The following is a 144,179-nucleotide window of genomic DNA, read 5'->3' on the forward strand; positions in this document are numbered from 1 at the left end:
ACACGCTCTACTCCTTAAAAAATGCAGTGGTAAGACAACAAGCCGAGCACAGATGTTCTTTATAGTTTTTTAATTAACACCAACAATCTCTGTGTGCTGTGATATAGTACAGCGTAGGCTACTACTACACTGCAAATGTGTACTATGCAGATGTGGGTTCAATTCAGAAACAGAAAAGGTAATTAATAAGGGAACCATGCTTAAGAAAGGAATGTTAATCTAAAGCCATGTCCCACAATGCCCCGACCCACACCTGTTTTTGAGATTGTAATTCCAAGTGAAGGGAAGGGCAATTATATCCTTTTATTCCAGGCCCAAACTTCCCCCCTCACAGACGTCTCAGGAACTCCTGATGACAGGGACGTGCTGGCCATTGGGAAAAGCGGGACAACTCCCGAACGGCCGGTTCATTCCCGGCCAGTCCAGGCCGGCCATTAAAAATACAAATAAAATGTCGGCCTTCGTTCCAAGTAAATCGTCACTGTCGGGCAGAAACCAGAAACCTTGTATCTCCAAGTTTCACATTTACTTTGCTTCATCATACAAGGCTGTTGCACAAAAGTAGTGAAAACAGCAGATCTACAAGCACACAACGCCTCGCGGTGCGAGGCGTTGTGTGCTTGTAGATCGGCTGTTTTCACTAGTTTAAATCATTTTTAAAATGATAAATACAAAACAAACGGTTTTGGACATACAAGGTTTCCACCCGACAACGACGAAATATAACTAAAAAAAATAAGAAAAATGAGGGCCACTCCAACTCTTTTTCCCGGGCTGAATCAGGGTCCCAGCACGTCCCTGCCTGATGTATAAGCGTAACAATTAATGTGGGAAATACCCAGAGTTAAACCGAGCATGGGAGACTGCGGAGGAAGGGGAGGGGGGGGGGATGTTAAGGGGAGGAACGCAGAGAATGTGAACGTGAGAGAAAGGAGAGTAACTACAGCAGTGAAGGAGAACGAGAGAAGGAACTGGAAGCCAGGTGTCCTGCATGGTCTGGAGAGGGGAGTGTTATCTGGCTGTTTGTCCCCTGAGAGAGAGAGGGGGGGGAGTCTTTTCTGGTTCTGCTGTCCCAATAGAGAGCTGTCTTTTCTGTCTGTTTTTGTCCCTACAGTGTGGAGTCTTTTCTGGTTGTTTTTGTACCTTCAAAGAGGAGTCTTCTCTGGCTGTGTAAGTAAGTGTGTCCCCTACACTACAGTGTGGACCTCTTGTCTGGCTGTAGCCGTGTGTGTCCCTGGTATGCTGATTTTGAGACACAATCATGTAAATCACATTGCCAGGGATTACCACACTGCTACAGTAGTGGCTACTACCTCAAGACCCGGAGGAAACTGTGCTGACTGAGGGGGGATGCTTGTTTTTTTTTTTGTTTTTTTTTTTACCCAGAACGAGTGCAGTGTTATCTCTGTGCAAATGTAAGCAATGGATCCATGGTTATTTGTATACGCTCTCTCTCAGCTGGGTACATTAACACTGAGGATTTCACTGTGTGCCGTAGCTTTTCCTGTCTAAAAAAGAAAAAGAAAAAAGAAAACATATAAAATGTTGTCCATACGTGTATCACCTCTCACCCTTTCCGAGGCAACTACAGAGATTGAGTAGCAAATCAGATTTGATATTATTCATGGGAAATGTGAATCTTGCTAGTGTTCATTTTTTAAGACATATTTATGTTATTACTTTTAGCAATTCTTTGCAGTATCTATTGAACATGTGCACATTCATTGATGTGATGTCGATGTTGAAATGATTGTGCAGTAGTTCTACTGTGTGTGCACTCTTTCTGATCAGGCGCAGAGCTTAGCTGACTGCTGAACAGGGTGTCTTTGCAATTTGTTCACAGTCACTAAGTTCTGCACTTGAGAAGAGATGAAGGGAACTCTGATCATAGAAGTTATTTCGAATTCAAGGCATTTCACTCCACCACTTTGGCTCACAGGGCAAAAGGTGTGTAGGTCAGGAATTCAACACAATGGGCTGGTTCCAGACAGTTTGGGCATAATTAAATTAATCCATGTTACAATATTATAGTCAGCATGTGGTGTGGTGTGGGTGATGTCAGATTAAGCAGCAGTCACACAGACAGGCAGCAAAGCAAAACCTACTCCGTCCAGATGGTGGCATCATATTTGCATTTTGTATCATTTGAACGCCACAGAATAAGTGTGTGTTGTTGTTGGCGGGTCCGTGAAATGAGCAGAAAGAACGTTTCCGGTCTGGGCGCTAGCAGAAATAAGCCAGGCTCCAGCCTTCAAAATAAAAGTGCACTAAATAATGTATATTTAAAAGACACAAATGTATTTAAAAGATGAGTATATGATGTATGTATCTATACTAGTGTACTTCTAATTGTCCAAACACATTTTCCAGGTTCTTTCAGATTGAAATTCGTGGAATGCGAGCTATTAAAGGCCATTTAACAAAATTAATTCCATTCCAATTCAATTCGTTCTACTCTAATCCCATAAAAGAGTTATCATAGGCTAGAGCAGGGGTTTATCTGTTTATTTTGACAGGACAGATGCAAAGTATGGTAGGCTACTATATTAATGTAATTAATGAAAATATACCTGTAACAACTCACCATAAAAGTGCTATATAAAAATACTCTGTTGCAAGTAAAAGTCACAGAATTCAAAATATACTTGAGTAAAAGTACAAAAGTATTGGCATTAAAATGTACTTAAAGTATCAAAAGTAAAAGTAGGACTACTCATTGTGCAGAATTCCCATTTGAAGTTTTCAAATGTTTAAATAAATATCTTTTGAAAATAGCAGATCTACAAGCTCACAATGCGTTGCATCACAACGCATTGTGAGCCTGTAGGTCTGTTATTTTCAAATTAAAATTGAGTACAAAAAGTGCCGTTTTCAGAATCTAGTTGGCCCTGGACAGCAGACGTCTATTTGTGTCGGCACTTTGGACACATGCACGCGGGGAGATCTGTTCTGCCACACTGCACTCTCCGCTAAGCGGGAGAGGCGTAAAATCAATTTCTGTTGACATTTTCGGACATTTTCAGACTCTAGTTGGCGCTGGAGAGCAGACGGCTCTTTGTGTCGCCACTTTGGAGACATGCACGCGTGCGGGGAAACCTCCTCTATCACGCCACACTCTCCGCTAAGCGGGGGAGGCGTCCCCTCAATTTCTGTTGGCTTTCCAGTGCAGCCACCCGCTCAAGAAAGTGGCATTTTCGGACATTTTCAGACTCTAGTTGGCGCTGGAGAGCAGACGGCTCTTTGTGTCGCCACTTTGGAGACATGCACGCATGCGGGGAAACCTCCTCTATCACAGCACACTCTCCGCTAAGTGGGGGAGGCGTCCCCTCAATTTCTGTTGGCTTTCCAGTGCAGCCACCCGCTCAAGAAAGTGGCATTTTCGGACATTTTCAGACTCTAGTTGGCGCTGGAGAGCAGACGGCTCTTTGTGTCGCCACTTTGGAGACATGCACGCATGCGGGGAAACCTCCTCTATCACACCACACTCTCCGCTAAGCGGGGGAGGCGTCCCCTCAATTTCTGTTGGCTTTCCAGTGCAGCCACCCGCTCAAGAAAGTGGCATTTTCGGACATTTTCAGACTCTAGTTGGTGCTGGAGAGCAGACGGCTCTTTGTGTCGCCACTTTGGAGACATGCACGCGTGCGGGGAAACCTCCTCTATCACAGCACACTCTCCGCTAAGCGGGGGAGGCGTCCCCTCAATTTCTGTTGGCTTTCCAGTGCAGCCACCCGCTCAAGAAAGTGACATTTTCTGACATTTTCAGACTCTAGTTGGCGCTGGAGAGTAGAAGGCTCTTTGTGTCGCCACTTTGGAGACATGCACGCGTGCGGGGAAACCTCCTCTATCACGCCACACTCTCCGCTAAGCGGGGGAGGCGTCCTATCAATTTCTGTTGGCTTTCCAGTGCAGCCATTTGCTCAAAAAGTTACATTTTCAGACATTTTCAGACAGTACAATAGAAAGTGGGTCTCATCCTTCAATAGCCACATAGTCTTTGATTTAATTCTGTTCCAGTTTACCGTCCTTTTTTTAAATTATTTTTAACTTTTTTTTAAGACATGCATGCACATTACAAAACATCATATAAAAAGGATACATAAAAACCTCACACCAGATAATATACAAGGATATTTACAAGGAGATGGGAAATAATAATATTCATAGGCTACTCTGCCCTACAAAGGCAGAGTGCAGTAACTACGTTTTCGAATTTCACCAAAAAATGGGTTTAAAAGTGTTACAGCTTATCAGCCAAATGAGATAAAGATATAAAAGTGATATTACACTGATTGTACATCTGTTCTTGAGGTAATTGTTCATCCCCCAATATCATGAAGGCAAATTTGACCGTTGGGCGACACAAATAAGTCGGTGTTTCCCAAAACGTAGTTACTGCACTCTGCCTTTGTGGTAACTGTACAAAGGAGGAGGCAGGATAAAGGATTAAAAAAGCAAAAGAAAATATTCCATGTGGGTTTAATCCAACAACCACAATAAATCTGCCCAGGCTTCATTACCTCGTGCCTCATCCACCAAGAGATCCATTTTAATTATTGCCTTCAATTCAGAATGAAAGACAGACAGTCAGACACCCTATCTGCTGTAGAGAACCTTTGGTGAAAGGTGATCATCCTTGTACCTTATCCACATTTTAAAGATGGACAGTTTAGCTATTGTTAAAATCAAATTGATACAATATATGTCTTTAAGTGTTGTACTACTGAGACCCAAAATAATGTTTGACAATTCTACTTAAGATGAGACATAAGAGCAGAAACATGGTTTCGTTACCCAGACACCGACATGAAACAAACATGTGTTCTGTATCTTCTTTTACCAAACAAACAGCACATAGAGGATTGGGAACAAGCTTCCATTTATACAAGTTGGGAGAATTCCATGTAATATTTTTTGGAGCTGTGTGGAACACAAGCTACCCTATACGTGGCCGTGTGTGTAGGTATGTGGGTGGGTATGTGGGTGGGTCTGTGGGTCTGTATGTAGCCTGTATGTAGTAACCCTGGGTGACCAGAGAGGTGCTGTGGAGTCTAGCCTGCCCTGAGCATCAACTGCAATACACACACACACACACACACACACACACACACACACACACACACACACACACACACACACACACACAGCTCCACTTCGAACAGAGGTTCGATTTTTAAATTGAACTCTGCCAATTAGATAGTTTAACCCGAAAATGTCACTTTTTTGAGCGGGTGGCTGCACTGGAAAGCCAACAGAAGTTGAGGGGACGCCTCCCCCGCTTAGCGGAGAGTGTGGCGTGATAGAGGAGGTTTCCCCGCACGCGTGCATGTCTCCAAAGTGGCGACACAAAGAGCCGTCTACTCTCCAGCGCCAACTAGAGTCTGAAAATGTCAGAAAATGTCACTTTCTTGAGCGGGTGGCTGCACTGGAAAGCCAACAGAAATTGAGGGGACGCCTCCCCCGCTTAGCGGAGAGTGTGGCGTGATAGAGGAGGTTTCCCTGCACGCGTACATGTCTCCAAAGTGGCGACACAAAAAGCTGTCTACTCTCCAGCGCCAACTAGAGTCTGAAAATGTCCGAAAATGTCACTTTTTTGAGCGGTTGGCTGCACTGGAAAGCCAACAGAAATTGAGGGGACGCCTCCCCCGCTTAGCGGAGAGTGTGGGGTGATAGAGGAGGTTTCCCCGCACGCGTGCATGTCTCCAAAGTGGCGACACAAAGAGCCGTCTACTCTCCAGCGCCAACTAGAGTCTGAAAATGTCCGAAAATGTCACTTTCTTGAGCGGGTGGCTGCACTGGAAAGCCAACAGAAATTGAGGGGACGCCTCCCCCGCTTAGCGGAGAGTGTGGCGTGATAGAGGAGGTTTCCCCGCACGCGTGCATGTCTCCAAAGTGGCGACACAAAGAGCCATCTACTCTCCAGCGCCAACTAGAGTCTGAAAATGTCCGAAAATGTCACTTTTTTGAGCGGGTGGCTGCACTGGAAAGCCAACAGAAATTGAGGGGACGCCTCCCCCACTTAGCGGACAGTGTGGCGTGATAGAGGAGGTTTCCCCGCACGCGTGCATGTCTCCAAAGTGGCGACACAAAGAGCCGTCTACTCTCCAGCGCCAACTAGAGTCTGAAAATGTCCGAAAATGTCACTTTTTTGAGCGGGTGGCTGCACTGGAAAGCCAACAGAAATTGAGGGGACGCCTCCCCCGCTTAGCGGAGAGTGTGGCGTGATAGAGGAGGTTTCCCCGCACGCGTGCATGTCTCCAAAGTGGCGACACAAAGAGCCGTCTACTCTCCAGCGCCAACTAGAGTCTGAAAATGTCCGAAAATGTCACTTTTTTGAGCGGGTGGCTGCACTGGAAAGCCAACAGAAATTGAGGGGACGCCTCCCCCGCTTAGCGGAGAGTGTGGCGTGATAGAGGAGGTTTCCCCGCACGCGTGCATGTCTCCAAAGTGGCGACACAAAGAGCCGTCTACTCTCCAGCGCCAACTAGAGTCTGAAAATGTCCGAAAATGTCACTTTTTTGAGCGGGTGGCTGCACTGGAAAGCCAACAGAAATTGAGGGGACACCTCCCCCGCTTAGCGGAGAGTGTGGCGTGAATAGAGGAGGTTTCCCCGCACGCGTGCATATCTCCAAAGTGGCGACACAAAGAGCCGTCTGCTGTCCAAAGTCAAATTTGTAAAGGCTATGCACTCCATTGAACAGCATTTATCCATTTATCATGTTTTTATGTTATTAAAACCTTTCTTTTTTAACCAGAAACCTAATTTGCATTTTGTTTGTTCGTGTAGATACTTAATCTATAATAATCTATATTTTTAACGTCCATATTATGACAAAATTATCCGTTTTCAACGTTTTTCAATGGCTTTAGGGGTACTCTTATTCTGAAGAGATCGTCGCCGGAAGCCTTATTTCTGCTAACGCTATTTCTGCTCATTTCACATAGGCGTTGTTGGCTAACTTTAGCTTTCTCCCTCACGTTAATTTCCAGTCAAAAACACGGGTAAAAATTGAATTTGTTTTTAAATCACTCTCGTTAACAACTAGTAGTGTTTTACACCCTGTGATGTGAAAAGGACATTTGTGTAGACTATAGATGTTTCGTTGGAGATGCGACTGAATATGCGGGCTCGTCTTGGATAGTTATTTTCTAAAGGTAAAAGTCAAGCTAAAAATAAATAATGTAATGTAAAGTGTGTACATTCTCCAATCTCCGTATTAATTTACAGATACCGGTATGTGAATTAACACTGATACTGTAGTAATTAGTAATGTTAGGTCTACCTAAAATCTGTGTTTATGACCTAGAAATGTGTAGAATAGTAGGCTAGATCTTGTAGTAGGGGAACATAAGAAAATCTGCAAAATAAATCGTTACCAAGAAATCTCTTCACCAATGTGTTTCTAAAGGTGTGTAATAATATGTACTAAAAGGTTGAAATTCAACTCCCGGGGGGAAACCGGTGAAAAGTGATGATTCATCACTAAACCATCGTTTTGTGGGTCCATTTTTAGCCCAAGGAATGTTTTTTCATGCAAAACAAATGTTTGCAATGGATTCAGCAATCAGCATCATACAAAACCACTAGTTTGGCCCCTCACATGCTACTTAGGCATATTTATTTTTTGTATTTTTTTCCCTGTATAGTAAATTAATGGGACACAAACACTAATCAGTTTTTTATGAGGTTTCCCCCGGGAGTTGAATTTCAACCTTTTGGTACATATTATTACACACCTTTAGAAACACATTGGTGAAGAGATTTCTTGGTAACAATTCACTTCTCAGATTGGTCAAATATATTTTAAAATCCCCTTACTGTTGTTAGTTCCGCTGGACATTTGTTGATTTAGTCTGTTTGGTTTAATGTATCCCTCGCCTTAGATTAAGACGGCTAATGTATCCCCCCTTGTTTTACTATGCAGTAAATCCCACCAACATAGGGAACTGCAACAATGAATCCTACAGACTGGCAATACACTCACCAGAGACAGTGGGAAAGCCTGGATCCAAATGACAACGAAAGACCACATACCATGATGGGTACTAATGAAGAAATGGAGCATCACCACCCTTCATCCCATAGACATGGTTCATACAGGCTGAATTCCAATCATCTCAACCCAGAAATGGTCACATCAGACTCGGACAGCGAATCAGAGGAACTGAAGATAGATGAAGAGTTGGCAAGGAAGAGGAGAGAACTTCAACAGATTGAGAAGCAGATACGCCTCAAGAAACCTACTAGTAAAATGTCTTCAACCTACAACAATAGACCACTGAAAGAGAGGGTGAATGGTATTTTGCAGCAAATGTGGCCCGATGGGTTTCTTGCAAAGGTATGTAATAATGACGTGTTAGGTTGATTTATCTGACATGCATATCTATGAAGACAGAATTCGTATTAATAATTTACACATTGAATTACTTCCTCAAATAACATCGATACCTTTAGTCTGTAAATAATAAAATGATGTGCTGTACATGGTCAAACAGACAATTGGCAGAAAGGAAAGGATGCACACATAATGAGTTGCTGCACTGCAGCATACCCAATTAATTACCCATGGGTGTGGAGAATACATAGCTAATCAAAGAAAAGTGGCACAGACCTCATAGTTACAGTGATATTAAATCACACACCAACTTTTCTGTTAGGAAGCCTTCATTCATTGAACCTTTTATTTTCTCTGAAATGCATTTAGTGCACAACTGACATTTTCAATGGTGCACTGCAGACCGATTATAAAAGGCATAGCACAAAAGAATCATGATATTGAAATGAGAACAATAAAAGGTTGTTGGAATGTGTCTATTTCTATATGCCTGCCAGGGCAGGAATTTCAGGGAGCCCTCAGTTTGGCCCTTGTGCACCTCCAAAAAATTGCATGCCACGAGGCCACAGTGGCTTTAATGCCCCCAGCTGACAGTACTACTTTCTCCTCTGTCTCTGTCTTGTCAATATGTAGACACCAGTGTCTCTTTCTTGTCATAGTGTCTTTTGTTGAGTCTCCATTTTTAACCAATCCGGTGTCTTTGATTGGCGCAGGGCTAGTTGGCATGGATCAGATTTTAAATAGACCATAATTTATTTCACAGCAGATAGTCTACAAATACATTTAAAATCATCCTTAACCCTTAATAAATTAAAGTAATTATTTCAATGGTCTAAATAAAATCTTGTTTTATTTGATGGCCTTCCTGCCTTGACATTTGGCCTTTGTGCCCTCAAACAATGGACAACACCAAAGGCCAAGTGGCCTTGCCCTAAAATGACGAAATTCCAAGCCTTATGTATCTGTGCCTTAAATGGTGTAATGAACACATTTATTTCTAACTGCAGGCCTATTCCACTCCTGACCACCTCCAATCACCTAAACCTGTGGAGAAGACTAATACATCGACCTTGAACAAAGACGACCATCCTCTAAGACTCAGAGTGAAAGCTTTGATGAACCGGCGCCACAATTCTGGTGTATTGGATTCACATGGGGAGGTTTGTACTAGTACTGTAGCTAGTTCTTTTGTTAGTTCAGTAACAGGGGTTTCCCTGTCTCTCCAGCTCTTAAATAAACAGATAATATTGTTTTAGGTGGGTTGTCATTCTTGGCAATTACATGCAATCAGGAGAAAGTACCCATTATATGTCAATTTAGTTCGTTTAGATAGTGTTCCAGTTTACATTTTGCTTTTGCTTTGTTTGCGTCATAATTATTTCACTTTTTCACGTTTTTATTTTGGTTATATTGTATGAGATCTCCTGATTGGATAACATTTGTTACTTAACTTGAACATTATTTTTTGTTTTCTACAGAGCTGGAAAGACAGGCATACACTACGTATAGCAATGATTTGTATCAGAATATGGTGGTATTTATCAATTAACAAAACTACCCCCACTTTGGATATGAAATGCTTATTTACCTGCTAAGTACAGACAGGTGAACACATTTCATTATAAATGATGAACAATATCAACATTTAAACAAGTGACAACAACCAACAGTTTGCCCTTTCATTATCAGTCTGTGCACTGTTGATGTGCTACTCAAAATAAAGGGACAGAGATATGTAATATTTGTTTGACGGTTAGATTTTGTTTGAATGGAAAACCACATCTATGGTGGCTGTTTTGGCTCATGATAGAATATTGAAAATTATATTCTGATGAGAGATTTTGTTAGCGCCTGCACGGAACTCTGCACTGTACTTACAGTATAGACAGAGTAGTGGTTCAACCTCTTCAGGCCATTGGCAGCCATTTTTCTTTTTCAAAACATTTTTTTTAAATTGTCCTTTGGGGACCTCCCAAAAATGATGTTGGGACACCCTGGTGGTCTTGACCCAGAGGTTGAGAACCTCTGGGATAGTACACCACCCTCAAAGGTGGCCCATATATTATTACTTGCGCCAGCAGAGTGAGCAAGTACTGCGTTCGGCTGCGTAAGTAGGCCATGTGTGGCCTGCTTGTACTTGAGCTGCAAGTTGGCACTTCTAGTTGGCACTTCTAGTTCTAGCAGTTCTAGTTCATTTTGTTATTATTATCGGGTTAGGCTCAGAAGCACACTCAAAGAAAATGAATTAACTTGGCATGCTTCACTATTTAACAAACTGATATTCTTTTTATCTGCCCTTCTTCGGTAGGTCCCTGTTTTTCAACCACCCCCTTTCTGCGAGAGCCAAAGTACCACAGTGACACAGAATCACGTGGTTGACAAAGGATTCCAGCGCTTCCTCAGTGTACTTAATAAAGGGGTGGACATTGAAATGCTGACTAAAATTGTCAAAGGTGACAATGAGCTTCCCCCTACTGGCCAGGAGCTCCTGCATAGTCACCCCCCCGTTGTGAAGGAAAAGTCAGATGTGTGCAAGAGTGAGAGGAAACGGTTACAAAGTGGAGCTTTGCCGAGGGACCGTCGGTCTTGCAGTGGAAAGAACAAGACTGAGCTATCTAGTCAAGAAATATCCAACCGGGAAGGTAAAAGAAACGTCCAGCCTGAGGACGAATCCACCCACAGGGATGAAAGAGGTGGCCGCCAATTTGTCTCTAGTCGGAGATCCAGGTCTCCCCCAGTGGTGGAGGAGAAGAAACCCAAACTGGGGCATCATCAGGAAGATCTCGAAAACATTCTGAAGACCATTGGTTTTAGCCTGGATGCGGATGACATGTGCAAACTGGCAGAACGCACACAGGAGAGGCTCTATGGGATAAAGCATGACACCAAACAGAGGTTGAACAGCACAGGGGTGAGCGAGAAACGTCAGCAGAACTTAAAAAGTCCTCCCAGTCCTTCCTCTTCAATCACCTCAGTGTCTGATGGCCCTAGTTCTAGTCCCTCCCGCCATCAGCACTCCCGCAGCAAAACCTTCAGGGATAGCAGAGAACCAACGCAATGTTCTGAATACCAACACCCTAGACAGAGAAGCGGAGAGAGTGAGAGGGAACGAGATGGTGATAAAGACAATAATACGATTGTTTCCAGAGATGGCACTCCTGATCGCCATCTGTATCCTCCATCACTCCATCTGCCATCTGAGGCTCCAGAATATCCTGTTCCTCATCCTGATCCTGCATCTGCAATTCCAACGTATCATTCTGATACTGCATCTGCAATTCCAACATACATTTCTCATCACGCGGCATCTGCCATTCCAACGTATCATTCTGATACTGCACGTGCAGTTCCAACATACAACATACAGCAGCAACATCCTCTAAAGGAGGAGCTAAATAGGATTAGAAAGGCTATAGCTCTTGTGACCTGTGACCCTGCAAATCATTCAGAGAAGGAGCACAAGTTTTTACTTGAGCTAATGAAAAAGGAACAGAACATTTTAAAGCGACTAGAGCAGAACTCAGACCTGTCACCGAGTGAAGGCCAAACTGGACAGCAATCAGACCTTTGTTACCCTCATACCATCAATACTGTCCAGCAATCAGAGTACACTGACTACCACAGTGACTATAGTAATGGTGCTTCCTCAACAGCTTGGAACTATGGGTCCAATGTCATTCCACCTTCCTCCTTCTCCTATCCCCCTGGTTTTTGTAATTATTCAAGTACTCCTTTATGTCCCTCTGCGGACAATGGAGCCTTGCTTGGACAGGATTACCCTCATCAATATCCTCATCCATATCCACCTGCTGGCTGCAACACTGCACTTGGACATTCTTACTCAAGCACAGATCTGTCACTGATTGAGGGCCAAACTGGACAGCGGTCATCACCTCATAGCCTCCCCATCGACTCTCACTATCAGACAAAAACAATGGCAGTACCAAAACATGAGACAGTATTCTCCAACTTAGAATTACACAATCAAAAGAACAAATTCTATCTAAAGCAGGAGATAGATAAGATTAAAAAGGTTATAGCTCTAGTGAACTGTGACCCTGTGAATAATTCAGAGAAGGGACACATGTCCCAAGCGCTAACGGGAAAGGAACTGAACATTTTATATAGACTGAGCGAAGGCCAAACTGTCTCTGCGAACACAGCAAAAAGACAGACAAAAATAAGTAAACTAAATAATGATCTGAATTATATTAGAAAAAACATAGCTCAAGTAAAAGCTGACCCTTTGAACAATTCAGAGGAGTTACAGAAGATTTTAGAAAAGCTAGCGGTTGCGGAGCGGAACATTTTAGAGAAACTTAAAAAATGGAGTCCATGGAGTCATGGACACTGACAGCAGCAGCACACCGATGACTCCAAGCTGGCCTCCCTCCTGTGCCTTCTCAGCTGATTACAGTTCTGTCAACACACTGGCTCAGCTCAGCAGGCACAGTAGAACTGTCAACATGTTACGTTCACTGTTTGTAATACCCTGAGGAAGGCAGCGTGACTAGCTTGCCCGCCCAAATGTTAGCTGTTTTTTTCCTTCTCTCGTTCAACTAATAATTAAAATAAGACTTTGGCACTGAAACTACTATACAGCCTACTACTGTGGCTACTCCTTCATTCTATGAATTGAGTACAAAGGACCCCAATGGAAACAAGACATGGGCTTTCTTGGGTTTCAAATCCTCATACTGTAGCAGACCTTGTATTGAACTGCACTCTCCTGTGTTTTATTGTTTTCGCAAACTGCTAATAAAGTATTCAATCAACCAACAAACTTTGATTGATCATGAATACCAGTTGCATCTGATTGCATAGGTGTGTTTGCAAAAACTTGCAACTACTCAGTAAAATCCTATAGGTGTTATTATTTACTTTATCTAATTATGTATTTATCTATTTATGTTTCACTTCTCTCCATTGTCCAATGTCAACACTTATCTATGTTTCTTCTGTACGACATCTATAGTATGATCTTTAACACTTTGCCTAGGCACAATGTTGTCAGAAATCTATAAATAAAGTTAAGAAAATGACAGATTTACAGAGGCATAATGGTTAATGTGTTTCCAGTTCATATTTAGGGTTAAATTATAAATTAATACAACTCTCAGAGTTACAAATAGATATTTGAACACAGAGGATTGTATTGTGTTGCATCTGTGTTTGATTGTTATATGTCCTTTGATTATACTGACATATCACAGCCAAGATCTGTTAATCACATAATTATTCCATATTTAATACAATTCCTACATAATTATAATACTTGAGAAGAGTTGTTTTTGATTTTGTCCCTATAGATTAATACAAATATTAATAAATGATGCTATGTACTGTTACATGCTATGGAGGAAAGGCCTTTTATTGAAGGCCTTTCCTTGAATATAAATTGGAGTGTGTATAATCTGCAATAACATGTCAATATGATTAGATGTGTTTCACAGTCACCTCTTTCCTAAATGCATCTGCCTCTTACACTTCACAATCTAGAATTGATCTTCCACTATAGAAAGTCTGATTGATTAGCCTGCATGTACGGAGTACACTGGACGAACTCGACAATCTTCTGTTTTATCAATATTACCTGGCTGCATTATTATTTTCCATTCCCTTGGTTGGGATAGCCTATATATATATCCAGGGCCCAGGGGTCCCCCAGCTAAATGATAGTTAGGAGCCAAATGGACCCTTATTGGTATGTAACTCAGAAAGTGTGCAAATGGAACCAAACTGGGTCCATTTGGTTCCATTTGCACACTCTCAAGAGTTAAATTAACATTGATTTTACAATATAATTTGGGGTTTCAGAGATAGAAATGGCCTTCATTAAATGGTGGTCCATGGCCTAATGTATGTCAAACAACTGCTGGGGGTCCTTAAATGTATTGTGGTACTAGTGCCGTAAAAATATTTATATGGGGTCCCCGGCATATGTTGTCTGCGGGCTAATAAGTGTCCATGACATGAAAAAGATTGAGAACCACTTCTGTAGAGGGCAGCAATGCGCCTGGTACTCATTCGGTCTTCCCGTCGTGCAGAGAGAAGAATAGAATGCGGAAATTCCCGAAAAATGCCGACACCTGTCATGCGCATGCGTCATTCTCAATGCAACTTCCCTCTAACAACAACATCAACAGAGTCAACAACTCAACACCTTTACGTCCTCGTTTTTAGACGTATTTCTGTCATTCCCACCCATGACGAACACAACGCGGTATATATTTGAGTATCTTGTATGATTTACTTGCATTTATCTGAAACAAACTATGTTTAGCCACGAGACTTTACATGTTCAGATGTGTGCTGTTATGGAGGCGCTGGTAGAAGCTGCTGTGGTGGAGATGAGGAGACTCCTGGAGCAATGACACACAGGAGAAGGACACTCTGCAAGAGACTGTAACTCAAGAAGTTAAAGCTATGATGGTACATACAGAATTCATATAGAAGTAAAAGATGTAACTTGCAATTGAAGTACGGTTCAATTTAATTCCAAGCATTGTAGCATTGTAATTCCAAGCTTTTGGAAGTTTGTGTGGCTTTAACAATCTGTTTTATAAACAGGTTTTAAATGTAATTCATTAAAGGAGCTATAGTCAACTTTTTCTTGAAAAAACGGACGCTAAAATAAAAATGTTTCGAAAATATTTTATAAAAAAAGATTTATCAATAACTCAACATCCTGCTGCCTAGTGCATTAAATGTTCTATTTAGAAACAGGTGGTATGCACACAAGACACTACTTCTCGTTCAGCAGTATTAGCAACAATATTTATTTCCATAGAGAAACTGATTCACTGTATTTTGCCATTTATTTCATTGCTTATTTTATGATGTCCAATTGATTGTACTAATTTGTCATACAGAGACTAGTCGTCTTGTCTGGTGAGTGGTGACATGAAATGTTTCTTAGTTTTTTTTCTCTTCTAACTTTACAGGGTCAATTTGCATCTCTGATGGAAACATGGACCAAAGGCGCGGTGGAGAAACTAGCTCTGATGTTGAAAGTATCCATGCCCGAAGATGTGTCTCGTCCTGCTCCAAAGAAAAGAGGTGGTGTCAAATACAAGAGCTCAAGAAAGATGGTCAAGCAACGAGCGGGAACAATGGATGGAGACAAAAAATGTAAGTAAAAACTCACTCCTAGAACAAATTGAATGAAAAGACAATGCATAACGGACCTCTTTTCCCCCGTTTTCATTTCACTACTACACATGTCATTTTTATGACATGTGTTCACAATGAGTCTGATGAAGAGCCGTTAGGCTCGAAATGTTACCACAAGTAAACTTAATGTTTGGGAGCAAAAATCGGTGTGCAGACTTTTATTGTTCTAATTGTTCTACCAGTGTTCACAATGAGTGCCATTTAAAGTGGTGGTGCCATAGTTTTTCAGTTTGGTATACGTCTATGGAGTTAACATTATTCTAAGGGCCGATGCATACACCACTTTTTTTTTTTTTAAACAATATGTTTGCATACACCACTTTTATCTAAAAATCTCAACAGCACTGAACAGCCGAATTAATGATGGTAACTGCCCCCCATAACCTCTGAAGGACGTCATATTGTAGTTTGGACAGAGCCGAACCTAAATAAATTTGTCTCTAAAAGTGGATATATTGTATGGTATGTATTGTTTGTATGTGTATTTTTGGTTTCTTCTTTTTCAAAGATTTACGATTCTGTCCCTATCGGGACGTAACTCGGACACCGCTGAGTCGGCTCAAACGGACTTTGCAACGCTCGACACGGCGACTCGCTCGCTTTAACTCGCCCTGCGGTGTCTCACGTGAATCAAGTCCACTTGAGACAGCAGTGAAAACAAGCGCTCCCTTACAAGTCATCATTTATGAAAGCAGATCTGTACTTTGTCCCATCCTTTTTCCCACTAAAACACGTTGGTAAAAACAGATGATCTACAAGCTCATAACTGAGCTTGTAGATCGGCTATTTTCACTGAATGTTATGACATAACCAGAATAGGGGTGCTACAATACGGTTAACATGTTTATTTTTTGTGTGTTTTTTTTTTACAGGTGAGGGTCCTGATGTCACGCAAGAAGATGAAGTTGATTCTCGGTCTCGTCATTTTGTGTTTGTAATACCTGTGTGGCCTGAACAGGGAAAAATACAAGTAGAAGTTGCCGTTGCATCCCAGCCCCCAACTGAAAAAGATGCCGCTGCTTCCCAGCCTCCATTTGAAAAAGATGCTGCTGCTTCCCAGCCTCCAACAATCATCAAGGACAATGATACACGAAAGAAGAAGAAGAAGAAGACTGAAAAAAATGCTGCTGCTCCCCAGCCTCCAACTGAAAAAGATGCTACTTCCCAGCCTCCAACTGAAAAAGAACTTAAGGCCACATGGGTAGAAGAAGAAACACAAGAAGAAATTCATACAGATTGCCATTCTTCAAATGAAAAAGAGGAACTTCAGGAAACACAACCCGTCTCAGAATTGAACAGCAAGGATGTCGCTGACTTGGACGCTGACTTGACCTGCACAAACCAAGAATTAACTGCAGACGCAGACAAGAGCAAGAAGAAAATAGGGCCCATCAAGTGTCCCTGTTGTGAGCGAACCTTTGCTCTACAGGGTTTATTTAACAAACACTATTTGTTTCACACTAAACCCCTCTTGTGTTCTGAGTGTGGCAAGCGTTTCGCCACTGGTCGGGCACTGGTTCCGGTGGCAGTTGTTTCACAGGTTTGACTCTTGAGCCACAGCCCGCCGGACAACAATGCCATGATCAGGGTGAACCACTGCATTAACGCTACCCACTTCACATTCAGCATGGCTGTATCCTGATCACGTGCTTCGAGTTCCAACTCCAGCTTCCCCGCTTTGTCAAGCGCTGCGTCCAAATGCTTCATCATTGACAGACCGTCCGCCTCCGGTCCTGTACCAATTAATGAAATCTTAAATCTTAAATCAACAGCTTGAGAACCACTGGGTTAAGCCATGCAAATGATATTAATGCTATTTTTTTCATCACTTGAAAACCAACAGTTTATATTTAAAATGTAGTTTCTCCTGTTACATACCCGTCATGTTGATCTGGATATCTGCCATCATTAACCCTGGAGACAGAGAATGAGGGGGAGAGAGAGATGGGGAGAGAATATTGAAAATACATTTACAGTATAAAAATCACACCCGTGTGAAGTGAGCGGTGGTGGGTGGGTGCAGCGGGGGTTGCAGTGCTTAAGGGTACAAATACGCGACCGCAGGTTTCCCGAGGAGATGCGTCTTGACCCAAGGAATCCAGGGAAAACATATTTTTAATTTTCCGACCTACGGTTCCAGAGTTGCGAGTCAAGTGGTCCGTTATAGCGCCACCATGTGGCCAAGTGGAAATGCTTTTAGGGATTCGTTGAGTATGGCACCCCCCACCTGTGGTTGAAATTCAGTGTTGACTCGACGTTTGGTTTGTGATTTATGGCTATTGTTTGCAAAACGGGCCCCTCCCGCTAACTTTGGAAGCCCGTTACGAACGAACGGAATGGACTATCGCAATATCCCTTGAGTATGTTCATTGCATGGGTTCATAGATCATGTGTACCGTTTTTTGTGCAATTTGAAGAAAATATGTAGGAAAAGGAGCAAAAAGTGTGTTTTGGAGAAAATTCAAGATGGCGGAAAATCTATCCTGGTGCAAATGGGTGTGGCCTATATGGGGAGATGCGTCTTGACCCAAGGAATCCAGGGAAAAAATAATTAAAATTTTCCGATCTACGGTTCAAGAGTTACGGGGCAAAACGTAAAGTGGGCCGTTATAGCGCCACCATGAGGCCGAGTAATGTAATTATTTTTCGATTCATTCTTAAAATCATTATGAATCTCCTCTCCGAGGTTTGAAACTGTAGCCCCAATGGTTTGTGAGAAAAAAAATAATTGAATGTGAGTTTTTGCCATTCCCATTAAGTCAATGGGGAAAATCAATTCACTAATACATTAACTCATTAAAAGCCTCTGACTTAAACGGATTAGGGGGTCCAGAGTGCCCCCTCCCGGCCCCATTAACGGGCATTGTCTTATTTTGAAGGCCAGAAGACTAGACCGGAAGTACTTCCGGTCTGACGTCATCGGATCGTGCGCCAGAACCGGTCGTTGTTTACGTGGTGCCATGCTGGATCGGCTCGTAGCGTTTATACATGTGTTATATAAGCGAGCATCTGCCTCCATCTTCGCTTCTTAAGTGTAGTTTTGAGATAATGGACATCAAAACCATCAACACACCGTTAAGTACAATGGTGTGATCACCGTTGTACTTTACAATACAAACCCCAAAATCAATCCTCCAGTTCTAGGCAACACAGAAGGGGGGGGGGGGGGGGAACTTTTTTTTTCTATTTTCACACAACACCTCTAAGTTATATTAATGACAAACAGTTCAATATTGAAAATGGGTGGTCTTCCCCTTTAATATAAGTCCTTAAATTGTCCTTTGGGGACCTCCCAAAAACGATGTTGGGACACCCTGGTGGTCTTGACCCAGAGGTTGAGAACCTCTGGGATAGTACACCACCCTCAAAGGTGGCCCATATATTATTACTTGCGCCAGCAGAGTGAGCAAGTACTGCGTTCGGCTGCGTAAGTAGGCCATGTGTGGCCTGCTTGTACTTGAGCTGCAAGTTGGCACTTCTAGTTGGCACTTCTAGTTCTAGCAGTTCTAGTTCATTTTGTTATTATTATCGGGTTAGGCTCAGAAGCACACTCAAAGAAAATGAATTAACTTGGCATGCTTCACTATTTAACAAACTGATATTCTTTTTATCTGCCCTTCTTCGGTAGGTCCCTGTTTTTCAACCACCCCCTTTCTGCGAGAGCCAAAGTACCACAGTGACTAGAGATGTTACCGATCAATCGGCAGTGGATCGGATCGGGCCGATCAAAGCGTGATCGGTGATAATCGGTGGTTTAGATCAAAAGGTAAATTCACCGATCCGATCCGATCGGTGCATCCGATCAACCAGCCGTTCAGTATGCCCACTTGAGGCCATTTTGGGGTATTGATTTCCACAGTGCTGAAGGAATAATTTGTGACTGCTATGATAATAAATACATAGTAATGCTGGTAAATAACTATAAGGCAAATATATAAATGAATTCATGAGTGAATGAATGAATTAAAGTTAAAACATTAACATTTAGAAAATATAAATAATAACTTGATCGGATCGGTGATTGATCGGGACCGGGTGATCAAACTTTTGTGATCGGAGCTCGGTGATCGGTTCCAAAAAACCTGATCGGACCATCCCTAACAGTGACACAGAATCACGTGGTTGACAAAGGATTCCAGCGCTTCCTCAGTGTACTTAATAAAGGGGTGGACATTGAAATGCTGACTAAAATTGTCAAAGGTGACAATGAGCTTCCCCCTACTGGCCAGGAGCTCCTGCATAGTCACCCCCCCCGTTGCGAAGGAAAAGTCAGATGTGTGCAAGAGTGAGAGGAAACGGTTACAAAGTGGAGCTTGGCCGAGGGACCGTCGGTCTTGCAGTGGAAAGAACAAGACTGAGCTATCTAGTCAAGAAATATCCAACCGGGAAGGTAAAAGAAACGTCCAGCCTGAGGACGAATCCACCCACAGGGATGAAAGAGGTGGCCGCCAATTTGTCTCTAGTCGGAGATCCAGGTCTCCCCCAGTGGTGGAGGAGAAGAAACCCAAACTGGGGCATCATCAGGAAGATCTCGAAAACATTCTGAAGACAATTGGTTTTAGCCTGGATGCGGATGACATGTGCAAACTGGCAGAACGTACACAGGAGAGGCTCTATGGGATAAAGCATGACACCAAACAGAGGTTGGACAGCACAGGGGTGAGCGAGAAACGTCAGCAGAACTTAAAAAGTCCTCCCAGTCCTTCCTCTTCATTCACCTCAGTGTCTGATGGCCCTAGTTCTAGTCCCTCCCGCCATCAGCAGTCCCGCAGCAAAACCTTCAGGGATAGCAGAGAACCAACGCAATGTTCTGAATACCAACACCCTAGACAGAGAAGCGGAGAGAGTGAGAGGGAACGAGATGGTGATAAAGACAATAATACAATTGTTTCCAGAGATGGCACTCCTGATCGCCATCTGTATCCTCCATCACTCCATCTGCCATCTGAGGCTCCAGAATATCCTGTTCCTCATCCTGATCCTGCATCTGCAATTCCAATGTATCATTCTGATACTGCATCTGCAATTCCAACATACATTTCTCATCATGCGGCATCTGCCATTCCAACGTATCATTCTGATACTGCACGTGCAGTTCCAACATACAACATACAGCAGCAACATCCTCTAAAGGAGGAGCTAAATAGGATTAGAAAGGCTATAGCTCTTGTGACCTGTGACCCTGCAAATCATTCAGAGAAGGAGCACAAGTTTTTACTTGAGCTAATGAAAAAGGAACAGAACATTTTAAAGCGACTAGAGCAGAACTCAGACCTGTCACCGAGTGAAGGCCAAACTGGACAGCAATCAGACCTTTGTTACCCTCATACCATCAATACTGTCCAGCAATCAGAGTACACTGACTACCACAGTGACTATAGTAATGGTGCTTCCTCAACAGCTTGGAACTATGGGTCCAATGTCATTCCACCTTCCTCCTTCTCCTATCCCCCTGGTTTTTGTAATTATTCAAGTACTCCTTTATGTCCCTCTGCGGACAATGGAGCCTTGCTTGGACAGGATTACCCTCATCAATATCCTCATCCATATCCACCTGCTGGCTGCAACACTGCACTTGGACATTCTTACTCAAGCACAGATCTGTCACTGATTGAGGGCCAAACTGGACAGCGGTCATCACCTCATAGCCTCCCCATCGACTCTCACTATCAGACAAAAACAATGGCAGTACCAAAACATGAGACAGTATTCTCCAACTTAGAATTACACAATCAAAAGAACAAATTCTATCTAAAGCAGGAGATAGATAAGATTAAAAAGGTTATAGCTCTAGTGAACTGTGACCCTGTGAATAATTCAGAGAAGGGACACATGTCCCAAGCGCTAACGGGAAAGGAACTGAACATTTTATATAGACTGAGTGAAGGCCAAACTGTCTCTGCGAACACAGCAAAAAGACAGACAAAAATAAGTAAACTAAATAATGATCTGAATTATATTAGAAAAAACATAGCTCAAGTAAAAGCTGACCCTTTGAACAATTCAGAGGAGTTACAGAAGATTTTAGAAAAGCTAGCGGTTGCGGAGCGGAACATTTTAGAGAAACTTAAAAAATGGAGTCCATGGAGTCATGGACACTGACAGCAGCAGCACACCGATGACTCCAAGCTGGCCTCCCTCCTGTGCCTTCTCAGCTGATTACAGTTCTGTCAACACACTGGCTCAGCTCAGCAGGCACCGTAGAACTGTCAACACGTTACGTTCACTGTTTGTAATACCCTGAGGAAGGCAGCGTGACTAGCATGCCCGCCCAAATGTTAGCTGTTTTTGTCCTTCTCGTTCAACTAATAATTAAAATAAGACTTTGGCACTGAAACTACTACAGCCTACTACTGCGGCTACTCCTTCGTTCTATGAATTGAGTACAAAGGACCCCAATGGAAACGACATGGCTTTCTTGGGTTTCAAATCCTCATAGCAGACCTTGTATTTAACTGCACTCTCCTGTGTTTTATTGTTGTTTTTGCAAACTGCTAATAAAGTATTCAATCAACCAACAAACTTTGATTGATCATGAATACCAGTTGCATCTGATTGCATAGGTGTGTTTGTAAAAACGTGCAACTACTCAGTAAAATCCTATAGGTGTTATTATTTACTTATCTAATTATGTATCTATCTATTTATGTTTCACTTCTCTCCATTGTCCAATGTCAACACTTATCTTTGTTTCTTCTGTACGACATCTATAGTATGATTTTTAACACTTTGCCTAGGCACAATGTTGTCAAAAATCTATAAATAAAGTTAAGAAAATGACAGATTTACAGAGGCATAATGGTTAATGTGTTTCCAGTTCATATTTAGGGTTAAATTATAAATTAATACAACTCTCAGAGTTACAAATAGATATTTGAACACAGAGGATTGTATTGTGTTGCATCTGTGTTTGATTGTTATATGTCCTTTGATTATACTGACATATCACAGCCAAGATCTGTTAATCACATAATTATTCCATATTTAATACAATTCCTACATAATTATAATACTTGAGAAGAGTTGTTTTTGATTTTGTCCCTATAGATTAATACAAATATTAATAAATGATGCTATGTACTGTTACATGCTATGGAGGAAAGGCCTTTTATTGAAGGCCTTTCCTTGAATATAAATTGGAGTGTGTATAATCTGCAATAACATGTCAATATGATTAGATGTGTTTCACAGTCACCTCTTTCCTAAATGCATCTGCCTCTTACACTTCACAATCTAGAATTGATCTTCCACTATAGAAAGTCTGATTGATTAGCCTGCATGTACGGAGTACACTGGACGAACTCGACAATCTTCTGTTTTATCAATATTACCTGGCTGCATTATTATTTTCCATTCCCTTGGTTGGGATAGCCTATATATATATCCAGGGCCCAGGGGTCCCCCAGCTAAATGATAGTTAGGAGCCAAATGGACCTTTATTGGTATGTAACTCAGAAAGTGTGCAAATGGAACCAAACTGGGTCCATTTGGTTCCATTTGCACACTCTCAAGAGTTAAATTAACATTGATTTTACAATATAATTTGGGGTTTCAGAGATAGAAATGGCCTTCATTAAATGGTGGTCCATGGCCTAATGTATGTCAAACAACTGCTGGGGGTCCTTAAATGTATTGTGGTACTAGTGCCGTAAAAATATTTATATGGGGTCCCCGGCATATGTTGTCTGCGGGCTAATAAGTGTCCATGACATGAAAAAGATTGAGAACCACTTCTGTAGAGGGCAGCAATGCGCCTGGTACTCATTCGGTCTTCCCGTCGTGCAGAGAGAAGAATAGAATGCGGAAATTCCCGAAAAATGCCGACACCTGTCATGCGCATGCGTCATTCTCAATGCAACTTCCCTCTAACAACAACATCAACAGAGTCAACAACTCAACACCTTTACGTCCTCGTTTTTAGACGTATTTCTGTCATTCCCACCCATGACGAACACAACGCGGTATATATTTGAGTATCTTGTATGATTTACTTGCATTTATCTGAAACAAACTATGTTTAGCCACGAGACTTTACATGTTCAGATGTGTGCTGTTATGGAGGCGCTGGTAGAAGCTGCTGTGGTGGAGATGAGGAGACTCCTGGAGCAATGGAACACATGCTGTGTATCCCTGGACACACAGGAGAAGGACACTCTGCAAGAGACTGTAACTCAAGAAGTTAAAGCTATGATGGTACATACAGAATTCATATAGAAGTAAAAGATGTAACTTGCAATTGAAGTACGGTTCAATTTAATTCCAAGCATTGTAGCATTGTAATTCCAAGCTTTTGGAAGTTTGTGTGGCTTTAACAATCTGTTTTATAAACAGGTTTTAAATGTAATTCATTAAAGGAGCTATAGTCAACTTTTTCTTGAAAAAACGGACGCTAAAATAAAAATGTTTCGAAAATATTTTATAAAAAAAGATTTATCAATAACTCAACATCCTGCTGCCTAGTGCATTAAATGTTCTATTTAGAAACAGGTGGTATGCACACAAGACACTACTTCTCGTTCAGCAGTATTAGCAACAATATTTATTTCCATAGAGAAACTGATTCACTGTATTTTGCCATTTATTTCATTGCTTATTTTATGATGTCCAATTGATTGTACTAATTTGTCATACAGAGACTAGTCGTCTTGTCTGGTGAGTGGTGACATGAAATGTTTCTTAGTTTTTTTTCTCTTCTAACTTTACAGGGTCAATTTGCATCTCTGATGGAAACATGGACCAAAGGCGCGGTGGAGAAACTAGCTCTGATGTTGAAAGTATCCATGCCCGAAGATGTGTCTCGTCCTGCTCCAAAGAAAAGAGGTGGTGTCAAATACAAGAGCTCAAGAAAGATGGTCAAGCAACGAGCGGGAACAATGGATGGAGACAAAAAATGTAAGTAAAAACTCACTCCTAGAACAAATTGAATGAAAAGACAATGCATAACGGACCTCTTTTCCCCCGTTTTCATTTCACTACTACACATGTCATTTTTATGACATGTGTTCACAATGAGTCTGATGAAGAGCCGTTAGGCTCGAAATGTTACCACAAGTAAACTTAATGTTTGGGAGCAAAAATCGGTGTGCAGACTTTTATTGTTCTAATTGTTCTACCAGTGTTCACAATGAGTGCCATTTAAAGTGGTGGTGCCATAGTTTTTCAGTTTGGTATACGTCTATGGAGTTAACATTATTCTAAGGGCCGATGCATATGTAGCCAGTCAGAGCTGAGCCTCAGGGGCCTCCATAGGACAGCTCAGCCACTTCCTCATTGACAATCAATGTGATGGTATAAATACCCTGCAGTCTATACCAGACATAGGCTGGCTGTTAGCCACTAGGCTGTGGGTCTTGTGAGTTGTGACCTGGGTCTCCAGTTTTAATTCTGTTTATGTCAGGGTGAGTTATGTTGCATGTATGTTTGGGATATGTTTTAGTGTTTATAATGACATGTATTTATAATGACATCTTCTTGTGATCACTCAGGTTGCTCCATGCCACACATTAAGGTGCCGAGTTGCATTTGTTGCAAGAGGGCATGAAATACATGGACAGCTAAGGTACACAACAAACACTTGACAACTTAATGATGTATTGTTGCTATATTGTACAATAAGTGTTTATAATATGTGTTTGGTTATATCTCCTTTAGATTTCACCGCTGCTGCTTTGTTTATATTGAATTTAGTGTTGGCACTGTTGGTTTGTTGAGCTATTTTATATTAATATTTGTTTCTTTCCCCCCACATATCCTGAGTCCTGTGTGCAGTTTACCTAGAGCCTGAGAGCGGAGTGGTGCAGATGACCTATACTACAGAGGGCTTCACTAGGTCTCACTCTTTGTAGCCTTAGAGGTTTGTTTGGCGTGATTGCGTGCACCTTTTCACGGTGTCGCTCTGATTCTTTCTTGCATGCTGTGTGTGTGCGTGTGTGTGTGTACTATGATCATCGTGTGCTCCTAGGCTGGGCATAGTTATTGGCCTCAGTTAGTGCCCCTGTAAATGGTTGTCGCCCACTGGCCAGAAGGCTATTTTATATTTGAAGCACATTTAATGTCTGCTCATTATGCTATAATATATAATGGTACCTGTATGATAACTTATTATTTTAACGAGGTATTTAATAAATATTGTTACTTTGTTCCATATTTGCCTTTATTTCCTGTGATCTTATGAATAAATGTCAATGTGTTCGGGGGAAAGTTCATGTCTCATGCCTCATTGTGCTTATCTGTTTGGGGAACCCGATTTATTGAAACGACCTAAGTGGGCCTATCTACTCGTTAATTCTGTTCCTTGGTGCAGCTCTCATCAAGGTGGCGTTGTCATGTATTATTTACAAGTAAATTCCTTGCCACCCTGCTACATTCTGGCGTTAGTCGGCAGGATTCAATGAGATGCATGAGACATGAGGTTTTTAAACATTTTATTTTTTATGGCTCAAAGTTCAAGTGTGTAGAAAACAAAGCAGCAGTTGGTGCTACGTGGGACCGCCTGACTGCTCCCACCCTCCCCAGTGTGACAGCGAAGTGCCTGAATAACCCGTCTGTTTTGCTATGGCTAGCGAGCTCCAGGAAGGAGGATTGGGGCAACAACCTGGTGGTGATTCTCCAGGCAACGTCAATAACATGAACGCTTTACCTCCTGAATATCTGCTCTATGTACCCAGAGAGCGAAAATGTCCTTTCTTTAGGGGGAGCTCTGGGCTTCTAGTAGAGGATTGGGTTGAGGAGGTAAGGGCAACAATAAGGACTCTACATCTAAGACCTACTGATCAGGCTGACTTTATTTATGACCATCTGGAGGGGGAGGCTAAAAACGAGATCAGGTATAGACCTGGGGTAAATAGAGAAGACCCAGAAAGTTTAATAGCTATTCTCCAGGAGGTGTATGGCTGTTCTACACCGTATGTCTCTCTTCTGCAGAGCTTCTTAGCTAGGAAGCAGCTGGAGGGAGAGTCGTTGCAACAATATTCCCATTCTTTATGTTGTTTAATGGAGAAACTTGAACGCTGTGTCCCAGGTGGAATGCCTACTTTTGCCAGCCTGCTCCGTGACCAATTTGTTGAGCATATCGGTGACTCTGAGCTCCGCAGGGAGCTGAAGCGCTTTGTACGTGACCATCCTGACTATTCCCTCCTACAGACCAGGGCTGAGGCCATCCGCTGGGAGCAGGAGGGGCATCCAGCCAAATCCAGAGGTAGAAGTCACACACCCCCTGTTTTATGTGCCACTCAGCAGGAGTGTAAGGTGCCACCTAGTAACTGTACTAGTTCAGAGATGATTGAGATCAAGAACATGTTGCAGCAGCAGCAAGAGCAGCTAAACAAATTTGCACAAAGCCTCTTAGCATTACAGACAGCCCCTAGACCCCTTGCTCCAGCAAGCCAGCAACCAAGGGGTTGCCAACCCACAGGTGCTTGGGCACAGGCCCATAACAGAACCTTGCCACCTGTGACTGTACTGCAAGCGGCATCTCTGAGACAGCCAACAGTCACCCAGGCAGCCAATTCCGTGTTTTCAGACCAGTCAAATGTTGACCTGGCTGTATTACAATCTGCTGATCCTGCCATTGGTGCTCTTCTTCAGTTCTGGAAGGAACAACGTATACCTGGGCTCGGTGAGAAACGGGGCCTCCCTCCTGAAACCCTGGGTCTCCTGACTCAGTGGGATCGTCTCACCCTGGAGGACGGGCTGCTGCATAGGACGTACAGAAGACCAGATGGAAAGGGCAAAGTATATCAGCTTTTACTTCCAGAGTGTCTGAGGTGGGAGGTCTTCCATAAGCTACACTACAACCATGGTCACCGGGGCACTGAGAGAACCACTGAGCTGATACGGCAGAGGTGCTACTGGCCGGGCATGGGGAAGACGATCCAACGATGGTGTCAGCAGTGTGAGCGATGCAGCTTCTCAAAAGAAGGGGGCCCTACCCTCCAACAGATCATCAGGCCCTCTGAGCCAAGAGGCTGTGTCTACTCTGAAGCATCTAGCGGTCCGGGTGATGAGGATGACGAGACCGAGCTCTACATAATGGTGGGCCCGGCTGACTCCACAAGGCCACACCCAGATACCCTGGTAGCAGTCCCTGTCATTGATGCTCCACCTCCTGACCCGTCGCCACTCTTGAGCCGCCCTCCTGCCCAGGTACAGCCACCAGCTTCTCCCCCTGCCCATGTACAGCCACCAGCCTCTCCCTGTGAAGTGATACGACGGTCTTCCCGGGAGACAGCCGGCAGACATTCGAATCCCTATCATCTACCAGTGAGGATAGGGAGCGGGATTATAAATTCCTATGTGCCGGTTTTAAGCAACTTCACAACAGCTATGTTTAGGCCTTGGTGTTAGGCTTGTGCATTGTCGGGACGCCAATGAAAAAAACATGGGGGTAAATGTAGCCAGTCAGAGCTGAGCCTCAGGGGCCTCCATAGGACAGCTCAGCCACTTCCTCATTGACAATCAATGTGATGGTATAAATACCCTGCAGTCTATACCAGACATAGGCTGGCTGTTAGCCACTAGGCTGTGGGTCTTGTGAGTTGTGACCTGGGTCTCCAGTTTTAATTCTGTTTATGTCAGGGTGAGTTATGTTGCATGTATGTTTGGGATATGTTTTAGTGTTTATAATGACATGTATTTATAATGACATCTTCTTGTGATCACTCAGGTTGCTCCATGCCACACATTAAGGTGCCGAGTTGCATTTGTTGCAAGAGGGCATGAAATACATGGACAGCTAAGGTACACAACAAACACTTGACAACTTAATGATGTATTGTTGCTATATTGTACAATAAGTGTTTATAATATGTGTTTGGTTATATCTCCTTTAGATTTCACCGCTGCTGCTTTGTTTATATTGAATTTAGTGTTGGCACTGTTGGTTTGTTGAGCTATTTTATATTAATATTTGTTTCTTTCCCCCCACATATCCTGAGTCCTGTGTGCAGTTTACCTAGAGCCTGAGAGCGGAGTGGTGCAGATGACCTATACTACAGAGGGCTTCACTAGGTCTCACTCTTTGTAGCCTTAGAGGTTTGTTTGGCGTGATTGCGTGCACCTTTTCACGGTGTCGCTCTGATTCTTTCTTGCATGCTGTGTGTGTGCGTGTGTGTGTGTACTATGATCATCGTGTGCTCCTAGGCTGGGCATAGTTATTGGCCTCAGTTAGTGCCCCTGTAAATGGTTGTCGCCCACTGGCCAGAAGGCTATTTTATATTTGAAGCACATTTAATGTCTGCTCATTATGCTATAATATATAATGGTACCTGTATGATAACTTATTATTTTAACGAGGTATTTAATAAATATTGTTACTTTGTTCCATATTTGCCTTTATTTCCTGTGATCTTATGAATAAATGTCAATGTGTTCGGGGGAAAGTTCATGTCTCATGCCTCATTGTGCTTATCTGTTTGGGGAACCCGATTTATTGAAACGACCTAAGTGGGCCTATCTACTCGTTAATTCTGTTCCTTGGTGCAGCTCTCATCAAGGTGGCGTTGTCATGTATTATTTACAAGTAAATTCCTTGCCACCCTGCTACACATACATTTTTTTTTTAAACAATATGTTTGCATACACCACTTTTATCTAAAAATCTCAACAGCACTGAACAGCCGAATTAATGATGGTAACTGCCCCCCATAACCTCTGAAGGACGTCATATTGTAGTTTGGACAGAGCCGAACCTAAATAAATTTGTCTCTAAAAGTGGATATATTGTATGGTATGTATTGTTTGTATGTGTATTTTTGGTTTCTTCTTTTTCAAAGATTTACGATTCTGTCCCTATCGGGACGTAACTCGGACACCGCTGAGTCGGCTCAAACGGACTTTGCAACGCTCGACACGGCGACTCGCTCGCTTTAACTCGCCCTGCGGTGTCTCACGTGAATCAAGTCCACTTGAGACAGCAGTGAAAACAAGCGCTCCCTTACAAGTCATCATTTATGAAAGCAGATCTGTACTTTGTCCCATCCTTTTTCCCACTAAAACACGTTGGTAAAAACAGATGATCTACAAGCTCATAACTGAGCTTGTAGATCGGCTATTTTCACTGAATGTTATGACATAACCAGAATAGGGGTGCTACAATACGGTTAACATGTTTATTTTTTGTGTGTTTTTTTTTTACAGGTGAGGGTCCTGATGTCACGCAAGAAGATGAAGTTGATTCTCGGTCTCGTCATTTTGTGTTTGTAATACCTGTGTGGCCTGAACAGGGAAAAATACAAGTAGAAGTTGCCGTTGCATCCCAGCCCCCAACTGAAAAAGATGCCGCTGCTTCCCAGCCTCCATTTGAAAAAGATGCTGCTGCTTCCCAGCCTCCAACAATCATCAAGGACAATGATACACGAAAGAAGAAGAAGAAGAAGACTGAAAAAAATGCTGCTGCTCCCCAGCCTCCAACTGAAAAAGATGCTACTTCCCAGCCTCCAACTGAAAAAGAACTTAAGGCCACATGGGTAGAAGAAGAAACACAAGAAGAAATTCATACAGATTGCCATTCTTCAAATGAAAAAGAGGAACTTCAGGAAACACAACCCGTCTCAGAATTGAACAGCAAGGATGTCGCTGACTTGGACGCTGACTTGACCTGCACAAACCAAGAATTAACTGCAGACGCAGACAAGAGCAAGAAGAAAATAGGGCCCATCAAGTGTCCCTGTTGTGAGCGAACCTTTGCTCTACAGGGTTTATTTAACAAACACTATTTGTTTCACACTAAACCCCTCTTGTGTTCTGAGTTTTTGGTTTCTTCTTTTTCAAAGATTTACGATTCTGTCCCTATCGGGACGTAACTCGGACACCGCTGAGTCGGCTCAAACGGACTTTGCAACGCTCGACACGGCGACTCGCTCGCTTTAACTCGCCCTGCGGTGTCTCACGTGAATCAAGTCCACTTGAGACAGCAGTGAAAACAAGCGCTCCCTTACAAGTCATCATTTATGAAAGCAGATCTGTACTTTGTCCCATCCTTTTTCCCACTAAAACACGTTGGTAAAAACAGATGATCTACAAGCTCATAACTGAGCTTGTAGATCGGCTATTTTCACTGAATGTTATGACATAACCAGAATAGGGGTGCTACTTGATGCTATTTTTTTCATCACTTGAAAACCAACAGTTTATATTTAAAATGTAGTTTCTCCTGTTACATACCCGTCATGTTGATCTGGATATCTGCCATCATTAACCCTGGAGACAGAGAATGAGGGAGAGAGAGAGATGGGGAGAGAATATTGAAAATACATTTACAGTATAAAAATCACACCCGTGTGAAGTGAGCGGTGGTGGGTGGGTGCAGCGGGGGTTGAGTGTGGCAAGCGTTTCGCCACTGGTCGGGCACTGGTTCCGGTGGCAGTTGTTTCACAGGTTTGACTCTTGAGCCACAGCCCGCCGGACAACAATGCCATGATCAGGGTGAACCACTGCATTAACGCTACCCACTTCACATTCAGCATGGCTGTATCCTGATCACGTGCTTCGAGTTCCAACTCCAGCTTCCCCGCTTTGTCAAGCGCTGCGTCCAAATGCTTCATCATTGACAGACCGTCCGCCTCCGGTCCTGTACCAATTAATGAAATCTTAAATCTTAAATCAACAGCTTGAGAACCACTGGGTTAAGCCATGCAAATGATATTAATGCTATTTTTTTCATCACTTGAAAACCAACAGTTTATATTTAAAATGTAGTTTCTCCTGTTACATACCCGTCATGTTGATCTGGATATCTGCCATCATTAACCCTGGAGACAGAGAATGAGGGAGAGAGAGAGATGGGGAGAGAATATTGAAAATACATTTACAGTATAAAAATCACACCCGTGTGAAGTGAGCGGTGGTGGGTGGGTGCAGCGGGGGTTGAGTGTGGCAAGCGTTTCGCCACTGGTCGGGCACTGGTTCCGGTGGCAGTTGTTTCACAGGTTTGACTCTTGAGCCACAGCCCGCCGGACAACAATGCCATGATCAGGGTGAACCACTGCATTAACGCTACCCACTTCACATTCAGCATGGCTGTATCCTGATCACGTGCTTCGAGTTCCAACTCCAGCTTCCCCGCTTTGTCAAGCGCTGCGTCCAAATGCTTCATCATTGACAGACCGTCCGCCTCCGGTCCTGTACCAATTAATGAAATCTTAAATCTTAAATCAACAGCTTGAGAACCACTGGGTTAAGCCATGCAAATGATATTAATGCTATTTTTTTCATCACTTGAAAACCAACAGTTTATATTTAAAATGTAGTTTCTCCTGTTACATACCCGTCATGTTGATCTGGATATCTGCCATCATTAACCCTGGAGACAGAGAATGAGGGAGAGAGAGAGATGGGGAGAGAATATTGAAAATACATTTACAGTATAAAAATCACACCCGTGTGAAGTGAGCGGTGGTGGGTGGGTGCAGCGGGGGTTGAGTGTGGCAAGCGTTTCGCCACTGGTCGGGCACTGGTTCCGGTGGCAGTTGTTTCACAGGTTTGACTCTTGAGCCACAGCCCGCCGGACAACAATGCCATGATCAGGGTGAACCACTGCATTAACGCTACCCACTTCACATTCAGCATGGCTGTATCCTGATCACGTGCTTCGAGTTCCAACTCCAGCTTCCCCGCTTTGTCAAGCGCTGCGTCCAAATGCTTCATCATTGACAGACCGTCCGCCTCCGGTCCTGTACCAATTAATGAAATCTTAAATCTTAAATCAACAGCTTGAGAACCACTGGGTTAAGCCATGCAAATGATATTAATGCTATTTTTTTCATCACTTGAAAACCAACAGTTTATATTTAAAATGTAGTTTCTCCTGTTACATACCCGTCATGTTGATCTGGATATCTGCCATCATTAACCCTGGAGACAGAGAATGAGGGAGAGAGAGAGATGGGGAGAGAATATTGAAAATACATTTACAGTATAAAAATCACACCCGTGTGAAGTGAGCGGTGGTGGGTGGGTGCAGCGGGGGTTGAGTGTGGCAAGCGTTTCGCCACTGGTCGGGCACTGGTTCCGGTGGCAGTTGTTTCACAGGTTTGACTCTTGAGCCACAGCCCGCCGGACAACAATGCCATGATCAGGGTGAACCACTGCATTAACGCTACCCACTTCACATTCAGCATGGCTGTATCCTGATCACGTGCTTCGAGTTCCAACTCCAGCTTCCCCGCTTTGTCAAGCGCTGCGTCCAAATGCTTCATCATTGACAGACCGTCCGCCTCCGGTCCTGTACCAATTAATGAAATCTTAAATCTTAAATCAACAGCTTGAGAACCACTGGGTTAAGCCATGCAAATGATATTAATGCTATTTTTTTCATCACTTGAAAACCAACAGTTTATATTTAAAATGTAGTTTCTCCTGTTACATACCCGTCATGTTGATCTGGATATCTGCCATCATTAACCCTGGAGACAGAGAATGAGGGAGAGAGAGAGATGGGGAGAGAATATTGAAAATACATTTACAGTATAAAAATCACACCCGTGTGAAGTGAGCGGTGGTGGGTGGGTGCAGCGGGGGTTGAGTGTGGCAAGCGTTTCGCCACTGGTCGGGCACTGGTTCCGGTGGCAGTTGTTTCACAGGTTTGACTCTTGAGCCACAGCCCGCCGGACAACAATGCCATGATCAGGGTGAACCACTGCATTAACGCTACCCACTTCACATTCAGCATGGCTGTATCCTGATCACGTGCTTCGAGTTCCAACTCCAGCTTCCCCGCTTTGTCAAGCGCTGCGTCCAAATGCTTCATCATTGACAGACCGTCCGCCTCCGGTCCTGTACCAATTAATGAAATCTTAAATCTTAAATCAACAGCTTGAGAACCACTGGGTTAAGCCATGCAAATGATATTAATGCTATTTTTTTCATCACTTGAAAACCAACAGTTTATATTTAAAATGTAGTTTCTCCTGTTACATACCCGTCATGTTGATCTGGATATCTGCCATCATTAACCCTGGAGACAGAGAATGAGGGAGAGAGAGAGATGGGGAGAGAATATTGAAAATACATTTACAGTATAAAAATCACACCCGTGTGAAGTGAGCGGTGGTGGGTGGGTGCAGCGGGGGTTGAGTGTGGCAAGCGTTTCGCCACTGGTCGGGCACTGGTTCCGGTGGCAGTTGTTTCACAGGTTTGACTCTTGAGCCACAGCCCGCCGGACAACAATGCCATGATCAGGGTGAACCACTGCATTAACGCTACCCACTTCACATTCAGCATGGCTGTATCCTGATCACGTGCTTCGAGTTCCAACTCCAGCTTCCCCGCTTTGTCAAGCGCTGCGTCCAAATGCTTCATCATTGACAGACCGTCCGCCTCCGGTCCTGTACCAATTAATGAAATCTTAAATCTTAAATCAACAGCTTGAGAACCACTGGGTTAAGCCATGCAAATGATATTAATGCTATTTTTTTCATCACTTGAAAACCAACAGTTTATATTTAAAATGTAGTTTCTCCTGTTACATACCCGTCATGTTGATCTGGATATCTGCCATCATTAACCCTGGAGACAGAGAATGAGGGAGAGAGAGAGATGGGGAGAGAATATTGAAAATACATTTACAGTATAAAAATCACACCCGTGTGAAGTGAGCGGTGGTGGGTGGGTGCAGCGGGGGTTGAGTGTGGCAAGCGTTTCGCCACTGGTCGGGCACTGGTTCCGGTGGCAGTTGTTTCACAGGTTTGACTCTTGAGCCACAGCCCGCCGGACAACAATGCCATGATCAGGGTGAACCACTGCATTAACGCTACCCACTTCACATTCAGCATGGCTGTATCCTGATCACGTGCTTCGAGTTCCAACTCCAGCTTCCCCGCTTTGTCAAGCGCTGCGTCCAAATGCTTCATCATTGACAGACCGTCCGCCTCCGGTCCTGTACCAATTAATGAAATCTTAAATCTTAAATCAACAGCTTGAGAACCACTGGGTTAAGCCATGCAAATGATATTAATGCTATTTTTTTCATCACTTGAAAACCAACAGTTTATATTTAAAATGTAGTTTCTCCTGTTACATACCCGTCATGTTGATCTGGATATCTGCCATCATTAACCCTGGAGACAGAGAATGAGGGAGAGAGAGAGATGGGGAGAGAATATTGAAAATACATTTACAGTATAAAAATCACACCCGTGTGAAGTGAGCGGTGGTGGGTGGGTGCAGCGGGGGTTGCAGTGCTTAAGGGTACAAATACGCGACCGCAGGTTTCCCGAGGAGATGCGTCTTGACCCAAGGAATCCAGGGAAAACATATTTTTAATTTTCCGACCTACGGTTCCAGAGTTGCGAGTCAAGTGGTCCATTATAGCGCCACCATGTGGCCAAGTGGAAATGCTTTTAGGGATTCGTTGAGTATGGCACCCCCCACCTGTGGTTGAAATTCAGTGTTGACTCGACGTTTGGTTTGTGATTTATGGCTATTGTTTGCAAAACGGGCCCCTCCCGCTAACTTTGGAAGCCCGTTACGAACGAACGGAATGGACTATCGCAATATCCCTTGAGTATGTTCATTGCATGGGTTCATAGATCATGTGTACCGTTTTTTGTGCAATTTGAAGAAAATATGTAGGAAAAGGAGCAAAAAGTGTGTTTTGGAGAAAATTCAAGATGGCGGAAAATCTATCCTGGTGCAAATGGGTGTGGCCTATATGGGGAGATGCGTCTTGACCCAAGGAATCCAGGGAAAAAATAATTAAAATTTTCCGATCTACGGTTCAAGAGTTACGGGGCAAAACGTAAAGTGGGCCGTTATAGCGCCACCATGAGGCCGAGTAATGTAATTATTTTTCGATTCATTCTTAAAATCATTATGAATCTCCTCTCCGAGGTTTGAAACTGTAGCCCCAATGGTTTGTGAGAAAAAAAATAATTGAATGTGAGTTTTTGCCATTCCCATTAAGTCAATGGGGAAAATCAATTCACTAATACATTAACTCATTAAAAGCCTCTGACTTAAACGGATTAGGGGGTCCAGAGTGCCCCCTCCCGGCCCCATTAACGGGCATTGTCTTATTTTGAAGGCCAGAAGACTAGACCGGAAGTACTTCCGGTCTGACGTCATCGGATCGTGCGCCAGAACCGGTCGTTGTTTACGTGGTGCCATGCTGGATCGGCTCGTAGCGTTTATACATGTGTTATATAAGCGAGCATCTGCCTCCATCTTCGCTTCTTAAGTGTAGTTTTGAGATAATGGACATCAAAACCATCAACACACCGTTAAGTACAATGGTGTGATCACCGTTGTACTTTACAATACAAACCCCAAAATCAATCCTCCAGTTCTAGGCAACACAGAAGGGGGGGGGGGGGGAACTTTTTTTTTCTATTTTCACACAACACCTCTAAGTTATATTAATGACAAACAGTTCAATATTGAAAATGGGTGGTCTTCCCCTTTAATATAAGTCCTTAAATTGTCCTTTGGGGACCTCCCAAAAACGATGTTGGGACACCCTGGTGGTCTTGACCCAGAGGTTGAGAACCTCTGGGATAGTACACCACCCTCAAAGGTGGCCCATATATTATTACTTGCGCCAGCAGAGTGAGCAAGTACTGCGTTCGGCTGCGTAAGTAGGCCATGTGTGGCCTGCTTGTACTTGAGCTGCAAGTTGGCACTTCTAGTTGGCACTTCTAGTTCTAGCAGTTCTAGTTCATTTTGTTATTATTATCGGGTTAGGCTCAGAAGCACACTCAAAGAAAATGAATTAACTTGGCATGCTTCACTATTTAACAAACTGATATTCTTTTTATCTGCCCTTCTTCGGTAGGTCCCTGTTTTTCAACCACCCCCTTTCTGCGAGAGCCAAAGTACCACAGTGACTAGAGATGTTACCGATCAATCGGCAGTGTATCGGATCGGGCCGATCAAAGCGTGATCGGTGATAATCGGTGGTTTAGATCAAAAGGTAAATTCACCGATCCGATCCGATCGGTGCATCCGATCAACCAGCCGTTCAGTATGCCCACTTGAGGCCATTTTGGGGTATTGATTTCCACAGTGCTGAAGGAATAATTTGTGACTGCTATGATAATAAATACATAGTAATGCTGGTAAATAACTATAAGGCAAATATATAAATGAATTCATGAGTGAATGAATGAATTAAAGTTAAAACATTAACATTTAGAAAATATAAATAATAACTTGATCGGATCGGTGATTGATCGGGACCGGGTGATCAAACTTTTGTGATCGGAGCTCGGTGATCGGTTCCAAAAAACCTGATCGGACCATCCCTAACAGTGACACAGAATCACGTGGTTGACAAAGGATTCCAGCGCTTCCTCAGTGTACTTAATAAAGGGGTGGACATTGAAATGCTGACTAAAATTGTCAAAGGTGACAATGAGCTTCCCCCTACTGGCCAGGAGCTCCTGCATAGTCACCCCCCCGTTGCGAAGGAAAAGTCAGATGTGTGCAAGAGTGAGAGGAAACGGTTACAAAGTGGAGCTTGGCCGAGGGACCGTCGGTCTTGCAGTGGAAAGAACAAGACTGAGCTATCTAGTCAAGAAATATCCAACCGGGAAGGTAAAAGAAACGTCCAGCCTGAGGACGAATCCACCCACAGGGATGAAAGAGGTGGCCGCCAATTTGTCTCTAGTCGGAGATCCAGGTCTCCCCCAGTGGTGGAGGAGAAGAAACCCAAACTGGGGCATCATCAGGAAGATCTCGAAAACATTCTGAAGACAATTGGTTTTAGCCTGGATGCGGATGACATGTGCAAACTGGCAGAACGTACACAGGAGAGGCTCTATGGGATAAAGCATGACACCAAACAGAGGTTGGACAGCACAGGGGTGAGCGAGAAACGTCAGCAGAACTTAAAAAGTCCTCCCAGTCCTTCCTCTTCATTCACCTCAGTGTCTGATGGCCCTAGTTCTAGTCCCTCCCGCCATCAGCAGTCCCGCAGCAAAACCTTCAGGGATAGCAGAGAACCAACGCAATGTTCTGAATACCAACACCCTAGACAGAGAAGCGGAGAGAGTGAGAGGGAACGAGATGGTGATAAAGACAATAATACAATTGTTTCCAGAGATGGCACTCCTGATCGCCATCTGTATCCTCCATCACTCCATCTGCCATCTGAGGCTCCAGAATATCCTGTTCCTCATCCTGATCCTGCATCTGCAATTCCAATGTATCATTCTGATACTGCATCTGCAATTCCAACATACATTTCTCATCATGCGGCATCTGCCATTCCAACGTATCATTCTGATACTGCACGTGCAGTTCCAACATACAACATACAGCAGCAACATCCTCTAAAGGAGGAGCTAAATAGGATTAGAAAGGCTATAGCTCTTGTGACCTGTGACCCTGCAAATCATTCAGAGAAGGAGCACAAGTTTTTACTTGAGCTAATGAAAAAGGAACAGAACATTTTAAAGCGACTAGAGCAGAACTCAGACCTGTCACCGAGTGAAGGCCAAACTGGACAGCAATCAGACCTTTGTTACCCTCATACCATCAATACTGTCCAGCAATCAGAGTACACTGACTACCACAGTGACTATAGTAATGGTGCTTCCTCAACAGCTTGGAACTATGGGTCCAATGTCATTCCACCTTCCTCCTTCTCCTATCCCCCTGGTTTTTGTAATTATTCAAGTACTCCTTTATGTCCCTCTGCGGACAATGGAGCCTTGCTTGGACAGGATTACCCTCATCAATATCCTCATCCATATCCACCTGCTGGCTGCAACACTGCACTTGGACATTCTTACTCAAGCACAGATCTGTCACTGATTGAGGGCCAAACTGGACAGCGGTCATCACCTCATAGCCTCCCCATCGACTCTCACTATCAGACAAAAACAATGGCAGTACCAAAACATGAGACAGTATTCTCCAACTTAGAATTACACAATCAAAAGAACAAATTCTATCTAAAGCAGGAGATAGATAAGATTAAAAAGGTTATAGCTCTAGTGAACTGTGACCCTGTGAATAATTCAGAGAAGGGACACATGTCCCAAGCGCTAACGGGAAAGGAACTGAACATTTTATATAGACTGAGCGAAGGCCAAACTGTCTCTGCGAACACAGCAAAAAGACAGACAAAAATAAGTAAACTAAATAATGATCTGAATTATATTAGAAAAAACATAGCTCAAGTAAAAGCTGACCCTTTGAACAATTCAGAGGAGTTACAGAAGATTTTAGAAAAGCTAGCGGTTGCGGAGCGGAACATTTTAGAGAAACTTAAAAAATGGAGTCCATGGAGTCATGGACACTGACAGCAGCAGCACACCGATGACTCCAAGCTGGCCTCCCTCCTGTGCCTTCTCAGCTGATTACAGTTCTGTCAACACACTGGCTCAGCTCAGCAGGCACAGTAGAACTGTCAACATGTTACGTTCACTGTTTGTAATACCCTGAGGAAGGCAGCGTGACTAGCTTGCCCGCCCAAATGTTAGCTGTTTTTTTCCTTCTCTCGTTCAACTAATAATTAAAATAAGACTTTGGCACTGAAACTACTATACAGCCTACTACTGTGGCTACTCCTTCATTCTATGAATTGAGTACAAAGGACCCCAATGGAAACAAGACATGGGCTTTCTTGGGTTTCAAATCCTCATACTGTAGCAGACCTTGTATTGAACTGCACTCTCCTGTGTTTTATTGTTTTCGCAAACTGCTAATAAAGTATTCAATCAACCAACAAACTTTGATTGATCATGAATACCAGTTGCATCTGATTGCATAGGTGTGTTTGCAAAAACTTGCAACTACTCAGTAAAATCCTATAGGTGTTATTATTTACTTTATCTAATTATGTATTTATCTATTTATGTTTCACTTCTCTCCATTGTCCAATGTCAACACTTATCTATGTTTCTTCTGTACGACATCTATAGTATGATCTTTAACACTTTGCCTAGGCACAATGTTGTCAAAAATCTATAAATAAAGTTAAGAAAATGACAGATTTACAGAGGCATAATGGTTAATGTGTTTCCAGTTCATATTTAGGGTTAAATTATAAATTAATACAACTCTCAGAGTTACAAATAGATATTTGAACACAGAGGATTGTATTGTGTTGCATCTGTGTTTGATTGTTATATGTCCTTTGATTATACTGACATATCACAGCCAAGATCTTGTTAATCACATAATTATTCCATATTTAATACAATTCCTACATAATTATAATACTTGAGAAGAGTTGTTTTTGATTTTGTCCCTATAGATTAATACAAATATTAATAAATGATGCTATGTACTGTTACATGCTATGGAGGAAAGGCCTTTTATTGAAGGCCTTTCCTTGAATATAAATTGGAGTGTGTATAATCTGCAATAACATGTCAATATGATTAGATGTGTTTCACAGTCACCTCTTTCCTAAATGCATCTGCCTCTTACACTTCACAATCTAGAATTGATCTTCCACTATAGAAAGTCTGATTGATTAGCCTGCCTGTACGCGGTACACTGGACGAACTCGACAATCTTCTGTTTTATCAATATTACCTGGCTGCATTATTATTTTCCATTCCCTTGGTTGGGATAGCCTATATATATATCCAGGGCCCAGGGGTCCCCCAGCTAAATGATAGTTAGGAGCCAAATGGACCCTTATTGGTATGTAACTCAGAAAGTGTGCAAATGGAACCAAACTGGGTCCATTTGGTTCCATTTGCACACTCTCAAGAGTTAAATTAACATTGATTTTACAATATAAATTGGGGTTTCAGAGATAGAAATGGCCTTCATTAAATGGTGGTCCATGGCCTAATGCAGGGCTACTCAACTTTAGATGGCTCAGGGGCCACTCAGCAAAATGCCAAAAGTCCAAAGGGCCGCAAGCTAAAAATGACTGATGTTGTATTTTGGACGTTTACAATGATTTTGTAACTCACTTCATGACAAGTCTAATAATTAAGGAAACGCACAGAAAACAGCCACATTTCCATCTATATATATTAAAGCCAGGCCAAACCTCATTGAACCAAAAGATTGTCATAAATGGAATGATGAAATTATCAAATTTTATCAAATTAGGCTTTATTTACAAAATGTGAAGTGAAAATGAACAGATCTGGTTCAATCTTTTTGTAACCGCCCGTATGTTTTCTCATGCCAATGAAGCTCCTTTGAATTGAATTGAACAGATAGTAACAGTCAGAGTGCAACAATTCAAATCAATGACTCAAATAATATCCTAGAAATTAAACTAAGTCTTTCTTCTTGTAACAAATAAAATAAATTATAAAATAAAATAAAATACAAATCTTGTTTTTCAAACAAGACAAAGGGTCTCTTAGGGGTTTTGGTAAAATTACATAATCTGACTTGAAGCTGTAGCCATGACCTGACAGGCTGTTATTGATCCAGACCTGTAAATAGACGTTTATACTTATTATTCAATCACTCAAACCCCAGTATCCCTATTCTTGGGGGACATTCACCAAAAATAGCCGATCTACAAGCTCACCACAAGATGTGTTGCTTGTAGATCGGCTATTTTTGGTGAAGAGAGTTGTTATATGGAAAAATAACTCAAGCTCAGTTCAACTCTGCCTCAGTTGCACTGTACTTATAAAACAGTTTGATGCTTTGAGCTTTGTATTAAAACACAACATCTCGTTGGAGGAGATTTGTGGTAGAATAGTTCCCTGGCTGATGCTATCTGTTGGAATGCGGTGCTGACTTTTTTTTATTGACGGAGCCGCAGAGACAAGGGCTACGTGTAACGTGCCTACGGGCAGTCCCCTCTTCATTAGCCTGAAACATGACAGTCGCGACCGTTCATATCGCACGACCGTCATGCGCCCAGTCTCCAGTAGCCCGACTGCGGTTGTCTGCTGCAAAATCTCCGCAAATTTGTCTGTCTGACTGTCTCGTTGTACCAGCTCTAGTGGAGTTGCATCTCGCACTGCTGTCAGTGCTGCGATATGGCTGCGCTGGCTGCGCTCTGTGTGTTGACTGCATTCGCTTCCTGACTACGGAGTGCACTGAGGCTCAAACATCACCGCCTTTGACAGGCTTAGAAAATTAAATATTTTTTTATTTGTATGATCATGACGGGCCGCACAGACATGCGGAAAGGGCCGCATGCGGCCCGCGGGCCGCGGGTTGAGTAGCGCTGGCCTAATGTATGTCAAACAACTGCTGGGGGTCCTTAAATGTATTGTGGTACTAGTGCCGTAAAAATATTTATATGGGGTCCCCGGCATATGTTGTCTGCGGGCTAATAAGTGTCCATGACATGAAAAAGATTGAGAACCACTTCTGTAGAGGGCAGCAATGCGCCTGGTACTCATTCGGTCTTCCCGTCGTGCAGAGAGAAGAATAGAATGCGGAAATTCCCGAAAAATGCCGACACCTGTCATGCGCATGCGTCATTCTCAATGCAACTTCCCTCTAACAACAACATCAACAACAGAGTCAACAACTCAACACCTTTACGTCCTCGTTTTTAGACGTATTTCTGTCATTCCCACCTATGACGAACACAACGCGGTATATATTTGAGTATCTTGTATGATTTACTTGCATTTATCTGAAACAAACTATGTTTAGCCACGAGACTTTACATGTTCACATGTGTGCTGTTATGGAGGCGCTGGTAGAAGCTGCTGTGGTGGAGATGAGGAGACTCCTGGAGCAATGGAACACATGCTGTGTATCCCTGGACACACAGGAGAAGGACACTCTGCAAGAGACTGTAACTCAAGAAGTTAAAGCTATGATGGTACATACAGAATTCATATAGAAGTAAAAAATGTAACTTGCAATTGAAGTACGGTTCAATTTAATTCCAAGCATTGTAGCATTGTAATTCCAAGCTTTTGGAAGTTTGTGTGGCTTTAAAAATCTGTTTTATAAACAGGTTTTAAATGTAATTCATTAAAGGAGCTATAGTCAACTTTTTCTTGAAAAAACGGACGCTAAAATAAAAATGTTAAGAAAATATTTTATAAAAAAGATTTATCAATAACTCAACATCCTGCTGCCTAGTGCATTAAATGTTCTATTTAGAAACAGGTGGTATGCACACAAGACACTACTTCTCGTTCAGCAGTATTAGCAACAATATTTATTTCCATAGAGAAACTGATTCACTGTATTTTGCCATTTATTTCATTGCTTATTTTATGATGTCCAATTGATTGTACTAATTTGTCATACAGAGACTAGTTGTCTTGTCTGGTGAGTGGTGACATGAAATGTTTCTTAGTTTTTTTTCTCTTCTAACTTTACAGGGTCAATTTGCATCTCTGATGGAAACATGGACCAAAGGCGCGGTGGAGAAACTAGCTCTGATGTTGAAAGTATCCATGCCCGAAGATGTGTCTCGTCCTGCTCCAAAGAAAAGAGGTGGTGTCAAATACAAGAGCTCAAGAAAGATGGTCAAGCAACGAGCGGGAACAATGGATGGAGACAAAAAATGTAAGTAAAAACTCACTCCTAGAACAAATTGAATGAAAAGACAATGCATAACGGACCTCTTTTCCCCCGTTTTCATTTCACTACTACACATGTCATTTTTATGACATGTGTTCACAATGAGTCTGATGAAGAGCCATTAGGCTCGAAATGTTACCACAAGTAAACTTAATGTTTGGGAGCAAAAATCGGTGTGCAGACTTTTATTGTTCTAATTGTTCTACCAGTGTTCACAATGAGTGCCATTTAAAGTGGTGGTGCCATAGTTTTTCAGTTTGGTATATGTCTATGGAGTTAACATTATTCTAAGGGCCGATGCATACACCACTTTTTTTTTTTTTTAAACAATATGTTTGCATACACCACTTTTATCTAAAAATCTCAACAGCACTGAACAGCCGAATTAATGATGGTAACTGCCCCCCATAACCTCTGAAGGACGTCATATTGTAGTTTGGACAGAGCCGAACCTAAATAAATTTGTCTCTAAAAGTGGAGTGTGCATCGGCCCTAATAGACCCCTGGGTGTGGTACTGGCAAATACCGGTATGTATTGTTTGTATGTGTATTTTTGGTTTCTTCTTTTTCAAAGATTTACGATTCTGTCCCTATCGGGACGTAACTCGGACACCACTGAGTCGGCTCAAACGGACTTTGCAACGCTCGACACGGCGACTCGCTCGCTTTAGCTCGCCCTGCGGTGTCTCACGTGAATCAAGTCTGCTTGAGACAGCACTGAAAACAAGCGCTCCCTTACAAGTCATCATTTACGAAAACAGTAATCGCCCACAGATCTGTACTTTGTCCCCTCCTTTTTCCCACTAAAACACGTTGGTAAAAATAGATGATCTACAAGCTCATAACTGATCTCGTAGATCGGCTATTTTCACTGAATGTTATGACATAACCAGAATAGGGGTGCTACAATACAGAATACAGTTAACATGTTTTTTTTTTGTGTGTGTTTTTTTTTAAACAGGTGAGGGTCCTGATGTCACGCAAGAAGATGAAGTTGATTCTCGGTCTCGTCATTTTGTGTTTGTAATACCTGTGTGGCCTGAACAGGGAAAAATACAAGTAGAAGTTGCCGTTGCATCCCAGCCTCCAACTGAAAAAGATGCCGCTGCTTCCCAGCCTCCAACTGAAAAAGATGCCGTTGCTTCCCAGCCTCCAACTGAAAAAGATGCTGCTGCTTCCCAGCCTCCAACAATCATCAAGGACAATGATACACGAAAGAAGAAGAAGAAGAAGACTGAAAGGAATGCTGCTGCTTCCCAGCCTCCAACTGAAAAAGATGCTGCTACTTCCCAGCCTCCAACTGAAAAAGAACTTCAGGCCACACGGGTAGAAGAAGAAACACAAGAAGGAATTCATACAGATTGCCATTCTTCAAATGAAAAAGAGGAACTTCAGGAAACACAACCCGTCTCAGAATTGAACAGCAAGGATGTCGCTGGCGAGGATGTCGCAGACTTGGACGCTGACTTGACCTGCAAAACCCAAGAATCAACTGCAGACGCAGACAAGAGCAAGAAGAAAATGGGGCCCATCAAGTGTCCCTGTTGTGAGCGAACCTTTGCTCTACAGGGTTTATTTAACAAACACTATTTGTTTCACACTAAACCCCTCTTGTGTTCTGAGTGTGGCAAGCGTTTCGCCACTGGTCGGGCACTGGTTGCACATTCGCGGAAACACACCGGAGAAAAGCTGTTCAGTTGCACTGAATGTGGGATGGGTTTTGCCTATAAATCTACATATCACAGACACATGCATCAGCACAAATTCAAGAAAACTCAATTGTGCACTCAGACGTGCACATTTTGTGAGGCTGAGTTTCTAGGGAAATTAGCATTTCAGCGCCATAAGTGTTCAGCGTTGGAGAAGACATTCCGCTGTTCTCTCTGCGCCAGGACCTTTGAGTGTAGACAAAGCCTGGCTGATCACGAGAATCTCCATTCAGGAGAAAGAGATTATGTTTGTGAAATGTGTGGTGAACGTTTCTTCTCCTCCTCATCGTTGTCCTCACACAAGGTAACTCATCTTCAGCAGCTGGGGGAGAAGACGACGGCCTCCACGCGGCAGCTGGGCAAGCGCACAGAAAAGAAGCTGTTTGTTTGTGACGTCTGTGGCAAAAGCTGTAGTCACAAAAGTGCTCTCATCCTTCATACGCGTACCCACACTGGGGAGAGGCCTTATGCCTGTGAGACTTGTGGCAAAAGGTGTGTTCACGCAAGTGCACTACAGAACCATATGAGAGTCCACACCGGACAGAAGCCAGGGCAACGCCCGGTTTGTGACTTGTGTGGAAAGACGTTCAGGAGCATGACTAACCTTAAATATCACATGAGCGTACACACGGGGGACAAACCCTACGGCTGTGATCAGTGTGGCAAAAAGTTTGCGAACCCGACCAATCTCGCAACGCACCGCAGGACGCACACGGGTGAGAAATTGTTCGGCTGCAACATTTGCGGTCAAAGGTTCACTGCGGCTAACGGCCTGAAGGCTCACAGTTATATCCATACAGGAGAATGGCCGTTTCAGTGTCACATTTGTGACAAGAAATATCGCCAGCGTGGTGAATTAAATAATCACCTAAAAGTTCACCTCCCTCCACAGTCAGACAAATTATAGAAGTATAGCATATAGATGTGTTGCATTTCACCCTCATTAGACTGTAAAACAGGGTCATGAAAATAAGATCTGGCATAATAGTACACATAATGGATGCTCTGGAGAGGTTATTTATGAAAATTACATACAGAAGGTACAATGGTAAATGGTGACTTAGCTGCTTTAAACTACACTGGGGGGCTGTTAATTCACCCCAAAATAAAACAGTTTCACCATTTCTCCACTAACATTAAAGTCAGCCTGTCTGAATGAGGCAGCAGCTAAACTATGCTAAATATTCACAAATGCATATTATTTCTTTACTACTTTCATTTTACTCATTTATGTGTGTTGTTACAACCTTTACTCTCTCAGATCTGTACAGAGTTTAAAGCATTTGGCTGTGATTCCATTTGAATTCATCCACCAGAGATATTTCCCATGTTGTGCCCACACACTGGCCCAAAGACGGGGAGATTCAAGTCACAATGACAGAAGTGCCCTTTATAGTAATGTCATGGATGGTGGCAATTCTGAACATGCTTTTGTCATGTTGTTAGCATAAGAATTGTATTAACTTTACCAAACTAGAATTCATTGTTTCATGATGTCTATTTTGCTGATTAGCTTCAATTTAATGTGATTGTTTCAGTTAATGGACACTTACTGGTCAGTTTATTTACATTTATACTTGCATAGTTACAAATAGATAAGATAACTGAGAGGGTTTGACTGTGTTGAGTCTGATTGCATATTCTGGTTGGAAACAAAGTTGTACTTTAACTAGATTGCTAGAATGATTAGAATGTCATAAATAAATGTCCATTGATGATTTTGAATGATCATCTGGGGACCCCCAAAAATATTTTGGGGACTGTCCCCGGGGGTCCCGACCAACAGGTTGAGAACCACTGCACTATACTGTCCCGACCAACAGGTTGAGAACCACTGCACTATACTGTATGTTGGCATGTATACTGTTGAGAGAGAAAACAATGTTGCACTTTAAGCAAATGAAGGCTCCTCACCTTGCAGAATAAAGATTGATGGACTTTTCAATTATTTGTTTCTCTTTATTTATATTGGGCGCTATGAAGTAAAATCTTTTACATACATTTAAAAGGTAAAATAAACACCTCTGCTAGAGTAATCAACAGTACATTGATAGCTACACAATCTGTATTTGACAGAAAAATGGAAAACACCTGAACAGTGAACATTCCAAATTTCAGCTCTTATTAAATGGAAGAACCTTAAGATTATATTTATTATGTTTTTTCCATAAATCGAGTAATTCATATTGAATACCAGTCGTAAACATACATTAACTGATGCATCATGAATCATGATCATAAACACAACACCGGTAATTACAAATGACAAACCAAAGGATTTCTAAATGGGGTGTTCTTCACAATGAGTACAGTTTATATTAATACATTTTGTATAACACAAATACAGTATATATCTTGTCAGGCTCGCTGGCTCGGTGCCCTGCTGTGAGCTTGTATATCTGCTATTTTTCAATAGCTAAAGTATAAAATACTTCCAGGCCCCTCCACCTTGGGCCCTAGTAACTCAGTCCCACTCGTGCCTACGTTGTATTTTCACAATTTAATTCTGCCTCTAATAATTGCCAAATTTTTATCTGTCATTTTAGAAGTATTAAAAAGTCCTTAAATTGTCACTTTAGAAATGTGTACAGTAGATACCCCCCAAATGTCAGTTCTGTTTTTTACCTTTTTCTCGTTCAACCTAATAATTAAAATAAGACTTTGGCATTGAAACTACAGTGGAACCAAATGAAATGGAACCAAACTGGGTCCCCTTTGGTTCCATTTGTACACTCTCAGAGTTAAATTAACATTGATTTTACAATACCATATAGGCCTATGGGGTCTCAGAGATAGAAATGTCATGATGTCATGTTGTCATTCATTGATTGATTGATTGATTGATTGATTGAAGAATTTATTAGAAGTTTGCAATAGAAAAAAGTACAGTTTCATGACAGTACAAATCACTGGTACAAGGTCAACTAAAAGGAGATCCTAGAAAGCCGAGGCTTATTTCCACAGGAACCACACTTTAAGTATCTCATATAACATTGAAAGACAGACGGATAGAACATAGTACTTTATCTAGGATAATATCAGTTTCAAAAGCATAACATCAAATACAAAAGGCAGAATACAAAGAAAAGGGGGGGGGGGAGCATGGGGGCTTAGTCTATTTACAAGTCACGGGTAGCTGCTGTCTGAAGGTGACTTTTCATACCAATTTTGAAGGAGGCTAGGGATTTGCTCTCCTTTAGGGCTTGTGGAAGGGCGTTCCACATGTTGATGGTATAGCAGGAGAACGAGTTAGCGCCTTGTTTAGTGTTAAATCTACGCTGATGATGATTAGTGGAGCTGCCTCTGGTGTTATGATCATGAACATCCTTGACCTTTAAGAAGTAGTTTGTCAGGTACATGGGAATCTTGGAGGTGTAGTGTATCTTGTACACCAGGCCCATTGCAAGATGCTGTACTCTGTCAGCTACTTTGAGCCATCCCACGCTTTCGTGGTGATGCTCGGTAAGGTGGGTCAGAGGAGGGAGACCAAGCACAACCCTAATTAGTTTGTTTTGGGCTGTTTGGAGCTTTAGCTTTAAGGCAGCTGGGGCGTCGCGATACCAGACAAGGACTCCGTAATCAATGAGGGGCCCAATAAGAGCACCTCCTAGTGTCTTTCGGGATTTAATATTGATCAGTGGGGCAACTCTTTGCAAGAAGCGAATTCGTTGATTGACTTTATTGATTACCTTGGTGGTCATTTTTTCACTGGATAGGTTAGCCTCCAGGATGCAACCCAGGTAGCAGATGTGGTTTTTTCTTTCTATCACAGTGTCACCTACTTTAATTGTGAAGTTCTCAACTAGGCTAAGTTTCTGACTAGATCCAAAGAGGATACATTCAGTTTTGCCTAGGTGAATTGAGAGTCTGTTGTCATTGAGCCAGGTGCAGATCTTGTTAAGTTCACAGTTAAGGGCCTTTTCAACCTGCAAAATGTCTCTGCCTGAGACTAGGAGAGCCGAGTCATCCGCGAACAGAAACAGATTGCAGTCACAAGCAGATGACATGTCGTTTACGTATATTAAGAACAACAGTGGTCCTAGTATACTCCCTTGAGGTACTCCACAGTTTACTGGGAGGGGGGGGGGACAGGGTTCCGTTGACTTCCACCATCTGTTCCCTCCCCACCAAGTAAGAGTGCATCCATCTCACTGCTGTGCTATCAAGACCAATAGCTTTGAGTTTTTCAATCAGAATAGAATGATCGACGGTGTCAAATGCCTTCTGGAGGTCCAGCATGACCATGCCGCAATATTTGCCATCGTGAATTTCACGTTTGATGTAATCATTCAAATAGATGAGGCATGTATCTGTGGAATGGGACTCTCTGAAGCCAGACTGGAACTCGTAGATCAGTTTATTCTCTTCAAGATATTTAGCCACCTGTTCATAGACAATTTTTTCCATTACCTTAGAGATGGAACTAAGGATTGAGATTGGCCTGTAGTTGCCAGGGTCAAGTTTACTGCCTTTTTTGTGCAGGGGGGTTACCTTGGCTAATTTGAAGTCCTGGGGGACATAACCCTGCTTGATAGATAGATTAATAATATGGGTAATGATTGGGGCAATGGTGGCAGCTGAGTCTATGAGAAATTTGGGGGCAATTTTATCATGGCCAGCGGCCTTGAATTGAGGTAGGGTGCGCAGTTTTTTAAACACTTCATCAGTTGTCACCGTGGCAAGTTTAAAGTTGTCTTTGCATACCCCAAGGTTCCTGTAGAATTTCAAGATGTGCCTAACACCAAACAGCCCAGATGGAGCGGGTAGTTTATTGACCAGATTTTTGGCCATGGAGGTGAAGTAGATGTTGAGATTTTTGGCTACATCAAGACTATCAGTGAGGAGGGTTATGGGAGTTTGGATGGATATGTTGCTGGCTATGGATCTGAGTTTAGCACCACAGCCTAGCTGGGTTTTAAATAGCTTCCATAGGTCTCGTGGTTTGTGGATGTTTTCCTCAACTTTCTCATCCAAGTAGTTTTTTTTGGCAGAAAGGATTAAGGAGGTTGTCCGATTTCTCAGTTTATTAGCCTCTAAACTGACTATTTCTAATTTGGCTTCAAGGTGTTTATTGGGGCCTTTTTTGAGTTTGTGATTATATTTGCGTTTCTCAGAGTATTTTTTGTCTCTAAATGGTTGAAAGTGGTTGATAATCCCTTCTAGACCCGTAAAAATCTCCCTGATTGATTGATTGATTGATTGAAGAATGAAGTTTGCAATAGAAAAAAGTACAGTTTCATGACAGTACAAATCACTGGTACAAGGTCAACTAAAAGGAGATCCTAGAAAGCCAAGGGTTATTTCCACAGGAACCACACAATGCTGACATAACTTTTCAAATGGGGGTCCGCGGGCTCCTTGACATGAAAAGGTCTGAGAACCACTCCTGTAGAGGGCAGCAATGCGCCCAATAGAATGCGGAAGCGGATATTCTCAGTGCAACGCTCGCTTTTAAAAACAACAGAACAACAACATCCATAGAAATCGAGTCAACAACTCAACACCTTTATGTCCTCGTTACGTATTTCTGTCATTCCCACCTATGCAGAACAGAACGCTGAATATATTTCAGTATCTTATATGATTTATTTTACTTACATTTATCTTAAACTATGTTTAGCCACGAGACTTTCCATGTTCAGATGTGTGCTGTTATGGAGGCGCTGGTAGAAGCTGCTGTGGTGGAGATGAGGAGACTCCTGGAGCAATGTTCAACCATGAGCATGAGGAACACATGCTGTTTATCCTTGGACACACAGGAGAAGGACACTGTTGGGACTCTGCAAGAGACTGGAACTCAACAGCTTAAAGCCATGACGGTACAGAGTTCATCATATGGAAGTAAAAAATGGCATTCACAAAAATGAACACTTTTGTCGTGGTTGGTTGATTGATTTGATATAATACTTTATTAGAAGTTCGCATAGGTAAAGAAGCCTACAGGAGTTCAGATAAGGTCAACTATAAATAGTTTTTTAACTACAAGAATGGTGATTATTTGATCAGATTACATTAAGTATACTTTCTGCCATTCTGATGACATTGCAAAACATGGGTGACAAGATGCATTTGACTACACAAAGAAATTATCATCATCAAGAGAATTAATAGACAATCGCCTTTCATTTAAAATGTGGTATAGACCTCAGATATTTTGATATTGGTATGGCTTGTTTTAAGATGCTGATTGTTTCTTTATTGAAACAGATTAAACATTTTATTAAGTAATATATATGAATTTATGGTTTTCAACGATGGCTTGGAAATATGTAATGATTCCAACCCCTTGAACCCCCTCATGCCCTCTGGGGCAGCTGGGGTCCCCGGACCCCACTTTGAGAACAACCGCTATGAACTTGCCATGTCATCTGGCCCAGCCCAAATAACCCCTTGTATTGCCCCATATCAGTGCCCGACGATCAGGTCTCTCTAGACTCTATAAAGTGTCTTGAGAGACAAGAATCACAACAATTGTTGTGATTCTACACATACATTAAAACTTGCAATTGAAGTACGGTTCAATTGAATTCCAACTAAACATTGTTGGCCATTTGCTCTTATGTTGAGCAGTAAGTAGAGATGAGCTTTTGGAAGTTTGTGTCGCTTTAAAAATCTGTTGTATGAACATGTTTTTAAATGTAATTCATTAAAGGTTTAGGCTACAGTAGCCGCAATTAGATGCTATTTTTTAAATCTGGAATTTATATTTGTAATACCAACCCTTGATAGCCCATACATCCAAACAGAAAAGTGCTATCTGACTGATTTTTTATTCAACAACGTACAGAAAGCTTGCATTATCCTCTTTCTATCTGCAAGGTTATTGTGTCATAAAAATCCACCATAGACATGTTATGAGCTACTTTCTGTCAATGAATTCCGTGCATTATTTTTGTAAGTGTTTGAGTCTGGAAATGCTCATTTTCAATAATGCAACATCCTACTGCTTCCTCCATTAAATGTTCAATTTAGAAACCGGTGGTACGCATACGAGACATACTATTCCTCGGTTCAGCAATATTAGCAACAATATTTAGTCCCATAGAGAAACTGATTCGCTGTATTTTGTCATTTGTTTTATTACTTATTTTATGATGGCATACAGAGACTAGTCGTCTTGTCTGGTGAGTGGTGACATCATGACATGTTTCTTTGTTTTCTTTTTCTTCTAACAATAACTTTACAGAGTCAATTTGCATCCCTGATGGAAACATGGACCAAAGGCGCGGTGGAGAAACTAGCTCTGATGTTGAAAATATCCATGGTCGAAGAAGTCCATCCATGTCCTGCTCCAAAGAAAAGAGGTGCTCCAAAGAAAAGAGGTGGTGTCAAATACAAGAGCTCAAGAAAGATGGCCAAGCAAAGAGCGGGAACAATGAATGGAGACAGAAAATGTAAGTAAAGACTCACTCCTAGAACAAAGAAGCTGTTTACTTGTGATGATGAAGACTTTCCCCCTCTTTCATTTCACTACAACACATGTGATTTTTATGAATATCTAAACAGTGTTCACAACAATGAGTGCAATTAAAATGAATTATATGAACATTTAACTTTAGGCCATTTAAAGTGGTGCTGCCATAGTTTTGTACTTTTTCTGCTTGGAGTTAACATTACTCTAAGGGCCGATGCATGCTCCACTTTTAGAGCTGAATTTATTTCAGTTCGGTTCAGGGAGTCACAAAATCTCAGCAGCACCGAACAGTGGAATTAATGACGGAACTACTGTACATTATGGTTAAGATGTTTTTTTTCCTCTTGTTTTCTTCATTTTTTTTACAGGTGAGGGTCCTGATGTTACGCGAGAAGATGAAGATGAAGATTATCGGTCCCGTCATTTTGTGTTTGTAATACCTGTGTGGCCTGAACAGGGAAAAATACAAGTAGAAGTTGCTGCTGCTTCCCAGCCTCCAACTCAAAAAGATGCTGCTGCTTCCCAGCCTCCAACAACCATCAAGGACAATGATACACGAAAGAAGAAGAAGAAGAAGAAGACTGAAAAAAATGCAGCTGTTTCCCAGCCTCCAACTGAAAAAGAACTTCAGGCCACACGGGTAGAAGAAGAAACACAAGGAGAAATTCATACAGAATTTCAGCCTTCAAATGAAGAAGAGGAACTTCAGGAAACACAACCCGTCTCAGAATTGAACGGCAAGGATGTCTCTGACTTGGATGTTGCTGACGTGGATATCGCAGACTTGGACGCTGACTTGACCTGCACAACCCAAGAATCAACTGCAGACGCAGACAAGAGCAAGAAGAAAAAAGGGCCCATCAAGTGTCCCTGTTGTGAGCGAACCTTTGCTCTACAGGGTTTATTTGCCAGACACTATTTGTTTCACTCTAAACCCCACTTGTGTTCTGAGTGTGGCAAGCGTTTCGCCAGACCAGAGTCTCTGGCTGCACATTCACGGAAACACACCGGAGAAAAAATATTCAGTTGCGCTGAATGTGGGACGGGTTTTGCCTATAGAAGTACATATCACAGACACATGAATCAGCACAAATTCAAGAAAACTCAATTGTGCACTCAGACGTGCACATTTTGTGAGGCTGAGTTTCCAGGGAAATTAGCATTTCAGCGCCATAAGTGTTCAGCGTTGGAGAAGACATTCCGCTGTTCTCTCTGCGCCAGGACCTTTGAGTGTAGACAAAGCCTGGCTGATCACGAGAATCTCCATTCAGGAGAAATAGATTATGTTTGTGAAATGTGTGGTGAACGTTTCTTCTCCTCCTCATCGTTGTCCACACACAGGGTAACTCATCTTCAGCAGCAGGGGGAGAAGACGACAGAAAAGAAGCTGTTTGTTTGTGACGTCTGTGGCAAAGGCTGTAGTCACAAAAGTGCTCTCATCCTTCACACGCGTAAACACACTGGAGAGAGGCCTTATGCCTGTGAGACTTGTGGCAAAAGGTGTGTTCACGCAAGTGCGCTACAGAACCATATGAGAGTCCACACCGGACAGAAGCCAGGGCAACGCCCGGTTTGCGACTTGTGTGGAAAGACTTACAAGAGCATGGTTAATCTTAAAATACACATGCGTGTACACACGGGGGATAAACCCTACAGCTGTGATGTGTGTGGCAAAAGGTTTACGAACCAGGCTAATCTCACAGTCCACCGCAGGACGCACACGGGTGAGAAATTGTACGGCTGCAACATTTGCGGTCAAAGGTTCACTGCGGCTAACGGCCTGAAGGGTCACAGTTATATCCATACAGGAGAATGGCCGTTTCAGTGTCACACTTGTGACAAGAAATATCGCCAGCGTGGTGAATTAAATAAACACCTAAAAGTTCACCTCCCTCCACAGTCAGACAAATTATAGAAGTATAGCATATAAATGTGTTGCATTTCACCCTCAGTGGGCTGTAAAACGGGGTCATGAAAATAAGATCTGACATAATAGTACACATAATGGATGACAAACAGAAGAACCTGCTCTGGAGAGATTATTTATGAACATTACATACATAAGGATGATAAGATACAAGCTTTAATAAGGTTTAGCTGCTTTAAAATACACTATGGGCTGTTAATTCACCCCAAAATGAAACAGTTTGACCTTTTCTCCACTAACATTCAAGTCAGCCTGTCTGAATCCTCATTCAGACAGGCTGACTTGAATGTTAGTGGAGCTAAACTAGCCGCAAATTGCAACACTAGATTTTTTTATACTCGGATGAATCTAGGGTTGCAATACCACCCATAGGGATTCAATGCATGAAAACAGTTTTTTGCTAACTGATTGTATTAAACGACTTCAAACTCACCAATATTGTGGCTCTATGGAAAGCTTGGAATTTACTCTTGCTAACTGCAAAGTGTTTGTTTCTGAAAATTCCACCGTGGAATTGTTATGATTTTATTTTCTGTCAAGAAATTCAGTTCGGGTGATTATTTTTTCTAAGTGCTGGAGTTTGGAAGCGCTCGTGGGAAGTCACTCAGCAGTCCTGTGTACCAGCTGGTTCTGTCACATAGCCTAATGCAGGAGGCAGCGGGACGTGGTGTTATAGAAGACGAGCGCTTCCTAAGTTCAAGACTTAGAAAAAAAACATGGCTGCTCGGATTTTATTAACAGAAAATAAATCATAACAATTCTTCGGTGGATTTTTCAGAAACAAACACTTTGCAGTTAGCAAGAGTAAATTCCAAGCTTTCCATAGAGCCACAATATTGGTGAGTTTGAAGTCGTTTAATACAATCAGTTAGCAAAAAACTGTTTTCATGCATTGAATCCCTATGGGTGGTATTGCAACCCTAGATTCATCCGAGTATAAAAAAATCTAGTGTTGCAATTTGCGGCTAGAGCTAAACTATGCTAAATATTCACAAATTATTTCTTTATTACTTTCATTTTACTCATTTATGTGTGTTGTTACAACCTTTACTCTCTCAGATCTGTACAGAGTTTAACGCATTTGGCTGTGATTCCATTTGAATTCATCAACCAGAGATATTTCCATGTTGTGCCCACACACTGGCCCAAAGACAGGGAGATACAAGTCACAATCATAGAAGTGCCCTTTATAAGTAATGTCATGGATGGTGGCAATTATTTTGTAATGTTGTTAGCATAGGAATTTCAATAATAAAGTAAATCATTTGAGTACTTTTTTCACCACTGCACATATTATGTAAAGCAACTTGAATACTTTGAAAAGCGCTATATACACAAATGCTATTCTTCACAGAGTTATGTTATTCCTAATATTTTGGGGCGGCCATAGCTGAATGTTTAGTGTCCATGCCTAGGACTCCAGAGGTTCCAGGTACGATTCCAGCTCCAGCTATGGGTCGAAGTGTCCATGAGCAAGACACCTAGCCCCCCACCTGCTCCCCCCTCCCGCACTCCTTTTGGGCAGCGCTCAGCTGGGTTAAGCTGAAACTGAATTACCCCTGTGGGATAATATAGGTAATTACTAATTATTAATTATTAGTATTATTACTTGCACTTTCTGTGCAAGCGCAAACACACACACACACACACACACACACACACACACACACACACGTGTTGTTGGCAATAAAAGTGGTGAAGAGGTCATTTAATTGTGTTCCACACCATAATAAACGGTGTTGTTCTGAAAGGCTACTCAGTCAAGAGACCAGAGGACATTACATTCGGTACAGTTGACAAACAAGTTATAGTTATGACATTAAGATCAGTTTAAGTAATGAAGCGATTTTCTTTCACCTCTTGGCCACAGAAGATCGTTTCCTGAATGCCAAAAGCTTCTGCTTCACCACCTACACCTAGAATGCATTTCCCACAATACGAAGTCTGATTTGTTTGATTACCCTGTGTAGAATATTTTTTACCATAGCCTCAGGTGTACTCTTATTCTGAAGAGATCGACACCGGAAGTTTTATTGCAGCTAACGCTAATGCAGCTCACTTCACATAGGCACAAACAGAGAATTAGCATAGCAACCTAACAGCAAATGTCCTCGTTTAGTCGTTTTGGACTCATTCCTGTCTTTCCCACCTATATAAATTTGGGTAACTTGTATGATTTAAGCAGATAAACTCACGTTTGATGTTACGTTAAATCTTAAACAAAACTATGTTCAGCCACAACGCCCACGAGACTTTCCATGTTCAGATGTGTGCTATTATGGAGGCGCTGGTAGAAGCTGCTGTGGCGGAGATGAGGAGACTCCTGGAGCAATGGAACACATGCTGTTTACCCCTGGACACACAGGAGAAGGACACTGTTGAGACTCTGCAAGTCGTGCAAGAGGAAGGAAACCAACAGCTTAAAGCCATGACGGTATGCAGATAATGCAGTAGAAATAATACTAATAATAATAATGCCATTCACAAATGAACACTCAAATTGAATGTAGCTACAGGAGGGACCACTATAAGTGAAGATTTGTGCTTAAAAGATAATTAGCCTATAAGAAGTATTAATCCAACCCCGTGGAACCCAATCAAGACCCCTGCGGGCAGCGGGCCCCAATCCTCAGGGGCCTTGAGTGCAGGGGTCTTGATTGGGGTCCAGGGACCCCCAGAATCACTGACTTCCACGTATGACGCACTGTCATCTGGCCCAGATAACCTCGCCTTCCCTTGGACCATATCTGTGATTGATTACTTTATTAGAAGTTTGCATAGGATGTAAAATGCAGAATGTAAAGTGTCTTGCGAGTGATTCTGCATATTGTCAGAGTTACATAGTTGGAAGGGACAATTTTGACCTCCCAAAAGGAACCCAGAGAGTCCCTGGACTCCACTTTGCAGACCACTGGTCTAAATAGTCTGTTACTAATTTTTCTTTTAGTATTGTTACCTTTTATGTGGTTGTACTATTAAGTAACCATAAAAACCAACATGAAAAAGAATTGTGATAAGATAGTGTATTGTGATACAGCTTGTAAAAATATCACGATATTGTATTTTTCCATATTGCCCACCCCTAGCCAACATCACATTTAAAAAATAAATACATTTATTTTAACACAAATTCTGTGTGAACACACAAAATAGCCGCCTCACTATTATTGATATTTTTAATATACACTGATTTAAAAATACGAAAATGCACTTTGTAAAAGCAAGTACTCCAGTACTTTAACTCAAGTACAAGTTTGTCTGAGCAGCCATCACTTGTAATTGAGTAATATTTGACAATACTTTAACTAAAGTCCATGCTGCATGTTCAGCCACAGGATTGAAGAGCAGATATACTTGCTTGTAGGTATCGATATTGGACAAATGTACACTACACCTATTTCTTCTACAACAATATTAGCAACGATATTCATTTCCATGGAGAAACTGATTCACTGATTCCCAACAATAATTAATTTTACAGAGCCAATTTGCTTCTCTGATGGAAACATGGACCAAAAACGCGGTGGAGAAAATGTCACTGCTGTTGAAAATATCCATGTCCGAAGATGTGTCTCTTCCTGCTCCAAAGAAAAGAGGTGGTGTCAAATACAAGACTTCAAGAAAGACGGTCAAGCAAAGAGCAGGAACAATGGATGGAGGAAAAAAACGTAAGTAGCCTACTGTAGGAAGACTCGCCCAAAACACACTCACCCCCATTATCTCCTCGCACTGGATTTGACCCTGGGCGAGCATTCTTGTATCCATACTGTAGGCTAACAACCCTAGAACAATTTAGCTGTTTAGCAGATACTCAGAGCGACTTACAGTTGTCAATCTAATACAATAGAATAACTAATAAGTGACAACCAGGAATAGTTTGGTGACGACCGGAGAGTCGGTAGACGGCACCCGGGAGCAGTATGGTTTAAGGTAACAGGTCTCTTATGTTAGAAATGGAGTTCTGTCATTGTGTTCACTTTAAGAGAGAGAAAGAAGAAAGTCACATTTTGTTGTGGTTTCCTTACAGAATCACCTGTCAAAGGCTCTTGTCGTAAGGGAAAGAAAACTGAGGTAGACTTGGAAATAAAAAGAACAAGAACAAGAAAAGACAGAAACCAAGGTGAGTTAAGGCTGCCGTATACTATAAATGACACAACACTGTTTTCAACTTGGGCAGGGCTTCCAGAACCTATGAAAGTTGAGCTCCACCGCTCCACTCTGGGTTCTGAACATTGGACCCGCCCACTCCAAAACATTATGAAATGGTGATTTTACCACACATCTTTGCTCTTTCTATACATTAACCTCAGCTACTGATGACAAGCACTGTGGTCTAAAGCTCCGTACAGACCGGCGAATTAGCGAAGCGTCACTCAGAGAGGGATTATAGAGGGTAGTACTTCCTAACCTTCTCAGACAACCTTTCTTAGAAAACAAATCATATTCACATTTAAAAGAGCTTTGTTTATTTCAGATGTGCAGGCAACCAAACAAATACTGTAGTATAACTGATACATGAAAATTAAAAGTGAGTGCTCAAATATGCATTTCGGACAGATACTCTTTGTATTTATTTATTTGTATTTATTTTGTATAGGTGAGGGACCTGATGTCACACAAGAAGATGATTCTGACCCTCGTCATATTGTGGTTGTAGTACCTGTGTGGCCTGAACAGGGAGAAAGACAAGAAGAAGATGCTTCTGCTTCCCAGACTCTGACAACTGAAAAAGAGGAACTTCAAGCCCCACAACCCGTCTCAGAATTGAACAACGAGGATGTCACTGACTTGACTTGCACAACCCAAGAATTAACTGCAGATGCAGACAAGGTCAAGGAGAAAATTAAGAAGAAAAAGCTAATTAAGTGTCCTTGTTGTAAAAAAACCTTTGCACTACAGTGTTTATTTGACAAACACTTTTTGAGTCATTCTAAACCGCACTGGTGTTATCGGTGTGGCAAACGTTTCGCCACTGGTCGGGAACTGGTCGCACATTCGCGGAAACACACCGGAGAAAAACTGTTCACTTGCCCTGAATGTGGGACGGGTTTTGCCTATAAAAGTACATTTAACAGACACATGCGGCACCACAAAGACAAACCAAAAACAAGCACAAAAGAATTGTGCACTCAGACATGCACATTTTGTGATGCTGAGTTTTCAGGGAAATTAGCATTTCAGCGGCATAAGTGTTCAGCGTTGGAGAAGACATTCCGCTGTTCTCTCTGCGCCAAGACCTTTGAGTGTAGACAAAGCCTGGCTGATCACGAGAATCTCCATTCAGGAGAAAGAGATCATGTTTGTGAAATGTGTGGTGAACGTTTCTTCTCCTCCTCATCGTTGTCCACACACAAGGTAACTCATCTTCAGCAGCTCGGCGAGCGCACAGAAAAGAAGCTGTTTACTTGTGACGTATGTGGCAAAAGCTGTAGTCACCAAAGTGCTCTCAATCACCACATGCTTAAACACACTGGGGAGAGGGCTTATGTCTGTGAGACCTGTGGCAAAAGGTGTGCTCACGCGAGTGCACTTCAGAACCATATGAGAGTCCACACCGGCGATAAACCAGGGCAAAGCCCAGTTTGTGACGTATGTGGCAAAACTCTCAGCAGCATGACCAAACTTAAATTTCACATGAACATACACACGGGGGACAAACCCTACTGCTGTGATCAGTGTGACAAAAAGTTTGCGAACCCGACCAATCTCGCAACGCACCGCAGGACGCACACGGGTGAGAAATTGTTCGGCTGCAACATTTGCGGTCAAAGGTTCACTGCGGCAAACGGCCTGAAGGCTCACAGTTATATCCATACAGGAGAATGGCCGTTTCAGTGTCACATTTGTGACAAGAAATATCGCCAGCGTGGTGAATTAACTAATCACCTAAAAGTTCACCTCCCTCCACAGTCAGACAAATTATAGAAGTACAGTATAGCATATACACGTGTTGCATTTCACCCTCATTAGGCTGTAAAACTAATCTGGCACACTACTGTAGTACACATAACGTATGACATTAAATAATAACGGATTTTACACTTCTTGTCAGGCACTCCACCTACTCTGGAGAGGTTATTTATAAAAAAAATGACATACATAAGGTACAATGGTGTCTTGATTATAGTACATTTAGGAAGGTTAGGGATGCGACCAAAAACTAAATAATGTATTGAACTCAAGTCTCGGTGTGAGTAAACAAGGGGAGAAAAGATGCATTTTGGGACCAGAGTGAACTACTTCATAAGCTACACTGGGAGGGGTTAATTCACCCCAAAATAAAACATTTTTACCTTGTTTTTTTTTCTCCTCCACTAACCTGTTTTGAATGAGGCATCAGCTATAATATGTGCATTATTCACATATTCCTTATGTGTTTTTACTTTTATTTTAATCATTTGTGTCACACACTTGTTGTTACAACCTTTACTCTCTCAGATTTGTACAGAGTTTAAAGCATTTGTCGGTGATTCCATTAAAATGTATTCACCAGAGATATTTCCATGTTGTGCCCACACTGGCCCAAAGACAGGGAGATACAAGTAAAGTCACAATACAGAAGTGCCCTTTATAATTAATGTCATGGACGGTGGCAATTCTGAACAGGATTTTGTCACTAGCATAAAAATTCAAATTGCTTTACCAAACCAGATTGTTTAATGATGTATATTTTGCTGATTAGCTTTAATTTAATGTGATGTTAATGGACCCTTACTGGTCCAGGTTACAAATAGATTAAATAACACTGAGGATTTGACTCTTGTGTCTGATTGCATATATTCTCTCTGTTTGTAGGCCTACTGTAACTAGAATGATTCAAATGTTATAAACAATGTCCATTGATGATTATTGACTAATAGAGGTTTGATAAACATATTGCTGCACAGTATGTGTTTTTACCCAGATTTTGGACCTGTTAATTGGTTGTAGAGTATATAATATTCAGGTACTCAAAGGAGTCCATGTTTAATCCAATTCATATATAACATCTGAGAAGAGTTGTTTCTGTATTTTAGTCCCTAGGTAGGTCTACAGAAAAAAAGGGAATGCACTCCCCAAACAAATCAGAGACACCCGCTCACCCCCTTCCTTCAAAACCGCCCTGAAAACCCACCTGTTCACAATTGTGAACAGTTTACTTTGATCTCAACTCTTGTTTTTGGTGTATTGCTTTTATTTTTTACCCTGTGTATATTGAGTTATACCATAACACTCCTGTGGGGGGCAGCAAGGCGCCTGATCCTGATCTGGTCTTCCTTAATTGTGATGTGAAGAAGAATATGGATCTATTCCACACAACATTAACCCGCCAACCCCGAAGAAGAGCAACAACAACAACAAGGGGGCAACGTGAAACTGGCGAATATAGGACTTCCGGTGTAGGAGCAGGCTAATATAAGACCTTCAAAATAAGATGTCAGTAATTAATGTTTGTAAAGACCGTACATTTATTTAAAAGAATACAATTACGATGTGTGTATTTTTAAATTGCTTATACTGGTGTACTTCAAAGTGCCCTAACAAGTTTTTACCGATTTAGATTGGCTATTGATCCCCAGTAAAATGGGTACTTAGACCATTTTCCATACAACTTCTGACCACAATGTGATAATTGCCACAATTAGCACCTTCTGTCAGTGGTGTAAAGTAACTAAGTAGGCCTACATGTAGGCTACGTGCAATTTTGAGGTATTTGTATTTTTACTCCACTACAATTTATTTTTAAACTTGAGTTACTAGTTACTTTGCAGATGTTTTATTGCAATACACACATTAAGAACTTTAGCCCTATTTAATACCTAGGCTATTTGAAAATAGCAGATCTACAAGCTCACAATGTGTCGCATCACAACATGTTGTGAGCTTGTAGATCTGCTATTTTAAAACATTTTGTACTTTTACTTTTGGTACTTTAAGAATATTTTGATGCCAATACTTTCATACTTTTACTGAATTTCATTTTGAATTCCAGACTTTTACTTGTAACAGAGTATTTTTTCTATATTGCAGTATTGATACTTTTACTTTAGTAAAACATGTGAGTACTTTTTTCCACCACTGTCATCTGCTGTTATCAGATGAATTTCTGATCCTGTTTTGCACTTTATCTGGATATCCTGTTTATTTCTGTGCATGTCTGCCTCAAGGCCAGGTTGCTATATGTAAAATTAATGTTAGCAAAATAAAGTGATTAAACAACAACAAAATATGCTCCAGATAATAATGGTGGATTGTGCAGCGTATATTATTTAACAACATGCTGGGCTCTGAAAATAGCAGATCTACAAATAAAGTCCCATTTTCGGACTCTAGTGGGCGCTGGACAGGAGACGGCTCTTTGCGTCTACACTTTGAACACACGCACACGTTCGGGGAGACCTCCTCTATCACACCACACTCTCCGCTAAGCCAGAGAGGTGTAAACTCTATTTCTGTTGGCTTTCCAGTGCAGCCACCTCCTCAAAAAAGTTACATTTTCAGACATTTTCAAACTCTAGTTGGCGCTGGAGAGCAGACGGCTCGCTGCGTCGGCACTTTGAACACATGCACACGTTCGGGGAGACCTCCTCTATCACACCAAACTCTCCGCTAAGCGGGAGAGGTGTAAAATCTATTTCTGTTGGCTTTCCAGTGCAGCCACCTCCTCAAAAAAGTGACATTTGCAGACATTTTCAAACTCTAGTTGGCGCTGGAGAGCAGACGGCTCGCTGCGTCGGCACTTTGAACACATGCACATGTTCGGGGAGACCTCCTCTATCACACCACACTCTCCGCTAAGCGGGAGAGGTGTAAAATCTATTTCTGTTGGCTTTCCAGTGCAGCGACCTCCTCAAAAAAGTGAAACTTTCAGACATTTTCAAACTCTAGTTGGCGCTGGAGAGCAGACGGCTCGCTGCGTCGGCACTTTGAACACACGCACGCGTTCGGGGAGACCTCCTCTATCACGCCACACTCTCCGCTAAGCAGGAGAGGTGTAAAATCAATTTCTGTTGGCTTTACAGTGCAGCCACTCGCTCCAAAAAGTGACATTTTCAAACTCTAGTTGGCGCTGGAGAGCAGACGGCTCGCTGCGTCGGCACTTTGAACACATGCACACGTTCGGGGAGACCTCCTCTATCACACCAAACTCTCCGCTAAGCGGGAGAGGTGTAAAATCTATTTCTGTTGGCTTTCCAGTGCAGCCACCTCCTCAAAAAAGTGACATTTTCAGACATTTTCAAACTCTAGTTGGCGCTGGAGAGCAGACGGCTCGCTGCGTCGGCACTTTGAACACATGCACACGTTCGGGGAGACCTCCTCTATCACACCACACTCTCCGCTAAGCGGGAGAGGTGTAAAATCTATTTTTGTTGGCTTTCCAGTGCAGCGACCTCCTCAAAAAAGTGAAACTTTCAGACATTTTCAAACTCTAGTTGGCGCTGGAGAGCAGACGGCTCGCTGCGTCGGCACTTTGAACACACGCACGCGTTCGGGGAGACCTCCTCTATCACGCCACACTATCCGCTAAGCAGGAGAGGTGTAAAATCAATTTCTGTTGGCTTTACAGTGCAGCCACTCGCTCCAAAAAGTGTCATTTTCAGACATTTTCAAACTCTAGTTGGCGCTGGAGAGCAGACGGCTCGCTGCGTCGGCACTTTGAACACACGCACGCGTTCGGGGAGACCTCCTCTATCACGCCACACTCTCCGCTAAGCAGGAGAGGTGTAAAATCTATTTCTGTTGGCTTTCCAGTGCAGCCACTCGCAAAAAGTGACGTTTTTACTTGGCAAAGGCAAAAAGCTGTGAGTAGGGATAATAAGTGGAAATGAGAATGAGAATGAGATGAGTATTTATTGATGGAAATTAAAACGACTTGCAAAAAAATGTTTCATGTGTTTGTCCTATCTTGGAATACTCCTCTGGAGTTTGGGATTCAGGTAACTTAAAGTGATCCCTGACTAATACGACAAATATGCCTTAATACATTATAATTGTCCTCTATAACTACAATGTAAAATTAAAAACACCTTAAATATTGTATTTCTTCTATAAATAGCTAATCTTTCACTCAATAGGGGACCTGCCCGTCGCACGTTGATGATGTCATAAATGTCATGTGTAATCTATCCCTATGGAATTTATGGCATGCATGTGCAAAAAAACACATTTGAAATATTTATTTGATGCTCATATTAAAGATCTATCTGTTAAAGAAAAAACAAAGCTTCGTAACTGGATAAGAGAAATTAGATAATTAGCCATCATCAGAAAGGCAATTCCCAAAAAATGGCTCCCATTTATTAACAACAGTATAATGTCCAGAGATGAAAATACTGATGCACGAATGGCTCTGACATGTTACACCTGTAAAACTATATATAGGCTGCTGTTAAAAGAAAAAATAACGACATCATATATGCAGGCATATTGGGAAGCTGTACTAGTTGAGTAAACATCATGTGGAGTAACGTATGGCGGCTACAAACTATAAAACTATCTCCAGATAGAAAATTGGCAGAGTTCAATTTAAAAATATTACATGGAATTCTCCCAAATATGTCAAACATGTATCTTATGTCTCATCTTAATGTCACATTTAGAGTAGAATTGTCAAACATTATTTTGGGTCTCAGTAGTACAACACCTAGAGACAGATATTGTATCAATTTGATTTTAACAATAGCTAAACTGTCCATCTTTAAAATGTGGATAAGGTACAATGATCACCAAAGGTTCTCTACAGAATTGAAGGCAATAATTAAAATGGATCTCTTGGTGGATGAGGCAAGAGGTAATGAAGCCTGGGCATATTTATTGTGGTTGTTGGATTAAACCCACATGGAATATTTTCTTTTGCTTTTTTAATCCTTTATCCTGCCTCCTCCTTTGTACAGTAGCCTATGTATATTTCCCATCTCCTTGTAAATATCCTTGTATATTATCTGGTGTGAGGTTTTTATGTATCCGTCTGCTCTCCAGCGCCAACTAGAGTTTGAAAATGTCTGAAAATGTCACTTTTTGGAGCGAGTGGCTGCACTGGAAAGCCAACAGAAATTGATTTTACACCTCTCCTGCTTAGCGGAGAGTGTGGCGTGACAGAGGAGGTCTCCCCGAACGCGTGCGTGTGTTCAAAGTGCCGACGCAGCGAGCCGTCTGCTCTCCAGCGCCAACTAGAGTTTGAAAATGTCTGAAAATGTCACTTTTTTTGAGTGAGTGGCTGCACTGGAAAGCCAACAGAAATTGATTTTACACCTCTCCTGCTTAGCGGAGAGTGTGGTGTGATAGAGGAGGTCTCCCCGAACGCGTGCGTGTGTTCAAAGTGCCGACGCAGCGAGCCGTCTGCTCTCCAGCGCCAACTAGAGTTTGAAAATGTCTGAAAATCTCACTTTATGAGCGAGTGGCTGCACTGGAAAGCCAACAGAAATTGATTTTACACCTCTCCTGCTTAGCGGAGAGTGTGGTGTGATAGAGGAGGTCTCCCCGAACGCGTGCGTGTGTTCAAAGTGCCGACGCAGCGAGCCGCCTGCTCTCCAGCGCCAACTAGAGTTTGAAAATGTCTGACAATCTCACTTTATGAGCGAGTGGCTGCACTGGAAAGCCAACAGAAATAGATTTTACACCTCTCTGGCTTAGCGGAGAGTGTGGTGTGATAGAGGAGGTCTCCCCGAACGCGTGCGTGTGTTCAAAGTGCCGACGCAGCGAGCCGCCTGCTCTCCAGCGCCAACTAGAGTTTGAAAATGTCTGAAAATCTCACTTTATGAGCGAGTGGCTGCACTGGAAAGCCAACAGAAATTGATTTTACACCTCTCCTGCTTAGCGGAGAGTGTGGTGTGATAGAGGAGGTCTCCCCGAACGCGTGCGTGTGTTCAAAGTGCAGACGCAGCGAGCCGCCTGCTCTCCAGCGCCAACTAGAGTTTGAAAATGTCTGACAATCTCACTTTATGAGCGAGTGGCTGCACTGGAAAGCCAACAGAAATAGATTTTACACCTCTCTGGCTTAGCGGAGAGTGTGGTGTGATAGAGGAGGTCTCCCCGAACGCGTGTGTGTGTTCAAAGTGCCGATGCAGCGAGCCGCCTGCTCTCCAGCGCCAACTAGAGTTTGAAAATGTCTGAAAATCTCACTTTTTTGAGGAGGTGGCTGCACTGGAAAGCCAACAAAAATAGATTTTACACCTCTCCCGCTTAGCGGAGAGTGTGGTGTGATAGAGGAGGTCTCCCCGAACGTGTGCATGTGTTCAAAGTGCCGACGCAGCGAGCCGTCTGCTCTCCAGCGCCAACTAGAGTTTGAAAATGTCTGAAAATGTCACTTTTTTGAGGAGGTGGCTGCACTGGAAAGCCAACAAAAATAGATTTTACACCTCTCCTGCTTAGCGGAGAGTGTGGTGTGATAGAGGAGGTCTCCCCGAACGTGTGCATGTGTTCAAAGTGCCGACGCAGCGAACCGTCTGCTCTCCAGCGCCAACTAGAATTTGAAAATGTCTGAAAATCTTACTTTTTTGAGGAGGTGGCTGCACTGGAAAGCCAACAGAAATAGATTTTACACCTCTCCCGCTTAGCGGAGAGTTTGGTGTGATAGAGGAGGTCTCCCCGAACGTGTGCGTGTGTTCAAAGTGCCGACGCAGCGAGCCGTCTGCTCTCCAGCGCCAACTAGAGTTTGAAAATGTCTGAAAATGTAACTTTTTTGAGGAGGTGGCTGTACTGGAAAGCCAACAGAAATAGATTTTACACCTCTCCCATTTAGCGGAGAGTGTGGCGTGATAGAGGAGGTCTCCCCGAACGCGTGCGTGTGTTCAAAGTGCTGACGCAAAGAGCCGTCTACTGTCCAGAGTCCAATTTATAAAGGCCATGCACTCCAGTGAACAGCATTTATCCATTTATAATTGTTTTATGTTATTAAAACTTTTTTTTTTAACCCAGCAACATAATTAACATTGTGTATGTTCGTGTAAATGCTTAATCTATATTTGGAATGTGCATATATTGGGAACATTTATCGTTTTTCAACATTTTTCAATTGGCTGAGGGGTACTCTTATTCTGAAGAAATATCCTTATATTCGCCAGCTTATATTCGCTAGTTTCACATAGACAACAACGGCAACATTAACCGAGTTAGGAATTTAATAGCAAATGTCCTCGTTTAGTCGTTTTAGATGTATTTCTGTCATCCCACCTATGATGACACAACGCGGTATAGGCTATATTTGAGTATCTTGGATGATTGACTTACATTTATCTCACTCAAAACTATGTTCAGCCACGAGACTTTCCATGTTCAGATGTGTGCTGTTATGGAGTCGCTGGTAGAAGCTGCTGTGGCGGAGATGAGGAGACTCCTGGAGCAATGTTCAACCATGAGCATGAGGAACACATGCTGTTTATCCCTGGACACACAGGAGAAGGACACTGGGACTCTGCAAGAGACTGGAACTCAACAGCTTAAAGCCATGACGGTACAGAGTTCATATAGAAGTATTAAGAAAAAAAAAATCACTCACAAAAATGAACACTTCTCATGGTATTACTGTATTTTATTGAAAAGCCAATTGTCTCTAAAGCAGTCGTGCAGTTACATTTATGCAGTTCCAGGAGCCTAGGGAGGGACTATAAGAGAAGATTTGTTTGATTGAAGCAATATTATTGCTTTTCTAAAACTGTACAATATGGCAACATGATAAATCATAGACATGTATCAATTAAAACTGTTCTTTATTTCACTAATAATTCACTAAGGTCTGCAAGAAAGGGGGTCCACCCTATGTTCCCCACTTCTCCCCCAAAAAGGTTCTATGTTCCCCACCCACACTCCCCACAAAAAGGTTCTATGTTCCCCTCTCAACCAAAAAAAGGATCTACTGTATCTTCCCCACCAAAAGGTATATGTTCCCAACTCAAATGCAGGAAATGGTGGGACATCTGGGCACTAAGAACATGGGGACAATCCTAATTTAGGTGCCCAGTTGCCCCCCCCCCTCGTCCAAATGCCCAGTCATAACAAAACTAAGTATGGTGTCCAGATGTCCCTAGTGCCCCGTCCCACTAGTATCCGTAATTTCTCCCCATTATTGGGTGTTTTGAGTTGTTATTAACAATTAGAAATGAATGTTTCCTGCATTTTTGGATGAGTGGGGAACATAGAACCTTTTTTTGAGGGGGTAAGTGGGGAACATACAATCTGGGGAACATAGGACCTTTTTTGGTTAAGCGGGGAACATGGAACCTTTTTTGGGGGGGTAAATGGGGAACATAGAACCTGGGGAACATAGGTACGGTCCCGCAAGAAAGTTATTCTTCAGCAACATTAGCAACAGTATTTATATCCATAGAGAAACTGAATCACGGTCTTACTTATTTTATTGTGACCAATGACCATTTTTTTTTTACTAATTTGGCATACAGAATCAGATACTTGTCTTCTATCTGGTGAAAATGTTCTTTTCTTCTATTTATTTTATTTTTATTTATTTTCTTCATAATTTTACAGAGTCAATTTGCATCCCTGATGGAAACATGGGCCAAAGGCGCGGTGGAGAAAATGTCACTGCTGTTGAAAATATCCATGTCCAAAGATGTGTCTCGTCCTGCTCCAAAGAAAAGAGGTGGTGTCAAATACAAGACATCAAGAAAGGCGGTCAAGCAAAGAGCGGGAGCAACGGATGGAGACAAAAAACGTAAGTACTGTAGGTACGCCTCAAAACACACTCACCCCCATTTTTACCATGCGCCAGCTATGTTTGGGGCAGGCATTCTTGTATTTGTACTGTAGGCTAACAACAAGCCTAGAACAATTTAGGTATATAGCCGTCCTCACTCTGGACCTGGAAGCGTTTTCCCCATTCATTTCATCCATAGACATTTCATAAAGTATTTATTTAAACGTCTTTTAAGCCTCTGACAAAGCCACCCCGGCTTGTGAGGAATCATGAAATGTCTATGGTGAAATGAATGGAGAAAACGCTTCCGGCACCAGAGTGAGGATGGGCGGGGCTTAAACTGCGATGCCCTAAAAGGAGTTGTGTCATTGTGTTCACCAAGAGAATAAAGGCACATTTTGTTGTGGTTTCTTTACAGAATCACTTCTCAAGGGCTCTTGTCAGAAGGGAAAGAAAACCGAGATAGAATTGGAAATAAAAAGAACGAAAAAAGAGGGCAACCAAGGTGAGTTAAGGCTGCAGCATACTACAATTGATGCCACTCTGTTTTTGACATGGGCAGGGCTTCCTGAACCTCAGAAGAAAGTCCAGTGTCAATTAAAGTGTTTTGGTGAAGCTCCAGCACTCCACTCTGGGTTCTGAACATTAGACCAGGGGTCCGGGACCCCCAGGGGGTCCTCAGAGTTAAAACAGGGGGGCCACCACATCTTTATATGATAGAAAGAAAAAAGAAAATCTCCTTTGTAGCCAGATTCTCAATGAGATTCTGAGAACAAGCACGAGGCGTTGTGAGCTTGTAGTTCTGCTATATTTGGCTAAAGGTTTGGTATAGAGGGGAGAAGTATTGACAGTTCAAGTGGTTAAAGGAGCTATAGTCAACTTTTTCATTGTAGGGCCGACACTTTGTTTACATCCTAGTCTATAGACTAGAATGTAAACAAAGTGTCGGTCTGACAATGGCCAAAATGATTATTCTATCATTATTTTACGCTTTTTGTGGTCATTTTTTAATAGAAACACATATATGAAGCTTATTTTTTTTATAAAATATTTTCGAAACATTATTTTTATTTTAGCATCCGTTTTTTAAGAAAAAGTTGACTAGCTCCTTTAAATATCTGAAAACACAAATTGACATGAATCCATAATACACTGATGATTGTGCTGTCAAACGATTACACTATATGGAATCTATGATATATGAAAAGGTTGTGGGGGTCCTTGCTTCATCTCTCTCTCTCTCAACTTAGGGATCCTTGGCCTGAAAATGTTGAAGCATTAAGACTGCAAAAACTGCTGAAATGATGATTTTACCACACATCTTTGCTGTTTCTATACATTAACCTCAGCTTCTGGTGACAAGCACTGTGGACTAAGCGTGTGTCATCTCTCCATTCGTTCATTGCCATCCGGTTGTGTTTGTAGTCAAGGACGTGCAGAGAATGTTAGAGGCAGGGGCTGAAATTTCTAAAAGGGCCTTTTGGTGAAAATATTGAAAATAGCAGACCTCCAAGCTCACAACGCGTCACAGTGTGACGCGTTGTGAACTTGGAGGTCGGCTATTTTCAGTACTTGATAGCACACTAAACTAAGCATCGAAAAGGCAATACTGGAGATGTGGCGTAACGATATGGATTTCTACACAGAGAGGGCAATTCTTTCAACATAAGATGATGCGTTCAAGTTCAGGAGAGTTTGGACAAGGCAATTCTCTTGAATGCTGCCATCAGGTATGGCATGGAAAGAGGGCATTTGCATTTCTTTCACCATAGTAAAAACTGCATTCATGATGTGGAGAGGGCACTTTTTACAGACGGATAAAAGGGAAGTGGCTCAATCCCCCTTTCATGTCTATGTGTGCACGTGCCTGTTTGTAGTCACTCAGAGAGAGATTATGGAGGGCTGTACCTCCTCCGACAACCTTTCTTAGAAAACGGCAAAAGCGCTCTTCTACTGAAGTTTATTTCAGATCTGCAGGCAACCACACAAAAATAGTATAAAAAATAAATGAAAACTAAAAAAGTGAGCTCTCAATGAAAGATTTTGAACCCTTTGTTTTATTTAATTTCTTTTAATTTTACAGGTGAGGGACCTGATGGCACACAGAAAGATGATTCTCAGTCTCGTCACATTGTGTTTGTAATACCCATGTGGCCTGAACAGGGAGAAAAACAAGAAGTTGCTGCTGCTTCCCAGCCTCCAACTGAAAAAGATGCTGCTACTTCCCAGCCTCCAACTGAAAAAGAGGAACTTCAGGCCACACAGGTAGTAGAAGAAACACAAGAAGAAGTTCATACAGATTTACAGCCTTCAAATAAAGAACAGGAACTTCAGGCCACACAACCTGTCTCAGAATTGAACGGCGAGGATTTTGCTGACTTGGGCACTGACTTGACTTGCACAACCCAAGAATTAACTGCAGACGCAGACAAGAGCAAAAAGAAAACGGAGCTAATTAAGTGTCCTTGTTGTGAAAAGATCTTTGCTCTAAAGTGTTTCTTTGACAGACACTTTTTGAGTCATTCTAAACCCCACTTGTGTTCTCAGTGTGGCAAGCGTTTCGCCAGACCAGAGGGGCTGGTGGCACATTCGCGGAAACACACCGGAGAAAAACTGTTCAAATGCACTGAATGTGGGACGGGTTTTGCCTATAGAAGTACATATCACAGACACATGAATCAGCACAAATGCAAGAAAACTCAATTGTGCACTCAGACATGCACATTTTGTGATGCCGAGTTTACAGGGAAATTAGCATTTCAGCGGCATAAGTGTTCAGCGTTGGAGAAGACATTCCGCTGTTCTCTCTGCGCCAGGACCTTTGAGTGTAGACAAAGCCTGGCTGATCACGAGAATCTCCATTCGGGAGAAAGAGATTATGTTTGTGAAATGTGTGGCGAACGTTTCTTCTCCTCCTCATCGTTGTCCACACACAGGGTAACTCATCTTCAGCAGGATCATTGCTGTGATGAGCTAGGACTGGGCTGCAGCGACTCGAGCGTCTTGCAAAGCCACCTGAGCAAGCACACGGGAGAGAAGCTGTTTACTTGTGACGTATGTGGCAAAGGCTGTAGTCACCAGAGTGCTCTCAATCACCACATGCTTACCCACACTGGGGAGCGGCCTTATGTCTGTGAGACGTGTGGCAAAAGGTGTGCTCACGCGAGTGCACTTCAGAACCATATGAGAGTCCACAACGGACAGAAGCCAGGGCGACGCCCGGTTTGTGACGTATGTGGCAAAACTCTCAGCAGCATGACCAAACTTAAATTTCACATGAGCGTACACACGGGGGACAAACCCTACAGCTGTGATCAGTGTGGCAGACGGTTTCGGAACCCGAGCAATCTCAACAAACACCGCGTGACGCACACGGGCGAGAAATTGTACGGTTGCAACATTTGCGGCCGAAGGTTCACTGCGGCTAGCAGCCTGAGGGGTCACAGGCTTCTCCATACAGGAGAAAGGCCCTATCAGTGTCCCATTTGTGGTCAGAATTTCAAATATCACCAGCGTGGTGAATTCAAGAAACACCAAAAGACTCACATTCCCCCACAGTAAGTACAGTATATATAGCATATAAATATCACTCTCATTAGGCTGTAATTCTGCACAACAGTCATGAAGATAAGATCTGGCATTGATATGGTACACCTAATGGCTCACAAAAAGCACTGATTTCTCGATTACCACCGCCTGCACGCCACCTACACACTGGAGAGATCAGGTTATTGGGAAAAGTCCATTTTCTGACATTGGCAGAATGTCAAATGGTCACTTAGCTGCTCTACTCTTTCAGATATGTACAGAGTTTACAGCATTTACTGGTGATTCCATTAAAGTGAATTCATCAGAGATATTTTGTGTCCCTACTGACCCAAATATTGACGATTAAAATACCCAGAAAGTGTGCTACAGTAGCTCTTCCCAATTCCAGGTGTTTGATTCGATAATACGAATACAGGCAGCCAAATGAATACATAAACTAACCTGCACCTTTGACTTTTAATATGTGTTTTTGACCTCGTTAACATGATGAAATGGATCTCTATACATTATAACATCGCTGCTGGCAACCTTGTACTGTATGTCCATGAACCTTGTGTGTTCCAATAGAACCAATGTTGTTATTATTAGGTCACAGGCTCTTGTTAATACTTTTAATTGGTTCTATATTGATAGAATCCAGACAGAGACTGAACCACTTGGTGTCCCTATTTTGGGCTAGTCATTGTTATTCATTCATTTCTTTGGAAAAATAGCAGTATAAAATAACGCATTAGCAAATAAAACAAGATTTCTGACCGTTGGTGTACAACATGTGCAACCATAGAAATATTTTTATACCTAAATAAGTAAATTCACAATCACTGACACTGAAGTGCCCTTATAAGTCATTATGTGATGGACGATGGCAATTATGAATGTGCTTTTGTCACTGGAATAAATATTAAAAAACTTAAACAGAAATATATTCTTTCATGATGTCTATTTTGCTGACTCTATACAGCTGATTTAATCTGTGTTATAAATTATTTTAATAGCATGGGTATTTAATAATTCACAGAGTTTCATTATCTGAATTAGCTTGTTTGTGTCCAAGGAAGAGGATCAGACAGCATTCTGTTGTTCTATGGTAATTGTGGTCACCCTAACTATTTGTATAGTATTGTGCCTCAGTAATTTGACCAAGGGCACTTTACCAATTTTCAGTACTTTTACCTCTACTCTACTACATATCAGAGGCAAATATTATAGCATACTTTTACACTACAATGATTTAAAAAAATATATGTTGATACCAATACTTTTGTAGTTTTAGAACATAGTACATTTTGAATTTCATACTTTTACTTGTAACAGAGTGTTTCTACATTGCAGAATTTATACTTTAGTTTTACTTAAGTAAAAAAATATACCCTACAAGTCAAAAGTTTGGACACAGCTTCTCACACCCATTGAACAAAAGCTGTGTCCAAACTTTTAACTGGTAGGTATATACTTTTTCTACCACTTTATACTAAGGGTGACCTGACCAGGTATCCTAAAAAGGTGTGATGATTTGGTGAGTCCCGAAATACAAGCAGTTGTCCAAAAATCCTGTCCTATTTGTATTTTAATTTTTGTATTATTCACTTATAAATAGAAAAATAATTATTAAAAAATGTGTTCATGAGTGTGACTGTGTGAGTAATTAGAAATGGATTATAAAATGTAAAACGCAGTTTTCCGCAAAACCCCAAAAGTGAGTCAACACTGCCCTCTAGTGCTGAGATTGAGAAGTATAACAACTGCTAGGGACATCAGTGTCGCACAAGAAAGAAAAGAACGTGTGTTCTGGACTGAGTACGGAGCCATTACGCCTACGGGTATGAAATATACGCAAAAAATGTAATTCAAACTAAGTTTAAATCAATATAGGCCTATATAATCTACCACAGAAGGAAAGAACCCGCCGAAGATGTATTAGACCAGATAGGAGGATTGTTTCAGTGTGGCTTTGACAAGACCAAAAGGAGGGAGAACTCTGTCTGAACTAACTAAACCCACGAGAAGATTGTTATTTCCACAGAGGTATAAATAGTTCGGTTAGAAAATGGTTATTTGTTATCAGGCTAGTTGGATGGTTTGCAGATGGATCATCATCTGTCCATTTTATAGGGTTTAGGGGATTCGTGTTCATCATCTCTCCTACAGGCCCATCCCAGACAAGTGGGCAAGGGTGGAAACTCCCCCCTTTTGCTAATTTGGCTGCGCCATTCAAAAAAGGCGGGCAAAGCTTCAACACAACAGGGTGCATATTAATATTAAGCTTTTAATAGGCCTAGATAAAATTGACAAAAACACAGATAGAGACAAAAATGGGATGCGAACATCTCGAGGCCCATACAGAAAATGTTGCAATATATTATAGCCAATATTTTCCAGACTCTACCCTCAGGAGGAGTCCTCGCATAGTATTGGGAGCCTTCACTTTGGACAATGGGTGAATTAGGCTAATGAATGAACATTGAAATGATGTGAGAAAGACACAGAGGTGGAACACGGCCAAACCAGAGACCAGACCATGCAAAGAAGAAAAACAGATGCCAAGGCGAATTATGTGATGACCAGATGCCTGCCCACATCAACGTGAGTCACAAATGCGCAATGCCATTTATAACCTACCGGTCCTACTCCTAATTACCTAATATCTATTCTTGATATTCTGTTAATTTCTATTCTGTTTTGGTTTTGCCATTTAATTAGTCATTCATGGTCTTGTTGTTAAGCACCTGTGCGGGCCTTGCCATGCTCTGTGTTGCACGTGTTTGCCTATTAGGCCTACTTCAAAGTTCAAACTGTGGGTTGGCCTTATTGCACTACTTCTGGATAGTAGTGCTTTTGTCATAATTAATTGGTTATTATGGTCAGCTTGTTAATATAGGCTATTATGCACAGCAGACACAAAAAAGAGTACTAAATACTCCTTTCTTTTCTTTTTGCAAAGACCCCCATAACTCTGAGTGTACAAATATGGGTCCATTTGGTTCCATTTGTACACACTCAGTTACACACCTTTTAAGGGGTCATTTTGAACCCCCAAGGAACCACAAGGGTCCCTGGACCACACTTTGAGACCCACTGTAGCATAGTGTTTCCACTTTCCAGTGAGGAACAGTTTGACCAGAATGGAACAGAGCCTTCATTAGTATTACACCTGTGAAGGAAGTGAGAAGAGACCCAACTTCTCCCCATAAATGGCTGCTGTGCACATACTAGCCTGTTGCACTGTGCCCCTGGACATAGTGCCATGTGCTTGTAGGCCTACTGTGTGTGCAATGTGCATCATGATGTGCCTGTGTTTTTGGCCGCCGTGCCATGCTCTATTCTATTCTATTCTATCATCATATTGCCTTACCTATTCTGCTATTTTGTTGAGCACCTGTGCTGGTTGTGCGTCTACTCTGTCTGGACTCAGTGCCATGCTGCATCATGTGTGACTGACTTTGTGTCACAGTGCCTGCTGCCTGTGTTTCTGGCCACCATGCCATGCTCTGTGTATATGTGTAGGCCTATAGACCAGGGTTCTTCAACGTTTTTCAGGCCAAGGACCCCCTATCTGAGAGAGAGAGGAAGCAGGGAATCCCCCCATACACACCTCCACACACTACATTGTATAAAATTGGGGTGCAGATTAAACCGTTTCATAGATTTCATTAGATAGCTTCATAGACTTGTTTGACACAGCATCATGTTAATGTGTGTTTTCAGACATTTTAAATTGTTGTCAATACTTTGTAAACCTGACCTTTCACTCGTATGCTTTTTACCCTTCTACGCCAAAAACCTCTTTGCCAAAAATAGACAAATCTGTTATTTTTGTCTAAAGTTCTCCTCAGGATGCTAGGGTTCAAGTAAAAAAGAAAGAAGTTTAAAAAAAATCCTATCACACAAAGTTTTGGTGGCTCTTAGGACCTAGGGGTCTCGAACCCCCTGTTGAAGACTCCTGCAATATGTGATTCTAATCTATTCTTGCTGTCCCAATTAATTCCATCATTCCATTCCAATTGAAATGGATTTATAAAGCACATTAGTGTTTCATCCTGTGTGACATTATCCACTAGATAGCAGTATAGGATAATATCCTTCCAGAATTCCAGAGTGTGTGGGGGCTATATAGAATAAAATGTGTTCATTGTGCAACATATTGCACACGGAGGATATTTAGTGCGTGCATGGGGGAGATTCCTGAGAGAGTCCTGGGGCGCATTCATAAGTTCTGTATTGTTTTATTGTGCAATTATTTGTATTGGAACTGCATTATTGGGGGTCTATGTGTTATGTTATTATTTCATGTATTTATTTATTCCCTTTAGATTACCAGCGTTTATTTGGATAACAAAATTGGGGTGAGTGATGGTGGAAGCAACATATCCATAATACATGCAGGGCAATGCATACAGTATGAGTTGCTTGAGATGAGTTGGTTTAAGATTGTTTCCCCCCCACATCTGAAAATGTTTTGTGCCAGGTGTATGTTGAAAATATAAATATTATATATATATATATATATATATATATATATATATATCCTATATAAAAGAAAGTCTTTGTTATAGCTACACTCAGGGGTCATCAATATGTCCGAGCAGAGAGGGAAGCACGCACATCTCCAAAAATGTTTCAGGTGCTGGACCAAAAAATACACACCATAGGAAGAAGGGAAGTCCGCACACTGTTCTTGTAGCTCCAGCGACAATTTTATTGAGGAGAAACAACGTTTCGACCCGAGGGTCGAAACGTTTCTCCTCAATAAAATTGAGCTACAAGAACAGTGTGCGGACTTCCCTTCTTCATCAATATGTCCGGACATGGACAAACGTGTCCATGTTAAAGACTTCATCTTGTCCGTGACAATTTTCAGTTTTACGCACCATTATTATTATTATAATGTTCCTATTTTGATAATAAGACACAATTACTGAATGCCAGTCTCCAGGTTTTCTTCAGAATATATGTATGACACTGATTTACGACAACTATGGCACATTATGAGTCCACTAGTACTCAAATGTTTTATTTGCAAAGACCCCCATAACTCTGAGAGTGTATAAATGTGTACATTTGTACACTGTCAGAGTTACAGACCTGTTATGGTCATTCAGGGCTATCTCTTTGTGTTTCTGGTATTTGTCCGCCCATGGCAAAAATGGAATTAGCATGATGATGACCCCTGGCTACCCCTTCTGAGAAGATACTCGCCTATAATGACCGGGGTCCGCTCAATATGCCGACGGGCCGCTGTTCCGACTAGCGTCGGCAGGTTACTTACTTGTTACGGTTACTGAGGTTAGGTTTAGGGTTAGAGTTAGGGTTAGTTTTTTTACTGTCGGAATACCGGCCCGTCGGCATATTGATGCGGACCCATAATGACCATAGCCCAAACAATAAGTCTTTATTGCCATCTATAACTTTTGGGTCCTACCTGAGATTCGAACCCTGGTAACCCGCGTGAGCAGCATCTTATTTTTATTATTTCAATGTTAAGCTATAACGGAATGCCTCTTTGCAGGGGTTGAATTGAGCTTTGACCTTCCTGCAATACCACCTGTCAAGCAGGAGTGGCCCTAACCGACCACAGAATCTAAATTTCACCATATTAGTAAAATTGTACAGTATTTGCATAATCTAGCATAGATATTGGTCAAAAATATGTTTTATTTACCCCCAAAAAGTGATGGCTTTAGCAACCTCCTTGAATTATTTCTGTCATTGAAAGTTTTAGCTTCCTCTGGGTTATTTATTTGAGGCACCAGTGACAAGAACAGACAAATCTAATTGGCAGTGAGGTCACATCTCTCTCTCTCTCTCTCTCTCTCTCTCTCTCTCTCTCTCTCTCTCCCCCCCCCCCCCCCCCCTCTCTCTCGATTTGTGGACACACTGCGTGAGTCCCAACATGCGGTCAAAAATCAGGCAGCCACAACAATGTCGTAACAGCAGAAACGTGTCCTCTCACATAGTTCAAACCAAACCTTCACCTCGCATGAAACGTGATTCCTGAAGAGCCTGGTGTTGCCTCCATGCCCGCCATGTGCCTGTTATCTCTGTAACTGTATTGGGGCTGCAACTATCAATTACTGCCACAGACGAGATATGACAGTCATTACTTTTGACAGACTGCCAAAGACATAGGATTGAGAGTCCATTGTTGGCCACGAGAGGGAGCTGTTCACCAAGCTATGGAGTTCCTGGCTTCTCTGTGAGACTGCACATGTTGTCAATCACTGTGACGTGTGTGTGTGTGTGTGTGTGTGTGTGTGTGTGTGTGTGTGTGTGTGTGTGTGTGTGTGTGTGTGTGTGTGTGTGTGTGTGTGTGTGTGTGTCTCTCATTGACTCATTTTCTAAACACTGTCTGGAGCAGCCTGCATTCACGATCTAACTTTACATGGGATTATCGAAACTGGACAATTTCTTTATGGATAGATGGATCAATTGGATCGAAGCATTTTATTCTATAATAGTGAAAAACTCAAAAAATGCTGGCAGAAAATGATAAATAAATAAACTCTTGCAGTAAACGAGTTAAGCATAACCGTTGGACCTGCAATGAGTTAATACGCCACATAATTCCGTGTTTACTCCTTATAATTATTATTACAGGTATTATATTTTTGGGGGATTTCTTGCCTTTATTGATAGGACAGTAAGACTGATGGGAAATGGGGAGAGAGACAGGGAGTGACATGCAGCAAACGTCATCGTGATTGGGATACGAACCCGCAACGCGCTGTTAGGCATCAGAGCCTATGTGGTATGCACCTGGACCGCTAGGACAGCGGGCACCCCCCAGAATTCTGTGTTTTTCACGGGGATTAGAATCATGACGGCACGCATACAATATTTCCTTGAATGCACAGTGTGGATAAAAATGCACAGACGGGAGTGGTGTGAGTGTGCGAGTGTAGTTCTTTGAGGTACGAGTACGACTGATTTGTACTTGGTTGCACGCTGGGTTTGATGCAGGCTTCAAAGGTCAGGAAGGGATTAAACTTGAAGCCCAAGTTGGAGAGTGATGGGCAGTGATGTGATGCTCAGGTTGGAGGATGATAGGAAGCATATCATCGTCACTGTCAGGCAGAAATCTCCAGAAGTCTCCAGTAGGACATGTGTCATCTTTTTATGTTCTTTCATAAATGAATACCCTATTTCAGGGGTCTTCAATGTTTTCAGGCCAAGGGCCCCTTAGTTGAGAGAGAGATGAAGCAGGGAGCCCCACAACCTGTTCATAGATTCCATATAGTTTCATTGTTTGACAGCACGATCATCAGTGTATTTTGGAATCATGTCAATTTGTTTTTTCAGATATTTAACCACTTGAACTTTGAATACTTAGTAAACTTGACCTTTCACTCTGTACTTAGTCTGCTCTTTTTCCCCTCTATACCAAAGCTCTTTGCCAAAAATAGCCGATCTACAAGTAGATCTGTAACTGTAGATCGGCTTTTTTTGGCTAACGTTCTTGGAATATGGACGCTAGGGTTCAAGTGGTTAATATAAAAAAGGGGAAAAAAAAGTTTCTATCACTCAAAGATTTGGAGGACCCCCTGTAGTAACTCTGGGGACCCCCTAGGGGTCCCCTGTTGAAGACTCCTGCCCTATTTCATACCTTGTTATATGACAGTGTTGCACAAAAGCAGCAGAAATAGCCAATCTACAAGCTCACAACACAACTGATCTGCTATAGTTTCGTAATTTTTGGAAAACTATGAAACTGTTTGAAAGGTTTTGTCCTTATAATGGCATGCCCAAACCAGGGGCAAAAATGTGTGTGTGTGTGTGCACACCTCATTCCCTGAAATAAGTCTGAATGTGTGCACTGGCATATCTCTGCTGTCGGGCCAAAACCTCCTAACTCCAAAATGTAAATTTTAGGGAAAATGAGCTCAAGTGGAGTTAGGAGGTTTTGACTGAAGGCCTTTTTTTACTGCTTTTCATTGGTTCAATATTATTTACACCAAAGGGTATTCAATAGAAAAAGGAAAAAAAAAGAGGGCCAATCGGGTGGAGTTAACTGGTTTGGCAGAAAGTGTGTAGTTAGGAGGTTTTGACCCAAGCACTTTTTACTACTTTCCATTGGTTCAATAGTATTATACAAAAACCTCAAAAATGGAGTTAAGAGGTTTTGGCCAGACAGTGACAATATAATGTTTAAAGGGGTAGAACTTCCACCCCTGTGTAAAGGCCACTTTTAACCGCACAGATTCGGCGACGATTCGGTGGCGGAAGGCGGCGGAAAGCGTCTGTTGCCGAACGGGAGCTCATCGTCAGGTTTTCGGCAGCGGGTCGGGAACCTTATCGACCGAAAACTGGAAAACTGGACTTGCTCAGTTTTGTTCAGTCGCCCTCGCCGTCGGTAAGATTGAGGGAGTTGTAGAATAGTTTACTACTGCTCCAAAACCAAGCCAAAACAAGCCAGAGACATTTTCCCGTCGCATATTTTTACTAAATACCATATTCTCAATCTCAACTCTCAATTCCTATTCCAATCGGATCCAAAGCAAAGCTAGTAGTAGGCTAGTAATAGTCCATCAAGTGCCCGTGTTGTTGTTTTCTTTTTTTCCCTCCTCTGCACGGAGAACAGAGCTGCCTCCGGCCGGGTTAGGGTTGCCAGATTCTGTGAGTGAAATACGCGACCAGGTCTATGAAAATAAGCCCAAAAGCGCGACCAGTTTCACCTCTGAACTCTATTACATTAGTTATTTTATAAAATAATGTTGAAAGCAAGGCCAAATAAGCAACTACACTTCAGAAACAAGCCCAAACAAAAGCAACCCACACAACTAGCAACATTATAGGAAAACAGGATCAACGTTGCTTATAAGGAGCAGACCTGGCACCACTGCCATACAGTAACTACAGTCGGCGTCGTCTGAAAAAAATAAAAAAAAAAATAAGTGCTTAGTTTTTTGCAGTTCTTTGCAGTCTGTGTACAGTCAGAAGGAGTCTCCTGTAGGCTGTTTGGTGTGTAGACACCTTAAGTCAGTGCCCAAAAGTCTGCACACACCACTGGCGGCACCCATGGTGCCAAAAAGTAGAGCCTTGGTTTTCGCCGCAGTCCAACAGAGGTATACGTCCTGCCTCCCTCACCCATGCACTTATCTCATCAACGCAGCATTCATTCAAGCATAATGTAGGCAGTTGGGGGGTATGGATAATAGGTAATGGAGTTGGCCAAATTGAATCAGCAAACATATGGACATTAGTCAGTTACACTCCACCTCTAGGCCATCCTGCCGCCCTGCCGGACTGACCTCCAGCGTCTTCTTGGTCGCTCAGTGACACCCGGTGCACGGCTTTGATGAATGGCACGTCAGTCGAAGGGTCACTGCCCTGATCATCCATTGGAGGCCCGACGGTGACAGCGAGGGCACCCAATGGAAACCCGCGATGGTAGATTGATGAACTGGGGGGATGGGCGAACGGCCAATCGCCATGCAGCAGGAGCCATAGCTAATGTCCGCACGGATGGATAGATGGATACGCTACGTAGATGGATGGCTGCAGTGTCTGGCGTGTTGGAGCAGCATGCTGTGTACGCTCTCTCAGTCCCCAAATCAATGTGTGTTGTCTGATCAGTATGCTGCTGTGTGTGTGAGTGTGCGCCCGTGCGTACTTGTATTCCTAAATTTGTGTTGCACAATTGGAGAAATAGACATTGTGGGGACACGTTTCCTGCTCCTCACAAGATAAATGGTTGTTTTTATTTTTAGGAAAAGATTCAGGTTTGGGGTTGGATTAGGCAGGGTGGCAAAATCTCAATATTTTTACGTCCCATTAGTTGGGAACTTATAGGTTTGGTTTTAGGGTTAGGTTTAGGCATAGCTATACGGAGGTTAGGGTTTGGGTTAGGTTTAGGCATAGTAGCATTCACCAGGTTAACATTCACCAGGTTAGCATACACCAGCGTCGGCAGGTTAGCATTCCAGGTTAGCATTCACCAGCGTTGAACTAATGGGACGTCAAACTAAATTGCATCGTAATATCGACATACTCCCAGCAGGGTTGGGGTAGGAGTTATGCCTGATTTTTAAGCTTTTTTGCATACATGTGTGTGTGTGTGTGTGCGTGCGTGCGTGCAGTGTGCATGCACATGTGCGTGTGTGCGCGTGTGTGTGTGTGTGTGTGTGTGTGTGTGTGTGTGTGTGTGTGTGTGTGTGTGTGTGTGTGTGTGTGTGTGTGTGTGTGTGTGTGTGTGTGTGTGTGTGTGTGTGTAACGTGATCAATCAGTGCTTGGGGCCACCTAACACTGACATGGAGACTGTGACCTTGGCTGGACACCATTAATTAAAGCTCAGTGGAAGCTGGCATGCTGCCCCTTCACATGTGGACTGGCTTCATCACTCAATGGCAGTATTTGGCACCATTCAAGTGTCAAAGGTATATGGAAATATGACCGTAATATTTAATTATGCCGGATTAATCATTTGTTTATGATTTACAGCAATTCGTCTGATGTAGCTAATATCAACATGTGGGCTGCATTGTGAGGCGTGATGACATGTTGCACATAGACAGATGAACTGCTGTAGGCTGTTTACTGTAGATGTGTGTCAGTTTTACTGTATGTGAATGACTGTCCCAGCCACTGTTGTATGTCTTGATTATGAATTGAATACATCCAGTAGAACCATGATGGAAACAAGCCAACATTGCTTGCTCTACTGTTTTGCAAACCGTTAATAAAGTATTCCATCAGCTAGGGCTGTCACAATTATTACATAATCGTCTAATCGCAATTATTTGACATATATCGCAAATATTTTCGTCATAATCGTGAATGTTGAGAAATGTTCATCCATTTACAAACATTTTCAGAAATAGTGGAAATAGCCGATCTACAAGCCGATCACAACGCATCGCGATGCGTTGTGAGCTTGTAGATCGGCTATTTCCACTATCGGGCTGTCACAATTATTACATAATCGTCTAATCGCAATTATTTGACATATATCGCAAATATTTTCGTCATAATCGTGAATGTTGAGAAATGTTCATCCATTTACAAACATTTTCAGAAATAGTGGAAATAGCCGATCTACAAGCCGATCACAACGCATCGCGATGCGTTGTGAGCTTGTAGATCGGCTATTTCCACTATCATTGTTATTTTTTAAGTAGAAAGTTGTCAAATATGTCAGTAATTTCTTTGTATATTTATGTTATGTGTCATATCTGCCATGTGCAACTTCTTAGCCTAAAAGCCGAACAGAAATGTAATTATCAATGACAAAAGCACATTTAAATCGTTAATAATAATGTCATATCGTGACAGCCCTACCATCAGCCATCAATGACTAAAACTAGTCAGACGACGTATAGACTGTACAGCACTACAAAATCACCTCTGTAGTGCTAACCGAACGTCCATCACGTGATTTCACATGTTTGGCAATAATGGAACGCCGGTGATGAAGCTGTAGCTCCAGAATCAATGCATTTTCAGAGCAAATGTGCCACGGGCCCCGATGATGTATTAATTCTTCCTGTGGGTCTGCATGATTAAAGCGAGGCTTCATTTTATTGATTGACAGGTAAAGGTCAGAGTGGGAGTGAACAGCCACCCTGGAGGTTTTGCGGGAGGGATGGAGTGGTATTTCATGTGGAGAAATCAAAACAAAAGCCTGTAAATGAGCCCCTATTGGCTGATATATACTTAGCCGTGCGACGGCGCCGCGTGCGGAAAATAGCCGGCCTGCAAGCTCACGAGGCGTCGTGGATGTGATGCCTCGTGAGCTTGTAGATCGGCTATTCCTCGCTAGCAACACCGTCGTACGGCGGAGCTAAAATGAGGCACATGGGACATGGGTAATGGAGACTATCGACAGGGAGAAGCGGAAAATGAAGGCCTTCAGTCTGAGATGAGAGGGTTAGGAGCAGGCACGTGCACACATTGACATGAAAGGGGGCTTGAGCCCCTGCCCTTATATCCATCTGTAAAAAGTGCCCTCTCCAGACCATGAATGCAGTTTTTACTATGGTGAAAGAAATGCAAATGCCCTCTTTCCATGCCATACCTGAAGGCAGCATTCAAGAGAATCGCCTTGTCTAAACTCTCCTGAACTTGAATGCAGCATCTTATGTTGAAAGAATTGCCCTCTCTGTGTAGAAATCCATGCTGTGCACCTCACATCTCCAGTATTGACTTGATTAGGCTTAGTTCGGTGTGGTATCAAGCATTGACGAAAATAGCCGACCTCCAAGCTCTCTTGTGAGCTTGGAGGTCTGCTATTTTCCATATTTTCACCAAAAGGCCCTTTTAGAAATTTCAGCCCCTGCCTCTCTAACATTCTCTGCACGTCCCTGGTTAGGAGGGCTCGTGGCATGCCTGCCCTTATGACATTCTTCATTTAGCTGATTTCCCTGTTGGATTACATTTCTATTTCTATGTCTCCGTAAAAAGAAAAGAAAAACTATTTGCAGAAGATATTAATATATTATGCAAGTAAATCGTGAAATCACCTTTGATGGCCGAAGGAGGTGGGATTTGTTTCATATAGGCGTCTCTCTACTGCTGCATTCCTGGACGTTTGAAATTTCAGCTTTTAAGGGATTTAGAAAGACGTTATTGTTTAGACTGAAATGTCTTTCAGGGGATGAAAAAAGGCAGTATACACAGTAAAGTCCTTAGTGTTGATTTAACTTTCAGAGTGTAGACTATAAATAAAATCCATTCACTCCCTACCTACACTCTTGAGTTACAAAATGTATAAATGAATGCTGTACTCTGAATTTTACTGTGTACAGACTTTGCTTGGCTGAAACGCTTGTATACCGCTTATCCGCTGTTTGTCTGCAAAATTATCGACAATCGGTAATAATCCATCCATATTTTGGGCATATCAGATGAAAACTTTTACTTTTTGTATTAGTGAAAATAGCTGGTCTACAAGCTCACGATGTGTCATTATGCGATGCGTTTTGAGCTTGTAGATCTTCTGTTTTCACTACAAAGTGGTTAATTGATGATTCATTGATACATCATGTTTTTAAAAATATAAAACACATTTGGATAGTTGCAGCCCTAGTCTCGCGTAGCCAGACAACTATTCCACAATCTCCGAATGCTATATAGAGTCTGGAACGGCAGCTCCCGAACGGCGAGTATCGGAAGTAGCCACTGCTGCACGGAAGTTGACAGAACTGTAGTCCCACTGGAAACATAACAGAAGCACACTCACACAGACAGAGTTATTTTGAGCAGCATATTCTTGTTATGCGTGTATAGTTTAAGAAAACATTTGAAAACATCATGGAAGTAACACCAACAACACCAGAGAAAGACGAAATAATGCCCCAAAAAATATTGAAAGGAGACATATCGCTTCCAGTAGGACATGTTATCGCTACTGCACCAAGGGAGCGGTTGCGTCACATCCGCTCTATCTCGCACTCATCGTATCTATTTCCGTGCCCCAGACTGTATGCCGGGAGCATTTGCAAATCGCGGAGGCAACAGTCTGGCCACGCGAGACTATTGCAGCCCTAATCCCTTGTTAGAAAAGGAAAGTTAACAAGACAGCGTCAAATAATGGCAGGGCTCATGTGGCCAGTCTGTGTCTGCCTTGTTCTCAATGTGATATCAGTCCATGCATCAGGGGTCTTCAATGTTTTCAGGCCAAGGACCCCTTAGCTGAGAGGGAGACATTTATACATATTGTATAAATGTGTGATGGAGATTCTCATCGATTTCATAGATAGATTCATAGACTTGTTTGAGACTTAAAATCTTAAATTGTCGATACTGACCTTTCACTCTATACTTGGTCTGCTCTTTTTACCTCTACACCAAACCTATTTGCCAAAAATAGCCCACTGCGAGGCGTTGAGAGCTTGTAGATCGGCTAGTATAGGGTATAGAGTATAGGGATCAGAGTTGTAGAAGAGAGAGTTACGTCACTTACGTCGACTCCCATAGTAAGCGTGGAAAGCTAGCTAGCTTAGTTTACTGGAGCCTGTTCTCATTCTTATCGAGCCTCTGCTGCTCTCCTGCCCGTCCGCCCCCACTATAGCAGAGGTATTTTCAATCACTGGTAAGTAGACGAAATCACGTCTTTTTCACCCTTTTAACGCATTCACGGGCCTCTCCACGGTAGACAACGTTATTATTTCACGTAATCGGCTCAAGTTAATGTTTCTCATAAGAAAAATGACCATAAATCTAATCTCTCGAGACAGCCTCAGAACGCTACGAAGAGAGACAGACCGATAGGTGTCGCCCTTTCTTCTTTGACGATGGGTTCCCAGATTGCCATAAATCTGATGGAAGCGCTGATGGAATGACGCTCCTCTTCAGGACAGAAGTGCAGTATCTTGGACTTGGATTACGTGAAATAATAACGTTGTCTACCGTGCAGAGGCCCGTGAATGCGTTAAAAGGGTGAAAAAGACGTGATTTCGTCTACTTACCAGTGATTGAAAATACCTCGGCTATAGTGGGGGCGGACGGGCAGGAGAGCAGCAGAGGCTCGATAAGAATGAGAACAGGCTCCATGCGACGCCACTTCCGGTCTGCGGCGAGTTCAAAGCGTGACGCCACTCTCTTATATATCGCTCTGATAGGGATGCGAGGGTTCAAGTTGTTCATTTAAAATAATCATCCTATCACACAAGGATTTGGCGGACTCCCTGTAGTAACTCTGAGGACCCCCTAGGGGTCCCGGAACCCTTGTTTAGTAAATAATTTGGCCTAATTCCTTAATCCTTGCATGTATTACATAATTGACATACAGGTTTATTTGTATGTCATTAGTCATAATTTGTCCTAATTTCTTTAGGTGAATAAATTAAGAAAAATAATATATTCTATATTTGGCTCAGTGTTTTCTGTTTTCTGTTAGGCCATTATTTAAAAAAAGGTGATGAAATGTCAAATGTATGCGTGTCTGCATGCCTGCTGCAATCCCCAGCGTGCGTGCATGCATGCTTGTGTCCGTGTGTGCGTGCCTGCAGTGCGTGTCACCATTACAGTCACTGTGTAATGGTGACTGATGCACCTGCTCCTAATGGTACCATTAGAAGTTTTGGTACTGGGCTGAAAGCTGCTCATAATCAGGGGTGTCGCACCAAATTCTGGGGCCTGCGTACAAGGATTCACTGCGGGCCCTCCATGAATGTTCTTCATAGGGGGAGGGGGTTTAACCCATTTAGACTGGGAACGCATTATTACGCATTATTTTGTGCTTTAAATATTGAAAAATAGCAGATCTACAAGCTCGCAGCGCGGCACTCGGTGCCGCGCTGTGAGCTTGTATATCTGCTATTTTTCAATAGCCAAAGTATAAAATAATGAAGGCCCCTCCACCTTGGGCCCTAGTAACTCAGTCCCACTTTTCCCCCCACTTGTGACGCCCCTGCTCATAATGTAGCCTGCCGGTTGCAGCAGCAACCAAAACCAAGAGCACGGACCACCGGAGAGGAACACGTCACCTGGCTTTAATGAGACATAATCACATACCTTAGGCCTAGTGAAGGCAAAGTGCTTGCACGCATGGGCTAAAATCCCCAGCAGTAAATTGAAATGTTGCCATGGACAACATGTTGTTGGAAAGTGAATATAGGCACCACCGGGCATCTACTAAGACGTTCTTCAGAGGCGATGACTGGGCTTCGGAAAGATAATGCAAGCATTCTATAAGCTCACAATGCATTGCAGTGTGACAGATTGTGAACTTGTAGATTCATTTAATCTTATGACAAAGTTTATAGGGCTTAAGTGGTTCAAAACGATGCTCATATAGGCACATTAAGGTTTAACTTTTTATTTAACACAAACCCTACAACCCAACCCGCTCCCAATAAAAGCACAACTAAATAATAAAAATGTTATCAAACACGACACACATGCATATCTCCTTGTATGGGCTGTTCTGTCCGTGTCATCAGCTGTGGTGATGTCAGTCTCTGCATACTTTCTATGACGTTAGTCCAACGGTTAAACTTCCATTTTTAACTCAATTTGCTGGGGACCCCCTGGAACCCTTCTCAAGGTTCCAGGACCCCACATATATAGTGAGAGCCACTATAATAGGAGACCGGTGCTGTTTGCAGTGTGAATGAAAAGCTTTTCTGTGCACTCCGATTCCATCCAACGTGTGTGTAATGAATGAACGAGCACATTGTTTAAACAATTCTTAGCAACACCCACAAGTAAACAACAACAGCACCGGAGACCAGACGGGCATTGTGTTGCTAGGAAACAGCTTGAGTCTTTAAGTTCATTATCCGTCAGCTACAGATAATTCACAAACACTGCAACAGGAAATAAAGTTGGACCAATTTAGAATGTTTACCTTGTCAAGTGTGAAAAGGTCTATAATTGCATAATAATAGCCGTTGACTCAGTGTGGTGGAGAAATTGCTACCACAAGACAACACTAAAGAACCTTGTTTTTCGGCCGACTCAAGCCGTGCCTGTTGAGTATTAACCCCTTTGTGGCGTGCGCTGTGGCGCTTCAACAGAATAACATGCTAGCCTGCAGAACAGTGGTGGAAAAGTGTTCTGTCTGTCTGTCTGTCTGTCTGTCTGTCTGTCTGTCTGTCTGTCTCAGGGGTTGACACTTTAAGGTCTTAGAGCCCGTCGGGCAAGTACAGTTCATGTTCCACTTGCCCGAAAAGTAAATCGTCCATTATAAAATGATAAGTAAGATTTTAATTACCACTCGATTTAACACTTAGTTATTTCTATACTTTCTGGGGATGTGTGATAAAAAATATGTCACAATACCTCCAAATCCAAATACCTACATAGCCTATTATGTCTATGGTTTTACACTTGTTATTTTACGCTGCGAGGCGCTGTGAGCATGCAGATCGGCTATTTTCACAATTTCTGCCTGTAATATTTGACAATTTGGCCAATGTTTAATTTGTCATTTTAGAGGTATTAAAAAGTCCTCAAATTGTCACTTTAGAAATGTGCATATACTTAAAATTTATGTTGGTTTGTTTAAAACAATTTTGCACATTAAGGTAATCATCTGGGGACCCCCCAAAATAATTTGGGGACCCCCCTGGGGGTCCCGACCCTCAGGTTGAGAACCACTGGAATAGAGGGTCTGTAAACTGAAGCGACAATTCTGAGGCACCACTGATCTTTCTTTCTGGCTGTCTCTAGTTGTCTCCACCAGGTAGAGATAATGCAGGCGAGTTATTATTATTATTATTACACAGGGTTTCAAATGTATGAAATCTTTTACAATCTTTTGAATATACTGTAGCATATATACAAGCTCACAATGCGTTGTTATTATTATGGTCAGTGAGCTTGCAGATCGGCTACTTTCACATCTCCGAAATGTTTACTGTATAGGGCTGAAGTGGTAAAGGTATGTTTTGTAATAATAATCAAAATCTACAAGGTAACTAAAGTTTTCAAATAATTGTAGTGGAGTAAAAGTGTAATATTTCCCTCTGAGATGTAGTGCAGTAGAAGTAAAAGAACTGAACATTGGAAATACTCAGTAAAATAAAATAATACCTACAAATTCTACTTACAGTACAGTACTTGAGTAAATGTACTTAGTTACTTTACACCACTGTCTGTGTGTCTGTCCGTCTACATCTTGTCTCACAAACTACTGTGACGATCAGTGTTGTGCACACAGCCAGCAGGCCAAGGACCTCAATTCCCGAATATTGTTCAAATCGATCATTGAGGAGTAGACTCCAGAGACTGTAGACGGCTCAATCCACTGGCATCTTGTCTGTTTAAAAATAGATGGTGCCAACTTGTGCAAGTCGGCAGTAGCTGTTACCCTCTGCAGGCACAAAATGTACAGGTTTCAGCAAATCCCTTATGCCTCAGACATGACATCCCAAATCAGATTTTTGGCCTATCCAGATTGGAATCAGAGCGTTCTTTTTAGCCAGTTTGAACAACAAAAGAAAACATAATCAGTATTCACCACATTCGCCAGTGGTTTGAAATGACTATAAAACCGTACGTGTGACTCAACTTGGACACTCGGACACTGATGCCTGAGGTATACTTTGGAAGAAAATAAAGTGTGAATCAAAAATGCACCCCTCTTTAGTCTGGTTCTTGTAAAGGAGCACTTGTTTTCGGTGGAGATGACAGAGGCGCGCCGTCTCAGGCGACCTTGAGCCATGTGAGACACTGCCGAGGGAGCGGTAGCGAGCGAGTCGCTGTGTCAAGCGTTGCGAAGGTCGCCTGAGACGGCGTGCCTCCGTCATCTCCACCAAAAACAAGCGCTCCTTTACAAGAACCAGACTAAAGGGGGGTGGAGATGACGGAGGCACGCCGTCTCAGGCGACCTTGAGCCATGTGAGACACTGCCGAGGGAGCGGTAGCGAGCGAGTCGCTGTGTCAAGCGTTGTGAAGGTCGACTCAGCGCCGGTAGAAGTTGTAAACCAGGAGGGCAGAATAGTAAATCTTCGTCCTCCCGACTTTCGGCACCTCCGCGCGGTCCAAGTGAACACAGCAGAGCGCTCCCTAGCCTATCACAAGCTTCCGCGGGAAGGTCTTAACTGAACCGGGGTGCTTTTTTGAATCACGCTAAACTAAATAGCTGATATGTGATATACTGTGCAGGTACAGTACAAGCTCACTCTGCCGTGTGATGTGACACCCTTTCTCACAGATGTTGCAGCATGTGTGTATAGGTTCTCTTCTAACTCACTGCAGGTATACGTGCGTGCGTGCGTGCGTGTGTGTGTGTGAGAGGGAGAGACAGAGAGATATTGAGAGAGACTCAAAGCTTGTTGTATTGATTTAGATTGGAGGGCTGAAGCTGTCAGCAACCTTGAGCGCTGAGGAGCAGGCAGTAAAAGAAATGGATTTTTTGAGTTTTACGCTGAATTCATCCGATGGACACTGTGCAGCGTCTGCTTGCTGGGAACGATGCTTCTCAGCAACATTGACAATGTGGCCTCCGCGGGTCATCGGACGTTCACACACATCTCATTCAGTATGGTGTCACTGTCACATCCACCGTGCAGCACACAACACCAGCACTGCTTTGGTCGCACGCAACACATCTCTGTGCTAGTGTTGATTTTGACAGAACGTTTTAGTTTTAACCATAGGTCTTTTGATTAACATTCCATTCAGTTTTAGTTATATCCTAGTCATCTAAAATGTTTTTTTTTAGTCAAGGTCTAGTTTTAGAAATCTAAATAGCATAACATTTTAGTCGATCCCATCTGCTTTGGCGGGCCGTGATGGCGCTGAAATTTATACTCGGCTGTTTACCGGAAATAGCAGATCTACAAGCTGCGACGCGTTGTGAACATTTAGATCGTCTATTTTCGGAGAGTGACACCTGCACACAACCAAACATGAAATGACTTGTCTTTTAGTTCTACTGGATCTCTTCTCCACTAGTCCCTCCTAACACCTCTGACAAAGATGCAGCCGGGTGGAAAGTGCTGATGAAGTTGTCAGACGTATGGGGGAATGAGGCGCCGCTGGAGGGCTCGTCCGAGGGCGACCTAGAGAGAGAGAGAGAGAGAGAAAGAGAGAGAGAGAGAGAGAGAGAGAGAGAGAATGTTTTTAATTATTTTCGTTATGTTTTTATTTTCTTTATCTTTCAGAAATGTTTTCTTATCACTGTTAGAATTGACCATCTGGGTAGGTCATGCTAATCCTAACATCACAGTGGGACCCCCCCCACCCCTACCTCACTGCTAGGCAAAGTGATGTCCACTTGAAAATGTTGTTGTCCCTTATATGCTTGATTTACGCTCCTTCGCATGACCGAAATAGCCAACGTATAAGCCCACACCACGTCACGCCTGCGACTTGGCGAGGGCTCGTAGATTGTCTATTGTCCGGCGCGCGACACAGCCCTGCAACAGAGTATATAACTGAGCCTTTTCAGGGGGAGATGTATAAGCCTGTTAACCTGCGGAGAATGGGATGAGAATTGTAAATAGAGTGGTGACAAAACAAGGAGGGTGCAGACTCAGAGTGAATCCAGGTGACAGGAATATGAATAACAGTAGGGGTGTAAAGAACCCAATTACGTTTTGTGCTAAACTATTTTATATCCTGGGTGAACAGACAGTTATTGTTGCTTTACTGTGAAAGATATCTGTTTTTGAGTCAAATGCTTTTATTTTGAAGAGTGTTTTGGTGGACTTTGCTTCCTGTTCAACGCAACCAGGAAACATTGCATAACAGGACAACAGTGGGAACGGACATGTTCTTTGATGCAAAAATACCGCGAATTATTGATTGTCTTTTGAGATGATTAATTACAGTTTTAGCACCCCCTGAAGAGGCACAAGGTTAGTAGACATGGACTGTGTTTGCTACTTACAATGGAGGACTTCGTTTTTGGTTATAAGGGACTGAGGACTTTTGCTATAAATGTGTTTACATCCTGATCAGGCACACAGTATATTGAAGGGCATTGAATAAAATAAATGTATTTCTGCAAGAAAGGCACATAGTATGGTGCTAAGGATAATGAGAACTAACTAATTCAGAGTTTGATTTGCTATTCTTTCTGTAAGGTGTTGCAATGATAATCGTTTTGAGCATTGCAAAGGAAGGTATTGATTTAAATATATCTTACAGTATGGTTAAAAAACGTCATTATTTCATGTAATTGTATGCACTTAAAAGGGTTAAAAATAGCATTTCATTAAGTGTTTGGGAGTTAAAAGCCTTGCTGCTAAAAGTAAGAGAAACAAGTTCATGGTGAAGTCAGGTGCTTTATTTCATTGCAAAGTAAGGCTAATTACAGTCAGTTTGATTTTGTTATTGAATGGTCAAGTTCAGGTTAAGGGACATACTGTACTGTATAGTGTTCTAGGGTGCCTTTTAGAGCTTATTGAGCTAATGTTATGGTATTGCTGTTTTTGCACTGTGAATGGGAAACTAACAGAGTATTTTTGTTTGTGTTTTTGTATTGTCTTGTCAGTTCTTACGTTGGTCTCTGGATTATAATAAATTCATGATCATCAGTTCAAGTCTTGACCATATTTCGGTGGGGTCCGCTACAGTAAGAACTTTACCTTCACCTGCTGCAGCACACTGCCTACGGAATCCAAGAAGGCACGGCACACAACGCAGTGAGTTGCAACAGCTGAGTATTGGTCAAGGAAGCAGCCATTATAAAGACTGATACACTCAAGATGGATAGCATTACAGAACAAATAAAAGGGCTAATAACGGAAATACAAGAAACCAGAATACTACTGGATGATGAAAGTTATGGAGACACACCAAGGCAAGAATTAAAAGACACAATCGCATCTAAGGAGAAACAACTTGCTGAGCTTCAACTTAAATTGGATGACACTAATGAGTTGTCAACACGGCGGCATTCAGAACGTCCGAAAGCCCCCACAGAGAAAATGCTCGCCCTTCAAAAGGAAGACCTGATCAAAAAGGAGAAAAGACTGTTAGGTGTGTATGAACAATTTAAAAATCTACTTGGAACATCCAGAGAAAATCTAAAAGATGACATTTCAGAAGATGATTTGACTGCAATGGCAGCTCTGATTGAAAAGAGAAAGAACAATATCCTGAGAGACTATGATGAAGTCAGAGCACGTGGCACTACTGACGCTATACTGAGGTGCAAAATAGATGGATGTGAGGCTGCAACCAAAGCCATTATGCAAATCATCTATGAACGGATGACAGAGTTGCATGGGGATTTTGATGCACAGCGTGAAAAACAAAGTCTCCATCAGTTACTTATCCCCAGCTACGCTCACTCCATATATGGTACTGCCTCACTGTCAGGTTCCAACCTGTCCAACCCAGAATCCGTCATATCTGTTAAAAGAGTTGAAGCAGCCGCAGAGCTTGCTGCAAGTGAAGCTAAATACAAATTAATGGAGGAAGAAAGGAAGCAAAGAGAAAAAATAAGGATGTTGGAAGAACAACACAGTAAGGAATTAGAGATACAGCAGTCTCAACTGGAGCGTCTACAAGTACAAAGAGACATCGAAGTCGCTCGTGCCAAGCTGGAAGTCTATGACAGAGAAATTGAGCAGGACTTGGCTAACCCTCCAGTGCAAAACAGAAGCCCTTCTAGCCCTCCGGTGCGAAACAGAAACCCCTCTACTGTCACCCCATTGCCTGTCATTAATACCTTAACACCCCCTACTGACATTTACTATTTAGCCCAAGCAGTCCAAGACAGCATCGCTACTAACAGACTACCAACGCCAGAGCCCACAGTGTTTAGTGGAGACCCAATCCTCTTCATTGAGTGGAAGGCATCATTCATGTCACTGATAGACCGAAAAGCTATTTCTGCAGCTGATAAACTTTATTACCTAAAGAAATATGTCACTGGCTCTGCTCACCAATGCCTTGAAGGTACATTTTATCGAAATGATGATGAAGCATACAGAGATGCATGGAATAAACTCAACAAACGCTACGGTCAACCGTTTGTTGTCCAAAGAGCTTTCAGAGATAAGCTGGCAAGATGGCCAAAAATACAGTCCAAAGATGTTGAAGGGTTGAGGTCATTTGCTGACTTCTTGAATGCCTGCCTGCAAGCCATGCCTCATGTGAGGGGCCTAGAAATATTAAGCGACTGTGAAGAGAACCAAAAGCTGCTACAGAAGGTTCCTGAATGGGTAGCAGAACTTTGGAATCGCAAGGTCTCAAAGGCACTCATGGAAGGTAAAGATTTTCCCACCTTTAAAGAGTTCTCAACATTTATTGCAAGAGAGTCAGAAATAGCATGCAACCCTGTAACTTCACTACATGCTCTTCAGTCCTCTGACTCATTCAATGAGAAAGGAATCACAAAGGAAATAAAAGGAAACAAGGCTCATGTATTCAACACCCAAACTGCAGTGAATATTGATAACGAACAAACAGTAAACAATGGAAACCCATCGCCCCCCTACCCCTGCACCTGGTGCAAAGATAATAATCATCAACTTCACAATTGCTCAGAATTCATGAAAAAGTCCATTGATGATCGACGGATGTACATGAGGGAAAACAGACTATGTTATGGATGTGTAAACCCAGGTCACAACGCAAAGGAATGCCGGCAGCGCTCCACATGTGACTTGTGCCTGAGGAGACACCCTACTTGTCTCCATGTTGAAAACTACAGAAAGGTTGAGAATCAAGAAAGGCATGTACCCACTCCAACAGCATCTTCGAGCACTTCAAATGAGAACACGGTCGCCATGGCACTCAAGGTCACCAGAGTGGGTGAGTCACGCAATACTTCCATGATAGTCCCTGTGTGGGTGTCCTCTGTTAAAAACCCACTGAATGAACAGCTAGTCTATGCGTTATTAGACACTCAAAGTGACAGCACTTTCATTGACAAGGATGTAAGCAACAAGTTACAAGCAGATACTGACCATGTAAAGCTGAATCTTACCACTATGCTGGAAGAGAACACGATCATGGAATGTGATAAGGTATATGGTCTCCGTGTGAGGGGCTACACTTCATCTGTATACATTGACCTTCCTCCTTCATACACTAAAGACTGCATTCCTGTGAAACGTGACCACATACCCACCCACAACACAGCTAAGCAATGGCCTCACTTAAAGGAAATCACAGGTGAGATACCACCTCTCCTCAGCTGTGATGCAGGACTCTTAATTGGATACGACTGTCCCAGAACATTAGTTCCCAGACATGTGATAGCAGGAAAAGACAATGAACCCTTTGCCATTAAAACAGATTTGGGATGGAGCGTTGTGGGCTGCTCTAATCCACACCCGGATGATGCAGCCTCCAGTCTGTGTCACAGAATAATCGTAAAGGAACTCCCCCCAGTGACAGCTATGGATGTGATGAGTACCCGGGAGTCAGACTGTAAGGATACCAAAGGAGATGTCTGTACACAAGAGGGTGTCATTGCCCTGTGCACAGTCAAAGACGGCATAAGGAAAACGGATCAGGGACATAATGAAACACCTTCATCATTCAAACAACGGCCACACTCACCTGATAATGAAAGGATTGCTGAAGTCAGTCACATTCAAAGGAAGTTCTACAAAGAGTGCACTGTTCCCACTTACCCTTGTCCCTCTAAAAGGGAAAAAAGTACCTCCAAAAATGCAATTCCAGTTCTACCCATCGGTGATCCAAAAGTGAAAAGGACTCTGACCAAGAAAACAGAGATGGCAGAACCTGTGAGTAAACAGGAACACACTGAAAGAGTTCTAGTCAAAGATCTGCAAAGCCAAGCACTTGAGAAAGAAAGTTTACTGAAATTCAATAAAGGAGAGCAGGTACCATGGTGTACCAAACCGCACCACGTTGATCTCCTTCTAGATACAGGCGGTACCCTCAAGGTGGGAGGAAGACCCCTTCAGGCATCCCTCCACTATTCATTCAAGCACCCAAAAGTCATCCCCATGAACAGTCCTGACAACCTACAACCACTCACCCCCCAAGCCCAATCATTTGATTCACAGGACCTACACCACAGCCCAACCTTCACCTGGTACTTTCACCAGAAAGGACTTGTACACAACGAAAGGATGGCACTGGTTACGACAGAGCTCACTTGCAGGAAATGTGAGTATATGGACATCATCGCCAGACAGCAGTGGCACTCACCAGTGACAATCTCAAGGAAATTGGAGATAGGCGATAAGAGACTGAAGAAAGCGTTTGGATGAACTGAACTATGCTGAAACCTCCAGTGCAGAAGTTAATTCTGCTGTTAAAAGCTTCTTAAGCCGAGTACAGTGAAAAGAGACACTATTGTTATTTGTGTGAAAATTATTCGTGGTTTTTCCTTTGAAAACTTTCATAATTTTGGTGGGAGTGTAAAGAACCCAATTACGTTTTGTGCTAAACTATTTTATATCCTGGGTGAACAGACAGTTATTGTTGCTTTACTGTGAAAGATATCTGTTTTTGAGTCAAATGCTTTTATTTTGAAGAGTGTTTTGGTGGACTTTGCTTCCTGTTCAACGCAACCAGGAAACATTGCATAACAGGACAACAGTGGGAACGGACATGTTCTTTGATGCAAAAATACCGCGAATTATTGATTGTCTTTTGAGATGATTAATTACAGTTTTAGCACCCCCTGAAGAGGCACAAGGTTAGTAGACATGGACTGTGTTTGCTACTTACAATGGAGGACTTCGTTTTTGGTTATAAGGGACTGAGGACTTTTGCTATAAATGTGTTTACATCCTGATCAGGCACACAGTATATTGAAGGGCATTGAATAAAATAAATGTATTTCTGCAAGAAAGGCACATAGTATGGTGCTAAGGATAATGAGAACTAACTAATTCAGAGTTTGATTTGCTATTCTTTCTGTAAGGTGTTGCAATGATAATCGTTTTGAGCATTGCAAAGGAAGGTATTGATTTAAATATATCTTACAGTATGGTTAAAAAACGTCATTATTTCATGTAATTGTATGCACTTAAAAGGGTTAAAAATAGCATTTCATTAAGTGTTTGGGAGTTAAAAGCCTTGCTGCTAAAAGTAAGAGAAACAAGTTCATGGTGAAGTCAGGTGCTTTATTTCATTGCAAAGTAAGGCTAATTACAGTCAGTTTGATTTTGTTATTGAATGGTCAAGTTCAGGTTAAGGGACATACTGTACTGTATAGTGTTCTAGGGTGCCTTTTAGAGCTTATTGAGCTAATGTTATGGTATTGCTGTTTTTGCACTGTGAATGGGAAACTAACAGAGTATTTTTGTTTGTGTTTTTGTATTGTCTTGTCAGTTCTTACGTTGGTCTCTGGATTATAATAAATTCATGATCATCAGTTCAAGTCTTGACCATATTTCGGTGGGGTCCGCTACAAGGGGGATGGGAGACGTGTTGTTTATCAAGGACAGTATGTCACTGCTGTGGGCAAAGCTGGATGGCTGGACACAAACACGTACGTGTATGACTCACAAACACTGTGTTTGGGACTCACATAGAGAGATGGGGGGCGGGGGGTGTGGCGGGTTTGTGCCTCTTTACTTAAGATGTGTGTGTTCGTGTGTGTGCGTCTGTGAACGCCTCTGTGTGTGTGTGCGCGTGCGTGTGTGTGTGTCAGTAGACCGTCACAGGATTTACAACGAGAGAGACTGACAGAGAGAGAGAGAGAGAGAGAGAGACACACAGAGAGACAGAGAAATACAGTACTGTATGTATATATGTAAGCCATTTACCATGAGAGGGAGTGGGCTGTTGGCTGATTTACCACTGTTTCAGGGTTGTGGCACGAGGCGAAGCCGAGTGCCAAACAACCCTGAATCAGCCAACAACCCACGACCCTCGAATGGTAAATTGCTTTTCTACCACTTCTACCATATAAATGAAAGAAAACTTAGTTGTAACTTGCAAGATCTTGGAAATGTTACAACTGCAACACAACAGTGGGCGGGGTCCATGAGCCAACTCAAGGTTGTTGACTGATTTACCACTGTTTTAAGCCAATCAGAATCCTAACCCTAACTGAACATATGACCACAAAAAGTGGTAGAAGTGTGTGTGTGTGTGTGTGTGTGTGTGTGTGTGTGTGTGTGTGTGTGTGTGTGTGTGTGTGTGTGTGTGTGTGTGTGTGTGTGTGTGTGTGTGTGTGGAGACAGAGAGAGAGACAGAGAGAGAGGTGGCAGGCCCGTGCTTAATAATCAGTGATTAATTTTAATTACCAGGCAGACAGGCATACCGCTGATAGCAGATGGAGAAGTTTGGTGGCTCCATGAGCGGTGATCCACCCCAGTGACCTGCCTGAACACACACACACACACACACACACACACACACACACACACACACACACACACACACACACACACACACACACACACACCTCCTCCTCCATTCTCAACGTGTGGGGTCAAAGGATGAGGCCAGGCCCCATCCTTCAGGTCTGAAGATAGACAACCTGAAACTCAAGACGGAGCCATTACACTCAGGCTGAATATCTCTCTCTCTCTCTCTCTCTCCCTCTCTCTCTCTCTCCCTCTCTCTCTCTCTCTCTCTCTCTCTGATTTGATGATGTAATCAACCCCTGACATCCCGTCACTAAAAGACAAACATGAGGTTCTTAAATCTTCATTAGTCAAAGGTAAACAAGGTTTGCTGTGTACTGCTACACACACACACACACACACACACACACACACACACACACACACACACACACACACACACACACACACACACACACACACACACACACACACACACACACACACACACACAGACACTGGCAACCTGCCTGCATGCATGCACGGGTGTGCGGCTGTGTCTCCCCCAACCCTGAACCCCTCCAATTCCCCGACACACACACACACACACGCACGCACGCGCACACACACACACACACACACACACACACACACACACACACACACACACACACACACACACACACACACACACACACACACACACACACACACACACACACACACACACGTATATACGGTGGGCATATCCCTTACATCTTAACTGAAATGTGTGGTAATGGTGTCTATTGATTTTTGTCCTCACTTGACTAGTCAAGCGCATAGAGTTTGGATGCTGGATAATGAAATTACCTTCACTCTAGTCGAGGAACAGCTTCCATCTGGAGACAGGACTCTGTGTGCAGTGCACGTGTCACAAATAAAGCATTCACCTCCCTAATTTGTATCCTGCAGTACCCCTGTGTTACGCGGTGGCGCCACATCCGAAAAATAGCCGATCTACCAGCTCACAATACGGCACTACTACGATGTATAGGCTATAGGACGCGGTCACGCGTATGTGTCAGAAACGGCAGTGTTGCATTCACTTCCATTCTATGGCAGCAAAGAGGTGGAGCCCCCTGTTGCGGCGTGTTGATGTGTCACTTTCAACACATGGAGTTCAGCATTGGTGAACTTTGACCGGGTGTCAACCAATAGGAAGAAAGCTTGTGGTTGACCCCCACTTAGCAGGCATTTTCACCAGAAACAGACTGTATCCACCTCCCCGACAATATCACAGAGACTGGCCCAACCTGAGATTCCCGAGATATTCCCGATGTCTTTCGCCGCCATGCCGTAGATTCCAGAGATATTCAAAGTTCAAACCGGATATGAAAAAAACTGATATGCATTGCCTTCCATGTTACATTTTGCAGGAAAACTCACAATGCTAACGAACCGCGGCGTGCACACGGATTGTGCAAAGTCGAAGTTTAATGGTGGCATTAAATTAGTTAAGATGACCCAATGCTATTCTCCATTGAGAAAAACCTCTGTGACCCAGGGATGAACGAGTAATGTCAGGACAGTACAGAGTGGTGTGCAGTACTATCAAAATAGTACAGTGTCCAAATCAAAAGTGACCATAGCAGTCAATGCTAGTTAGTGAAAGAAGTATCTCATTGTCATGTCAAACACAAGCAAAAATACCCAAAACTACTAACACAACCTAATAGTGCAGTGTCAAAAAAGTCAGTGCGAAAAAAACTACTCGAAAGGAAAAGAAACTAGAAAGGGTGTCACAGCCAGACGCACATGAGCACCCTCCCTGGAAGGTCCTTAGAGGTCAGAGTCAGTACAACTATAGTTCCGTCATCCCTGTGTGAAAGTACTTCCACTCTCTGTGTGAAAGACCTCATATCATGCTTCATTCATAACAAACAGTATAGCTTCCCATCTCAATCAGCATTTTATCTTCTTTTTTTATTAAATGTTTTTATCAAGGCAGTTACTCATTTATTATGCATCCCCATCATAAGCTGTAGTTGATGTAAATGACCTTCCCTGCACTGTACGGGAGTCCATTTGGACACTGTCAGACACCATTAGACATCCTGTGACCTGCAGCTTGAGTGGGTCAACTGTGATCTCTGCACCAACAGTGACAGACTGTGACTGGCAGGGGTGTCTGTGCCCCCTGGGTACAAGGATTCACTGCGGGCCCCCCATGAATGTTCTTCATAGGGGAAGGGGGTTTAACCCATTTAGACTGGGAACGCATTATTGCGCATTATGTTATGTTTCTATGTCAGTGGTGCTCAAACTTTTTCTTGTGCAGGACCCTCAAAATGATATGTATTTGGCCACGGACCCCCATCTCAAAATATTTAGTTCTAGGGACGCCCCAGAAGTAAAATTTGAGTTACAAATGTTCCCTTAAAATATACATTATTCAAAGATTTGCACCAATGTTCACAACTTTTGAAAAATGGCAGATCTACAAGCTCACAGCGTGGCACTGAAGTATAAAATAATTAAGGCCCCTCCACCTTGGGCCCTAGTAACTCAGTCCCACTTTCCTCCCCCTTGTGACGCCCCTGGTGACTGCTACTACTGGTAAAGAAATAGTGAAAGGGGGTGTACCGCATTGAGTGCTTTTACGTTCGGTACTTTTAAGTATATTTATTTTCAAGGCATCTCGTGCTTTATGCACAGCATAGAGTGACATAGTGGTAAGATGGAGAGAGAGAGAGAGAGAGAGAGAGAGAGAGAGAGAGAGAGACAGACAGACAGACAGACAGACAGACAGACAGACAGACAGAGACAGAGAAAGAGGTTTGACAAAGTCTTCAAATGTTACGAGTAGGGATGGAGCTCGTTAATTTTATAATAATGAGCACCTTATCGATCCTGCTTATTGAGCCGGGCTTTTATCGAGCCCGCTATTGAGCGTTTTCTAATATGTTGTGGAAAGATGCGAGACGACAAATTCAGAACATAACTGGTATCCTTTTTTATTGGCCAGTTGTTGCGACTTTGAGTTTGGGGGGCTCCCAAGTTAAAATGTGATTATTTCGCGGCCTTAAAAGGTTGAGAACTGCTAGGGCTCCATCCCTAGTTACGAGGCGGTGTTGAAGACACAGTACCCTGGTATTCACCACAGCCGAGTTGTGAGCAACCAGTAGTGTCTGGATGTGGGTCTCCAATTATTACCACTCTCTGCCTTCACTGAGCCCTTCGCTCTGACTCAGTAAACACAATGCTGCCTTTAATTAGCTCTGTGGCTCTAATTGATTAAAATTCCCAGCGGCACAATTATTATGCAGTCTCGAGACATGCCTTCCTTGAGTGTCAGTCTGTCTCCTTTATTTGTTTGTGTTTGTCTGTTTATCAGTTTGTTTATTTCCTAAAGTTGAATCAAACTTCCTACATGCAAAACACAGAAAACATACCATAAATAAAATAGAAATGTTTGCTTTTTTTGGCCAGTGTGTGATCAGTCTTATATTTTAATGTAATTTTAATCATAGTTCAGAAGTTAATTTGCATTTTCTTTTGACAGGCCACATCGGTGTGAAACTTGATCAGTTCTTCCCTCAATCCCCTCAAATCATGTGCAAATCTGTTCATAACTGCTCAAGAATTCTTGACAACAAAAAAGGGAAAGACATTTCCTCCTTGCGGAAGTAAAAAGGTTTCAGTTGTGATTACGGTATGTGTTCTTCAGAAACATTCTGTTGTGTTACAATTGTTTTTGAAGTGTTCAAGTGTTGCTCTGATTAGTTTCGACTTTCGACTACCATTTTGCCGTTTCAAATTTGCTCCAGCAGTTTTTGTATCGTTTTGAAATGTGCATTGTTTCTGGTTTCTATTGTGGTGCGTGGTGTGCATTTGTGTGGTTGTGCATGGAGTTGCAACATGGCATGGACATGCGGATTTGGCTCAGGAGGTAGAGCACGCCGTCCAATTCGTCCCGGCTCCTCCTGTCCACATGTTGAAGTGTCTTTGGGCAAGATACTGAACTCCACATTGAGTCGGTCGGTGTCAGCTTGCCACCATTGCTGTGTGAATGTAAGAAGTGAGGACGCTGGTGTCGACTGTTTGCCGCTTCACCTCCCAATGTTTGAATGAATGAACCATTGTAAACCGCTTTGAGTTCGCAACTTGCTTAGAAAAGCGCTATAAAATGCAATCCATTATTATCATTATTATGTCACACACACATGAGTGTGAATGTCCGTTCACATGGGTGCACGCGGGAGCAATCATCAGCGTTAAATGGCCTCCTCATCATAATTCTGTGATGGAGGCACGTGGCCAACAGTGGCGTAGCAGCAGCTTCGCATGGCGAGCGCCGTCGGGAGGGGAAAGACCCGCGATGGCAAGCCATTCCACGCCATTGTAATAACACTCAAGGAAAATTACTCTTAGACTTGACTACAGGCTACGCAGCCTCATCACAGAATCATTCCAGCCTTAATGGCACATACAGACGACTCATGAATGACAATGAGGAGCAGAACTCAATCACTACCAGGGGGCCAGTTATCCACATGACATGACAGTCTCCACTGATATGAAACAAACCCGTAACTAAGGTTCCTACGATTGGCCGCTATAGCAGGGGTTTTCAAAGTGGGTGACGGGGCACCCTGGGGTGCCGAGACGGCAGTCCAGGGGTGCCGCAAGATCATTTGATAATATTTGGAATTTATCTGGACACTTTAAAAAATATTTAGTATCATTTTAAACTTGAAGTACAAAGTTTAACCAGTCAGTTCTAACCAAAATGGCTATTATCTCAACATTTTCCTCTTAATAAACATCATAATTCAGCATACAAGAATGTCGCACAAAACTAGTGAAAACAGCCGATCTACAAGCACACAACGCCTCACGATGCGAGGCGTTGTGTGCTTGTAGATCTGCTGTTTTCACTAGTTTAGTACATTTTATAGATGATAAATACAAAACAAACGCTTTTGGACAAGGTTTCCACCCGACAATGACGATATGTTATAAATATAAGGTGCTGGGAGTGAAAATTATAATGTAGGGGTGCCTCGGATAAAGAAAAATATTAATTGGGTGCCCTGAGTAGGGTTGGGTATCGTCGACGATACTTTTAATGGTATCGATTCACTGACTTCGATACTATCGGTATCGGTTCATGTAAAAACAAACGATACCTTGTTTCGATACTTTTGAATGCACCCCTTGCCGGTCGCATCTGTAACAGTTGGGCTAATGAAAGTTTAATGACTGCTTTAGTAGGCTACACTCGTTACTGTGAAAATAGCAGAGAATAGCCTATAAGGTTTATTATTATGATAATGATCCAACGTCTATAAAATAGCCCATAGAAAAAGGCAAATAATAATTATAATAATAATAATAAGTAAAAAGTATCGAAAATGGTATCGAAAAAGGTATCGTATCGATTCCCAGGTATCGAAAAAGGTATCGTATCGATTAAAAGGTGAACGATACCCATCCCTAGCCCTGAGACAAAAAAGTTTGGGAACCCCGGCGCTATAGTATCACTGTTTTCCCCCCAGCTAGTACCAAAAGGAATATGTTCTCCATTGGACCCCATTCATTTCCCCCGAACTACATTACCGGTAGATTTTACGGTCTATGGTCACTACACAGTAAAGTCCTCAGCGTTCAGTTCAACGCTGTCTCACTCACAAAAGGCATATTTTGACCGTTTGGTTGAGAATGGAAGATTTTAACCGCTTTTTGGTCAGATTGTCAAAAACACTGAGAACCGGACTTCCACGTTGTTGTAATGTGGAGGTCCCGGAAAGTGAACATGTATATGCCTTATTTCGCTATGGTTGAGGGCTATATCATGGAGTGAGTCTGGATTGTTTTCTTTTAGTTGGGTATAAAATGTAAGTGCTCTCTTTTTTTACTTTTTAATGAGTAGGTATCGTCCTAATTCTGCCCTGCAAGCATTTTTTGTTGTTTTCCGTTGGGTGCGGAGGATGGATTTCTGTGTGTCTCGGTTTGTTGTGTGTCCCATTATACTAGATCCTCAAGTATTTCCCTCTACACGAAATCTCTTTCCCGAAAATAGCTGCTCTAGCTGTGTGTTGCATCGTTGTGAGCTTGTAGACCTGCCAAATATTTGCCCAAGAATAGGGAGGCTATGGTTTCAAGTAGTTAACTTTAATAATCGCCTAAAATGAACTGGACTCAGACATCAGACAACCCAGCTACACCCACACTCGCGAGGACGAGGTGAGCGGCCGGGTACGGCAAGGCAGCAGACAGGCATCAAGCTGGCAGACAGGCAGTAAGCAGGCAGACAGGCAGTACGCAGGGAGGCAACGCCGTAGGCAGACTAAGCTCAGGAGAGGAGAATGAGTACAGCCAAAAACAGGCAAAACTCCAAAAGGTGCACCAGAAAACTAGAAACATGAGAACACTGAGTTCACTAAGAACATTACACTATACTGTAGGAACAATACACCGGCTAGAACATCTACTACCACATGAGGCTGTTCAACTATCTGACAGTGAGTGGAGTGAAGACCAGAGTTTTACCAAAAACTGTAAAAGTTGATGAGCTTATGTAACTGATGGAAAGGAGACGGGTGTACCAAGCTGGTTGCTGGAGCCAAGCCTACACACATACACACACACACACACACACACACACACACACACACACACACACACACACACACACACACACACACACACACACTGTACAAGCACAGACACAGACATGAGACACAAAGACAAACAATGAAGGTAGTCAAGGTACTGACAGGGACTGTGACGAAACACACACATACAGTCATGCATGCATGCGTGCGTGCGCGCGCGCACACACACACACACACACACACACACAATGACTCATTCAATCATTGATAACATCATCAGAAGCTTGAATGACAAATGGTCAGGTTCAGATGTTTAACAGGCGTTACATTAGAAAAGGGGCATCACTCACGTTGTCACAGCCATAGACATTCTGTCAAGATTCCTGCCTTTTCGCTCCTCTCTGATTAATGTGCTTAGAATGATGCAATAAACTGCTAAGATCTTTAAGATTCTTCTTTGTTACAGCCAGACAGATATATGAGAGAAAGATTCTTGTGTGTTGGCTTTTCCACGTTTTCACCAATAAATAGCACACACAGTGTCAGCACACTCAGTCTGCCAACAACTACAGTACACAGAGAGAGATGTTGGGTTTTTCTTCTGTCTACACTAGCCGCCCAGACCTCCCTGTACTTTTCTGACTGTTAATAAAGTATGAAATTAATATAAAATCAAAAACCAAACAATCTTTTGTTAGAACGAGACTTGTACAGACCTATTGCCACCTTACTTAGACACGTGATGTCAGTCTTTCATTTGTCGCTGTCGGTCTAATCATAAAAAAAAATCATTATGATAAAAGAGACCTCTGACCATTCTCTTCCGAATCCTTTGTAATTGGCTCCTACACAATAGACAAGTCTGCTTTGGAATATTAATGGGAGCCCAACATATTTACCTACTGCTGATATTACCATTTTTTCCCCCCATCCTCACCCACCTTTGCAAAGGTCTATTCCAGGGAATTATTATCCTCAGCTATAGCTACAGTATCGTGGAATAATAAGAAGCCTTTGTTTTTGTCTTTTCTATCAAGAAAGGAATCATGAGCATGTCTGTCGGTGAAATGATACATAGGTACAGATAAGGATCAAAGGTTTATGTGTATGTCCTGGATGACCTTATTTAAGATCAGAAGTCGTGGGGTGTATAATCTCTCTATCAATCTGTGGGCAGAAACACAGCTGGGCAAGTGCTATCCCAGCATGCTTCACTCCACAGTGATCTGGCCAAGACCAACTGATTCTGCACGTAGTCTGGAATAACTCAGGCACAGCTTGACATTTGGCATAGGGAGAAAAGATATTGGATTTATAATTGAATTAGTGTGAGGAGGGCAAAAGAAAAAAGCCCTGTTCCGAAGAAACGTAATGACTTTAGCGCAGGTTACTTATTTTTTTTTCTTTTTTTTTCATTTCAAATAAAAAATATATATAAGATGAAATAATAATCCCAGGTCTACTTTTCTTTTGTTCTTGGCTGTGGACTGCAGCTTGCACAAGACTGAAATGGCAAACGTAATGATTACCCGCCAGCTATGAGGATTAGCTTTGCTTAATTTGCTCATTGGCCAAAGAGCAGAGGCTATACTTTCCTTAATTCCTTTCTGCACGCAATTACAGTAAAATTCATGGGGTGAAATAAAAATCTAATTACAACTTCTGTTGAAAAGAGGTGCTGTAAGAGTCGACTTCATTACACAAGTCGACACCCACTAGAGAAAGTCGAAGTGAAAAAAAAAAAATCCTTTGTATTTTTTTCTATCATTATTTTTGCTCCATGTGTGCGTCTGTACAACATTCAAACTGTAGGATTGCTTATTGTCAAGGACGGAATGATCCAATATTACAGTGCTACATTACATTTGGTAAAACATGGTTCTATTGTGAAAATAGCAGATCTACATGCTCACAACGCCTCGCATCGCGAGGCGTTGTGAGCATGTAGATCGCCTATTTTCACAATTTCTGCCTCTAATATTTGACAATTTGGACAATATTTAATTTGTCATTTTAGAGGTATAAAAAAAAGTCCTTACATTGGCACTTTAGAAATGTGAAGATACCCTCTACTGTATATACTTTATGTTGGTTTGTTTACAGTTGAGTGAGAAAACAATGTTTCAGATTAAGTTAATCATCTGGGGACCCCCCAAAATAATTGGGGGGTCATGTGTGATGTGATGACGTCATCAAACGATAAAGTCGACTTCAACTCAACTTTTTACTGAGTCGAGTCGACTTGCAAAAATCACAAGTCGTTAATGCCCTAGTGTGCATATATGTTATGTATGTGTGTCCCCCAAATACACAACATAATAATGATAATGGGTACTGCAGTAAGTACTCGGAGAGGTACAACAAGTATTGCATAACAACAGCACTTTTTTTGTGGGCACTTTTTTTCAACAGTCTGTTTATTGAAGTTTACAAGAAAAACAATGGGGAAAGTTATCAGATTTCTTTCCCTCAGTTATTATTTAGTTGTACTCTTAACCCAAGTGATAGTACCCCCCACCTATCTCCCCCCGCTGGACAAACGAACCCGTCACTGTACATACAGTACATTGACCTTTACTGTTTATTTATTAATATCTATGCCGAATCGACCTAAGGAAGTGATCTGACTTTGTTTTTTTTGCGTCCCTGTCTGGAGGAAGGGTGGCGAGGCACAGAACCCCATTATTTTAGGAAGAATAACCAAGTAACCGAGTACTCTATTGCAAACCTAACGCTTTAGGTTACTCTGTTACCCAAAAGGGTAATCCGTTACAGTAACACTGTTAATTTTAACGCAGATACCCATCACTGAACACTCTATACTTAGTACTTGTAGTATACTTGGTACGGTATGTTCTTTTTCAATCTACACCAAATCTCTTTGCCGAAAATAGCAAATCTACAAGCTTGTAGCATTTGTCATTTTGTTTGAGAACCTCTGTTTATTATATATATATGAGTATATAAGTCATCCACTTGTGATGATCGGTGAAATCTGCAATCTACAAGCTCACAACGCATTGTTGTGCGCTGCGTGTGATGTTTCACGTTGTGGCAGCTTTCTGATGAGTGACACTATCATAAGATAAAGTACAGTACATCAGCCTTCGTATGTCCGAGTGTCCAGACTGAGATATCTTCTATAAATCAGATTTGAATCACATTTACCAGCAGCATCAGCAGGTCAAATCTGATTAGCAAAAATGTGGTTGTGTGTGTGTGTGTGTGTGTGTGTGTGTGTGTGTGTGTGTGTGTGTGTGTGTGTGTGTGTGTGTGTGTGTGCGTGCGTGCGTGCGTGCGTGCGTGCGTGCGTGCGTGCGTGCGTGCGTGCGTGCGTGCGTGCGTGCGTGCGTGTAAATTTTTGGAGCGGTGCTCACACGTCTCCTCAGAGTGACTTTGTCCGTGGCTATGTTAGTCCTTGCATGAGCTGCAATACCGCTGGTGACCAAGTGGCGCTGTTGTGTCACACACGCGCGCGTGTGTGAACAGCACCAAGGAGGGAGTATTTGTGCAGTAGACCTGAAGAGTCTGTGTACAAAATTCTAGTTCTAGAATAGATTGATTACATGCAAAGTAAAAAAAAGTGTTTAAATCTTGACAGCATACAGCTCATGAAAATCCAAAATCCAGTAATTCAAACTATTAGAATATCACATTAAAAAAATAAAAAATATATAATATCGAAATGTCCACCCCACCCTCTGATAAGTATATGTTAATTTATGCACTAAATGCTTGGTCGGGGCTCCTTTTATATGAATTACTGCACTGGCATATGCGTGGCATGGAGGCGATCAGCCTGTGGCACTGCTGAGTTGTTATGGAAGCCCAGGGTGCTTTGATTCAGCTCATCTGTGTTGTCGGGTCTGGTGTCTCTCATCTTCTTTTGACAATCCCCCATAGATTCTCTACGGGGGTTCAGGTCAGGCCAGTTGGCTGGTCAGTCAAGCACAGCAATATGGTCAGCAAACCAGTTACCAGTAGTTTTTGTCACTGTGGGACTGGGAAGGTGTCAACTGCCATTTCCTGCTGGAAATAGTTATGGCATTTCCATAAAGCTTGTCAGAAAACGGAAGCATGAAGTGTTCTAAATCTCCCGGTAGAGACGGCTGCGTTGACTCTGGACTTGATAAAACAGAGTATGGACCAAACACCATGCAGCAGACGACATGGCACCCGAATCATCACTGACTGTTGAAACCTTGCACTGACTGGACTTCATTCTGTGTCTCGCCACCCTTCCTCCAGAAAGGTCAGAAAAAAGTCAGAGCACTGCCTTCCTTGGGTCAATTCAGGGCAAACACTTTTGTTCAAGATTGTAACTGCTTTATTTAATTTTTAGTGTATCTGTTTTTAGTTATTTGAGTAGTTTCTGTGTAATTTATTTTAACGTATTGCTTTCTGTATAATATGAATGTATTTCTGTTGATTATAATTGTGTCTGTATCTCGGCTACGTTGAAAATGAGTAAAAATAAAGGTTATGATGATGATGATGATGATGATGATGATGATGATGATGATGGTGATGATGATGATTTACATTAATCTGAAAAGTAAATTTTCAGATGAATGTGTTTCTTTTTGGTGGCTCACCCAAGTATTGAGTGCAAAAATTAACATACTTTTCAGAATCATCAAGCTTGAGGAACCGAATTAAAAACTAAAATCTGGATATCATTTTTCCCCTCCACACCAAATCTCATTGCCAAAGAACGCTGCTGCTGCAAAGCATCTGCTAAACTGGCGAACGTTTCCTTCTGAATAGTGCTCTCAAAGTGTTTCATTGATTGGCAGGTGTTTCCAATTGTCTAATTGGCCTTTCCTTTTTATAGTAGCATGCTTGACCTGGCCTCGGGCCGGGGGGAGAGGGAGAGAGCTGGGTAACGGTGAAAATTATAAAGGACTTTGATTTAAACGCCAAGCAGAAGACCCAGCAAGGCTGGCCTGTATAGACTTGGCACACCAATATAACCCTGTTGTTCATGTATTGTGTCTGTAATCAATAAAGCGCAGAAGCTTTAATTACAAAACATCAATTGTGCCGGCAAGAACCCACAGTAACACATGCTACGTGTGACATATAACGACCAATCTGCGGACAGGGAACGTAACATGGTCGTTCTTGTTGCATTTCTTCTCCTTAGTGGGTTGACCCATCGATCTGAAATTGAACGTGACTACTATACTGCATATGCGAAAGGCTCACAAATCAGATTTGTCCCATTTCCCCAGATGTATCTTTTGCACGTGACTCGTGACACCAACTATAACCTACCAGGCTTACAGTAAATCTTCACATGGGCTGTTTGAGTAAATAAAGGTCCTTTCCTTACAGTTTCTCACAGTGGTGGAAGAGGGACTTATATCAACACCAAAATGTAGAAATCCTCTGTTACAAGTAAAGATGTATTCAAAACAAATGTATTGCATCAAAATATACTTATTGTACCAAAAGTAGAGGTCTTTCATGTTCGAGTGACTTAAACCCTCAACACTTAATCTCAAACTTGACATCACCAAATCTCTTTGCTGAAAACAGGTGATTACTGTACAAGCTTACAACATGTCGTGCTGCAACGTGTTGTAAGCTTGTAGATCAGTAATTTTCAGCGAACCTTCTCCCCAGAATAGGGATGCTAGAGTAATCCTTTCACACAGAGATTTGGTGCCCCCTTGTAGTAGCCTAACTCTGAGGACCCCCTAGATGTCCCGGACCCCCTGTTGATTAGCAAAAAGCACTCTCTACAGCAGATGGATATATGTCTGTACTTTAACAGTGCTCTGGTTACAGGCATTATTCTTGGCTATCAGGAGCTTGGCTGTACTAAGGGAATTAACTTTGTTTATGTGATCATAGAGGCTGTGTGGTTTTGAACTCACTGACATCGGCATCTTGTAGGGCAGGGGTCTTCAACGTTTTCAGGCCAAGGACCCCTTAGTTGAGAGAGAGAGATGAAGCAGGGACCCTCACAAACTTTTCATAGATTCCATATAGTTTCATTGTTCGGTTCCACAAGAATTAACTGATCTGCAAGCTTGTAGATCAGCTATTTTCACTTTCTTATATTATTTGACTATTTGGCCAAAGTTTGACTAGTTTTATAGTTTGTTGATTACTTTTGATGCAGTAATGGTATTTTTCTTTCTTTTGCAGGCCGATTTTTAAAAACACATTTTGGAACACTGCTCCTACAGATTTTGCCCTAAAATCACGAAAATCACTACACAGTATGTCTACACTCATGTCATCAACATGGATCAGGAATATTTTGGCAAAACACATTTTTGCCCTATTTGTGGAGATAAGTGACCTACGGTCGCTTATCTCCCGATTAGGGAGCCTTACTGGTCCATAAGTATTAATAAGACAATAATTTGATTACAATAAATGTACCCCCATTGATTCTGGATGGGGACCCGAATGCATTTGGGTCCCCATCCGGAATCATGGGGGGTACATTTACTATCATCACATTTTTGTCTTAGGAATTCGACAAATAGAAAATAATATTATTGACCTCAAGTCTCTACGGCGTGAGTAGTCAATAGAAAAAAAGTTGTTTTGGGGGTGAACTACTCCTTTAAGTAAAAGTATCTATACTGCAATGTAGAAAATACTCAGTTACAAGTACAAGTCCGGTAATCAAAATAACTTTAGTAAAAGTACAAAAGTATGAAGAGGTTCATTTATATTTTGTAATAATAATACTCAAACTCTACAAAGTAACAATACTTGCCTCTGACATGTAGTAGAACTAGGATATTGAAAGTTGGAAATACTCAAATAAAGTTGAAGTACCTTAAAATTGTACTTAATTAAGTACAGTACTTGTGTAAATGTACTGTAATTACCGGTAGTTACTTTCCACCACTGGACATTATTATCCCTTGAGCCTTGAATATTGTTGCAGGAATACAAACTTACAAGGTGCTACGTAAATAAAGGTTTCACTTATTTTAGGCTACTGAGCCACAACACCAGAATTATTTCTTTTCCTTTTGTCTGGCTTCCAGAGGCATGGAAAATTCTAATTCAATTTCACGAATGACAAAACAAAATTCTCCTTTTGTTTTATATTTATTTTCATTTTCATTTAATTTAACTTGTTTATCCGTTTGGGTTAGGGTTAGCAATGTTAATTGAATGGTGTCTTGAGTATTTTGCACTTGTTTCTTATTATATTGTCAGTTGTCCGCTGTCTTGTCTTGTGTACTAAAAAAACAATAAAAAAACATATTTGAATAATAATAATAATTCCCCTCTTGCTCTAACTGTGTAATTTGATCAAGTTATTCATAGCATCTCAGCTGACGCCTCTACCGAGTGTTAGCGTGACACAGAGGATAAATGAATTAAAGAATGGCCCACAGCTAGGAAATTGAGCATTCATATTTGCTCTTGATGTGATGTATATAAACAGATATATTTGCAGACTCTTGGCTCCGCTATTAACAGCCCACCACCAGGAGAAGGTGCTGGGATAGTTGGTCCTATAGCCGTGTGAGAGAGAGAGAGAGGATAATAATACGTCACTGTCGGGCAGATACCTAATTTCTCCAAGTTTCAAATTTGTATGTTTTTTTTTGTAAACTAAAGCCCTACGTCATCATACAAAAGTGTCCCACAAAAGTAGTGAAAATAGCAGATCTACAAGCACACAACGCCTCGCGATGCAAGGTGTTGTGTGCTTGCAGTTCGGCTATTTTCACTACTTTAAGTCATTTTTAAAATAATAACAAAAAAGGAAGGTTTTGGCTATACAAAGGTTTATGAATAACCAGTAAGACTCCCTAATCGGGAGATAAGCGACCGTTGGTCGCTTATCTCCACAAATAGGCCAAATGTTTGTTTTACCAATTATCTAGACATACGGGCAGTTGACAGTTTGCCATGGTTACTCATTGAAGTTGAATCTCCATATATGGAGATAACCTACGCATCACACTAAGTCTGACCTCACCAGCCCATATTTGGGCATGAGCAACTTATGTCTCCATATATGGAGATATGATGACATCACACAGTCCTCAGCCGATGATGTGGCGTGATGTCATACAATACACAAACGAGCCCTACAGTATAAAGGGGCAATTCTTGCCAGGAAAGAAGCATTTCTTCGACTCAGACCTTATCGCCAGGGTTGGCTTATAGCAGCTGTTGGTAGGACCATATATGGATTCTGTTAGTGTGGATCTCCTAACAGGGCATCATCTGGGATACAATCCCTTTTATGCCCATATATGGAGATCCCTAACAGAATCCCTTTCATGCCCATATATGGAGATCCCTAACAGAATCCCTTTTATGCCCATATATGGAGATCCCTAACAGCATCCCTTTTATGCCCATATATGGAGATCACTAACAGCTAACAGAATCCCTTTTATGCCCATATATGGAGATCCCTAACAGAATCCCTTTTATGCCCATATATGGAGATCCCTAACAGAATCCCTTTTATGCCCATATATGGAGATCCCTAACAGAATCCCTTTTATGCCCATATATGGAGATCCCTAACAGAATCCCTTTTATGCCCATATATGGAGATCCCTAACAGAATCCCTTGTATGCCCATATATGGAGATCCCTAACAGAATCCCTTTTATGCCCATATATGGAGATCCCTAACAGAATCCCTTTTATGCCCATATATTATGGAGAAATCCCTGCTCTGAGTATCTGACATCAGTGTGATGTCACCTGTTTATGCCCATATATGGAGATCCCTGCTCTGCGTATCTGGTTGCTATGGTAAACAGTTGGTTGCTAGGGTAAAAAAACATGGTTGCTATGGTAAACAGTTGGTTGCTAGGGTAAACAGTTGGTTGCTAGGGTAAAACCATGGTTGCTAAGGTGGTTGCTAACGTACACTAACAGACCAGCAACAACAGACTGTTGCCACAGCAACGTACACAAAGGTTTGTGTACACATGTGGTGTGATGTCATACTGATGCGGAGATATGAGCAGGGCAAAGGTGTGACGTGTGACGGACGGACGGACGGACGGACGGACGGACGGACGGACGGACGGCCGGTGGAGGTTTTCATAGTAAACTGCTCCCTGACGGTCGCAACAATTCATATTTGTAGCTGTCGGGTCCGGGGTGGAAACCTTTTATGTCCAAAACTGTTGTTAGGAAATGTAAAAAAATCCAATGGATTTATTTGGTCACAGGCTCTTGTTAATACTTTTTATCCTATAATTTTCAAATTGGCTTCAGGGAGGACGGGCTGGCAGACCTCTGACTCATGTCACTACGTCCGTCGTCACACTCTATGTCACCATGACTCAGCGATAACCATGCAATGCAGCTGCAGTGTACGCCCCAAACATGGAGTGTGTTGTCTCTAACCTCAATGTGTCTTCATGGCATCAGGAGCAAACAAATCAGTCTGCTCCATATACAGTAGGCATATGGGCACAAAAGGGGCGTGACCATATATGGGCATCTATTGATGACATTAGGTATCTCCATACTACACAATGCCGCGTAGCAGCAGCATCCAACCTGTAGTTGGTTAGATATTCTATACTAAAATTGGCTAAGTCACTCTATAAACAAACCAAGGCCACGTCACTATTACAAAATAACCATAAACAAACCACGGCCACCTCACTATGGCAATGCAGTTGCGCCCAAATATGGTCATATGCATATATAGGACTGGCGACTTCAAACTCAGCGCTCGCAGTGGCAGGAACTCGAGGCAGTGTGGTGCCCGCTGTCGAGTTGTTCGGATGTCACAGATCCACATGCCCATATATGGACATTCTGAATAGCCGATTTACAAATATATCGTCTGTTTTCTCTACTATTGCGCGAAAAACAAAACAAAAAACATTAAAAGGAGATACAAGGTTTCTGCTCTGCAATTTTGTGTGTGTGTGTGTGTGTGTGTGTGCGCGCGCGTGTGTGCGCGTGCGTGCGTTTGTGTTTATCTTGTGGGAAGGAGGCCTGCTGGTTCCATGTCTCGGCAGTTTACCGAGGCGAGGCAGTTGGCAGCTATCAGCGGGGTCTCGGGGGTCCCAGTGGCACACCGGTCGCGACGTCGAGCTAATTTCACTCAGAAAGCATACCGCCCCAGAGAGAGAGAGAGAGAGAGAGAGAGAGACAGAGAGAGAGAGAGAGAGAGAGAGAGAGAGAGAGAGAGAGAGAGAGAGAGAGAGAAAGAGAGAGAGAGAGAGAGAGAGAGAGAGAGAGCACATGAAAGTACTGGGAATGGATGAACAGTCAGAGCATTAGGAGCATCCAGCTGAATTGTTAGCTGGGGCCACGGGTTTAACGGTTAAAAGTCCACGTGTAGCCATTTCTCTCTGAATACCAAAAGAAAAAAAGAAAAACCCTGGGAGGAGCATGAAAGCATTTTCCTCTGAGGGAATACCAGTCCCCTATACTTTTTCAAGGCTTCCTTCCACCCCCATCTACGGATCCATTCAGAAATACATAATAAAAGCCCCCATAATACGTTCCCCATATATACAGTATAATGGCCCTCCCACAGGTTCACTGGATAACAGATAGAGATCGCTTCAGTCCTTGGGGGCCCCGCAACACCAAGGGCACTCGCTGTGCTGCAATCTGCATTTCCATTTAAAGAGGCATGAAACCCTATATATATAGGCTTTGTTTTCCTGTATACAGGTAAAAAAAACTGCATAATGGTAAAAGTGTGGTAGCATACATTATAGTTCTCAAACCTTTTGTGCCAAGGATCCGCCAAATTGATATATACTAGAGGTTCGCGGCCCTTCGGACCGCTCACATCTAGAGATCGCGCCTGCTTCGCAGGCGCTCACAGCTACGTTGCAGCAGTGATCCAACTGATACGGCCCTGCAACGCCTACTGCATGGGGGCCCAGTCCGGCCCTGCAACGCATTCTGTCTGGGGGCCCAGTCCGGCCCTGCAACGCCTACTGTGTGGGGGCCCAGCCTGGCCCTGCACCATCTACTGTGTGGGGGCCCAGTCCGGCTTGTTCGAAGTGGAGCGGTGAATCTGAGCAGCTATACCCAGTGTGTACTGTACTGTACTGTACTGTACTGTACTGTACTGTACTGTACTGCAGTGATACTCAAACTCAGGCCCGGGGGCCACTTCCGGCCCGTGGCACAATTTTGACTGGCCCACCAATCAATCAGTCAATCCCAAAATTAACCCAAAATGGACGTATTGTTTCGAGATATTTTGAGATTTTTCTCTCTCAAATCGCAAATTCAACAACCACAGTATGTTTAATTTGCCAAAGAACTGTGTCAGTTGTTAAGATGGACAATATAAGGCGCCAATGAAAGACAGAGGTTATCAAGTAAACTATCATAAATGTTGTCATTTTATCAACTGGCCCGCGGCCCCTTGCCATTTCTATAATGTGGCCCACAGGTTCAGAAGTTTGAGTACCCCTGCTGTACTGTACTGTACCTTACTGTACTGTACTGTACTGTACTGTACTGTACTGTACCGTACCTTACTGTACTTTACTGTAACTTACTGTGCCTTACTGTGCTGTACTGTACCCTACCTTACTGTGCTTTACCTTACTGTACTTTACTGTACCTTACTGTGCTGTACTGTACTGTACTGTACCTTACTGTACTGTACTTCGCAGTACTCTACTGTACCTTACTGTACTGTACTTGACTGTACACTACTGTACTTTGCCTTACTGTACTTAACTGTACTCTACTGTACTCTGCTGTACCTTACTGTACTGTACTGTACTGTACTCTACTGTACTGTACTGTACTGTATTGTACTTTACTGTACTCTACTGTACCTTACTGTACTGTACTTAAATGTACTCTACTGTACCTTACTGTACTGTACTTTAATGTACTCTACTGTACCTTACTGTACTTTAATATACTCTACTGTACCTTACTGTACTGTACTTTAATGTACTCTACTGTACCTTACTGTATTGTACTTTACTGTACTCTACTGTACCTTACTGTACCTTACTGTACTGTACTTTAATGTACTCTAGTGTACCTTACTGTACTGTACTTTAATGTACTCTACTGTACCTTACTGTACTGTACTTTAATCTACTCCACTGTACCTTACTATACCTTACTGTACTGTACTTTACTGTACTCTACTGTACCTGACTGTACCATATTGTACTGTACTTTGCTGTACTCTACTGTACCTTGCTGTACTGTATCTTACTGTACTGTACTCTACTGTACCTTACTGTACTGTACTGTACTCTACTGTACCTTGCTGTACTGTATCTTACTGTACTGTACTCTACTGTACCTTACTGTACCGTACCATACTGTACTGTAACTTACTGTACTCTACTGTACTGTACGGTACTGTAGATATTCTGTGTTCTATATCTATGAATTGTATATGTTCTAGATCTATGAATTCTATGTTCTAGATCTGTTTTTGATTCTAAGGTGTTCTTAAGGTGTTCTAGATCTCTCTCTCCCTGTGCAGCTGCCCCCCCCCCCCTTGTAACCTGAGACTGAGACTTTGGGGATGATAATGACAATTTTATATGTTCTAGATCTATGAATTCTTTGTTCTAGATCTATGTTTTTGATTCTATAATGTTCAAGATCTCTCTCTCTCTCTCTTCTCTCTTTCTCTCTCTCTCTCTCTCTCTCTCTCTCTCTCTCTCTCTCTCTCTCTCTCTCTCTCTCTCTCTCTCTCTCTCTCTCTCTCTCTCTCCCCTGTGCAGCTGACCCCCCCTTCCCTCTTGTAACCTGAGACTTTGGTGATGATAATGACACATTGCTCTACAGAGGATTGCGCAATAGGTATTGCGAAATAAGCATATAAACACAAACTGTACGGTAATTATGCATTTTGAAAAGATGACATCAACTCTATTGCTTCCAGCATAGCATGCACTATGTATTTCTGCATAATGTGCGGTTGCCTGCCATATGGTTGTGCTGGAATAGGATGCTGGAATTGGTTTTGGTCGTTCTTCATATGGTAGCTAGAGATATTTGGCTGCGGCCGGTCCCTCATCTGTTTTTTTTTTTTTTTTTTATGCCAGGGACCCCACACACAAGAGAAGATTTGTGTTCAAGAAATTCAAATCTATGCTAAAAGTTCCCGGTTAGTTAATGCAACTTTAACCCTAACAACACAAATTTAGTATGGGGGTCCCCGGTCCCTGGCACATAATAGTTTCAGATGGGGTCCCATGGCCAAATCATTTGGGGGTCCTTGACATGAAAAGGTTTGAGAACCTGGCTTACAAGATACTTCCCACGACGACAGAGGTGACCACCCCTCATATCTTGTGAAAAGGCCTCCCTTGATGTTGCTGACATTCATATACTCTGTTCATATGTCTCTCCGCTGGTGGCCTTCTTATGGTCACCCTGTGTTTATTTCTTTAAAAGGAGTAGTTCACCCAAAAAAGTACTTATTGCGACCAAAGGTCGCAGTCAGGGTCGTGCTGGGCCCCTGATTCAGCCCGGGAAAAAGAGTTGGAGAGGCCCTCATTGCGCACTATATAGAGAGAGATCTCTCTGCTGCTACTCAAAGATTTGCCATTTCAGATCATGACAAGTGACAAGCCAGTGGGCCAATTACTGTACATAAGTTATATTTCGTCGTTGTCGGGTGGAAACTTTGTATGTCCAAAACCGTTTGTTTTGTATTTATCATTTTTAAAATGATTTAAACTAGTGAAAACAGCCGATCTACAAGCACACAACGCCTCGCACCGCGAGGCATTGTGTGCTTGTAGATCTGCTGTTTTCACTACTTTTGTTCGACGGCCTTGATGAAGCAGGGCTTTACTTTGCGAAAAAAAATTACAAATTTGAAACTTGGAGATAAGAGGTTTCTGCCCGACAGTGACGATTTACTTTATTGGCCGCCCAGCCCCCAAAATGGAACGAAGGCTGACATTTTATTTTTAATTTTTTCCTAATGGCCGGGCCGGCCTGGACCGGCCGGGAATGAACTGGCCGTTCGGAAGTCGTCCCGCTTTTCCCAATGGCCAGCACGTCCCTGGTCGCAGTATACCATGAGAAATGTCGCAGCTTGTCTGTCCATCCGTCCTTCAGTCAGTACAGGAAGTTAAAGTCCATATATGGGTATCCCTTTTATGCCCATATATGAAGATCCCTGATGTCATTGAAATATATATCTGGCCAGATGGCAAATGCATGACCCATATCTGTGTGGCTGGTTCAGATCGGGATATCCATGTATGGGCATAAAATATATTGCGTCTTACTAGTTTTCTAGCAATTACACACCCCATGAAGACTTGGATTCATGGAGATGTTTGAAATCTATGACGGCAAGGAAATGGGTTATAAATATCACGTCTGCTATCGTTAATTTAACAATTTAACGTGTGCATGTGAGCCTCGGGCAGATGCATGGTCGGGTGATGCGTCACACTGGCCCGTCCGCCTCCAGCCTAACCAGTATGACGTGTTCCACTACCGGAACAGTGTGAGGGGATGTAATGGAAAGATCAAAGGCAAGAAACGTAGGTGGAGGCCGGGGTGGGGGGGTGGGGTGGGGAGGGGGGGGTAGACACTGAATGTAGGTACAGTAGAAGGGTAGAAATGTGAGAAAGAAAGGACAAGAAGATGGAAGATGACAGAGTGTGGAGGGTGGACAAGAAGGAGAGAGCGAGACGACTGGATGGATACAGAGTTAAAAATAATCAGAGAGATGAAATCAAGGGAGGGAGGGAGGGAGGGATGGATGGATGGATGGAAGGGGCAGAGAGGGATACGGCATGACTCAAGCAGAGGGTATAATTTGCAAGACGGAAATGGACAAAGGCCCACTTTGACATTCACATTCATTCTGTCGTCTACTCAGGCTTTTGTGAACACCTCAGTTGACAGTTTTTATGTTGCTCGATTCAGTATCTAGATATTTGATATTCATCTTATCAGACACGCCCCCTTCCTATTACTTTTTGTTATATTTAATTGTTTTGCATTTTCCCCCCAAAAAATATAAAAGTAATTTAAAAAACACAGCCCTCTCACGTATTAGGGGGCAGGTGTTTGCGATGAATCTATCATGTTTGAAATGGTGTTTGAAGTTACACTGCGTTTGTATAGGAAGGGGGCGTGTCTGATAAAATGAATATCAAATATCTAAATACTGAATCAAGCAACTTAAAACCTTTTTTAAGTGAAATATCCCTTTAATTCACTCCCTTTTACATCACAGAAGAACCCTCTAGCCTGTTTTTATACTTGTTCTTGGCAGAAAAAATCGGAGCTACAAGCTCGCTCGCAATGCAATGGTTTGCAACTGTTGGCAAAATACTTCTGTCCACACTGTGTATGTGCGAGTATTAATTACGCATCACTCTGTTAACACGTGTATAGGGTATACTATATGGTCAGCCCAATTTTGCCTTCAAGGGATCCAGGGATAGTAAAACTAGAAACAAAAAAACTAAGGCCGATTGAAACGAACAGAAGAGGAATGAATTACATGTCATGACAAGTTATTTGTCAGAAGAAGAGTGCAGATGGCCTAATAATCTTAGGCCACTTAGTACTACAGATGCACCACTCTGTCCTGATTGCACCATCGGGGTCTAAAATTACCTCGAATCACGCCGAGCTGACCAGCAGGCCCTGGAGTAATTGGCACATAACAATGCTTTCAACAAGCCCTCCCTCTCTCTCTCTCTCTCTCTCTCTCTCACTCTCTTTCTCTCTCTCCTCTCCAGGGACGTGCTGGCCATTGGGAAAAGCGGGACAACTCCCGAACGGCCGGTTCATTTCCGGCCGGTCCAGGCCGGCCATTAGGAAAATAATAAAAAATAAATAAAATGTCGGCCTTCGTTCCATTTTGGGGGCTGGGCGGCCAACAAAGTAAATCGTCACTGTCGGGCAGAAACCTTGTATCTCCAAGTTTCAAATGTGCAAATCTTTTTTGCAAAGTAAAGCCCTGCTTCATCATACAAGGCGGTCGCACAAAACTAGTGAAAACAGCCGATCTACAAGCACACAACGCCTCGCGGTGCGAGGCGTTGTGTGCTTGTAGATCGGCTGTTTTCACTAGTTTAAATCATTTTTAAAATGGTTTTGGACATACAAGGTTTCCACCCGACAATGACGAAATATAACTCATGTAATTGGCCCACTGGCTTGTCACTTGTCATGATCTGAAATGGCAATCTTTGAGTAGCAGCAGTGCACAATGAGGGCCTCTACAACTCTTTTTTCGCGGGTGAATCAGGGGCCCAGCATGTCCCTGCTCCTCTCTTATAGAATCAAACGCTAATGCAGCATTACCGTGGCTTGGGCCATTAGGCTTGTGTTGCCGGACCGCTGGTCCCTATCACCGCTAATGTTTCGGTTGCTCGTCGATTTGACTGATCTGCTCATAAATGCAACGTGAGGACCGAGTCGTGGTGGGGGTGGGGTTGGAGTGGGGGTGGGACTGACTGACTGGCTGCTCGTCGTTGTGGTTGCTCATTACGCGTTGCCGGGTCTTTGGAGTAGTTGTGTGTGAACTAAATGAGGTGAAGTGGACTGTTGTGTTATATCACCCACCCTCCATCGGAGGCCGGTTGTTGCATCTCCATTGGAGGCAGGCTGTTGCATCTAAAACAGTTCACCCCAACCCCTCAATATACACTACAACGTTTTCAAGCCAAGGACCCCTTAGTCGAGAGAGAGAGAGATGAAGCAGGGACCGGGGACCCCCACAACCATAGATACCATATAGTTTCATCGACGGCACAATCGTCAGTGTATTTTGGATTCATGTCAATTTGTGTTTTCAGATATTTAACCACTTGAACCGTCAATACTTAATAAACTTGACCTTTCACGGTCAAAAGGTCAGTTTCGACTACAACATGACGTCACTCACGACTTCTGAAAAGCAGTACACTGAATGAAAGTTCTGACATTTGCACGTCGGAAATCGCAACTCACCGAACATTTCGGAGATACTATGGACAGGCCTGTCAGGGGAAAGGGAGTATTTACTGGTCACCCGGGGACCAGCAAATAACCTTTACTTCACCCAGCAGAGCAGATGGCTTCTCAGATGGCTCCGATGAGCAAGGGTGGGAATGAACATGAACCCTATAGTGTCCTGGGGCGAACATTAGGCAAAAATACCCTAACTACAAGCTCACCGCTAATATTGTCGCTGAAGTGATTTGGTCGAAGACGGCAAAAAAGGAGTGGGTTCTGGTAAAGACCTGTGGGGGTTTCCGGTCAACGAAATATATATGGTTTTACGTGGTTATACGTGTCTTGCTCAGGTACACTTCAACAAGTAGACAGGGATGGTGGGGGGACGGGGCCGGGGGGACTAGCTACGGGTCGAAACGCCGACCTTCCAATTCCCAGGCGGCCCCTCTATCCACTCACCCATGGCTGCCCTTTGCAGTAAGCAAGCAGCAATGAAGGTATACGTGGGCTTCTGCAGGCTGACCGGCGGTACTTTACCGGGCACTGGGAGATGTGTTTGATTACCGCGGACATTCACCCGAACGTTTCAGCTTGGCCATTAGCCTGACCATCCGTGCTGACCCCTGTGTGTGCCTTTCGCGTTGACATATTGGCCATAAAATCTCACACTGAGAGGGACAGTAGCGTAGTAGTAGTCTTCACATACTGACTCACAGCTGGAGTGATGTAGAGCCGTGTACTTTGAAAGACCACACACTCTGGGGCCGCCAGGTTACCGCTGTATCTGCCTTTATTTAAGCTACAGTACTGCTCCGATTTGATCGCCCACCGCATTCAGCTGACCTCCGTTACTGAGTCCATTAGTAATGCACTGAACGTAATGCCTACTGGTCTGTGCTGGAGGAGTAGAATGCGAATGAATCAGAATATTAGAATGAGAACGTTTATACCACAATTTAACAATTTCATTAAAAATGTATGTTAACCACATTAACTCTTTGTCAAAAATATATTTTTCTTTTGTATCACCACATTCACCAGTAAGACTCCCTAATCGGGAGATCAGCGACCGTCAGGTCGGCAACCTCATGGTGGCGCTAGAAGAGGGGCATGTGAGAAATCAGGGGTGGAGTTTGTGGTTTGCCATCCAAGGAGTGTGTGTGCAAAGTTTGGCATGGATAGGGGCAACGGTGGCGAAGATAAGAGTAGGGGAAAAGTGTGACGTGACGGACAGACTGACAGACAGACAGCCGGTGGAGGTTTTGATAGTAACTGCGACCTGATGGTCACAATTAAAACTTGTATTGTTTTTCATTATTGGAATCACAAGGTGTATTATAGCACCTCGCGGTTTCAGTCAAGGAGGACACATACAGTCACACTGTCTGCGGTCGGCGCAAGTCAAAACAGCCGCCCCCAATGAACCAATGAACATAGCCACACCGGTGGTGTCAGGCGTGCGTTCACACCTCGCCCACCACTGTTTTATTTTCCAGGCGCTGCCGCGTACCTTCTGCAGCCGGTGTGTGCTCCCCTTGAATTAGCATATTATTACCAGTAAGACTCCCCAATCGGGAGATAAGCGACCGTCAGGTCGCAGCGTGATTTTAGCGCAAAATGTGTAGGAGCAGTGTCCAAAATGTGTTTGAAAAAATCGGCCAGATGGTGGCGCTATATGGGACAGATCCATGTTGATGACATGAGTGTAGACATACTGTGTACCGATTTGCGTGATTTTAGGGCAAAATCTGTCGGAGCAGTGTCCAAAAATGTTTTTGAAAAAATCGGCCTGATGGTGGCACTATATGGGACAGATCCATGTTGATGACATGAGTGTAGACATACTGTGTACCGATTTGCGTGATTTTAGGGCAAAATCTGTAGGAGCAGTGTCCAAAAATGTGTTTGAAAAAATGGGCCTGATGGTGGCATATGGGACAGATTCATGTTGACGGCTCCAATAAAAAATCCATACTAGAAACTAGAAGAATGCAATTGGAAATTGCAAGTGTGGTTGCCGTCTCTAATGGGGAGCCAATCAGAGAGGGGGGAAAAGGATGACATCACAATATCAAGGTATCATGATGTCTGTTTTCAGATTTAACAATATCCATGTCCAATCAGACAGGATTGATCTCCCTACTGGTTCTGGTTGGTATCCCTTTATTTTTTTGAAGCGGTGAAAGCCGCTTTTCTCTCTTATTTCTACTCTATTTCCCCCTTTCATGTAACTTGTAAGCTACTATGGATGAAATGAATAACATGTACTCGTATTGCATAAACCTGCAATAAAGTGTTGAAAAAAAGGGTGAAAAAAGGACTTCAGTGACTCAGGTAGATAAGAAGTGACGTCAGGACTTCAGTTCTCTATCGGCCAATCAGCTTCAAGTGTCGTTTGTGCAGCAGCACCAATAAAAGGGGCAGTGCTCAGTGAAGATCCATTCTCCTTTATTGAGCATCGTTGTGATTGTAGAAGACTCCATTCACTGGAATCCACTTGGTTTCACTTGAATCCTCATTGATTTCATTTGATCCCACTTTTTGATTGGCTCAGAGAAAACTCCATTGTCTGTTATTGAGCAATGTTGTGATCATAGAACACTCCAATCACTCCATTACGATTTTTTACATTGAATTGACATTGATTCCACATTGAATCCATGTTGAATTCCCTTTGATTTCATTTGAATCCACACTGAATCCATATTGACTGAATCCGTCCGTCTGGCGGGCTGGGTGTCGGGATGCTGCGCTGGACGGTCCATCTCAAGGGGAACTCCCCCCAGATCCAGGGAGCCACGGCGGTGGCCGTGGGCCAGAAGATCTACTCCTTCCTGGGCTCCTACGACTGCGACTCTAACGACGCGGAGCACGGCTTCCAGGTGGAGGTCCACGTCTTCAACACGGTGACACTGCGCTGGACTAAGCTTCCCCCGGCGGCCGCCGGTCTGGGAGGGGGAGGAGGAGAGCGCCCCCTGGAGGTGCCCTCCTCCATGTGCCGGGGCCACAGCTCCGCCGTGGCAATAGAGGACGTCATCTACGTGTGGGGGCGGAGCTGGCGGACGGACTACTACGACGCGCTCTACGCGTACGACGTTGCCGCCCACCGCTGGCACAAGCCCAAGGTGACGGGCACGGTGCCCGAGGCACGCGACCGCCACTCGTCCTGCGTCCTGAGGAGGGCGCTGTACATCTACGGAGGCTACACCCGCTGGAGCGGCCGCACCGACAGCATCTACAAGCTGGACACGGAGACGCTGGTCTGGTCTCTGGTCGTCACCAGAGGAACGCCGCCGCCCGTCTCCGAGGTGCAGTCGGCCACCATCATTGGAACCAAGATGTTTGTGTTTGGAGGAGGAGGAGGAGGAGGAGGAGGAGGAGGAGGGGCGGGGCAGGGGGGTAGGGGCGGAGCCTACTACAACAACATCAGGGTGTTCGACACGGAGACCGAATGCTGGCTGAGCAACGCTCGTCCGCACGGCGGCTCCGCTCTGCCGGAAGAGGCCGCCGTTCCGCTTCAGCTTCTCCCCGGGGAGTGCGAGGGCCACGCGGCGTTCGCCTACAACGGAGAGCTGTACATATTCGGCGGGGAGGAAAAGAAAAGCGGCGCGTCGCCGTCGCCTTCCTTCCTGTTCAACGACCTGTGGAAGTTCAACCCGGACACCTTCTCCTGGAGGAAGGCGGAGCCTAAAGGGGACGGCCCCTTGCGTCGGCAGGCGTACGGCATGTGCTGCTGCGTGGTGGGCGGGGAGCGGGTGGTGCTCTTCGGCGTCGGGGGCGGTCCCGACGAGCTCTACATCCTGGACCTGAGTCCTAGTCTGAAGACGCTGAGCAAGCTGGCGCTGCTGCGCTACGGCCGCGGGCGGCAGGGCGTCCCGCACTGCATCCGCTGGGAGCTGACCGCCATGTTGACCCACGGCAAGAGGAGGACCAACGCGGTCTACTGAAGAGGACTAACACCCCCAAAATGACTTTTTTCTCAATAATATTTTTTGAGACAATAATTTGATTATAATAACTTGACCTCCATTGATTCCGGATTATAATAAAATTATTGTCTTAACGAATGCAACAAAACATTTTTTTTTATTGAACTCAAGTCTCCATAGGGTGAGTAATTTGATAGAAAAAAGTCACTTTGAGGGTGAACTACTCCTTGAAGAGGACTAACACAGTCTACTAAAGGAGAGTCAGGAAGTAGACAGCATCATAACCAAGACAAGTAGGAAAGAAAGACCTGCCACCTCGGGTTTACATGGACCCTCACAGTGGAGTCAGTACTGCTGTATGGGGCCGAGACATGGACCCTCACAGTGGAGTCAGTACTGCTGTATGGGGCCGAGACATGGACCCTCACAGTGGAGTCAGTACTGCTGTATGGGGCCGAGACATGGACCCTCACAGTGGAGTCAGTACTGCTGTATAGGGCTGAGACATGTGCTGTTAAGGTTAATATAAATGTGTCATATCAATTAACATGTTTTTTGGAGCGGTGGTAAACCGCTCCATAGAGTGGCTGTGCGTGTGTATGTAGCCTTTTTCCTTCGCGTTTTGCCATAGCAAAACATGTGTGTGTAGCATCAGTGATGTCATCATCATGTGTCTGTAGCCTTTTTCCTCAGCGTTTTGCCATAGCACGTGTAGCATCAGTGATGTCATCATCATGTGTCTGTAGCCTTTTTCCTCAGTGTTTTGCCATAGCAAAACTTGTGTGTACCTGTACATCCTAGACTCAAATCCTAGTCTGAAGACGTTATGCAAGCACGACCACCGCTCACTTCACATTGGGTGTGATTTTTATAATGAGTGTGGAGCTATAGTATACAGTAAGCAACCAGACTATTGTTCTAGGTCCGAGAAACTTTCTGTCACCTAAAGTAAACCTGTTTTCATGTAACTCTTCTGTAATCCCAAAAGTCCATTGAGTTCAATGGACATCTTTTTTCATAACCTTTTCCTTCCCTTTTTTGATTGGACAATAGGGGATCCACACCCGTCCGATCTCTAAACTAGATAAATACCCATATGCAACCGTATACAGTATATGCCTTGATATTATGATGTCACCCTTTTGCCCCTCTCTGATTGGCTATGGTTATACTTATACACAGCCCGTAACCACACAGACAAACAGGATTTCTGACATTCATAGATAGATAGATAGATAGATAGATAGATAGATACACATCATTTCCAATTAGCTTTTTTTTGAGCGGTGGTAAACCGCTCCATAGAGTGACTGTGCATGTGTCTGTAGCCTTTTTCCTCAGTGCAAAACGTGTGTGTGTGTAGCATAGTCTGTACATCCTAGACTCAAATCCTAGTCTGAAGACGTTATGCAAGCAAGCTCCATAGAGTGGCTGTGCGTGTGTCTGTAGCCTTTTTCCTCAGTGTTTTGCCATAGCAAAACGTGTGTGTGTAGCATAGCCTGTACATCCTAGACTCAAATCCTAGTCTGAAGACGTTATGCAAGCACGACCACCGCTCACTTCACATTGGGTGTGATTTTTTTTTACAAATGGAAGCCTCAGTAGAGCTTTAAGGATGTGTTTTAGTGGACAGTAAAATCCTCGTTAAGGGGAAAGGGAATATTCTGGTCTCCAGGGGAGGAGAAATGTTCTACCTTCCTTCAGCAGATGGGCCTTATTAGCGCATATGGGGGGAGCTGTTATGGGTTAAGTAAGTGTCTTGCTCAGGGATACTTCGACATGCAGACCAGGCGAGCTGAGGTTCGAACAGGCAACCTTTCGATTCCCGAGAACCTCCCAGAACTATGAGAGTGTATAATGGTAGCCAAATGGACCTGTTAGCAGTGGTGGAAAAAGTACTCAAATGTTTTACTTAAGTAAATGTATGAATTCTGCAATGTTCTTCAAAATTGCAGAGTAAAATTGCAAGATTATTGGTATTAAAATATACTACCAAAAGTAGAAAGTACTCATGCAGCTCGCAATGTGTCGCATCACGACGCATTGTTAGCTTGTAGATAATCTATTTTCAAAAGGCCGAAATGTATATATAGGGCTGAAGTGGTTAATGTATGTTTTGTAATAATAATCCAAATTCTACATAGTACTAGTTACTAGTTACAATTTTTCAAATAATCATAGTGGAGTAAAAGTATAATATTTGCCTCTGAGATGTACAGTAGTGGAGTAAAAATGTAAGTAAAAATATTGGAAAATTGAAATACTCCAGTGAACTAAAAGTACCTCAAACTTGCACTTAAAGGAGGACTTCACCACTTTTCAACCTGTCTTCATATAATAGGTCCTCACTAATGTTCATGATAAAAAATAAATTCATAAGAGAGTTGTGGGCGGGTCAGAAATCCATCCACCAGTGACATCATCAATGGGGAATCCAAGCTAATAGAAACTGCAGGCTTTATATTCCTGAGAAGTTGCAATGTTATAATGGAAGCCATTGTTCTCGCAAATCTAAATATATATATACCTATATATCTTTTCAAAATATTGTTTAAAAAAATCTGTCAAACGATGATGTCACTGGTGGATGGATTTCTGACCTGCCCACAGCTCTCCTAAGACGGCAAGAGACCCAGACTGAGTAGAAAAAATTGTGCTATTTTATCATGAACAGACCACATGAACAGTGAGGACCTATTATATGAAGACAGGTTGAAAAGTGATGAAGTCCTCCTTTCAGTACAGTAATTGAGTTGAGTAAATGTACTTAGTTACTTTACACCACTGTCTGTTAGTTAGGCTACATCTGACTTTAACGTTAACACAGGATTTTACTGCATGTGTGCATGTAAAAAAGAAAAAAGGTTTTTCAAGCTGTCTGTAAATGATAAAGTTGTGCTGGTGCAGTTGGAATTACAGTATGTCCTGGTTCAAACTGGGGCTCAAAAAACAAACACTTGGTTTAAATTAGTCATTCATCATGCTTCAATTAACTTCACATTAAAGCACATTCATGTCACATTGTTTTATATCACACAAATATTCGTTTTCTTTGTTTTCATGACAGAAGTAAAATAACTAAAGACTAACTAACTATTTATTAGTTCAAGTTGATTCGTTTTCAAGAAAGAAGCCAAAGCAAACCGTAAAAAGGCAAATAATAATAATTAAAACATAAGCTTTTGTGCTGAATCATATTCCCAAAGTCATGTGTGGAATCCCAGAACTTTCCCAGTGTGTTGCGCTTCCATGTGATCCACGTCCAGCCTGTCAGAGGTGCAGCAGAACAATACCAGTAACCAAGCGGGACAGACAGCATGATGACTGATCTGGGGCCAGATGTTAAAGACATCCATATGTCATACTGGACAGTCTTAAACCATGAAGACCGGGAACGCATCATGTGTCACGTAACCCAGGGGTCTTCAACAGTTTCAGGCCAAGGACCCCGTAGTTGAGAGAGAGATGAAGCAGGGACCCCCACAACCTGTTCATAGATTCCATATAGTTTCATCGTTTGACAGCACAATCATCAGTGTATTTTGGATTCATGTCAATTTGTGTTTTCAGATGTTTAACCACTTGAGCCGTCATAACCTAATAAACTTGAACTTTTACTCTGTACTACCTCTTTGCCGAAAATAGCCGATCTATAAGCTCATACAACGCCACGCAGCGCGAGGCGTTGTGATCTTGTAGATCTGCTATTTTTGGCTACAGTTCTCAGAATATGGACACTAGGGTTCAAGTTGTTAATATAAAAAGGATTGGAGGATTTGGAGGACCCCCTGTGGTAACTCTGAGGTCCCCCGGGGTCCCGGACCCCTGACATAATCACATTAACCATTATTTTTTATACTTAGGGTATTTTTGAAATTTTTTGAAAATGTGTGCTGATCTTTGAATATATATTTTTATATTTTTTCAAACTTTTGCATCTCAAATCTCTGCTCCCCGGCACAACATATTTTGAGATGGGGGGGTCCACGGCCAAATTCCTATAACTCTGGGTTCTTTGACATAAAAAATGTTTGAGAACCTCCAACCACTGAAGATAGAAACATTAGCAGCTCGCAGCGCGGCACTCGGTGCCGCCCTGTGAGCTTGTAGATCTACTATTTTTGAATAGCTGGTGGTTCATGGTTCAAATCTAACGTGACACAGAGCGGTCTAAATGGCTTAAACTGGGAATCAACTGGGACCAGAAGAACCCAGAGCACACTCATCTGCCTCGTCGAGGGCCAAGCCAATGACAGGCAATTTAGGAGACCCAAGGTTTTGATTGATAGGGTTCCATCTCTCCTTTGGCACATTATCAATCTCCTATCAAACGACGCTGCCCTTCTCTCGGTCTCCATTGGACCGTGCATGTATCACGACCACATGTTGACTATAATATTGATCTGGGCAGGCATCACATTGTCTGTCTGGAGTCAACAGAAGCATCTGTTCTGTATGCAGATATCACAGACAGCCTGTTGGTGGAGATAATTAAACACACAGCAGCGTGCCATCCTGCACGAGAACTGACTCAAACCTGATGGCGGAACATGGCTGCTGCACTGTCAAATCCTCCCCGGTAATTTAACTCCAAAGAGTGGGCACATGGAACCAAATGGACCCCTAAATGGTAAATGGTGCGTTTATATAGCGCCGTTATCCAAGGCACTTTACATAGATTGTGCATTACATTCACACATTGATGGTGGAGGAAACCATGCAAGGCACCAAAGGGGTTCACAGTCTTGCTCAAGGACTCTTCAACACTAACTATGGGGGAGCAAGGGATCGAACTGGGAACCATTCGGGAACCCTCCGTGTTCTACGACGGAAACTCTAGCCCTGAGCCACTGCCGCCCGTCAACTCAGGTCCATTTGTATACTCTTGTTGTTCCTTTTTGTACTCTTGTTACCAGGCCTAGAATTTCATCGTTTTAGGGGCACGGCCATTTGGCCTTTGGTGGTGTAAATTTTTTTAGGGCACAAAGGCCAAATGCTAGGGCAGGAAGGCCATCAAATAAAACAAAGTTTAGTCCACTGAAAGAATTAATTGAATTTAAGGGTGAAGGATGATTTTGAAATGTAGACTATCTAAAGTGAAAAGAATCTCAGCCCTGCACAAATCAAACTTATAGTTAGTAAGTACGAAAGTTGAGAGGGAAGGCGTAGATGGAGCAATTTATAACCCATTTTCCAAAATTGCTTTAAAAGTCACGTGTAATTATTGTTATTATTTCCATGGCCATCTGAACTTTTGTCTACTTCCTTACCTTCTTCACTTCTACTTTTTCCAAATGATGGCTTTGAACTTTACAAAGCACAAAAGATAATTAGAGACAGTGAGAAGAATTGTCACATTGACATCATCCACCAGTCAGTATTCATTTGCTTAAAAACCTGGGCTCTTTATTAGTGTTAATGTCAGTGTTAATAGAGCTGCGAAGTTTGACGTCATTTACACATCCTACCTGGTTCCTGTTTTTTTCCCCTCGTTCTGAATTCCCATATACTTGTTTCATATCGCGTCATATAAGAACTGTGTTCCAAACAAACAAATGATCTCAGCGGTTTGATTCATATGGATATGAAGAAACAACTGATGGTGAGAAAACGCTAATGTTACTGTCACCGAATTAGTTACATATTTGCCAGAGATAGACTGTATCAAATATTAGTGACTGACTACAGAGCCACCTCCCCGACAATATCGTGGAGACAGTTTGTTTATTTTTGGACTGCAATGCTTATATGAGACGGTTTTAAGATGACTCAATGTTATTCTCCATAGAGAAATTATTTCCGCGAACTAGGGGATGAGTGAGTGACGTCATGACTTTGTTACTCTATGTCAAAGGGCATTTGAGAAACCAAACTGTTAAGTTAAAATCACATCATGGAGATCATTCCAATGAGCTCCAGAATCCCTAAACCTTTTCGTAATTTTTAACTTTTTTTTTTGTTTGTTTGCGACGGCAGGTTTATCTATCGAGCGTGGATCATTTCCGATTACCGTTGTCATCTGTCGTTGCCGTAGCGTTGCTTAAGGTCGCTAGTCTCACAAACTGCTGAACCGAGCAGTGCCATATGATATTTCACTAGATGACTGACGTCACAGATCCACATTGGAGCCACGCCGTGTGGATGTGGATGTGGTTCCCCAGATCCACATGATTCCATTGAATAATGTCCTTCTTTTGCACTGTCTGTGTCTTATCTGAAGCCTTAAAGTACAACTTTGTTTTTTTACAACAGGGGTTTATATTTTAGATTGTAATTAGAGAAAAGAAAAAGTGACCTAATCGCCGTAGCGATAAAAATGGTTAAGCAAAGCCTCGGAGGCGACGGGTTCCCAACCCTTTCACTGGACGCTTTGGTTCCCATGGCGACGCGTACACGCAGCAGACGGAGTAGGCGCTACGTGGGAAGGGACCTTCTGTCGTAGTAGAGACGGTTGCGGCGACGGCAGGTTTATCTATCGAGCGTGGATCATTTCCGATTACCGTTGTCATCTGCCGTTGCCGTAGCGTTGCTTAAGGTCGCTAGTCTCACAAACTGCTGAACCGAGCAGTGCCATATGATATTTCACTAGATGACTGACGTCACAGATCCACATTGGAGCCACGCCGTGTGGATGTGGATGTGGTTCCCCAGATCCACATGATTCCATTGAATAATGTCCTTCTTTTGCACTGTCTGTGTCTTATCTGAAGCCTTAAAGTACAACTTTGTTTTTTTACAACAGGGGTTTTCAAATAGCCGATCTACAAGCTCACAACGCGCCGATGTACATTGACTATTTGAAAATTTAAAATGTTTTTCAAAATAGTAAAAAGAAAAAAGGCAAAGAAGTTTATAGCGATAAGGGGTAAGGCATGGATAAAGATATAGCTGAGAATCTCAACAAAAGACACCATCTTCTACATGACAAGAAAGAGACACTGGTGTCTACATATTGACAAGAAAGAGACAGAGGAGAAAGTGGTACAGTCAGCTGGGGCATTAAGGCCACTGTGGCCTCAGGTCATGCCATTGTTTTGAGAGGCACAAGGCCAAACTGAGGGGCAATGGCGGCCATGGCCTTCATGGCCTCCCTGCAATTCCTGCCCTGCTTGTTACAATACAAAATGAGTAAATGCATTATGAACAAATTAACGGTTGGATGTACCAGAATGTTCTTCAATTAAACAAAGACAAAACTGAAGTAATTGTTTTTGCAGCCATGGAAGAACAATTAAAAGTCAAGGCTCATGCTTCAATTGCTATTGTTAAAAACCACAATAAAACCCAAGCCAGACATCTCGGTGTAGTCAAGGACTTGCAGGCCTGAATTTCAACAACCAGCATAAAGAATATATCAAGGATTAAAGGACTTGTGTCTGTGGAGAATTTAGAAAAACGTGTCCATGCATTCATCTCTGCTAGACTCCACTATACTGTAATGGTGTCTTTAAATGGCTCCCTTAAAAAAAATCGATCGGACAGCTGCAGTTGACTCAGAACACTGCTGCTCGAAAGTGGATTATATCACTGCAGTTCTCAGATCTTTACGCTGGACCCCTGTCTGACGGAGAATTGATTTCAAAATAAAGAGTACTACTGTTGATTCAAAGAGAGCACTGAATGGTTTAGGGCCAAAATACATTTCTGATCTTGTGTGATACATAATGAACGGTCCAGACCTCTCAGGTCGTCAGGGACACGTCTGCTTTCTGAACCCAGACTAAATGTGGAGAAGCAGTGTTCAGTTTTGTAGTTTTTTTGCACCACTTACTGTATCTGGAACAAACTCTAAGAAAACGGCAGGCCTGCTACAACTCTCAATTCTGTTATGGCTCTTAGGCTGAAGAGCGTTTCTGTTTGCCACTGCCTTTTTCTGAGTAAAGTTTTTGCGTTTTATTTTAACTTATTGTTTTACTGTGTGGCTCGTAGCTGTCTGTAAGAGGGTCAGTATTTCCGTGTGTGTGTGTGTGTGTGTGTGTGTGTGTGTGTGTGTGTGTGTGTCCACTGTCCAGAGATAATAGCGAGTTTAAGCTAGATGATTTTCAGGACGACAACGCCAGGCGGACTACGGCTGCTATGACCTAATCGCCGTAGCGATAAAAATGGTTAAGCAAAGCCTCGGAGGCGACGGGTTCCCAACCCTTTCACTGGACGCTTTGGTTCCCATGGCGACGCGTACACGCAGCAGACGGAGTAGGCGCTACGTGGGAAGGGACCTTCTGCCGTAGTAGAGACGGTTGCGGCGACGGCAGGTTTATCTATCGAGCGTGGATCATTTCCGATTACCGTTGTCATCTGTCGTTGCCGTAGCGTTGCTTAAGGTCGCTAGTCTCACAAACTGCTGAACCGAGCAGTGCCATATGATATTTCACTAGATGACTGACGTCACAGATCCACATTGGAGCCACGCCGTGTGGATGTGGATGTGGTTCCCCAGATCCACATGATTCCATTGAATAATGTCCTTCTTTTGCACTGTCTGTGTCTTATCTGAAGCCTTAAAGTACAACTTTGTTTTTTTACAACAGGGGTTTATATTTTAGATTGTAATTAGAGAAAAGAAAAAGTGAGTGTTAAAATGTTTCATTTACTTCATTCTATCACTTTAGCACGTTTAGCATGCTGAAACGTGAAGCATGCGTACTCATGGGGGCATGTACAAGTGGCTAAATATATCTTTTTAGACACAATAAGCCTGCAATTTCTTTATTGCTTTTTACAGTAACCCCAAAAGTCACATCTGTCCATGAAAGATTGCAGTGCATCTTGGGAATGGGCTTATTCTGTGTAAAAAATACCTATTTAGCCACTTGTACGCATGCCCTCAGCCACTGAAATCCAAATCATTAAAATCTCTAAAACAATAGAAAAGACTAAATGAAAACACTCAATGGAGACACTTTGAGTCTCCTACCAGAGATTATTGGTATAAATTATTATAATGAATGTGAAGTGGGGTGTGTAATTGATATAAAACTAGATCCTTACCCATCTCCTCACCAGTCCCTAAAGGATCCTTACCTCGGGCCGCTCACATATAGAGATCTCCTATTTATAAACTGGATAAATTCCCGTATGAAGCCTTATATAAATATATATGCCTTGATATTTGATATTATAATGTCACACTTTGCACGTCTCTAATTGGCTGCGGCCTGCGGGCAATACACAGCCCATGGCCCGTGATTGGCTATGGGCATAAACACAGACAGACAGACAAACAGATAGACAGATAGACAGACAGACAGACAGACAGACAGACAGACAGACAGACAGACAGACATCAGGATTTCTAGATCCTAAATAAATCATAAGTCATTTCGGGATGAATTATCCCTTTAACCACATAGCTCCCCAGGGCTCTATTGTTGTTTTCAACAGAAATAAGTGATTTAACAAATAGTGAACCTAGCAGATCTACAAGCACACAATTTGTGATGCGTCTATTTCACAATTACACAGGGCTTAAGAAGTGATTCATATTGAAAGTAGTTTTGTATATTTGGATCCCAACAACAAATGTATCTTGAGCTAAAAAAGATTGGGAACCACTGATTTAGTGAGATGCAGTGGTGTAAAGTAAAGTACATTTACTCAAGTACTGTACTTAACTTAAGTAGGCCTACAATTGTTTGGCATTTTTACTTAACTGGAGTATTTCCAACACTTCTACTCACTACTTCTCAGAAGCAAACTTTGTACATTATACTCAGCTATAATTATTTGATAACTTGAGTTACTAGTTTCTTTGTAGATTTTGATTGTTATTATAAAACCGTTAACCACTTCAGCCTTATACACAGTACATTTCGGCTGTTTGAAAATAGCCGATCTACAAGCGACACATTGTGAGCATGCAGATTGGCTATTTTCAAAAGATTCTAATACATTTTATACATTTCAAAACTTGTGAACATTTCCATACCAATACTTTTGTACTTTTACTCAAGTAAATTTTGAATTCCGCAGACTTAAGCTTGTAAGATTATTTCTACAATGCATTATTGATACTTTTACTTAAGTAAAGTACTTATTTTTGTTACCACTGGTGAGACGTCTTGAAGGTTGGAGGTTGCAGACCTGAACCTCTGTCCTCTCTGTGAGTTTACAACACCAGGGGACTATGGTTAATATACTGTATATGCCAAAAATATTTTGGGGATGAAGCGATGATTTATTTATGTGATATACGATACAGGCCATAAACCAAGGATGTTTTAAACTGGTTTTCAAACTTTTAGGGGTCACGAAACTCAAGTGACCGTGTGTAAACATTGAAAAATAACACAAACACACAAAAAAGACTCCCTGTATGATTATTAACAGACAGCATGTGATTTTTTTCCCATGTTTTCGGATCCAAAAGTTTGATTAGACTTGACAGATGTGTCCCGCTGCTTCATTTAATGAACTCAGGGGTTTTCCCCGCATTTCATATCATTCATTGTCTGACAATCAAAAAAAGAAAGAAAAGTGTTTATCATCTGTCCATTTGCAGGGTTGGGTATACTGTAGCTTACTTTAAAGATGTACTGTGTTACATTACATTTGAAACATATTTCTTTCAACCTATATACCAGGGGTCTTCAACAGGGGGTCCTCCAAATCTTTGTGTGATAGAAACTTTTTTTCTGCTTTTTCATATGCACCTATAGTGTCCATATTCAAAGAACTTTAGCCAAAAATAGCAGATCTACAAGCTCACAACGTCTCGCGCTGGTGTAGAGGGGAAGAAGAGCAGACTAGTACAGAGTGAAAGGTAAAATTTATTAAGTATTGACGGTTCAAGTGGTTTAATATCTTAAAACACAACTTGACATGAAACCAAAATACACTGATGACTGTGCTGTCAAACGATGAAACACTATGGAATCTACTGTATGAAAAGTTGTGTGGGGGTCCCTGCTTTATCTCTCTCTCAGCTAAGCAGTCCATGGGGCCTGAAAACGTTGAAGACCCCTGCTATATACTGTAAGTACAACCCATTACATAACCAGAAGAAACAAATAAATAAGAGAAAATAAAATAAATGGAGGGGAAATAAGACATTTTGCTTATCCTGCTCGACCAAATGAAATATTTCACACTTGATCATTGATATAGCAAGCAAAGTGGTGCTAATAGGTGATGGTGATGTTGGTGGACAATTTCCACAATAATCTAAATTAGGACTAGCAAGTGTCAAGAAAGTGGGTCAAAGAAGCAGATTATGCAAATGATGCTTAATATATATAATATATATATAATATAATGCTATGTGACATAGGCCTATCAGGATTTTATTTGTCCTAAGGGAACGGTCACACAGCACTTTTATTCTACCTATACGGATTATGTCAGTGCATTTCAATAGGAATGAAGCGTTTGTTTGCAGAAATCAGGAAACCGCTCCATTTCCATTGAAATGCATTGTCCGAATCCGCCCTCAAAGGTAGAATAAACGTGCGGTGTGACCGTTCCCTAACAGAGTATATCCACATTGCAGAATTGATTACTTAAGTAAAAAATGTGAATACTTTTCCCCCCACTGGTCATTTCTGGTAATGTTTATTGCAAAACTTGAGATTTGGTTTAGATATAAACAGATTAGATTGTATGGCTGTGTAAGAAACAGATTAGATGCTATGTATGGGGCAGGGAGCTCACACCTGGCTGTGTAAAGGGCCCAATTATATTAATTGGATGTTTGTTTCCTGCCTTCTCTTAATATATTCTCTTTTTTTGTTCCCCCTGCACCAAATTGTAGGTGGTCCAGTGTCACAAAGTGTTAGCTCAAAATGTGCTCAGCTTTGTGTTTGTCTAATTGGATGCCCTTGAGGTCCGTTGAATACACTGCAGACATGTTGTTTGACTTTTTCCTTGCACACCTGTCTCTCAGAAATGCTATTATCATAAAACACCCAAATACTTCTCTCTCTGTCTTATCTACTTATTTGCTATTTGCCCTTTACTTTGGCTCCGGATGATGAGCATAACCAATTAACGGGATGGGGTTTTGGCATCTGCTGAAGGATTTGATTTGTTGGCTAAGTGACAATTTCCCAACATTTATTGGAGACTAGAAAATGCTAAACACAGCTCTGCCTTTGATTCTCCATTTACACCTTGATTGCTGTCAGTGGCCTACAGTCTTTATTTGCTGTTAGGTTTAAAAAGTTTTTTTTTCGTGCAGTTTCAAACTCTACTTGAAACTACTTGGTTTACGGTACAATATTGTCCATTCCCAAGATACAACACAACCTTTCATGGTTGGATGTGACATATGGAGGCTAGAAGTGTTACTGTAAATAGCAATAAAGGAACTGCTTGCTTATTGTGTCTAAAAATACATATTTAGCCACTTGTACACATACCCCCATGCGTACGCATGCCTCACATTTTAGCACGATAAACGCTATAAAACAATAGAACGAAGCAAATGAAAACATTTTAACACTCACTTTTTCCTTTTCTCTAATTACAATCTAAACTAGAAATACTGTTCCTTCGAAACAGTGTGGGCTCGCTTCCAACCCAACAAATAGGATACTTTAAGGTACTGTAAGGTACAGTACCTTACAGTATTGTACTGTACCTTACTATACTGTACTGCACCTTACTGTACTGTACTGTACTGTACTGTAACTTACTGTACTTTACTGTACTCTACTGTACTGTACTTTACTGTATTCTACTGTAACTTACTGTACTTTACTGTACTCTACTGTACCTTACTGTACTGTACTCTACTGTACCTTACTGTACTGTACTGTACCTTACTGTACTATACTATACTGTACTCTACTGTACCGTACTGTACCTTACTGTACTGTACTCTACTGTACCTTACTATACTGTACTTTACTGTACTCTACTGTACTTTACTGTACTCCACTGTACCTTACTGTACTTTATTCTACTTTACTGTACTTTATTGTACTTTACTGTACTCTACTGTACCTTACTGTACTGTATTGTACTTTACTGTACCTTACTGTACTGTACTCTACTGTACCTTTCTGTACTGTACCTTTCTGTACCTTATTGTACTTTACTGTACTCTACTGAACCTTACTGTACTTTTACTGTACTCTACTGAACCTTACTGTACTGTACATATTCTATGTGTTCTAGATCTACATTTTTGATTCTGTGTTTGGGAACCAGCAACTGTCAAATGGACTCCAACTGTAGTGGAGTATATTGAGTGCATATACTGTAGGCTAACAATCCCAGATCACATCTGTCCTCCACTATGTCTATAACCAAGGCGTTCTTCTATGTGGCCACTCCAGACTGAGGAGTGGAGCATGGCTTTTATTGTGTTTGTGGATCTGACTTGGAAATGCATTGGTTTTGATATCTCCCTGACAACCAACAACAACCACTAATATGGCTGACTGTCCCTGCGGGCTCTAGGATATATGGCTATGGGATTTACATCCCATCGCCCGGACTTGATTCTTGATCACAGCTGTGTAATCAGTAGAGTGGAGAGGGACATTTATTTATAGTTTTAACTATAACTATAGTTTTATACATCACACAGCTTAGACATTTGGATCAAATCAGAGAGCAGACCTGTGTGAACGCAATGATATAAATAGCATATCTGAAGTGTGAACACTGCAGCCACAGCGCCTTAACATAAACATGGGTCTATTATCCTTCTCTCCACTCTGTCCCCACTCACTAAACCCATTGGAAATGCATTGGGTGCTTAAAGTTAAACATTTTAATTTTTTTATATTTATACTACAAAACATTTCAAAACGAAAAATACAAGCACACGTGTCCTCAGTAAGCTGAACACATAAAAATTTGAATGGTGTTGAAAGGTGTAAGCGTTAAAGAGATGAAGCGCGCCAAAGTTTTGAGGAGATACTGACTGACTGATAGATAAATAAATAAACTAGAAATACTGTTCCTTCGAAACAGTGTGGGCTCGATTCCAACCCAACAAATAGGATACTTTAAGGTACTGTAAGGTACAGTACCTTACAGTATTGTACTGTACCTTACTATACTGTACTGCACCTTACTGTACTGTACTGTACTGTACTGTACTGTACTGTACTGTACTGTACTGTAACTTACTGTACTTTACTGTACTCTACTGTACTGTACTTTACTGTATTCTACTGTAACTTACTGTACTTTACTGTACTCTACTGTACCTTACTGTACTGTACTCTACTGTACCTTACTGTACTGTACTGTACCTTACTGTACTATACTATACTGTACTCTACTGTACCGTACTGTACCTTACTGTACTGTACTCTACTGTACCTTACTATACTGTACTTTACTGTACTCTACTGTACTTTACTGTACTCCACTGTACCTTACTGTACTTTATTCTACTTTACTGTACTTTATTGTACTTTACTGTACTCTACTGTACCTTACTGTACTGTACTCTACTGTACCTTTCTGTACTGTACCTTTCTGTACCTTACTGTACTTTACTGTACTCTACTGAACCTTACTGTACTTTTACTGTACTCTACTGAACCTTACTGTACTGTACATATTCTATGTGTTCTAGATCTACATTTTTGATTCTGTGTTTGGGAACCAGCAACTGTCAAATGGACTCCAACTGTAGTGGAGTATATTGAGTGCATATACTGTAGGCTAACAATCCCAGATCACATCTGTCCTCCACTATGTCTATAACCAAGGCGTTCTTCTATGTGGCCACTCCAGACTGAGGAGTGGAGCATGGCTTTTATTGTGTTTGTGGATCTGACTTGGAAATGCATTGGTTTTGATATCTCCCTGACAACCAACAACAACCACTAATATGGCTGACTGTCCCTGCGGGCTCTAGGATATATGGCTATGGGATTTACATCCCATCGCCCGGACTTGATTCTTGATCACAGCTGTGTAATCAGTAGAGTGGAGAGGGACATTTATTTATAGTTTTAACTATAACTATAGTTTTATACATCACACAGCTTAGACATTTGGATCAAATCAGAGAGCAGACCTGTGTGAACGCAATGATATAGATAGCATATCTGAAGTGTGAACACTGCAGCCACAGCGCCTTAACATAAACATGGGTCTATTATCCTTCTCTCCACTCTGTCCCCACTCACTAAACCCATTGGAAATGCATTGGGTGCTTAAAGTTAAACATTTTTATTTTTTTATATTTATACTACAAAACATTTCAAAACCAAAAGTACAAGCACACGTGTCCTCAGTAAGCTGAACACATAAAAATTTGAATGGTGTTGAAAGGTGTAAGCGTTTAAGAGATGAAGCGCGCCAAAGTTTTGAGGAGATACTGACTAGTATAGTATATAAATAATGAAGATAACATACGTGTGCTCGCCTTCCAGGCGAGCCCACAATAATGAAGATAACATACGTGTGCTCGCCTTCCAGGCGAGCCCACAAATATGAACCCTTGTTGTAAAAAAAACAAAGTTGTCCTTTAAATGGCACTGTGTGGCCAGAAGGATTTATATTGGATTACTTTCGAGTTCTGATGATGGAATGACAATCTTGTTCGGCCCAAAATGTCATCATAGAGCAACAGAACAATTTGAGTGAATTAATAGAACCATTAAACATCTCCACATCGACGTCATCACAATTCACCGTGGCATATGAGTCAGTCAGCTGTTGACAGAATACCCTTTCGTCTCGACAGATGTTCGCATGACGGAAAAAGTGCCGTGCAGGTCAGTCAGGGAAATGACCTAAACAGCGTTTCATGAGAAAGAAGTCTGCCACGTTATAAATACCGCAAGGGATAATTTCATTTTGATCAAGTACTACTAGTGTTGTAGAAAGGGGGAATAAAAAGCTAATGTTCTGTGTGCCGTTGTGCACCCAATACCATACCACATAAGAACTCGGAACCACAAATCCATCACAGGGCCCTGGTTCACTGATGGCTTTCCGGCAGTGGTGGAAAGTAACTAAGTAAGTACTTTTACTCAAGTTCTGCACTTCTGTACCAAATTAGCACTCCTATAGCATCCCTATTCTGAGGGAATAAAGTACGTTGTGAGCTTGTAGATCGGCTACTTTTGGTGAAGAGATTCGATAGAGGGAAAGAAAATTAGTGGACCAAGTACAGAGGCAACTCATGTTCAGCTTACTACATCTTCTGCGGTTTAGGTGGCTAAGCAACATTTTGAGGGAATTTTACTTACTTGACTATTTACATATTTACAACTCCTACGCCACTTCTACATCTCAGACAAATATTGCACTTTTTACCCTTACTACTACATTGAGATTTATTATTTCAAAACCTGCATTGGTTGTTAAAATGGGTCACAAAGGTCACAACGAGTCGCATGCGTGAACTGTTGTGAGAATTATTTTTTTAAGAATTGTATTTACTCAAGAATTTGTGAAATAGGACATTCTACATAATAGTACTGTCCGTATACTCAATTAACATTTTTGAATTAAAAAATGACTTGTAGCGGTCAGTAAGAGTATTTCTACTATTGTGGTATTGCTATTTTTACTATGAAAAAAAAACAGTATGAAGTGAGCGGCGTTATCTATGAGTCAATTTCATTAAGCGCCCTGCGAAGCTTGCCCAACGTGACCCTGGTCGTCAAACAGACGCGGACAAACAGACGCGGACAAACAAACGAACAAAGCTAGACGTAGGAGCGGTTAGCTCCTAGCGGGAGCGCAGCTCAAAAGAAGGAGTATATACTCTCTTCCACCACTGCCCGCATATAATACCACAGCCGTCAACGTGGAGGCATTAATCCACCGCGGGGACCTGGTTCAGCGATGGCGTCCGGTCAGGCCTTCAGGTTGATGAAAGGAGGAAGTGAGCGGTACTATGACCTCATGAGTCCCCTTCCAGCAACACCTCATGAACCCAGAGCTCCACATCCTGCTGCTGCTGCTCTTGGCACCGGCCGGCCCCTGCATGCCGCGGTCTGACGGGAGAGAGACCCTTGTCCCACTCCCGCTATACAGTGTGTAATGTAACTAACTACATTTACTTGAGTATTGTACCTATGTATGTAAAATGTTGAGGTATTTGTACTTTACTTGAGTATGTCCAATTTCCAATACTTTTACTTCTACTCCACCGCATCTGGGATCCAAATATTGTACTTTTACTCCACTGCAATTATTTGAAAAGTTTAGTTACTAGTTACTGTGCAGATATAAATTATAATCTTATAAAACATACATTAACCTCTTTGGCCCTATTTTATACCTACGCTATTTGAAAATAGCCGTTCTACAAGCTCACAACGCGACGCGTTGTGAGCTTGTAGATCTGCTATTTTCAAACATTGTTGTACTTCTACTTTTGGCACTTTAAGTATATTTTGATGCCAACACTTTTGTACATTTTGAATTCCGGACTTTTACTTGTAACAAGAGTATTTTGCAGCATTGATATTTTACTTAAGTAAAACATTTGAGTACTTTTTTCCCACCACTGGCCTCGTCCCACTCCCACTACACCTGCTTCTCTGCTTCTCTCTTTCTTGCCCGCGGTGTCTACGCCGTTTCCGTCAGCCGTCTCCGACAAGAGCGAGAGGGTGAGACAGGGTCGGAAATTATTTGAGCTGTTCATTACTCACGTGAAGGCTTCCAAAGCAGCGCAAGCAATTACCTACTTTTACCTCGGGACACTGTTAAAGCTGCAATCCAGAACTTATTTTAACCACTCAAACACTATACTATACAGTGCTCAGTAACCTGGGGTCCCCCAGGGCTTTGTACTCCGCTCCTTTTATACCCTCTCCACCAAATTTCTTCTCAGAAAATAGCCGATCTACAAGCTCACGATACGGCGTGTGGCGACATGTTGTGAGCTTGTAGATCACACTGTTGTGTGATGTTCGCACCAGCATATAGGAATGCTATAAGGTTCATGTGATTCATGAATAAAACAATATTTTAACTAATCTATAGCAGTGTTTCTCAAATGGGGGTATGTGTACCCCGAGGGGTACGCAGAGGTACTACAGGGGTACTTGAGAGAAAATGAAATCATTTTACTGT

The 144,179-nt window shown here is 42.4% G+C and overlaps 3 protein-coding genes and 2 long non-coding RNA genes across 5 annotated transcripts; all 5 read left to right on the forward strand.

Moving 5' to 3' along the window:
• Positions 1-51,921: 51,921 nt before the first annotated feature.
• LOC308299595 (uncharacterized protein) lies at positions 51,922-53,961 on the forward strand (the record flags this gene model as incomplete). Its single annotated transcript, XM_080743390.1, has 2 exons — positions 51,922-52,026; positions 52,415-53,961. The coding sequence occupies exons 1-2, from the start codon at positions 51,984-51,986 to the stop codon at positions 53,959-53,961; spliced, it is 1,590 nt and encodes a 529-aa protein (XP_080599516.1). The 5' UTR covers positions 51,922-51,983.
• A 2,118-nt stretch (positions 53,962-56,079) lies between these two features.
• On the forward strand, positions 56,080-60,027 carry LOC308300093. The gene is made up of 4 exons (XR_013962800.1): positions 56,080-56,407; positions 57,455-57,641; positions 58,001-58,093; positions 58,571-60,027. It is a non-coding gene; the product is annotated as an uncharacterized lncRNA (long non-coding RNA).
• A 7,244-nt stretch (positions 60,028-67,271) lies between these two features.
• On the forward strand, positions 67,272-69,115 carry LOC308300094. The gene is made up of 3 exons (XR_013962801.1): positions 67,272-67,405; positions 68,437-68,623; positions 69,024-69,115. It is a non-coding gene; the product is annotated as an uncharacterized lncRNA (long non-coding RNA).
• Positions 69,116-70,753: 1,638 nt separating this feature from the next.
• LOC308299596 (uncharacterized protein) lies at positions 70,754-72,319 on the forward strand (the record flags this gene model as incomplete). The annotated part of the gene is made up of 1 exon (XM_080743391.1): positions 70,754-72,319. One exon carries the CDS (start codon positions 70,754-70,756, stop codon positions 72,164-72,166), a length of 1,413 nt encoding a protein of 470 aa, XP_080599517.1. The 3' UTR covers positions 72,167-72,319.
• A 52,681-nt stretch (positions 72,320-125,000) lies between these two features.
• Positions 125,001-126,203, forward strand: LOC308299597 (kelch domain-containing protein 3-like; the record flags this gene model as incomplete). Its single annotated transcript, XM_080743392.1, has 2 exons — positions 125,001-125,596; positions 125,687-126,203. The coding sequence occupies 2 exons, from the start codon at positions 125,001-125,003 to the stop codon at positions 126,201-126,203; spliced, it is 1,113 nt and encodes a 370-aa protein (XP_080599518.1).
• Between the last annotated feature and the right edge of the window lie 17,976 nt (positions 126,204-144,179).

The sequence above is a fragment of the Nannobrachium achirus genome (genome assembly GCF_963921795.1).
Source record: "Nannobrachium achirus genome assembly, chromosome: 15".
Classification (NCBI taxonomy): domain Eukaryota; kingdom Metazoa; phylum Chordata; class Actinopteri; order Myctophiformes; family Myctophidae; genus Nannobrachium; species Nannobrachium achirus.